We start from the raw sequence: 114986 nt of genomic DNA on the forward strand, positions 1-114986 counted from the left end.
TGCTGCTTGGTCATGTCAGATAAATAGGTTGGGACAGTGCAGGCAAGCAAAGAGGTCTTTGTGCAGAAATTGGCATAAAAGCAACAAAGCAAGATTCTTGCTACGAGTATCAAGGTATCAGCAGGTCCTTTGAATAAGCTTTCCATTAGGCCTCCAGTAACAGATGTTCTGCAAGCCATGTAGTGCTTTGTGAGAGAATGAGGACAAAGTCAAAGTTTTCTGTATTGCAGAAACACTAACCCAGATCCATAATGCAGAGTCAATTTTGCAATTCACATGGAGGCTTCATTTCTTCGTTGTGTACCAAAACAGAGCGTGTCTTCCAAAAAGCTGTAATTTTTACATTCCAGCTACCAAATTAATTATGTCAGATTTAAGTAGACCAAATAATTAGAACTAAAATTAATCTGTGTATTTAACTTTAACATTGTCTAAAATTTCAAAAGATGCTTATCGTGGTTTAATTTTTTAGTAGAACAATTACAAAGTTTCTTTAGCTAAAAATTATTTAATACTTGTGTTTTGGCTACACTAGAGAAGATAAGAAAATATGGTTTGGATATCTCAGGCTGCTGTTATTCTCCCTTTTCATGGCATAGTAGAAAAAGAAGAAACAATTTTTAATGTATGTACAGTGTTAATCTAATTCAGAGCTTCTAAAATCCATGAATTATTTAGCTGTAGTGTTACTGCAAAGTCAAGTTTGCATTACTTGAATGCTCTAAATGTGATTGTTTCTCTCCCATCACAACTGTGCATAAGAGTTTAGTGTTAAGTGACTGAAAACTATAAAGTGTCTGTTACCTTGCTGAGCTTAGCTAGCACATCTCTACTTCAGATTTCGATACAAATGAGGAATTTCAGCATTTATCATGTTCATTGTGAGTGTTCTTTAATTCAGGTGCCAGGTACACCACCTTTCTAATACAGCTTTTGTGTCAGTATGGAGAACTATCTCAGCTGATAGGACAGAAAGTACTGTAAGAACAGTGGTGTAGTGATGCAGTCTCTGGCTTCTTTTTTTCCCCAGCACTTCTCTGTGAGCAGAAGAAACAGGTGAATGTAGTCAGTACTGCAAGCATAATACATTTTCACAGCCAAACCAGCAGTGGCTTCAGTCAGGATGAATGAATGAAATGCTCTGTGTGCCTGGATATTGCAAGACATGGTGAACTTTACACTTGCAGACTTCATGAGCCCTCTTCCATGAGCATTAAATACATAAGCTGTAAGCAAGCTAGTGTATTCCTCCTGGAAATTCGTCCTTGTAGATGTTCAGTCTTTCAGTCCCTGCTTCTTCTGATTATTAGAGAGCCCATGTTTTTTTAGAAGTAGGCAAACTAGACCTAATGTTTGAGGCAAAATTTGTCTTTAGCTGCTATGTTTCTGCCCCCATACGCAATGTGATCTGTCATTTTCTCCTATGCCCCTCTGACTCTCTGTATATTCCTCCCTTTATCTCTTCCTCCTACTCTCAGCTTTGCATTTTGTTGTGTGCTGCCTCCTATTCCTGGAACAGTCTCCCAGCTCTGCTGCCAAATCCTCCCTCTCTCTCTCTGCTCTTGCAAACCTATTTCTTCCAGTAATAATTTTTAAGCTGTCTACCTGACTAATTGTCTCTCTGTGCTTTCTTTCCTATATTTGTTGTTCTGGATCATGTTTCTTATTGTGAGATAAGACATACTGCAGGATAAGGAGTATATTTGCCACTATTTTTGGTGCCTTGTTTACATTAGGTCATTATTCAATAATTACTAATAAATTCTCCGTACTATTTGAGTGCAGAATCTTTCACTAATTTATAGTTCAGTTTTCCATATGCTATGAAAGAGCAGCTGTGCTTTATCTTAAGGTAATTGCTAGACTGTGAAAATTAGTGTCTGTATTACAGCATGTAGCATCAGCTAGCCTCTTTGTAGAGTTCAGCTGTGTTTGCCCACTTTCATGAAATGGTGGTAGAAAATACAGGGCTACCAGCAAATCTGGTGTTCAGTAATAGGATGGTCACAGCATGGCTTCACTGTTGGTGGTCATTTTGGAGCGATGACTGTTCCTTTCCCAGCATGGACAAGCTCTTGTAGGCATGCAAGGAGATGTATCTTCTGTTTATAAAGCCCTAGCAAGTCATTGTTTGTATGTAACAAATTTTACCACAAAAACTTTTGCAGAAAAGGAGCCACTGTATTGGTATAACTGTATGTTGATAAGTTATGTTGGTGTATGCAATGGCAATAGGTCACTGGATTTTTTGCGGTGCATTTTCTGGACTGAATGCCTTCTATCAGGCTAGACTAAGAGAACTGGGTTCTCTTTTCTACTGAGCACCTCACCATACAGCATGCAAAGGATACTGATCTTTCTACTGCAAGTAATTTCATTTTTCTGGCAATTCTGTTCTTTTCTGTAGAGCTGAGTGCAAGGCAGTCTGAGCAATTTAAACAAAAAATTGTTGGCATTTCATGTTTTCAATTCAGTTTTTTGAATCAAGATTTATTGAAGGGAAAAATAAAAAAGCACAAGACCTGAAAATATTACTGTTACTTTACACTAGATTTCATGATTAACAGTGTTCTGAGTGCTTTTATTTTCTTAAGTCCCGTTTCTGTTAATATCTGACCTCGTGACTTACTGTTACATGTGAAATGCTAATATTTCCTATATTTAAGCTTATCCTATAGGTACTTACATAAGCTTGCAAAGTGGCATACAAGAATGACTCAGTTAGGTTAGTTATCATGTTAGTTAGCCTGACCCAAAAAGTTAAGCATAAGTTTTTGTATAATCCAAATAAAAAATTGAACTTGGAATCTAAATTTCTTAATGGAAAAAATAATTTATTCGAAACAAAAATAGTCTCCTTTTTAACAGTGAAAAATCAGCCAAGTTTTTACTAGCTTAGTGAATTTTTTGGAAATTTTAATATCTATACATTTTGGGGAAAAGGCTCCAAAGCAGCTATATATATGTATTTACATATATAAAGGATCTGAAACCTATATTTGGGCATCTAATAGTTTTCTGTACCCGGATTCTTTTGTCTTCAGCAGCACTTTATAACTGAGATGTACATTTTACTCAAATTTCTTCAGCTTTCTTGACAAAACTTCAGCTTTATCAAAGGGTTCATTTGATTGCAAACATGGCAGGTTTTGTTCCTGAATTTGTCAGTACAGTTAATTAGGATGTTAATGAGGCCCTGGACTTATTCTGCATGAAGGAATATTCTAAAGATGCAGCTTCAAAGCAGAAAGAAATTCTACTCGTAATCAGTTGACTAATTAAAAATGTAAGAATGCAGCACTTTCTTTAGCAATTAAGTCTATAAAATGGGAGGAAGGTAAAGAACTAGTGACATGTAATTATGTAACAGTAGTTTTAAATGAATTAATACATTTGAGGCGTATGTATTTTGAAATCATGAGTTTTATTTGTCCATAGTGATTGTCTAAAAAGCAAGATTTCTACAAGGAGGAACTGAAAGTATACTGGAGTATTTAAATTCTTGTTTAAAAGTGATAGCAAACGTGGAAATAAGTGCATTGCCTGTGTTTCTGTGATTGTGTAACAATTACAAACACAGATAGCATGAGAGAAAATTAAATAATTCCACCCACATTAGAACAGGGAAGTCTAACAGTAGCCACAACTCCTTATCACCCTGTTTCTCTAGGAAAACTCCCTCCTGCTGTCACTTGCAAACTAAGTGTACGAAGCTCCTGCGGAGTCGTAAGGTCATAAGGACTCCAGTAGTTGCACTGACCCACCTGATCTGGGGTCTCCATCTATCTTCCTCCTCTTGCTTTCCTGCTTTTGGGTGAGGACAGGGAGATTCTATCCCCCTCAGCCCTTGCCATGGGATGGCTGTAGGGAGGTGCAGAACGTGGAGGACCTCCTTAGATTTTAAGGCCCCACTTCCAACCTGTTATCAGGTTCTTCTCCAGGGTGGCATCTGCCTCAGGGCCTTGGATAGATGAACTCGTCTTTGTGGGCATCTGTTAGCCATGACTGATAATGGATCACATATCTTCTTCTCCCTCCTCGTCAAGCTCCATGACTGGATTTACGAGTTAGAGGACGTATTTAATGACTGCCTGGCTTCAGCTAAAGCTCCAGCGACGTTGTCTCAGCAACGCTTGCCAACCCCCAAAGAGTTGGTTCAGAGCAGTGACAGAGATAGTTGCATTCTTAAGCGTGGTTCTTAAGCATGGTGCTCTGTGTAGGAGTCACCTAAAGTCATCTCTGAGAGCCAGGAGCCTGGTACTCCTGAGCAACTAATTTGTGTCAGGTAGTCCCACAGGCAGGTAGCAAAGCTTAGCTACATCTAACAGGGTATTTATGCCCTGTACAGTCACAAATTTCCATTGAAAGGTTTGGGAATCAGGGCTGTGACCTGACTTGTAGACTGGCTGCATTCTTCTACAGAATTTGGAGATTGACCTAAGGCCATGGGTGACAGGAGGAAAGCTTGTGCACAGCCAAATGGACCAGGCCATGTGATGCTGGTGTAAGGCTGGAAATGGCCAGAGCTGACTGCTGGGGAGCAACAAGTGCTGACTGCTGCACCAGGGAATAGGAGATGGGAGCCAAAAAGGATAAGAAGCTGATGTGGGTAGCATCCTCAGCAACAAGGTGCAATCCTGAAGTATGCACACATGACAGCAAGAGGTGATTGTTGACATCAGATTCAACATTGTGTCCAGTGGTCACTGAGTGAGTCTGTAAGGCACCAGGTAGGCCCAAACCCAAGTGAACAAAGCAGAGCACATACAATATAGTTCAGGTCAGGGTCTAAATTTGAGTACAGCTCGCAGGCAGGGAGGGAGGGAGCTGCTGTACAGAGTCAGGGAATATGCCCTCCTTATAAATCTGACAGATTCTGCCCATGTGAATCTTGGCGCAAATACACAAGAACAGGTAAGTACAAGAGCCTTTCCTAATGCTTTATCTTTGGTAAAGCTTACTTACAACATTCTGGAGTTAATTTGGACAAGCTTTCAGCATGAAGGTATTAAAACAGTTGTAGTTGTTCCCTACTGTCATACTTTACTAGATAAAATAGGCTGGAAAGGATTAGCTCCTATGTGTTAACTGACAGGAGGAAGCAATTGAATGTAGATCAGCGTCTTGCTAATTGAGGTGAATTTTTTCAAGTATTAGGAAGTTGAAAGGGAGAATGGCTAGGCTACTTCGTATTGCAAATGAATTTTCATAATATACATTTCTATATTAAGACATTTCAAATCTGAGTTGTCATGTTCTAGCTGCACTTTGACTATATTTCTTCACTGGATTAAGTTACTGATGAGAAGGCAGCAGGGAAGACATTTTGCTTTCAGTAGCAGGGTCCTTTATCTGAATTGCAATAAGCAGGGCACATGAGGGAGTGGAAGTTAGATCCATATCCATATCTCTTGTGGAAGGAACTGCATTTGTTTCCTGTTCTCACAGTTGCACCGAAAATGTTCTGCCATGATAGAGCAAAGTCGTTGATCACTGAGTTGAGAGAAGACTGAAGATGGTGCATTCCCACCATTTGGAGTGACTGACATCTTCATTTCTCCTCTAGGTGGGATTGGAGTGCTCCTAGTGAAGCTGCACTTATTGTAGCTCTCTATTCCCCAGCAATCAAAGGCTGGCATCTCGTATCATTGCCTCTTCTGGAAAAAGCGTTAAGGGCAGAGAGTGTGCAGATGCAGATTGTCAGAAGAGGCACAAAACAGACAGAAAGCAAAGCACCCATTAAAATGGTGTCATTTTTGTGGTAGGCTGATAGCTGGGTCTTAGAACTTGAGTGGAGTATGAAATAAAGAATTAGGGTTGCCCCTTTGGATATCTCTGAGGAAAGTACCTTCTCTGTGAGCAGGTGCATTGCAGGAGCAGAGCAGTTACATCCCCTCAGCTGGTGGAAAGCACAGCCTTCTGTGAGCTCTTGCAGTGCCAGTCTTTCCTTTCAGTTCCAGCGAATGTGTGCTGCTGGCAAGCTGCGTACTGTTTGCGTTAAGTAGGTAATAACTGTTGAAGGCTGAAGTTTTTTGTGGTTTTTTTTTTTTTTTTTTTTAATTTATTCAGATCTGCATTTTGTTGCTCTTGCAGGAGGTGTGAAGTTGCACACCTGTCTGGGGATAATTAAAAGAAAAAAGTAATTACTGCTTCATTGCACAGGTCTTCTATCAGTCTGACAGCTGGCCAGCTGGCAGCTTTCCTCCTTACCACAGGTCTGTACCAGAATAGGCCTGTCCCTGCATGGGGACTCATCTAAGCAGAGCACAGCATTGCCTGGAGGCTCTGAGTGTGTCTGCAGGAGCAGAGTAGGCACCATTGGTGTTTCTTGCCTCTTTGATCTCAGTTTGGAATTCTGTGGGCAGTGTCTCACTGCAGGATTTGACTGGCAGTGGGTGCTAGCTGATACACATGTCCAGAGCCCAGACATGAGCTTGATTGGCAATTACATTACAATGTGGCTGTAACTTCCAAAGTATTTTTTTAATCCAGTATGTGGAATACAGCCACCCCCATTTTTCTGAAGGCTCACCATTTTCTGCTGACATTATTGGATTCTTCATATTCACAAGAGAGCTGAGCAGTGCCTGCAGGCCTGACATATGGGTAATCACTACAGCCAAGGGAGAGGTTGCGGTGTCCCAGGAGGAGCCAGGCAAGGGAGGAATTCTGTGTCATGATGACAACATTAAAATGGAATGGGTTGGAAAATGGATCAAATTCTGTCTCTGATTCCTTTGTAACTCAGTTACTGCAATCCCTCTCGTGCCCAAAGCACCTTCCTGTCTTTCATCTTCCTTGTGCCTTGGCATGAGTGTGTTAGCAGCTCCCAGAAAATATATGGATATTCTTGTCTCTGGTTTTGGATGAGTACTGGGTTTTTGTACCCATCTCCACAATAATTCAGAGTGCTGGAAATATCTGGAGATCAGATATTGAAACCACACAATTCTGATTATTATCTTGCTTTCACATCACATCAGTTGCCATGTGGTTTAGCAGCTGATAATTCTTTAAATGGTTTGTGTTTCACATTAGCACTGTATATCAGTAGGAAACAGAGCTTCTAAGTTTTATAAAGGGTTTGTCTTAATGCTGGTGATTTGCGAGGTAGCTGATGATGGACCTGATACTCTCTGATGTAGCAATGCTTTCCTGGTAGGACGGGAGCTCACTGAGCCTGTGTCAGTGCACCAGAAAATAGTACATCCTTCCTGTGCTTTCAGACTGCCTCCTCCTGCAGTTTGCGCTCAGGCAGTGCTGGTAAGCTGGCAGTAAGAGAGTTTGGAGCAAACCTTAACTTACCTCTAAACTTGAAGTTTTTATGGTGATGAATTCCAAGGAGTTCGATCTCAAAAGAGGAGCCAGGTATTTTCTTTTCTTTCGAGAGGGATTAATTTTCAGTGTGGTGAGTGGTGTTTTGTTTGTTTACTTTGGTGTAGATTTTTCAGAGCTTTGTATTTTGAGTTGTGAGTGGTTTCTGACATCTCTCTTACCTTTCAATATAAATTTTGCTGGGTATTTTTGTTGTTTTTTTTTTTTAACTTTTTTTTTTCTTTGAACCTTAACTAGCTAATGTGGTCCCCAAAGAGCTTAACGCATGCTGTGCCAGCTGGCATGCCCTCTGGCTGTGAAGCCTTGTTAAAGAGATCAGAGCTGACAGATTCTTGAGCAGCAATCTGATACAGGCCTTTTTAAAATTTTTTTTTATTTTTTTGATTTTTTGAGCTCACCCATGTAACAAATGGGGGCTTGTTTTGTAGCTTCGCTAGAGGCTTGAATGGAGTCATTGTTATCAAAACACTGCTGTGATTCACAAGTGCCCAGAAAGGGGCTTCCTCTCCCTCTTGCCCCTCAGTTGGGCACTGCAGGTGTGGTAGCCCAGCTTAAAACTCCAGTTTTGTCCTTATTCTACAGAATAATCCAGCTGCCTTGTGATTTTCATATTTAAACTGATACCCAGGAAATTTGAAGCTACAGCTCTTTGCAAAACACTAAAAACGAATTGGGAGAGGTGAGTGAGAGAACCAGAGAAGGTGCTCTTGACGTTGACACTTTGGGGCTAGAATCATAAAAGTAATGTATTACATTGCCAGGCTTTGGCACAGATCAGTACACTCCGTGTTCTTACTGTTACACTGGTGCTTAGATTATGAGTTCCACCAGAAGGCACTTGCTTGGAAGTTTCTGCAGGTGATACACAGACTATTGAGTTTTTAAGTCCCTCTTCAGATTATTTTTGCCTGTAAAAACGCCATTTTGTTTAACGCATGAAGATCGTGGACATATCAGGGAATCCCAGATAGTCTAATTATTCTATTTCATCTAAAGGGATCAAAAACCGAAAGGATGTGAGCTGTTTGGGAAGACACTGACTTGCAATTCTCAGTCTTCTCAGTTAAAATTGAGAATGTAGGACCCAGAGTGGAGTGTTTTGTACGGATTTATGGTGCAGGATTGGAATGAAGGCTGCTTTACTTCACAACTGATGTGCCTGGAGCTGTTTATTTGGCGTGTCTTGTATGGAATTCACCTCATAAAAAGATGCGGTATTTATTATGTGGTTCTCTCTAACCTGTGTCTGCTTTGCTGAATTCTGCCTCTCTCTGCCACTGCCTCTGCAGTGAAAACATGTCCCAGGAGCTCTAGTGCCAGGTAAGGATAGTAACATCAGTGCCTTGTATGCAGAGGCAGTGGGGTGGGCAGGGCTTGATGTGGTGGTCCAAAGGCTGTTCCCCCATTTGCTTCTGACAGGTGGCATGTGTTTTTGATACTGAGTTGCCACACTGGCACTCCTTATTGACTCAAACTGGAATTACGAGCTATATTTATATTCTGCAATTCTATGCAGAGGATCATGTGTTTTCATTTCAGTAACATACACCAAAAAAAAAGAAGAAAAAAAAAGAAAAAAAAAGAAAAAAAAATCCATTTGAATTCCATTTGTGTATTTTTTGTTATTCCTTCCTTGGTAATTTCTCCTCCTCTTGTCCTTTTTCCAGTAAGAATTTAACAGTATATAGAGGCAGAACAGAAAGATGATCGATTGTCTGCCTTGAAGCAAGTGCAGCTTATTGTCAGTAGCTGAGCTGGGCTTCCAAAGCCAGCTCTGTCATGAGAGAGGGCCATTTGGGCATGCAGGCTCCATCCAGTTGGAGTCTGGAAAAAAAAAGAGTGTGTTGTTTTTTTTTAATCTTGATTCATCTGCTGCCTTGCAGTGTGACCTTGAACAAGATTTGCTGTATCAGGTTCTCCAACAGAATGTGGAGTGCAATATACTTTATATTTACAGACTGGTTCACAAGGGCTGGGCTTTGTTGTGCACTGAACAAGCCAAACTACTCTCCTGAGCTTACAGCATAGAAGTTGTTTTGGATGATAGTTAATGATCATTATAAGGCTTTTATGAAGAGCACTCTATTTTCCATTCACTGTTACAAAATTATCAACATTATATCTTTTTGTATAAAATCTGCTTTTTTAAAAAAAATCTCTACTTCAAACAACACCAGCAGTGTGGAAAAGAAGCCTGGTGGGAATCTTTGAAGTGGACTTCTGGCCTCATCTATGTGCTGATCTTTTCCCTGACTCAGAAGGATTTTTTTTGTTCAGTAATACACATTACAAAATAAGCATCTGTCTCACAAGTGGTTTCTTTTCTGGTGGAGATGGTTGTTAAAACCCTCACTTATGATATAAAAACCCTTATGTCTGTCTTAAGCTCATGCAAAATCTTCTAATGTTATTTATCAGATGATAACAACAGGCTTAAGAATGGGAGGAATGTAGGGATGATGAACTGTTTTGTTAGTACTTTTGTTGTTGTTGCTCTTGTGCCTCCTGGTGTTAGTGCTGTGCCAGCCACGTAGGTGGTTAGAAGGGGCTGAATGTGGTGGAGCGCGCCTACAGGAGTGTGGGTGCACAAGTAAGAAAGATTTTGAGAGAAGTTTTTAACTGCTGTGGAAGACTCATTGCGAGCATGACTGGGTGAGCAGCATGTGGTTTTCAGGGTGTTCCTGCTGTGCTCAGATGGGCAGCAGATGCTCCCCAAAAATATGCCGGTATCCACACTCGTGTTGTTGCTGTAGGCGGTCCCATTTCTGGTAAGGGAGAGAAACCTACACAGTGGTTTAATATAATTTTTAAACCAAGAGACTGTGTAGTTACTTTCCCTGGTGTTTGTGTTCTAAATGGGTTGGTGTGGTTGGCTTTGCTGAGCATTTTATCCTGGAAAAATAACAACATACGGTGAAATAGTCTGTTGTCATAAACAGAACACAGGAGGTGAGGGAGCTTCACAACATGAAGCCTTCACATGAGTGGCATGTGAGAGAAGGTGTGGAAGGTTTCAAGAGGTGTTTCTTCTCCAACTGTGTATGAACCAGTTGGCAGCGATGAGCCACACAGCGCAGGGGTAGCTCTTGCCCCCTGGCTCCAGTGATACTCAAGGCATGCTGCCTTCACAGAGCAGTGTTTCAGGAGCCTTGGAAGAACATGAGTTCCCAGAAGTGAGACTGCCTTGTAGACAGGGCTGAGAACCAAGGAAAGCTGCAGAACAGGAGAGGTGGCAGGAATTTGAAACAGCGTGCTGAGTTCTGGACATCCATATCCCAAGGTCCCAGGAAGTCACTGGCAAGGAGTCAACATATTGTTGGTAGTATAGAACAGGACAGGAAAGGCACTGTGAGGCTCTGTCCTTCTCCTGTCTATATAGAAACCAACACTAGAATAAAAGCATTTTTATATCATGTTCAGTGGCATAAAGAGGAGTGAGGGAAGGCTAGATTCCCCAGCTCTGTTTGCTGTGAGGTGTGAGAACCTCCCCCAGGGTGTTGCATCCTTGCATACTGCCAGGATCTCTTTTCCAAAGGATGCGATGGTGGTTCTGCAGCTCTGCCAAGCTGCTGTACAAAGCATGTATGTCATTTCACAGGGAGCAGGTCTGCCTGGTAACAGGCTAGTGATATTGCCCACCTAGCACCTGCTGGTCCTGCCATTTCATTTCAAAGCCATTAAATACCATGAATTCATACTAAGAATTGACTTTTTCTTTTAAATTGCAGGATGCAAAGAGACGGTGCCATCATGTGAATGCAAAATTGCTAAATGAGAAACAGGACACCTGGGAAGGCTGAGCTGAAAGTGCTTGTGCACAGGATGACAGACTGATTTGCTGTTGAAGACAACACTCAGGAAACCCCCCTCCTCCAAAAGACTTTCTGAGTGAGAGAAGAGGAACAGGAGGAAGCACACAAAAGAGCAATGGGAATTGAGGGCCATGGTTACTTGAGATAAATGGCACATCCCTGGGAGTCTAGCCTGGTAGCTGTTTGCTTTTGCTTTGTCTCTCTCTGCAGCTGCTGTTACTTTTTTGAAAGCTGCTGCTGGGTACTGCCGTGGTGGCACTGGAGATTTGAGGAGCGACGTGGCTGCAGGGCGTGAGGAGGGTGGGCAGCCCGCCTCACCATGATTCAGTTGTGGAAAGTAGTGCGGCATGTGCGACAGCTGGAGCTCCACAGGTTGATCCTGCTGCTCATTGCCTTCAGCCTGATCTCCATGTGCATCCTGGCTTACTACGTCACGAACAGTCCCAAAATCAAGGAGCCACCACCCCTGCCCTTCAGTGACTGCAGCAACCAGCACCGCATCTCAATCCCACCGCAAGCCAGCTGGAGGCTTACAAAATCTGTGGACACCTCGCGCACGGATCCTGTGGTGCTAGTCTTTGTAGAAAGCATCTACTCCCAGCTGGGGCAGGAAATAGTGGCTATCCTGGAATCTAGCCGGTTTAAATACAGGACAGAGATCGCCCCTGGTAAAGGGGATATGCCAACATTGACAGACAAAGATAGGGGACGCTATGCTCTTATTATCTATGAGAATATCCTCAAATATGTGAATCTAGACGCTTGGAACCGAGAGCTGCTGGACAAATACTGTGTAGAGTACGGAGTGGGGATTATAGGCTTTTTCAAAGCCAACGAGAACAGCCTACTCAGTGCACAGCTCAAGGGTTTCCCCCTTTTCCTACATTCCAACCTGGGGCTGCGGGACTATCACATCAACCCCAGTGCTCCTCTGCTCTATGTTACACGGGCTAATGAGGTGGAGCAGGGTCCCCTGCCTGGTGATGACTGGACTGTATTCCAGTCAAACCACAGCACCTACGAACCTGTGCTGTTGGCCAGCACGAAGTCCTCAGAGTCCATTCCTCACCTGGCCACCCACAAAGCATTGCATGCCACGGTGGTGCAGGATCTGGGTCTGCATGACGGGATCCAGCGGGTTCTCTTTGGCAATAACCTCAACTTCTGGCTGCACAAACTGATTTTCGTGGATGCCATTGCCTACCTGACTGGCAAGCGCCTGTGTCTCACGCTTGATCGCTATATCCTGGTCGACATAGATGATATATTTGTGGGAAAAGAGGGCACTCGCATGAAAGTGTCTGATGTAGAGGTAAAATCCCCAGAAAATCATAGGCCCCAGATGAAATTCCTTTGTGCGCGGTAGGCCAGGAATGTCAAGATTGCATTTAATTTGAGTGAAGGAGTTGATTGCTACAATTTTTCTCATCTTAAACACAGAGAAATAACCTGCAGAGATGCTGAGGCACAGTATGCAGTACTCACAACAAGTTTTTTTCAGGTTTAAATCGAGCATGTGCTTTGTAGGATCTGGCATCTCTGAATCTAAAAGGAGGATGTCTGTGATGGTCTGTCCTATCTCCTTTCTTACAAGGGAATAAGCCTATGTTGAAACCTCTAAAAAAGCTGTAAGGGAAAGGCTGAATACCAGCTATGATGGCAGTAAGCCTATGACAGCAGCTGCCTCAAAGTTGTTTTGGAAACATGCTGAGAAGAAGGGCAATATGTTCTTTCAACCAAAGTTAGAGAATATCTGGGGCATAGATATAAAACAAAGTAATTTTCCGCGTGTGCATCCCCTCACGTGAACTAAACCTAATTCTTAACACGTTTCCAGGAGCATCCTCCCCCCTCACTGGGAGTCTTAGCACTTCTTAGGTTTTGTGTGCATCCATGCAGGGTGCATCTTTCATCTCGTCTCAGTTTTTTCAGGTGTTAGATTTTAAATCGTGGTTCTGATGCCAAGTTTAGGTTGGGATCTGTTTAGATCTTGCTGTTTTTAGAGCTCGTTTTATCTTTTTAATTCATTCAAAGCTGTATACTTGAAGCAGCTCTAATTGCAAACCGTTGTTTATTTTACTTGCTCAATTCCTTAATAATCCTTTACAGCCACCCTTGATCATGACTAACTGGGACTTATAAAAAAAAAAAATGGAACAATTGTATGTAACTTTACTTGAAAGAAAATGCTAACATTTTTTTCATTTCACTGCAGTATCCCTTTGTTTTGAGATACTGAAATGCTCTGAAAGTGTATTTTCTGAGTGATCATAGTCTTCTCTTGCACCTTCTAGTTCTAACGCATGGAGATTCCCAGTTCTGTGTTGTCTGAGCAGGTTACAGACCAGTGTGAGAAAACAGAGGATAGTTGACCAAAGCTTTTGGAGGCGAAGGCTGTTCCAGTGATGATAAAAACAAACCCAGACAAGATAATTCCAAAAGATGCTTTGTTTGGGTTTTAACGGTGAAATGGAGGAATAATCTGCGATCAGTAAGCAGAGAATCTCAGGCAAAGCAGATAAAGCCCAGATTTATCTATTTAAAAGAAGTTCTCTGATTGCAGAGCCATGAGAGGTTAATGAATTTTTATTTTTTAAAAGCGAGAAATAACAACATGGATTTGTTGATAGCCTCTAGCTGTGGGGAGAGGGGAATATAATAGTGATGGAACAGCTGGCATTTTCTTTGGCCTTTTATATAAAAGCTGTGTTTCAAGGCTGCTATCTCAACACACAGTTCCTTATCTTGAAGCTCAGATTACAGTGGTCGGGGGAGTGGTTTGAAGATTGGATGTTGTGTGAAGGTATAAAATTGACTCTGCTATCCCAGTGTGCTTGTTTGCCATATACAGATCCATGTTCAAACAGCTTCCCAGACAAAATGATTATTGAAAGGAAATGCTGGACATAACTTGATTGAATGCATGGATGTCTATGTTAGATGTCTATGAGAGATGTTTTTATTTGTGATGTTTAGAGGAGGACTGGTTAGCTTTTTATCTTTAAAAAGAAAAAGAAAAAAAAAGCAATCTTGTTTGTTTTTACTTTAAAGATGCTCACCCCTTGAGTTCCTGTTTCTGCTAAAGGGCTGGAGCAAGAACTTGCAGTCCTCTACTGAAGTGAAACACTTGGGAGCTGCTCAAGGAAAATGTTTTTCCCTTGTAAAGTTCACCAGGGATTGAACTGCACATAATTAACAAAACAAAATCTCAGAGAATCCTTTCTCTTATCAACAAGTCCACATTCAGTCTGTTGTAAAATCATAATCCTCTGAATTTACCAAACCTCCATGGAACTGGCCAACAAAGACTAATGCAGGAAGGATCTGGCTTTTGTGATCCTTCCTGGTCTGCTTTAGGTATGAGGAAAGAAGATTAAGCAGATGAATTTTTGCCTGTCTGGTGGTAATCTCTACAAGGGCATAAATAGCAAGCAGTCGTTGCTCCTGATTCTGATAGCAAGTTAAGTGAAAACTGAGGACTTTGGGTTATTGAATGGTGAGGGTGGAAGAGAGTCTAGTATGGACAGCTATCAATCAGCTCTCACCTTTCTAAATTGCACATGATAATCTTAGCTGAAATCAAAATACCCAGCAATTCTAACTGCCTGATTCTGGCATTGCTGGGAGCTGGGAACACAAGCACTGAGGGCTTTCTCTTTTGACTGCACTTTTCTGAGCTATGCCAGTGCTACCACCAGGCAATGAGGAGACTGCAGAAGACCTTTTGAGAACGTGCTGCTCTGTGATGGGCAGTCCCACTGAAGGAGCTGTTTCTGCAGCAGTGCTTTGGATGCCTTGGATGTTCCCACTATATTTTGCAAAAGTATTTATTATGTTCTTTATCATTTGTCCAAGGTTTTCCAAACTCTATGGTATCTTCTCATCCTAGCATCCACCTTTCAACCTTGTTTCCCACACTTCCTTTGTTGCTTTTTTAGAGATACCTCAGATAGAAGAGATAATATTCAGGGTTTGTGTGAAGCACTGCAAAAGCTTTTAGAAGATTAAAAAATATGTATATTCATAGCTAAAAAAGCAGAGTGATGTGAAAGTTGAATTCTGTATTAATGTGATGCCTAGATGATAGACTCTTGATGGACTGTGACAAGCATGAAGTCATTCTGAGCTCTCACGGGGTTCTGTTGGACACCCCATCTTTTCCTTCTGGGATGAGCCTTGCTGAGCTTCTAGTAGAAAGCAGAGATAGGGAAGGGGCCTTTTGGGCTGGCTCGTAGACAGGTATACATCTTGGAAGGATTTTTGGAAAGGAAGACAAAATAGAAATTTGTGAAGAGTGATTTTCTAAGGTAAGAAACTTTCCTTTATAGAGATGGGGAACAGCTGAAATACAAGCTCTGCATCTAGTGCAATTCCTTAAATATGGACTTGAGGATGTGCTTGTATCTGGCTTGTTAAGTAAAAGAGAAACAGAGTGCAGGGGTATCAAGTGAGAAACGCCATCTTCCCAGCCCATTCCCACAGCTGTATTGTTTTGCCTTGGATTGGAACCCATATGCTAGGGAACAGTGGATGGTAGGTGGTTTGTTTTTGGTGGGTTTGTTTGTTTGTTTGTTTTTTAATGAATTTCCAAATACTTTGCTTGGCACCTTACTCTCTTCGATCCTGTGCAATGAAAGGCATTTATTCAGACGTACACTGTGCCATGCAGCTGTGAGAGAGACCGAGCATCAGTGCAGGGATGGCATGTGATGAGCAATAAACCCTCCAGGAAGGCAGGGCTCTGCTAGGCTCCACGGGGCTCCACAGTCTCAGAATTGCTGGGGCCCCCATGGACTCTCCCTGGGTCCCTCCCCAGCCACAAAGGATTGCTGCCTGCCAGAGCACAGCTTTTGGGGATTTATCATCAGACAGATGTGTCGTCATGGTAACCCCAGCCAGGCTTTAAATCTCCCTCAGCGCAGAGAAATGTTAAGCCTCTTAGCTGCTGTCTTTCCTCCCTCTACCTTCCCACTCAATCTTGAGGAAGTGGATGTGCCTTTCAGGGCACCAGAGAGAAGTGGAAAGGCGTGGGACAGCTCCAGGGGCAATATGAGGAAGTGGTACTTTCCTGCCTAAGTGTTCCAAGTGCTGATTCTGTGCTGGGAGTAGTGGTGTCACTACTAAGTAGGTGGGCAAACAGGCTCTTCTCTGGAGAGAAAAGCACAGCTCTTAGTCAGCGCTCCCTGTGCCTTGCGTGAAGGGAACTTGATTTCCCACTGCCTATTCAGGAACATGCACAGCAAAAAAGGTTTCAGCCGTCAGTGCTGCTGGCATGTCACCTTGTTAAGCCCTATTTGCATGTGTAGTGAGTTCTGGAGATGTCATATGCCATACATCTCTCAAAATACCACCCTTGAGTGGGAACTGGGATAAAGGTGTGGTAGTCATGTGGTCACGGAGGAGCTGGGATCTCTGTAGAAATTTCTTCTTGCTGTTGTATGTGTGTGTGGAGATGGGGAACGAGCACTTAAGTGTTTCTCTAGGGAAAAGTCTGAAAGCTTTGTTATTTGGGGCCATTGGAAAGCATGGGGTGTGTATTCAGCACTGTAGAAATAAACTGTCTGGTCTTTCCACCTTGCCATGTGTGAGATGGATGGGTCGTGGGCTGCTTGTCTTGGGTAAAAAAGTCTCAGTTTAGTCCACTAATCACCTCTCTCCAAGATGCATATGAAAGAAATGGGTGGTTGTGTTACTTAAGTTGTTGTGTTTAAGTTAATGTGATGGTCAGCTTTTGGGTCAACACTATTTTGAAATATTAGTAACAGCAGTGGCTCATTCAGGATACCTTCAGTGGTATATGACAAAAGTAGCTCCTCAGCAGAGTTGGCATTTGTCAAAGCACTTTCCAGTACCTGAGGGGCAGTTGCCTAAACAGTGCCTATGGATCAGGAGGCACGTGAAGGCAACGTTGTTGTGCTCATTTGTGCCCCTTGAAGCAAGAGAAAGGCAGCTGATGAAGGAAGATCTGCCCATCTCCTCAGTTCCAAGCAGTCTGTGTGCTTTCTCCTGTGTTATGTGCACGAACATCTGCATTTATCCCAAGGCTGGTGTTAAAGGTCATCACTTTGGTGCATCCACTGCTGAACTGCTTTCTTAGAAAAGCTGTTATAATATAAATAACTGTGGGAACAGGACCATCTCTGTAACCTGCCAACCACCCTCCTGTCAAGTCCCTCTTTGATCAGGAACTGCTCCCACAGGGGGCTCCGTCAGTGACACTGTTCCCAACATAGTGGTAATAGCAGAGGATGCATTTCAGGGCTTTGATTTTCACTGTTTTCTACCAGAAGAAATTTGACTAGAATTAGTGTACATCTTGCTCATGGCATACTGAGCAGTTTTTTTTCTGTCAAGTCTGTCTGCTGTCTGCTGCTGGACCTTGGAGTTGTGGCACAAGGCTCCTTCCCTTTGGCTATAGCAATTATTTTGGACATTCAAAGCTGAAGGCAAGGAAGAGAGAACCTGTAGGGGAAATCATGACTGTGAATGTCAGCTCACCCAGGATTTTTTTTTCCAGAATCCAGGAAAATTTCAAGCCAGAGGTACCTCCCTGTCATTGCAGGACTCCTTATGTGGGTATTCACATGTGAATCCACCTTTCATCTTTGAATCCTCGCCTTGGAACGCTTAGTTACTCTTTGTGATACAGTTGAGTTATTTTCCTCAGTGCCCCAGGTCCAGTTCTATCTTGCTTTTCTTTAATCCACAGACTTGGAGAAAGGTAAAAGGTCCCCAGCTGACAGGGAGGGGAAGGGAGTGTTGAGGTTGATCCTGGGAAGACTGAGGGAGCTGTTACTTGGAGGTGAGATTTGTTCCTTTGCCTCAGCACAGGTGCTTTGGGTACTTTACAGTGAGGTGAAGAGGATGTATGAGAGATGGATGTGACTGTTTTTAAAGCAACATCGTTCAGTAAGGCAAGATGGTACTTCACATAAAGGCTCTATGTGGGAACCCTTGGCTTTGTCACTCCACAGGTAACAGTGCCTTAGCTCCATCTCCTGTGACACCTCTTCAGACTGAGCTGGCACCAGCAGAGCAGAGGAATCTTACAGAACAATTGAGTGTGAACATTTCTTTTTCCTTTTGTTCAAACAGGCTTTACTGAGCACCCAGAATAAGCTGAGAACTTTAGTCCCAAATTTCACCTTCAACCTGGGCTTCTCAGGGAAATTCTACCACACAGGTAAGCCTCCAGCACCCCTTTGTCCCAGCACCTGCATATGGCCCACGTGTTTGCGGGAGCTTCATGGTACAGGGCACATTCTCATGTAGCTCTGTTGTGGTTCTTGGCAGAAGTGATGCATCTCTTTTACCACTTGCAACTTTTGTCAGCTCCCTACCTTACTCTTTGTGCATGTGCATATCCGTGTAACACACTACTCAGAGCTTGATCCTCTATTGGAACAACTGCTTAGAAACATTGAGCCCTTCTTCTGCTTTGTGTTTTTGCATCTCCTTGTCTGCTCTCTGTAGGTACAGATGAGGAAGATGAAGGTGACGACATGCTACTCAAGCATAGGAAGGAGTTCTGGTGGTTCCCTCATATGTGGAGTCACATGCAGCCTCATCTTTTCCACAATGTCACTGTGCTGGCTGAGCAGATGAAGCTCAACAAACAGTTTGCTGTGGTAAGGGGCATCACATTCCGTTACAGTACTAATCCTAAAGTATTCTTCCCCTGGAATAGCTGTTCAGACCCTGCTGAAGACAAATGTTAGCCAAGTAACACAGCGGCATTTAAAAAAGCCAGCCCTAAAAGTTTAAATTGGTGCATGCCTCCTGCTGTCTTCAGGCAAGAAACAGAATTCTCATGCCTGTCTGTTCAGTGTTTCCTGGCACCTGCATGGCCCCAGGCAGCTCCGCCACATTCCAGGGTGCAAATCCCAGGGCTGTAGTTTGCTGAGGTGTGAACTAGTTGTAGCATTACCTTCCAAATCCAATTATTGTATAAACTGGCAGTGAGAAGGCATTTCCTTTCAATCCTTATTCAGACTGGTTTTGTAGGAAGTTATCTACTCTGTAGTATAAAATGCTCTGTGTCCTGGCTCTGGCCTCCTCAGATAATGCTGGAGGGAGTCTTTTATCTAGGAAGTCCAGGGGAAAATCCCTGGTTTTGGCAGAAGAGGAGGGAAACCTTGAACGTCTTACATTATAGACAATGTCTGCTTCATGCTTACAGCAGAGTTGAATATAGCATGTGTTTGAAAAGATGTGTCCTTTTCAACCCCAGTTTGGTTCTGTTGATGGTAATCTCCTTGGGAATAGCAAGCTGCTGTCTCATGTTTCCATGACACATGCAGAGTTGGAATGATCCCAAATTCAGAGTACAGTTGCAGCATTATAGAAACAATTTCATTTCCTTCTTTTCATGCTTAAGTAACATTGAGGTCTCTTGCTAAGAGAGAAAAGGCACAGAACACAGTTATACATATTTAACATAAAACAAGCTAGCAGTGGGAAGGGAAGGCTGTTGCTTCATTTAGGGACTCTGGTTTTATTGTGTACCACCAGGGCAGAATTGTCATCATTCATATTATTACCAGAACCACATAGTGAAATTAAGAACCATGAAATTCAGTTATCTCTTGTAATTTTAGTATAGCTCTGGGCTCCATATCTTCGGCCTCAACAGCCACTAGTTTCATGCCTGCTTTTCTTTGAATTGCCATCTTCAAGGCAGGCCCCAGCTGTTGTCTTCTTGCCTTCTATGTCAGTTAAAGATACTTTGTTTTCCTGCTCCAGTGGCTCAGACCTAGGCATAGTGTGTGTGAGATTCGTGACTTAACAGCACTGATTAGTTCATTGGTAGTAACCAAGGAGCCTGACCTGAGGCTTTGAATTAATCTGAAGTGTTACACCTGCAAGCTACAAGACTGTTCTTGCAGCAGCTGTTCCAAGTGCTGAACATTCTTGTTGGTCCAGAATTGCCCTTCCTATTTCTACAGATACATAATGCAAGAAGTATCTCAAGTTCCCAGTCAAGAGAGATTTCTTTTTACTCTGTCCTCTTGGCTCCAGCTTGGAAACTGTTGCTTAATGATCCTTAGTAAGAATAATAATTAAGTATTGGATGATCAAGATGTGTATTCTGCTTCCAGGAGCATGGGATCCCCACAGACTTAGGCTATGCTGTAGCCCCCCATCATTCTGGGGTTTATCCTGTCCACACACAACTCTATGAGGCATGGAAATCTGTTTGGAGCATCCAAGTAACAAGCACAGAGGAATACCCACATCTGCGACCTGCCCGGTACCGACGTGGATTCATCCATAATGGAATCATGGTGAGCACAGCTGGGTGAGCAGAGCCCACAGGCTCCTGAGCAGTGCACATTTTCTTCCCAGGGGATGCTCTCCTAATGACCTGCAGCAAAAACATAAATCTCAGTATCATCCATATTTCCAAAATTATTAAGTGAAGTAAAGAAATGGAACTTGGCTACAGTTTTTTTTTATTTCTTAGTAGAATTCAGAGGTCAGTTCTGAACAGAGAGCAAAATTAAGCATGACAAGATTAAATTTATGTCCCGCTCACTTACTTGTTTGCTAAGTGCTGTGCTAAGTAAATGTCTGGGAGGACTATCAAAGAGTCCTCTGAAACTATGTTGCTTATATCCCTTACTCTTCATATTGATCTGTATAGTACTGCTTAGACACATCCATGTATAGATTTCTGTTGCATCTGCCTCTTACCTAACTTTTCTTCTATATTGTCAGGTTCTGCCTCGACAGACCTGTGGCCTTTTTACTCACACTATCTTCTATAATGAATATCCTGGTGGCTCAAAGGAATTGGACAAGAGCATTCGTGGTGGTGAACTCTTCCTGACAGTGCTCCTGAACCCAGTAAGCTCATCTTCAAGGGGGATCAATGTCTGAGTGTCTCAGCTTATTCACATGATGTGGAAAAGGATTAGATCTTGAGGCTGATTCAGTGCAATAATAAAAATAATAATTGCTGTGTGGATATCTTCAGTGTGAGGCTAAAGAGATGTGAAAGAGAAGGCCAAGGAAGCTGTAGCTATTTAAAGTTTCTTTGCCTTACTCACTGCTAAGGAAGAAGTATTGAGTGTTGGCAAGTGCAATAGTCCTCATCTAGAAATGAGCCAGGGTGATGTGCTGACTGTGGCCCAGAATGAAGTGTGTTACCTACACTGCTGCACCTTCTTGAATTATTAGTGAGATGTGCCTTGGTGCCTTCTGTCCCACACACATCTGAATCTTGTTGGCTCATCCTCAGGCTCACTGGTGAATTTTTATTGTAAGTGCTTTCTCTGGGCTTTTCTTAAGTAATATACTTCCCATCCTTTCAGAATGCATATACTGAAAGCAATTACTATGTATGACAATGTATGCTGTTTTTTGTGATGTAGCTGTCACCCTAAGGCATTTTTGGGATATCTGTGTCTGACACAGCTGTTTCTCATTTAATGCTTATCAGTTCCATCAAGACACCAAGCTACTGTAGTACCTTGAACACTATGTAGCCCCTTCTCAATTTTTAGCAATGGAAGGCAAATGACATATTTCTCACTTCTCATTGAAGCTGGGACGATGTGCTGGGTGTCAAAAGACAAGAAAAAAAAAACAACAACCAAAAAAACCCCCCAAAAGCAGTCATTAAAGAAAAGTCCTAAATGGGTAGGAGATTAAGCTTTGTAGTCCTCTCCAAGTGTAGATCACACTCCTTCACTTTCATGCTCATTGGCTGCTGTCCTTTTTGTCTGATCCTATGTATGATAGCTTTCTCAATTCTGCTCCTGAATTTGTTTCTTTCTACAGCTGATTTGGCACCTATTGTCATCCATTTATCTGAATGAACATTTTCCTGCCATGTTTAGATAGTGATTTTTGAAAAATCTACTTCCATAGCCATTGCTTGATCTTGTCTTTTCTTAGAATTTCCAAGTTTCTGCCTTCTTACTTCTCCTTTATCTATCTTTTCCATCAGTGCCCAAGTTTGGGTAAGAACGTGTGCAAGCCAGTCCAGGAGAGAGCAGCTTGTTTCTGACTAGGTGTGAGCCATGGAGTGCTGGTCGCAGTCACTGAGTACTTGTTGTGTCAGATTTGTCATGCAACATCAGTGACTGTGCTCGCCATGATATTTTTTTTCATTCCTTGCTTCCTTTGGATATTGATTGTAGGTCTGAATACAGAGCTTTTAGCCACCTCTGGCTCGAGCTGCAGAGGCTCAGTGAATCAGAAAATCAAACTTCTTCTCTCAGTGAGTTTAATTTTTTTTGTTTTCTCTTTTTTCCTAGAGCTTTGTGCTTCTCCAATCCTAGAACCATGGTACTGAAAAAAATCCTTGCCATGTGTGTGATGCACCCAAAATACAGGTTGTAGTTTACAAATAAGTCCTGGATTTCTGAGCATTAGCCTGTGACCAATTCTGGACTGGTGTATGATCTGTAGAAGTTAGGAGTCTACAGTAGCCCTAGCTAAAAAGCTGTAGAGGTTTATACTTCCAGTTCTGGAAGCCAACCTTCAGTCCTCCCCACCACAAATAGAATTATTAATTTTATGCACAACCAGCAAATTCACCTTAATAAGAGTCTTTCATAAGGAGAAAGCTATTCTTGGCTTTAAATATGGAGTGATCTTTGCCATCATTGGTCAGACTGAAAGTGAAGCTTTTCTGGATCTCTCTTCCCATATGTAGAGTTCATTTCACCTCGTCCTACTTTGTAATAGCTAGACTTTAAAGAAACAAATAATCACTGCGAAACTTACGAGCTCTAGATCTCTCTTGGAAAACCAGTTGCCAGACTAATTAAGAGGACATTGCTGGTCTAGAAGGCTGTGTCAAGAAATTTTTTAAAACTTAGTTTGTAGATCCACCCGTTAAAATTTACTGATAAGCATGTGAGTATTGAGGCAGCTGAGGGTGATTTATGATCCAAAAAAGCTTGGGAAGATTGTGCTGTGGTACAGGATTGCCTTACTTGCCAGTTACTCTGTTTGCTCTTTGACTTTCAAAACTTAGATGCCTTCAGACATTTCGTATGTTTACACTTTCCCTTCCTTTTGGCAGTGCAGCATTCCTCTCTCTGTCAGCAGTGGAGGACTGTGCTTTAAGCTCCTTTTCATTCATTGTGCAGCGATTCAGACTCTTGTATTCCTCCCACTCTGATAGAGCCATCTCAGAGAGTTGATAGAAAGCTGGCCAGCCCTGCAGTCCCAGCAGTGATCCGCAGCAGACTTGGACCAGTGTCTCTCAATCCTTTCTGGTGCTTCCAGCTCTCATTGAGTGGGTATACATATGCAGGAGTCTCCAAGCCTGTGTGCATGTGATTAACTCCACAGTGCAAACAGATGATGTTTGATCTTCTGACTAGTGAACAAGGTCTGATGTCAGTGAAGAGAATAGTTGTTGATGTTTAATGGACAGGCTGCCTTGTGCCCAGTCTGTTTCCCAGAAGCAAAGGACATCTTTCTGATCGTTTCCATGCCGTTGTTGATTGTGGAAGAGAGTGAGAGAGGAGGGCTGTGTGACCATTGAACTAGTCCTGTGTGTTACCGATTGTGGATGGGAGAGAGAAAGAAACAGAAATTGAACGTAGGTTATGTCAGAAGTCGTACTTGGAGCTGTTTTGCTAACAGTAGCTGTGGCAATGCACTGCAAGCTTTCAAGCCTTGTTTACCAGTGCATATGTTACAGGGTATGACTGCACACTCAGAAACACGAGGAAATGGTTGGGCTTGTCTTACCTTCTTGTAAGCCATGTTGCTGGAGATTCTGCAAATGACAGCGTTGCTTGTGTGAGCATGGCTGGCATAAATATTTTACTGAATACAGTTAGTCTTGAGACATGGTTGCTAGCCTTGGTCACATGCAAACCATTTTTTTATTCTGGAAACCCTGCAAGTGTCCTAGGTAGTAACCTGCGTCCTCCCTGCTTGGATTATGTCAGTGAGAAAGCCACTTTTTGCAACAAACTTTTTCTCCAACTGTTCTACCAGAAAATCAAAGGGATGAGCCACCTTTGCTGTCACGCCATCTTCCTGGTGTTTGTCAGAATTGGGCAAAAGACAACACGGCGTACATCCTTTTGCCTTCTGATTTTCTCCACGATGTGGCCCAGATTTTTCTGTGTTTTGCTGTGTTTGAAGAATAATAGAATCCTTAGAGTTGGAAGGGACCTTTAAAGGTCATCTAGTCCCAACTCCTCTGCAATGAACAGGGCGTGCACAGCTCGATCAGGTTGCCCAGGGCTTGATCCGGCCTCACTTTGACAGTCTCCAGAAATGGGGCATCAACTGCACCTCTGGGCAACCTGTGTTCCAGTGCTTCACCACTCCCACAGTAAAAGACTTTTTCCTTATATCCAACCTAAATCTACCCTCTTTAAGCTTGAAGCCATTTCCCCTTGTTCTATCAGCACAGACCCTGCTGAAGAGCCTGTTCCTTTCTTTGCTGTAGCTTCCTTTTAAATACTAAAAGGCTGCTATCAGGTCACATCACAACCTTCTCTTCTCCAGCTGAACAGCCCCAGCTCTCTCAGCCTGTCCTTAAAGGAGAGGTGTTCCATCCCTTTGATCATTTTTGTGGCCCTCCTCTGGATGCGCTCCAACAGATTCATGTCTCTCCTGTGCTGAGGACTCCACATCTGGACACAGTACTCCAGGCGAGGCCTCACCAGTGCAGAGCAGAGGGGCAGGATCACTTCCCTCTCCCTGCTGGCCACACTTCTTTTGATGCAGCCCAGGATATGGTTGGCTTTCTGGGCTGTGAGGGGGCATTGCTGGCTCATGTCCAGTTTACTATCTGCCAGTATTCCCAGGTCCTTTTTAGTAGGGCTGTGCTCCATCCCTTCGTCCCTCAGCTTGTATTGATAATGAGGGTTGCCTTGACCCAGGTGCAAGATCTTGCACTTGGATTTGTTGAACCTCCTGAGGTTCTCCTGGGTCCACTCCTCAAGTCTGCCCAGTGCCTCTTGATGGCATCCCGTCCCTCTGCACCCCACAGCTTGGTCTCATCAACAATCTTGCTGAGGGTGCACTTTAACCCACTGTCAATGTCATTGATGATGATATTAAAGAGTATCGGTCCCAGCACTGACCTGTGAGGGACACCACTCATCACTGATCTCCATCCAGACATTGAGCCACTGACCACCACTCTGTGGACTCGATCCTGCAGCACATCGTTTTTACACAGCAGCACCAAGTGCAAACACTTGAAGTGTAGGTGCCAGAACCTGCCTGGCAGGGCTGCTCCATCAGTTCAGCGGGAAATAAGAAGTGAAAGATTCACAGGCAGGCAAATGTGATAAATCCTTAACTCTGCTCAGTTTCTTTGTGTGGTAATGCTACCACTGTTTGCTGCTGCCTATTCAAAGGTAGGGTAGGATTACATTAATTTTCAGTGCCTTGGGGAAGGTTTGGCACAAAGTACCAGAAGTACCTCTAGTTGCACTAAGATCATTCCATGGTGCCACTGTGCAGAAGACTGAATTCAAGCATCTGTACTGCCACAAGTGTATTCATCCAGTGCCATCCATATCCTCCTTCCTTCTTTTCCCTACTGTGAGAGGGAAGGCTACTCCTGCTCACTGCCAGAGCGGTGTTTGGTTGCCTGCTGACATCGCCTGGCACCATCAGAGTTCAGCAGTGGGTGCTTGGAGAGAGGCAGGGAAGCTCCCATTCTTCCAGGTGACCCTGCAAATAGCAGGAGGGTTGAAACTAGATGATCATTATGGTCCTTTTCAACCCACGCCATTCTATGATACAATTCTATGATAAAGCAGGCTTTGGAAGTTTTAGACTAGGAGAGGGTGGCTGATTAACCTTTGTTTCCCCTCATTGTCCCAGAGCCACTAGAGTGGGATTTTGAGCTTATTCTGGACTCACAGGCAGGGCTAAGACTCTACAACCATTTCCAGAGGTTGCTGAGAAATGCCTGTCCCTCCTCTTCTTAGTTTCTGCTACTCTGCAAGCACTAAATTTCTTTTGTTTTTCATCAGCACAGTGCTTGCTGTACACTGGCAGATGCATGTTTGTCATCCAAGACCGCCAGGGCAGTTTGAGGTGTGAACAGCCTCTTCCTTGCCAGTACAGTCAAGTCAGGAGGAAACAATACTGTTATCTGATTCAGCAGTTTCCCATGTCCTTATTTTCAGATCAGCATCTTCATGACCCACCTGTCTAACTATGGGAATGACCGCCTGGGACTGTACACTTTTGAGAGCCTGGTCAAGTTTGTGCAGTGCTGGACCAACCTTCGCCTGCAGACACTGCCCCCAGTCCAGCTTGCAAAGAAGTACTTTGAAATCTTTCCTCAGGAGAAGAATCCCTTGTGGCAGGTGAGAAAACTGTTCTAATCACTCCTCCTGGTTTTCCTAGAGCAATGTTCCGTATTTAAAGCAGAGAAACTGGTGATCAGAGCACAGAGTGGTAATGCATGAAGGTTTTAGGTTTAACCTTTGTGGCTTCAGGCTGGAAGTGGAAGGGAAGGGGGTAATGGTGTGAGCTTAGGAACAGGAATGGCTGGTGAAAATGACTGGAAGGAGGGCTGTAGACATTTGGGTCATTAAAAAGCTTCAATAGAGCAAAGTGCTGTGAAATGCTAAGTGTATGAGGAATAACCCTGTTTGTTGCTCGAAGAGCATGTTAACGTGATTAATCTTAAAGTAATTTCACACCACAGAATTCATGTTCATTAAATAAAAACATGTTTATTCCATTTTATCCCAGAGCAGCAGCTCTGCCTGATAATGAGCAGATGAAATTAACTGAAGGTGATAGAGTTGTCTGCCAGCCAGCAGTTCACAGATGCTTAGCTGTACTATCGTGGTGGCCCAGCCCAGTGTGGCTACACAGGGCAAGTCCTGTGGTTTACACTCTCGGAGGGACTTTGGCTTCTGGGTTGCATTTGGCTTTCGAAAAATGTTCCCTCCTGCTTTTATCTAACTCGCTGCTTGGCAGAGCAGCAGTGTGGCTGTGAAGTGTTCCTCATATGCTAATAGCATCTTCCCTAGAGGACTGCCTTCCAGCTTCTCCTCCCCTTTTCATTAGCTCCTGTGCTAATGCTTAATCCCATCACTTATGCTGCAGAATCCCTGTGATGATAAGAGGCACAAGGATATCTGGTCCAAAGAGAAAACATGTGATCGACTCCCCAAGTTCCTCATTGTGGGACCTCAGAAAACTGGTAATGTGAAAACTTTCTCTAAAAATAGATTGCATCTTTCATCTCATTCCTCCAGAGAGGAGAACTGGAAAGGTCTGTGTTGTAGATCTGTATTGCTGCTCTTCATACAGTCTGCCAAATGTCCACAGAGGACATTTCAGAGAATCTCAAATTTGTTCTTAACAAAATCTGGCAAGTCTGTTGCTTCGAGCCTTGACACTTTCTTAGCACCAGTCCTTGTTTGCAGGGAAAAACCCTACCTGCAGAGTTGTGTTCTGGCTTTTCCACCCAAGCTCAGAGAAGCTGTGACCTTTCTTAGTTTGTCCCAAGACATAAGCTGTCAGCGGGACTAAACACACGCTTAGCGAAGGTTACAGTGAACGTCCCTTGGTGCCTTTATTGTGACAGATCTGTGTACCCGCTGCATACTCATGTCACTGTCAGTAGGAGGCTGAGATCCTCTTTTGTTTGACCTCTGTCACCACCTCTTAACTGCTGCGGCATTGTGGTTGGCAGTGACATGACTATGTGTGTGTACTGTCCTGAGAAGTCCCTTCTAGCCTGAAGAGAGCAAAATCTCTTCAGCCAAAGCCAGATCTTCGGACCTCGGCTTTCTTTGTAGTGCAGTGAAACAGCAGGCACCAGCCCAGCCCAGCAAATGGTGATCCTTGCCTAGAGCAAGAGGCTTGCCCAGGTAAACTTTTGTCTCTGGCTTGTGTCACTGTGAAGCTCTGTTGGCGTGTGTGCAGCGTAGGTCCTCTGGATCATGGTCCAGGCTGCTTGCAACTGCACAGTAAGAAAACCTTGTCCTGGCATCTGATTTATTGACCCATGAAAGCCCTACAGTTGGGGGCAGAGTAGGATTATCAGGCTTGGCTGGGTAAGGGGAAAACATTCACAGCAGATTCAGGCCATGCTATCTCTAGCTGAATTCCCATGTGAGGAAATTAATGTCCCCAGTGCATCTCCTCCCTGAATGTGTGATATTGTCCTGCAGTGCCCGTGTCACCTTTTGGTTGACAGGTATGAGTTCTGCCACATAGGAGTGTGGCTGCACTGCTGAGACAGGTGGGAACAGCCCAACTGCCTCAGTGCAGCTGACATGGATGACAGTTGTGCTACCGAAGTGTCTTAAATCAGCTGCATGAGTTGAAGTCTGGGACTGAACTATTGAGCCATGCTCAGTTTCAAAGTGTTTGGTGTCTCTGCTCTTGAAGCCTGCATGAGGAGTGGGTTAGCCATGTACGGCCAGAGTGTGTCCACTGGGGGTCTGTGCTTTGCAGCGAAGATAGAGCTTTTGATTCAGCCAAACATTATGTGCGAGTAGTTCCTGCTATCTTGTTCCTGTTGCAGGCACAACAGCTGTGCATTTCTTCTTGACCATGCATCCAGCTGTCACCAGTAACTTCCCAAGTCCATCCACTTTTGAGGAGATCCAGTTTTTTAATGGACCCAACTATCATAAAGGAATTGATTGGTAAGAATCCTGATGTGTGTTCTTCTGTCATAAGTTGCACCTGTATTGTCTTATCCTGAATGTTCTTGTATGTCCATCTCAGCCCTCTTAGTAGCTTCTCCATTTCTGTTTGTTTGTTTTCATTGCTACTGCTCAGCACATGTTTGCCTCCTAACCCAACTGCTTGCTTGCAGGAATAGGACACATAGTTTTGATCTTAATATCTGCTCACCAGCAGATACCTAGGGGTGTTATGGAGCTTTACAAATTAGAGAGTCTGTTGAATCCACTATTATCGTGAGATTTCTTCTCCTTTGACAAGCAAAACAGGCAACAATGTGCTTGTTTAAAAGTTCTTTGTGGTTTCTGAGTTGAGACATACAGGACAGAAGGGAGGACCTCTATACTGTTGTTCTGAGCCCATTAGATTTACAAAAATATCACTACATGCTGCACATTGACTACAGTTTCTCTTTGGCCACATGCACACCCTCACCTTTACCTGTACAAGTATGCAATTACGATGAAGTGTTTCCACCTGTCAGGGAATACAAGCCACTATGGCACTATTATGCTGCTTCTCCTCTGTTGAGGAGAAGCAAAGACATCATTTTGCTGTGTGCCATTTCTTTGCTGTGCCACTCTGCTCACCAGTGTCCTTGTCCATTTGGCAGGTACATGGAATTCTTTCCAATCCCCTCCAATGCCAGCACAGACTTCATGTTTGAGAAGAGTGCCAATTATTTTGACACAGAGGTAGTACCAAAACGTGGTGCAGCCCTGCTTCCTCGAGCCAAAATCATTAGTGTTCTGATCAACCCTGCAGACCGAGCCTACTCATGGTATCAGGTAACTTTTCCATACTGTTTTGTGGATGAGCACATGAGAAATATTCCAGTAGGGTGAGGCAGAAAGCCACAGATCCATTTCCGTAGGGAAGCCAGGAAAGATGATACAGACTGGAGAGCGTGGACAAAGTTATGTACAAAGGCAGTGGTGGCTGTTTGTATTGAGTCAGTGGGGTCTGCAGAGATGGCATGGGGAGGGAGGAATTTTGTCTTCCTGCTCCTTAATTCAGCTTATGTTTTTCAGCACCAGCGAGCTCACAATGACCCCGTGGCACTCAATTACACCTTTTACCAAGTGATCTCTGCAAAATCCCAGGCCCCTCAGGAGCTGCGCAACCTGCAAAGCCGATGCCTGCTCCCTGGCTGGTATTCCACTCACCTAGAGCGCTGGCTAACGTACTTCCCTTCTGGGCAGGTAGGAGGTGTAGCTGCAGAGTGAAATAGATTAATAATGCTTTGGCAGTGCTGACTTTGAAAGAGATCATGCAAAATTTCTGGGTGTAGGAGACGAACACTGCTGTCTGGCCTGAAACTAAGATGACAAAGCAGGAACTGGTCTCAAGGAGTCCCTTGAGTTTAGTGTAGAGGAGCAGAGAACAAATCTCTGTTCCTTCCTCCCCTGCTCCTTCTCTTTTCCCAGATCCCTTCCCCTCAGTCCATTTATATTGTTTTCATTTCACCCCTTCTCTTATCTTTTGAAACAGGAACCACCATTTACTTTTCCTACTGCAAGCCAATAAGAAATCGGGCTTAAATACTTCAATTTTGCACTTTACTGTATTTGTAAATGTAAATGACTACAAGATGATAATGTGATCTCTCAGACAGCTCCACAGGCTTGAGATGTTCAGGAAGAACAGCAGTATCAGCGCTCCCTTCCTTTCATCTAGGCAGCCTGCAGCCCTGGGATCCCCTACAGGCCCAGCTGGTGTTCGTCCGCTTGCTGTGGTTTCATAGCTTTAAAGAGAAGCTCTTAGACTCCGCCACTTGTTAGCTTCCAGGTTGTGAAGTCTTTAACTGTCTGCAGAGGTTTAACTTTGCAAAAGGTCAGTTAATATACACTGCAGACCATTTCTGTCTCAAAATTCCCAAGACATTTATAAACTAAGACGTTATGAGTCAGAAAATATTTTTTCAATTTCTTTCTGATACTGCAGTTATCCTCAGTCTATATTCCAGCAGTCTTACAATGCCCATTAGTCTCTTGAGATTGCTGCTTTGGCAGTCAGTAACAGTACATGATAGATCTGCCAAGACTAAAATTAGAGAGAAGGGAAAATAAATCAGAGACCTATATCTCTGTTACTGTCAGAGTAAGACTACTGCAATTCAGCTATTTGTCATGGAATAATTAGCAGAAAGAGTAACTGATTGGTGCCACATTGCAAGGAGAAGTTGTAGTGAGTAGATCCTTCAAGACAGCATGATGTGTAGCCAGAAGTTATTGTATTAATCCTGCAACCTGTGTCTTCTTTGCATGAGAATTAAGAATTAAATCAATAGCTCAGCCTGCCTCTTTCATAAAACTAATGCAGGGGCTGGTTACTGTGTTCTTCCATGTCTGTGGAGCTGGAGTAGGCAAACAAACATTGCTGTTCCTACATAAAATATACCATCACTTTCTTGGGCTTCAATCTTACTATTCCTGGAGATGTGAGTAATAGAGCCAGGGACACCAACTGGGAGATAAAAAGGGAAAGAAAATTGTATTGCATGGCCACTCTTTGTGGTGTTAGCTTTGTGTTGGCACACCATTCCTATACTTGCTAAGGGTCAGGGTCTCCTACATTCCCCAGACTTCAGTGCATGACTATTTTTCTTTTGAATAGTTGATATATCAGCAAAGTGCTGTTCTTTATTGTCTGTTATATGTATGTGCAACAGGAGAATAATCTTAAGTTATGGCAGAATACTTAATGATTGACATCTGAAAAAAGGATACACAAGACAATCTATAAATAATGCTATTGCTGGACCTGAAAACTGGCCAAAGACAAGTTATCAGACAAACTCTGTTGGAATCTACTGTCCTGTAATATTTGTGGCCCTTATTGTACTTCTCTGTCTGCCACATCCTCCTCTGTTGTGTGGTTCCAGAATAAGCAGATACCAGTAAGCTATACTCACATGAAGGAAGGCAGTGGAGTTTTGAGAGCTGGAAAGCTCAGCACAAGCTGTCGGAGGCTAAGGTGGCTGGTGTTATTTCATTTCAGATTCTCATTGTGGATGGTCAGGAGCTGAGACACAACCCTGCCTCCGTAATGGACAACATCCAGAAGTTCTTGGGAGTTACACCACTCTTCAACTACACTCAGGCTCTGAGGTAGGGAAGTAATTTTTGGACAAGCTACTTTTTTAGCCAAGTGTAATACAATAAAGCATTTGATTGGAACAATATATCTTATCTCTGACCACAAGGTCTGCAAAGGTTTCAGAGGTATGTCTAAATGTTAAAATTAATTTCAGGTGGCTGTGTCTGGATGGCATGAGACACTAGATTGGACTTGTAACTTAGTCCAACGAAATGAAGGGGGAAGGGCTGTTTTTTGGCACTGTCGTGGAGAGGCGTGAAGTTGCTCACAGCAGAAATTACAGTGTTTTTCATTTGGTCTTCGTGGTTTCAGAAAAGGTGCTGAAGCTATTAGAGCTCATTATGCTTTGTGTTTCTTACACCTTGAATCTGGCAGAAAGCAAAGAATTTGGGATAAAAATGAATGACAGGCTGCTATTCAGCTTGATGGAGATTAGGGACACAGCAGAGAGTTTTGAGATGATAGAGTCTGTTATTACAGAAGATGTGGACTTGACAGCCGAGTCCTAAGGAACTGTTAGCAGAGGCAGTACCTCATTGCTACCAAGTTGAAGAACATTAGTCAGCCATGACTACGATGTTCTCCACAGTGCAGTGTGAATAGGTTAAGTAAGTGCTAGCTGAAGGTGAAGAGAGTTGGTATCAGTCTTCAGTGGCAAGCCACTGGAAATCTCGAATGTTGTTCTTTGCTGCTGAAACCTGGCTTTTCACACCTTCTCTGCCATCTCAGCCTATGCTAGGTGAGGGTAATAGGTGTGTCTGTGTATGTGTGTAGGCACTCTGCAATTGCTCTTCAGTCTTCTTCTTCTAACAGTAAGGATAGGAGTACCAATTTAGGCCTCTTCCTCCAGGCGTTTCCCAAAGGAGTGGCACACCCCAGGGTGTGCGGATCTAAAGAAATGTAAGATTACTTGGAAGCCTTACTTGCAGAAGGCCGTCACAATCAAATTCTAAAAACAACAAAAACAAAAAAGCAACCTGAATTGCTCAGGTAAAAAAAAAAAATCATGACAATAAATTAAGGATTGAACTGGGAAATGCCTATGAAGCTATTAAGATTCTGCAGCTACTAATTGGGTATGTGGCCATATCTTCTAAATATCAGCGTCCTTTTCAGATTTGATGAAGCAAAAGGATTTTGGTGCCAGCTGTTAGATGGAGGAAAGACAAAATGCCTGGGAAAGAGTAAAGGAAGAAAATACCCTGACATGGATTCCTCGGTGAGTAACTTTCTCAAATTAGTTAGCAGCAGCAGATGAGCTGTATACACATGGAATGCAATGAGCATACCCACCTGGATTTTTCTACTGCCAGTGATAGGAAATGACCTGAAGACCACTGCCAGAAACATGGTAAGGGTGACATTTTCTTTCACGCTAATGTAGTCTGTCTTTTCCATGCAGTCACGGCTGTTCCTAAGAGACTTCTACCGGGAGCACAACATTGAATTATCCAAGCTGATGAACAGACTTGGACAGCCCCTTCCAACCTGGCTCCGAGAGGAACTGCAGAACTCCAGCTGGAGTTGAGAGGGACTTCCCTGTTCCCAGTGCCACTGGGATGTGTGGTGCTCCAACATGTGCTATGATGCCATCTCTCGTCAAGCCAAAACAAGTGGACAAATGAGCAGTAGCAGAGAATGTGCATGTGGAGCCTTTCCCCACCACTGGGAAGGGCTGCTGCTTCTGACACTGTCCTAGGGCATGGAGTGCAAATCTCATTCTGGAGTATTAATGGTGTGTCACACTTTGAATCTTACTTGCAGGAAGGATTTGTAATGCCTGTCCTAGTTTGAGCAGGAGCAAGAGCACGGTTAACACTTTATGTTTAAATTACTCTTCTCAGTATATGAAACAGGCACTAGTTGGAGGGTTAATGTCTTTCACCTCTGAGTCCAGAGAAAAAGATGTGAGAGGTAAGATACAGAGCCCGCTGATCAGAAAAGGGGAATCTGCTCCAGTGAACCTCAGCTTTGATCCAGTAATCTATTATTTGGCAACAGCAAGGCACAAGAACACCTGTTTCCTCCCCCTGTAGAATACAGTGGCCATGACCATTACTTATAGTGCCACAGTGTGTGTGCTGGGTACTGCACCATCTTGGAGACACAGGCCATCTTATGCCTGTTAACATGTCCTTATCTGCAGCCTTGCCGGTGCAATATGGTGTCCAACAGCTCTGGTCCATGGGCAGTGGGAGATAAGGCAAAGCTGCAGACACTGACACCAAATTAATTTCCTATCTTAGGGAAAAGGTTGCCATACATGACAGCATGGCAAGTATTTCTCTCAATGTCTTCAGCCATTTCAGAAGATACCCAAGGAATGATAAGTCAGTCCCCTTGAGCACTTTGGAGGCCTGTGTTAGCAGAGCACAGTAGCTGGGGGAGGCAAAGCTCAGGCAGTGTTGAATAAGGCTGAAAGTAGACAGTTCAGTTTCCCCTGTCTGATTAACTTAAAAATGTTGCTTTTTTTTCAGTCTATCCAGCAGCTGCAGGGCCTCTACCATGTATGCTAATACTTGTTTAATCCCCCTGCAGTCCAGCATCCTCCTGCCAGGAGAAATAAAAAACCCAACCCACAGTAAGTACCACTAAGATATACAGGGAGGGCTTAGCATTTTTAAGCAAGAATGTGGTTTCCTGTATCCAAAAGGGGCTGTTTGTTTAGATTACTATTTCTGCACACAGTCAATACTTTAAGTACACTACGGTGCTGTGCCTCCTCTTGCAGTTGCTGGATAATTTTTCTCAGAGGAAATCCTCCATCATGGTTGTACATTTTCTGTTGCTGAGCCATGGGCTTCTGAAGTTGTGTGGGCTGTTGTCCCTCCCTCCTGGGCACAGATGGACCTGTCTTGCTGCAGTTCCAGAGAGGGATAGGATCCATGTGAACACAGGTTATGGAAATTTCTACAACTGTCACAAGCTCCTTTTCACCTACCAGTGGAGAAAAGTTGCTTCAACCAAGCTTTTCCATTGAGCCTTAGGTATTGTGTATTTCCAATTGAATGGTGCATTTACCGTTGTATGTAAATGTATATAGTATGCAATATAGTATTTTATTTCATGTGCCCTTGGAAAGGGTTATTTTGTGCAGCCAAAAAAAAAAGGACAAAGACTAGAAACCCCTCTCTCAGTCCTGTTAGAGAGAAGAGCCCAACTTCCTGCACTGGATCATGTATAGCATCATTCACATTGAATGATAATGAAGAAATTCCTGGCTCTCAAAACTGAGCACAAGTGTCTGAATAAAGGCTAGAAGTAGTAGTAAGTGGATTCAATAAATGTACTACTTATTTTTCTTCCTTGTGATGATTTGGAGTGATGTCGTGGATCGTAAGCTGGTAGAAAGATAAAGAAAAACCCTGGAAAACATATTCCGGTTCTTACAGCTGATATTTGAGAGGGCAACAAAAGTGTTTGCTTTAATTATAATGGAAATGTCCTTTTGCAGCTGTAACAGTGTAGTAAAAATGTCTTTCTTGGTATGTGCAACTGGAGGCTCACAGAAGCCAGTACAGCACAGAGAACCTGTGGTCGGATACTCACCCTTATTGGGTTGCACCTAGTGATGAATTTTGAGCTATTTCCAGCTACTGCAGTAACTCCCAGCTGCTGTGCTGCAGCAATAGAGCTTTGCTCTGTCCTTGCTGTCCAGATGTGCAGCCATTGCATGGCCTTGGCCAGCAGCCCACGAGTAATCTGTGATAACACAGAACCTTACATTCAAGACAGAGCAAAACATGATTTAAATAGTCACAGTTGTGGCAGAATTATAAAATAGCCTTTCACCTCTCACTTTACCAAGCACTTCAGAAACAAACATAGCATCAGCGAAACAGGTATTTTTTACATACTGCCATACTGGGAAGAGCCCAGGACCAATGGTACTGCTGCCCTATTACACACAGATCTTCCTTCCTTCTCTTAATTCATTACAGGTTCTCTCTTACACATTTACCTCAGAGCTGTGATAAATATTCAAGTAGATGGATTCAAACACTGGAAAAAAAAAAAGTCAAGATACTAGGAACAAAGTTAGAAGGGACTTACTAAACGTCAGGGCTGTCAACTGACAATAGTCCTTCAATCAAGGCAGCAAAGAGCAGCTCCGTGTTCTCATTATTTGTCCTTCCATCCCCACTGATTTCTTTGTTGCTGTGCTGGCTTTTTACTGCTTACAGCAATGGAGAAACAAATCACCTGCTATGTCTAGACCATGTCAAATGTATGATGTCCTTACCTGATGTAGCCAGATACACTGATTACTTGGTCCTGACACAGTCACTTACTTGCTACTGACCCTTACAGCTCATTTTGACAGTGGAACTGAGTTGCAAATAAACCTCATCTTCTTGCCTCACTATTTAGTAAGGAAGAACTTGACAGCAAGTAGTTAGTTTTCAAGACAAGGAAAATGTTAAGCATAAGACATTATCTGAAAATTATTTTGTAATGTATTAACATTTTCTTTTTTTGGCATAGGAAACTGAGTCATCAGAAAGGTATCAGAAGGGCCCGTGACTTTAATAGAAGCCAGATCAGGTCACTTCAGAAATGGAAGTGTGTATAGCAGGTGAGAACTGTGAAAACAAATGTTAAGAAACAAATAAAAAAATAAATATAAGTAAAAAGCAAGCCAGCAGAGTATACATGCCAATCTAAACAAAGAAAGGTCAGCAACATGAAGCCAAAACTTTTACTCACTCACAACCTCAGAAATTCAATCAATTAGAAAGATGCTTACTACTTGGCTTTCTAATTTGTACAGGGAGTACAGGGAACTGGTAAGAACATGTGTAGAAGGATAGAAGACTTTTAAAGGCTCTGGGAGAATTTCTCTGTAAGTAGCATCATAGCTCAAGTCTACATAAAATCTGATCCCTCTGATGACAGTACTGCAAAAGCATGGTCTTGGCAGAAGTGTACAGACAGTGGAAGTCAGAAAGAAACACAAGAGTGTGTTAAGAGTGTATTAATGTAATGAGCACCTTGATCAAATATACCACTACTACTGTTTTTCAGCAGTTTTACATATGCAGTTGAGAAGAGACTCCTTTCATTCCTTGCTGATAATTTTGCTGTAGCAATAATAATATGGCAAGAAAAGTAATGACAAACCAACCTGAACGGGACTGTGGTCGCTCATCCCTTTGCTGACTCCTGACTTCCACTGCCCATCAGGGAGTAAGCCACCGCGTGAGCGTGATCTAACAAGCACAAGCTAAGAAGAAAAGCTCCATTCACTGGATATGGAGTTGTTGCTGTACCCCCCTCCAGTTATTAGGACTTCAGCTATTGTTTATTTCTGTCCCCTTCTTTCTTACTGCCTTCTGGAATTTAAAAAAAAAAGAAAAAAGAAAAAAAAAGAAAAAAAAAAGAAAAAACCCTCCACCCATAAACATTAAGAATTGTTAATTTTACTCTCATCTTTGAAAAAGACCTTACAATTTTGTGGCAAAACCAACAATGTATCCCTGACACTTTAATCTCCAGTGCTCTAGTGGAATACATAGAAATAATTTATTGATCTATTCAATCTGTTTTTAGCTTTGAAGAGCATTTTCCTTCCAAGATTCAAATCCTCCTCATTGCCATCCATATCACTTTATTGACATCTCTAGTCTCTCCAAAATGCTTGCAAACCACATGTCTGTAATTCTGACACTGCATTAGCAGGCTGAAATCCAGCTCGAGTTTACTTTGCAGCAACAACAAAGGATCATAAATCAGACTGTTCTCAGAACCCTGCCAAGCCAAGTATTGGAAAAGGTGCACATCAGGATTTATAGCAATGTGTTGACAGTAAGGTTTGCACAACTGCTGCCCATACAGCCCCAGCATTCCTAACAATTATGTACTCCCAGTTGACTTAAACAAGACAAACTGAAGTATGAAATAAGAGAAAGTTATGGAAGACCAATCCAACTCTGCAAATTACTATATATAATAGATTTTAATGCATTGCTAGCATTTCTCCCCCCAATTCCTTAATAGTTCATCATGTCCTTAGTGGCAACAGAGTAATTGTGCAGTGCAGACTGTACAGCATTAAGTAATTACTCTATAACTGCAAACAGGCAACATCAACAAGAAAACAATTGCTTACAAGCACAGACACTGTTGTTATACCAACAATTAACAATATACAGCAGTGGAGTTACCTTGTGACAGCTCACAAAGCTTGTATTTGGCAGTTAGCCCTGAGAAAAAGCTTTAACTCATGGTAGGCTCAAACTGAAACCCTAGCACAGAATATCCCCAGACTGCACTCGCAGTTCTCACAGAGTAATGATGCTCTTTGACAGGAGCTATTGACCACCCTGCCCCCAAGCAAAATGTGAGCAGGAAGTAGAATGAAGATCAAAATCCACTTTTAAATTGTGCTGAGGAGTGAGAGGAGAGGTAGTAAACAAAAATGGTAATATTAAGAAAGACTCCCTGTTGTTATTTTACCATAATCACATCATATGAAGCTCTAATTAGGGCACAGATAAAAACCAAAAAATTCTAAATAAACTGTTAATTAAGAGCAGTTCATTCTATCACTAGGGATGGATTAAAAGCAAAGTCATACAGCAGCTGTAGTCATAAAAAATATGTATATATTTTAATAGTTAAGTTCTGCTACCCTAACTTGCATTTTTAATTTTTCAGTTCAGATTTATAAAAAAAAAAAAAAGTCATCAATACTGTTGTAGTCATCGACACCTTTTTGTGATATATCTCCCAAGTGCACCCTGGAAACATCATTTTAACACTGTGCCATTTTTTGGATTCCTGGACAAGTAAAACAAAACCAAGAAACAACCAAAGTCTTATAGAAAACTACTTCTCTACTACTTAGAAAAACATTTATGTCACATTTCAGCTAACTTATTTATACGAGGATGTATTAAATTTCACAGACACAGACCTTGCTTACTCCATTTCTGCTCACGCTGCTCTTGCAAAACTCTTCAATGCCCTCTAGCACTATGTAGCAGTGGCCAAGCCAGTTCTAAATGCGCTAAGCTTGATTAAAAACCAAACTCCCACCACCAAAAAAATGCAAACAGTTCAGGTTCAGTGTGCCCCTACAAGGGTGTTTCTCTCAGGGTTTTCTCAGAGAAGGAAAATATATATCCCAAATAAATACTAATGAGGGTAAACAAACATTAGAAAGAAACACACTTTTCAGCTAACTCTAGCCCTAGCTGTTAGGCTCGTTATTCATCAGATGACAATTCTCATGGTTCTCTGGCTGGAAAGATGCTGAAGTCCAAAGGCAGATAATGTCCTTCTGTCTCATAGTCCTGGAAAGGACTTCCAAAAGGAAAACCTTCACAGGCAAGAAAGATGGTTGTAGGTGAATATGTCCTACATATTTCCCTATGGAGGGGAGAAGCAAAGCAGGCCCTCACAGAGGCTGATGTGCCCGATTTTTACAGAAAAAGGCTGCATCTGTATCAAGAGATGCGTTCCAAGCAGTGACTAAAGCTTTTATTTTATCCACTGCATAAGAGCTAAATCAAACCATTCCTCCTGATGACCCAAATAGCCAAGAATCCAGATGTTATTTTGGCACATTTATCAACTTCACTAAAGATATGACCACCTCTACAGACTGAGAAACTATGCAGGAATCAAAAGATTAAGTTTAAATACACTGCTGTCCTAGAAACAGCTTTATTTATAAGACCACATATATACAAGTGGAAAAGATACTAAATGGCCATTAACTTCTTCAGGGAAGAAACATATTTCCTGTGGTCACATGAGGAAATAAATGTAGCAAGTCAGAGAAAATCACTGTGAATACAGAACACATGAAGAAGTACAATCTATAGATCTGAGTACTTTCCCCATGTCTGGAACAGTGACAAAACTGAGACAGCTGCACAGGATTTTAATTTTTCTAACTTATGGTAAACTAATGCTTCTTTGATCACCATCATCTCTTATAAAAGAAAGATTACCTCAAGCACCTTCCAGGCACATAGCAGGAAAAAACATACCCTTTCTCACTCTTTCTGTCCTTGTTCAGATATATTTCCATGGCTCAGGAACAACAAGAGATTAATGGATCCAGAGATCCCAGATATAGAAACGTTCTGATCGGTCTGAATAAACTATAAGGCAGCCCCTCCACACAGCTCCCTGAGTGCTCTAGTTTTCAGAGGTAAGACTGGAAACTTGCAAAACTACTGACCTGTGCCTCAGACCACTGAGCTGCTTGTTCAGTTGACATCAGTCTGAGGTGAGATTCCTTGGTTCTTCCTCTGATTGGGCCCCACAGCTGCTAAAGACAACTCATACAGGGTCTGTTCTGGTATTGAAAACATTCAGCTTTCTCGCCCATTTCCCTCTGCTTCTTTCCTTCTAGAAGACGCTCTCTCCTCTACCCTTAATTGTTCTCCATAAACAACGGAAAGGAAAAGATTAAACTTCATTAGAAAACACTCATTTTTTCCTACAAACTCCTTTCCCAGCCCTGAACATATGAGCACTAAAGGGCACAAAGTGCTCTAGGAAGGCCAGAGGTGAGGCCTGGACTTCTCAATAACAGGCAGCTCACAACCAATCCAGAGTTAACTTAAAATCACATAACTTCACACATTCTTACGCACTGGCATTTATAATTAGCACGTAACCAGAGAGCAGAACACGTGGTGGAGGTATACAAAGGGCTGCAAGGAGAACTTTAAATAGTTCCTGTTGCACAGTCAGAACTAAGAGAAACTTAGTGATGCTCCTTGGCCTGTGCAGCACACAGAAGTCAGACCGAAGGAGTATGCTCATCTACTTTGTCCTATGCTTTTGAGTTAATTTATTTCTTATGAACGTCACTGAAAATATTAAACAAACATACACTTTTAGCTTGCAAAAACTGAAACCTCCCTATTGTCATTGGCTAAACCCAAGTAAGTAACAAAATATATTACTATTGAGACATTAAGATTCTTAACATACATCAAACCTCTAATTATGGCATTAAAAAAAAAAAGAAGAAAATTTTGTGCTTGTATGCTTCCAGATGGCATTAGCCTTGTAAATTTCCTTGGTATAAAAATAAAAGCTTCCTAAAATTAATTTTCTGCAACATAAAAATCGGGTAGTCCAAACACCTCTCACAACTCACAGGACCAGACTGCACATCCTTTAGTAATTACATCAAGTGTGAGCAGCTCTGGTTTTGCACAAAGCTCTGGAAATCCAAAGAAATACATTATCACATGGTATCCCTTGTGCTTTCCAAAGCACAAGAGGAACCCGGTGGCCAGCATAAGCGTAAAAACTGCACTGGGATGCCCCAGGCTTTCCACCAGCTCTGCTCACACCCATCAGCCATCCAGTCAGTGCAGTCCTCAGCCCCTGTAGAGGTATGACATCCACAGAGCACAACCAGACAAGAAACTTCTGGATCACTGCTTGTACAAAAGCTCTGGCCCCCTACCTCGTGCTAGCTGCTATTTCCCAGTGAGCCTTAGACTATCTACAGCACTCACAGGAGCTCCCACTGACACACGGCTGGCCAGTTCCATCAGAATGTCAACATCATAGCAGAGAGAAGAGAGAGGCAGTCTAAGAAAACGAGTGTTTAATCAGGAAACGAGAAGAGACAAGGGATAAGAAACTGATTACAGGAGAGTAATACCCCAGCCAAAAGAAACATGATTGTACAACTCCGAACGACCAGGATCAAAACGTCCTAAGAGCCAGCAGTGTCCAACGAGGGACACTTGAGAAAGAGCCCAAGCACTTCTGGCAGTCACCAGGCAGCTCCAGGCAGTCTTGGACCTTGCCCAAGCTCCAGCCTCTGCCCTCAGCAGCTGCTGCAGAAATCTGCAGAGGTGGCCCTGGCCCTGCTACTCCAGTCTCAGCTTCTCTCAGCAGGAAGATGCTGAAAGGAATGAAGGGAGCACTGACTGTGCACAGCAGTCCCAGCTTCTCCCGACAGGAGATGGTATGTGGAGTAAGAGAAGCCCATACATTAAAAAAAAGTTTACATATTTATAAATGCCAAAATAAATATTTAAGACAGACTCCCCCACCCCTCAAACACATGCGCAATCACCCTGCAACTGCTCGCAGGACAGTCTCCAGGGGCTCAGGGAAAAAAGCAGTGACTACACCACAGGGCAGCCAGCTCGACTTCCTTCTCATTTCCTGATGCTTCTGAAGCCCACAGCTCACTGGGAAGGTGAAGGAAGAGCGAGCGAAGCAGGGCACCAACACGCAATAGTGCTGGAGAGGAATGTCATGGTATAAATACATCAGATCAGTGGTTTCCAGCAAGTTAAAACTAAAATAAAAAAAAGACACCAGAAGGAAGGATGGTGTAAATGGAACTACAACTACGCAGAGCAAAGGGTTGTGTGGAGCTCCACCTGCTGTCACGGTGAGAAGGTGGTCATTTCCAGAGAGACCCTTTGCCACAGATCCTTTGTCTGCTTGCCGCGCTTCAGGTTCTGGAGAATATCATTAAACTGCATCATGCCCACAGGAGTCAGGCAGAAGGCGCTTCTGGCGCTGCGAATGGCATTCACAAAATCATCGTAGTCAGCTGGAGCGAGGTGGATCAGCCGGTAATGGATGTACTGGATGGAAACAGGAAAAAAGCCTTCAGGTATTTTGCTCACCATCTTCATGCTGGTGAGAAACCCTTCTGGCAGGACTCGAGCTTCAGTAGTGATACATCACGTGATTCTGCTGCCCCAGGAGAGGTCCCAGGATTCAGAGGCACGGACAGAGGACAGCTCAAAAAGCAGGCCCAGGCAACTGCCAGTATCTGCAGGTGTTCTCTCCATTGTGAACACCAGACAGCAGCATAGCACAGAGCAAAAGGGTCACCAGAGCCCTTCTCTATCAAGCACCAGCATCAAACCCTCGCACTGTTCATTCTGCAGGTTGTACACAGGGACCCAGCATGTTCATGGACATCATCTTCACTAAGGGGTATGGTGGGAGTAAGACCTGCACTGAGTTGCTACAACATATCTCTAGGGCTGGCACACTTCTCTTCCCATCAGTACTTCCCTCAACTAAGGCCCCAAACCTAAAAGTCCAGACTTCAAGAAATCTGTTTCTCTCGTGGAGCTCCAAAAAACAGCTCAAATAAAGAAGCTGTCATTTCCCAGAATCATACAAGTGATGGGACAGTTAACCCAACCTGGACAGTATGTTTACAGAATCACCCTTTTGGTCACTTATTCAAGAGCAGCACTCAAGGGGTATCCTGCTTATACTGTTCTAAGAAACAGGCAGTTGGCTCACAGAAACACACCTGTCCTGTTTTCAATAAATCCTGAGACATCTCATCTGTATTGGGTGACCAAGCCACTCCCACTATAAATGCCAGCACTGACACATTAACCAGTCGTGTAAAGACTTTGTTACGAGGCAGAGAGGGACTACAAATAAGAAGAAAATAAAAAGGCCAGAAAGACAGGTGGACAAATGGCTTGAAAACATAGCAAAGAAACAGTACAGAAGTTAAAAGCATGGGTTAACATTTAGAGTGAGGAAGAAAGAGGATAGGGACCACAAAACATTTCCATCCTGTATAGTGAGCACCAGAGGCAAGAGGTCTTAGAAGAATGAGCACAATGCAGTCTTTTGTATGCAGCCTTCACGCAGGCAGGCAACGCCTATCCCACATCCCTTGTGCATCAGGCAATGGACCAGTTCAGTTTGTGATATTAAAGGCTCTTCCCCTCTCTACACATGCACATACAGGCAATACCTACAGGGCAGGCAATGGCAGGCAGGAAGACACACCACGTGTTACCTGCAAGTAGACCTGCTGGCACCTCTGCACCAGCTGGTGGAAGGCTGGGGTGCGCAGATGGTTGTGCACATGTGCAGGGTTGAGCCTCTGTAGAGCTTCCATGATGATATCCTGAAGCACAAAAGGGTTCAGCACTCCCTTGGCTGCACCGACACAAAACTGATGCACATAGTTTACACCTGCACAGGAGGAAGTCAGAACAACAGCATTAAGGTGAAAGACATTCAAGAAATTAGGTGTCTTCCAGGAAGAACTTGGACTTACAGCATCTTTCTCTCAGTGTTACATATCCTCCAGCTTTGGGAAGAGTCCAGCAAACTTACAAGGACAAGCAGTTATTCTGACAAATTCATCAAGTCTGAGGAGAGACTAGGTACTACCTCAGTCAGTGATATTTCCTGTTCACCTGTCTTTAAAAGGGATATGAAAGAAAACTGATGGGACAGGGAAACTACAGAGATGAGAATACACCACACCTCCTCCCACTGCTTCCTGCCTGCTCATCTAGGAAGCAGCTGCAGCCCCAGCACCTATGTCTTCTGGATACTGGAAGGAAATTAAGGCTTCCCCGCCACGGTGGAGCTCTGCTAGCAGTAGCAGAAGTCATGCCACCAGGTAGGCTGTTTGCAGAGTTGTTTTTAAGCTCTTGCCACTGGTGAAAGAACTGAAAAATGAGATGACAAAAAAGACTCAAGATCAAAGTGTAACTAAAAGAAAACAGAACAAAAAAACCCAAACACTTGGTGGTCTGAGCACCTATTCCTATAAAAGGTCTTTGTAGAAAGAATAAACACACACAAAGAAGAAAGAAATATTTACAAACTAGTGGAAAGGAAAAAAGTTACTATTACAGAATGGAAGGTCTGAGCTCTGTCCAATCCCATGCACTTTAAGTGCCTTAAAATTCAACAGCTTAGAGAGCCCAGAAACGGAACAACTGCCTGGATGAAAGAGCAGCAGGGATCTTTCGAAAAACTCTCAGAAATGAGATCAGGAACCAGACCCACCCAGGCTTTGAAGTTTCACTCTTTGAAGAGCTTTCCCCCCACCCTCCATATTCCAAATCCCAGAAAGTGGATTTCTGCTGCAGCACTGCTCTGAGCCTTACCTAGCTTTGCAGCCAATCCAAGGAGCCATTTTACATCCTCTGTATAGGGTGGACTGCGGGAGAAGTTGTTGGGATGATCGCTCTGAGTTCTTCGGCCAAGCATCTCCAGAGCCAGCATCCCTGTAAGAGAGGGGCAGCCAGAGTCAAGCAGCACTTCTGCCCTGTAGTATTTCATTCACCTCAACACTACCTCATTGGCCCACCTTTCAACGGCAGAAAATTGCCTAACTGCAAACTCCACAGAGAAACAAAAGGCCCATGTCGGAGGCTGTCACCAAAGGAAGCAGCTGGATCTGCTCCAGACTGGGAAATCTGTACAGCCATCACATGCCACTAGAGCTGCATAGAGACACTGCTAGATCTACAGCAGGATCAAATCCCAAAGATAAAAAATGTCCTGAAAAAAAAAACAGCTTCAAATTTTGCAAGCGAGGCTACCTAAATCAAACTACTTAGCTGCAAAGACAACAGGCCAACAGCAAGCAGCAGTAGCATCAATTTGCAGACTTTTCCCTAATTTCACTAGCAGCTCTTCAAACAAATTCTCCAATTTAAACAGTTTTAAAATACTAACTGGAGCTATGTAATGTAAAAAGTCTCTTTTGATCTTCCTGACCCTCTTCCTTCATCTTCCTGTCTGTTTTTCAAGCTATCAAAATGCCTTCCATGGCTTACTACTTACCCCTGTGATGCTTCCTATGAACATCTGCACCCCTTCCTGACTGGACAAGTTACTTTCTTCTCTAGCTTTAACAAAAAAACTCAGGCAATCTCCATGCAGTCTTCAGTTTCTTGCCGTTTCTCTTCCTTTGTTGCCCTGCAATGGCTCCTCTGATTTTAGCAGGGCCCCTCCTCCCTCTCCAAGTACCTGCTTTGTTGGGCTCTCACTATATACAAATAGCTTACTGCAGCATGTGCTCAAGCACAGACACCAGGACTGACATTCTTACACAATGGTAATTTCAGGCACAGACTCTCCTCTTAACTAGTGTAACTGAAAAAGGAATACTAATTACACACACACACTTCTTGTCAGTCTTCAACAGCCTGGTGGAAGAGGCACAGGGAACATGCCTCTGTGCATGTGAAGACTTAACTGGTATTGTTAAAAGAGATGTGCCTGCGCCACCCACGAGCAGCAGGAACTAAACTTCTTCTCAAAGACACCTCCACAGAGTTCTATCCAGACTCCTCCAAAAAACATTAGTCAAAGGGCAAGCCTCTTTCCAATAGTAACCCACTTAACTTTACCTTTTAGTCCCATAGCTCTCAACATTTCAACCACTATTTAAGACCATGAATTGGCTTTGCCCATGTAGCTAGGATACCATCCTCCTCAACAAGTGCAGCAGCAAGTTGCCTAACAGTAAAAACCTGTAGCCCTGCCCTGAATCCTTCTCCAGGGGGCTGCAGAAACCCACTTGGCCATCCTTACCAACTTGGTATGCGGAGTGGAGGTAGTGCAAACCCTGGGGGCTCACAGGCTGACTGTGCTGCTCATCCTCAGCGGGAAACCCCCCTGTAACAAGGGAGTTGGGCTGTGAGGACAGAGATGTCAAGGAAGCCCCTTGAATCGCTGGGAACGTTGATCCTGCATGGACACTTCCTACTGAAAAGAAAGCAAAACAGCAGCATTAGGACTCACCAACCAAAGCCTAAGAGAAGTTTTCTTTGGGCTCGCATATTGTTCTCTTACCCTAAGTAAAACAATACAAAAACCAAAAAACACAGACTTGCAAGTAAAATACAATGAGCTAAAAATGTCTCAAAAAATTGTTTTGTTTGCAAGCAGGACCTAAGCAAGTTGATTAGATGCTTGCCCATCTCTTCTGCTGTATACCATGGATATGCACATGACATGTGTTTCACACGTTAAATACATGTATTGACTCAGAAGTCTTTGCAGTTACTAAATGATGTCTGGTTCTGATTTCTTATTCATGTATGTGAATGTGCCCATCAACATCTGGTGAGAAACTGCTGAGAAAACAAATCACCCAACAGGAACAATATTTTCTCACAGGAAGTCCAACGTTGCAAGGTTCCTCCAGCTCTAAGTTATGACACCATCAAGATACTATGTGGGAAGAGAGTTACTAGAGGCTAGCTGCCAGTTGACCCTCATGAAGAACTTCTCTCTTGGCAGCAGGTATCTACAGTAAAAACTGCAAGGAAACTTCAGAAGATTCTCTCCCCTTCAGACACTGAACAATACAGACAAATTTAAGGAAAATTACAGAAAAATCCATTACATTATGTCACATAAGCTTGTAAATTTTGACAGCAGTTAAAATTAAGTCACTAAGCTGTATTCTGACAAGGGACTCAAGTTAATCTTTGCTTCTCAAGAAATGCATGGAGAGGATTTTTTTTTTTTATTATTATTTTTAAATGTTTCCTAGTGAATAGTTGTATATCTGAGAACAATACGCCTCCCAGGACAGATCTGTCTAACCTCCTCAGCCAAGGAGACACAAAGTGCCAAACGACCCACAAAGTGGGGAAAATCCATGCTACATTTGACATTTGGCCAAGGAGAACAACCCACAAGAATGAACTGAATTGTTGCCAAAGCTCAGTTGTCACCATGTGGCTATGTTCTTCAGGAACAGCAAGACACTATTTTAAGAACTGAAAGTAGAAGTTTCTGAAAGCCTTAAACAATGGCAACTGGAAAGGGTGGGGTTGTTTTTTCCTTTTGTTATTTTAAATGCTCTAGCATGAATTAACAGTTTAGTTAAGAACTCAGTCAGCATCAGCAATTCCAATGCTGCATGCTGCTTGAAGGGTCTTCACCACCGTTCTAGCCCCAGCACAACATGTAAGCACTCATTCAGACCACCATTGACGCGATTCCGCCACAGCATCCGCCCTCCCTACAGAAGTTCTACATTTCAGGTACTGGATGCCTCCAGCTTCTTAGGGTGGGAAAAATATCCATCAGTGCTACTGTCTTCTCCTTGCACGCTCTCCCAAAAGAATCACAAGTCTGCTCAAGATCGTTTGTGCTCATCTTGTCCTAAGGAATGGACACTGACGACTAAAACTTCAAGTAAGTTAGAGGTCAGAAGACCAGGAGGTCCATGGAATTGAAGTCTGAGAGTTGAAAATAATCTCAATGCTGTACATTTATCCAGACATCAATTAAAGCTCCACTAGGTAAATAAGGCCTCGTTACAAATCTCAGTACCACTGAGCAGGCACATCTTTAGGCAGTGGTGGATTTGGTCAGAGTTCAGGGCAAGAACCCTTGTCCCAAGTGATGTAGGTAAGGAGCAGGGCTTGTAGGAGTACAGCTAGGAGACACAGTAGCAAACGTACGCTACGCACAATGCAGGGCTGTAACACTTACTCGCTACATTGGAAGACAGTGACAGTCCAGTTTCACTGTGGTAGGGATGCACTGCTATCTGTGTCATGGATGGGACTGGCACACCAGGGAACGACACTGCAGTAGCTGCCAACGATGGTGTTGTTACCGAATAGGGGTACTGCGCTCCTATGAATGCTGGATGGACACTCTAAAATAGACAACAAATAACGGTCATGCCTACCGTATCTCACCATTTCCAAATCCGAAATATGATGCCCCCACACTAGGCTCAAAAGCAGCGGAAGTCCAATTACAAAGAGGAAGCATAGCAAGAAGCAGCGCAGTAACTATTTTGCACCACATGACTACTACAACTGCTTGTTCCTCCTCCATTTAAATCTGATTACTTTGCACTAAAACATTCCAAGAACTTTCACAAATAGAGGCTAAAATAACATTTAATTTTCCCTTTGTACTTTCTATTTAGTTTCAAGATAACAAAGCTTCTGTCAGAGCGTGTGTTCTGAAAAACTACAGTGTAATAAAAATTAAAACCTACTAATATCTTTCATATTCTTTCAAGACTTTACATGCACCTACAGAAGGCTCTTCATCAGACGAGAAGCTGAGCTGGAGAGCCAAAGCAGGCATCGCAAACCAGTAAGTGAATACATACGCCAATCTCAAAACACAGCCAAACAGCTAGGGAGAGCCCCACGCCCCCCCCAGCTAGACATACTCCCTCTGGAAGCAGTTAAACAAAATTTCTGTAAATGAGTGAGCTGCAGGCAAGACTCACCTGTGGGTACGCTGAGCCAGGCACTGGGAAGACAGCTGGACGTGGCATGTGCTGGATAGTGTGTCCAATATACTGGGGATTACAGGGAATGTGAGTCTGAAGGGTGGTGTAAGGGTGGAGGCCCTGCGTGTGTGTATGCGCCATTGCCGGTCCTGCCATCGTATGCTGCTGGTACATGGTTGACCCCATAGAGATTACTGGCATGACCGTTGCTGCTGCGGTTACTGCAGCTGCCACTGTTACGGTGGTTGGCTCAGTGGTCACCCGGTTGTCTGTCAACCCACGTGCTGCTTCTGACGCAGCCCGTGCACCACCGGCACTGCAGCCAGTGGCACCTTCTCTCTGGGCTGGAGTCCCACCAACGATCTGTTCATAAAGCCAGTACCACTGGTGAGCTACTTCAAAGAGAACTTCTGGGTAAACGCCACCTCCCTTGGCTGCCTCTTCTACTGCCATACAGGCCTTTTCCAGCATCAGATTGTCCTGAAGGCAGAGGAGAAAAAAACAAACAAACAAGTGACTAATGAAGAAACAGGAACACAAGAACACAAATTACAACAGGAGAAAAGTTATAAGGCACTCTAAAATGAACGAAGCTATTTGGGAGCAGCTAGATCACAACTGTGCAGCAGAATAGCCAGAGCTATTCACAAAAGACAAACCTACAGAACTGAGACTAAGGGCTGTTCTGTAGCAGACAGGTGCCAATCCCATAAGTAACAGTATGTCCCTGATGCTGGAAACCAGCCTGTTAGCCCCCATTCAACACTCACCTGTTCCTTGCACTGCACCAGAGCCCTCTGGATCTCATTTGGATTCAGGGCATGGGCGTGGGGCAGGCAGCTGAGTGCCAGTTCAGCAGCTGCCCGCACCATGTTGGAGTCTCTGGCCCGCGAGGCTCTGTCTGCCAATGATGCCACCTCTGGGGGGGTCAGATGTCCATCCCAACACTCCACTAAGATGTTCAGGGCTGCGCTACCAATCTCCATGGCCTGCCCTAAGAGTAAAAGAGAAGACTCTCACACTACTGACCATGCCCACAGAAGTTCCTGCCAGCTTTCCCTCAACAGGGGGTGCACTCATCACTTTCTTCAGTTATGCAACAGAGTACTGTTGCTCACCTTAGGCTGCAAATCAAACAAAATGCTCTTCTTCCCAAAACACAGAACAGGGAAGAGCCCTTGATAAGGAAGCAGTGAGTGAAGGTATCAGTATTAAAATGAAGCTAAAGATGTATGCGAGGCAGTGAGATGAACTTGAAAGAGTCTAAGGCTCTTCAGAACTGAAACAAAACTGCACAAGTCACTAGTGCTTAGCCTGTGCTGCTGCTATCTGTGCTTTACATGGCTGCCACAGCATCATCAGCTTTGGGAATTAGCTCACCCCCTGCCCTTTTCTGCCCCAAAGCCAGCCTCCCAATTACGTTCTGCTGTAACCTGTGATCCAGGAGACATGGGAGGAGTAAGTTCGAGAGAGCCAGTTGGGAGACACAAAATTGTGCAGCCCTAGTGCATACAGCCCAATCTCAAAGGCGCAGAGGTGAAGGTTGCGGTGTGGTCCCTGGTGTCCACCACTGGAGGAAGGGTGGGTGAAGATGGAGGTACTGCTGTTTCCACCTGCTTTGATAAGGACTGTCTTGGCCAATTCAAAGTAGAAGTGGGCAGCTGCCTCTGAAGGCTGGTTCGGGACATGAGGAGCATGGCTTTCCAGCCGCCTCCCTTTATACCTAAAGAAAACAAGAGAAAATTTTCAGAGAGCAATGGTACTCCAAGTTCTCTAACTCAGGTGCAAAGTTCTTATCTTTAGGGTCCACAGAAAACAAAGAAACTCTCTCAGGAAAGTATTTCCTAATGCACACATGCTAGTTTTCCGACATCAGGGAAGGCTGCCTCTCCGCATCATGTACTATTCATTACCTGCCAACTTCCACAGTTTTTGCACGGGCTCCCCCACTGGCTCTCCTACTGCCACTGGAAGAGGAAGATCCCAGTGAATCACTTGAAGAACTACTGATGCTGTCGCTGTCTTGTCCTCGGCCCCAAGATGTTGCTGCCCATCCCCCACGTAGGGGACGCCGACTGAGTGTTGGAGAACTGTCAGAGGTAGTTTCAGGAGCACTGCTGTCAATACTAGCCATGCCTACAACACCAGAGCACATACAGTAATGTCAACAGGTGCACCTCACGCATCACTGACAGTTATGTCAGTGAGAGTTTAACACTGCAAACTGGATGAGAAGAAATCAGTTTGGCCACAGATATCACTTTGAAGTTCTTGGATTAAAATGCAGAAAAGTCTGAGAACAGTGTTTCTTCATTTTCCCCTTAACACCGTATCTCAGCCACTCTCTCCACCTGCTAAGCTTTACGGCAGAATATAACAACAAGATGCAAATATACAAACAAACTTAAGATCTATAGATGCCCTCCTGGTGCAGGCTGCACAGTTTATACAAAGGTTTTCCATAACCTGAAGAGAAGTGCGTCAGGCAGCAGCTCCCCTAAATTTGTTTCTAGACCCAGGAGCACAGTGCTCTGCTCCCTGAAAACAACAAATATTCTATTCCAGATATCTAGTCCATTACCCAGAATATAGCTGCTGTGAGAAATGCATGCACATGGTAAACTGCAATTCATTAGAGGCTGGGGAGGAAATCTGTGGATCAAAACCTTTTTTTCCATGCCAAACAACTCAAAGATAATCAACTGCTCCTGTAGTATAGGAAAGGCTGACAAGCAGAATGAAAGAGCAAGGGAACAATTGAAATCTCAGCACGGTACCCAGCACAGCACTAGGTGTTAGTTACTACCTGTGTGTTTCTTCTTCTGCCTGACAGGTGAACCCCAACATCTTCCGTTGTATCCACCTCGGTTTCCAAGGGCCAGACGACTGGGGACCTTTCCTTCCTGTTTCAAGACAGTGGATTCCCCAGCTGGCTCACAGGGGGACCTCTGAGAGCTCTCTGCATAAACAGGACAGTGACAAGCTAATTATTACAATTTCTTTCTGCATCTTTAAAATTATTAAAAGATGCAAGATTTTTAGAAATTTGGGTGTATTTATGAGCAGGATTATCTCAATTTTTTCTGCATTAAGCATTTCATCAGATAGTAGGCTAAAAACACTGAAACTTAACACAAAATTTGTAAAATTTGCTGCAACTGTGCAAATTTACAGTAAAAATGCTCCAGCAACCCTAACTTTATTGTATTTATCCTCAGCTACAACTCATCTCTATGGGAAGGATTAAGTGAGCATCCACTCTCCTGCACGTAATGCTTGTAACCGAAGTGCAAGCACAGTGTATGGGAACTGCTGAGTCACGGCCTGAACCTCTGATTGATCACCTGAGGCGAGCCATGAGTCAGCCAGAGGAGCACAGGTGAAGGCAATTCAGCTGTGCTGCTGGAAGGAGTGGAGCCAGGCTCCACCCCTCCTAGACCTATTTAAGAGCTGGCTACCAGTGGGGAAGGGTCTTGTCTGGAGATCTGCTCTGCTGGAGTTTTCTAAATGAGCCCAGGATATGGGTAAGCTTTATATCTATTCTCTTTGTTATCATAATCTGCTTTGCCAAACTATCTTGTTTATTTTGTAATTATAACATCTTAATATTCATTGATTATACACACAGCTAGAAGAAAATCATACCATTCATCTCTAATGATCTTCAGCAATTTTATTTATCTTGCATGAATGCATCTGACTCAGTTTGTAACTTTTTGAACACTGCACCTCTGATATAAGCCTAAAAGATGGAATCATAGTGATTTTACAGTAACTGGCTAACAGAGCTGGCTCAAGACAGGGAAGCCTGAAAATTAGCTTGAATTTCTAAGCAACAACAACGTGTACAGAAATGGATTCAAGCAAACAACGGAGGAAATAACATTCCAGTAACCACCAAGAAACCAGGTGGTGATATAAATCATTCTGACTACTATTCAACACAGATGTGAATTTATGGTTTAGGTTTTATGTGGATGACCAAAGGGTTTCAGGCATAACCTTTATAAATCATCTCTTACCTTGTGAACTCTTCTCCACAAAAGTCTCAGGACTGCTCTGAACTGCTGGGCTTACACCAGCTTGCTGAGCAACTGAAGTCCCTGGAAGCTGCTGGATGGCTGCAGTGGACTGGGCAGCATGTTTGGAAGGAGACTTTTGGTTTGCTACTGTAGGCTTGCTGGAAGAGTAGAAGGAGCTCAGAGTCTGTGGCTTATGAGTCTGACTCTCTCTGTCCAGAAGTTTGTCTAAAATCTTTAACAGAAAGAAAAAAATTATATAAAAAAGCTTTTCAGATGGATAAGAGAACAGGCATTATACTAATAAATAGTGGGAAAGTACCACATCATTTCTTGGAAGACTATAAACTCCACTCAACTGGAGAAAAAAAGAGAATGCTTTTCCAGTAAAAGGAGCAGCACTTCCTCACACAGAAGATCAGCTAGGCACAGTTGAGAGCCATATGGCCTGCACTGCAACAGTTCATTTGTACTCAGTAATATCCCCATTTTCACTTCAAAAAAGCCACTGCCTGCACTTGAAAAACACCTAAACTGACATTACAGAAGCAGTTCTGCCACATCAAGGACAGAACAGAGGATTCTACATTTAGTGTCTGTCATTATATGTTCTTAAGTTGAAGTCATTAAATTTCCATGCTCAACATCCAAAACACCTGTCACACAATTACTAAGAAACTGGCAAAGCCACTTCAAACTTTCAGACATTAGAGAAAGTGCCTCCCACCAACGCACAATAACAACACCTTCTTCACTTTATTTATTACAGAACTGGGGAACAAAGCTTGACCACATTATTTTTTTGTGTTTGTCCAATTCTACTCTTTGTTCTATACATGGAATGAACATCACACGTCTGATAGAGCACTTATTTTTAGACGACTGATATCATAACCTCCCTGTTCACCCTCGTTGCTGAGAAGAGTATAACAAAAAAGCTTCAGCTTTAGGTGAGAGAAATACATTAACAGTATTCTTAATGGGAGAAGTGCTTCTGAATAAGAACGATAAATAAAAACTTTCTTGAAGCTTCAATGATTTTTGATAAGTTTTTTCCTCTAAGTCATGAAGGGGGAGCAGAGTTGTACCCTCTTTTGCATGGGCCAGTAAGGCACAGTGGATTGAACTTGTGTATAGAATGAGAGATTAAAAAGAAAACAAAATGCTGCAGCAAAACAGAACTAATCCCCATATAACAGATACAGAGCATACTGGAAACCCCTGGGACAGAAACCTTGTTTTAGCAGCCAAGTGAAAGTCTAAGCTACAGTCAGAAAGCATCTCTCAACTAGAGCTTAAGAAACCTTTGGTAGGAGCGCCTCTTCCAGGACAACGCATACTGTGCAGTCAGATTTTGCCTCAGTAAGAGAATATAAAAACTAACCATGTGCTTGCAAATCATCAGTGCACAACACAGTGACTTATGCTCACTGGGAAAACTCTGCAATCCATCAAAACACAGTCACACAGTCACGGTTTACTCTGCATCTCTATGTCCCCTTTTAAAGGGGAGGCTCACCTTCTTCAGCTTCGATTGATCATCCTTGTAGGTAATCATCAGAGCTAGTGCCAGATCTCCTTTCTCCCTTCGAGTGCCTTCACACAGCAGAGGATGTTCTGCTTCACTGACAGTTGTCTTCATGCCTACAGGCCAGAAAAGAGAGGGATGAAAAGGCAAGTGAGCCCATGGGACTACACTGCATCCTTAGCAACATACATATGAAGAACAACTTTTCCCATTTTTCTGTTAACTTCAGAAATAGGTCATGAATAAACAGGAGTGACCGTATGCCCCCAGAATACCAAGCACAGTACAACTGTCAGAGCAATATGATCAGAACATGCCATAGAGAAGAGGCCAGACACGTCCACAACTTCATCTTGAAATAAATTTTTCCAGTTCCTGCAGATGCTACAGAGCCAGCATTTCTGCTCCATACAGAACTCATCTTTGTCCTTTCAGAGATAAGGCAACAGAGGACCAGTCTTGTTTAACCCATTCTATTCCTAATTTTGCATGCAGCTTTATAACAGGCATACATTACTACCAACAGAATAAGCGTAACTACTGCTTTGTCACTGAAGCTGTTATAAATGAGAGGTAGGAATCCAATATTCTAAGATCTTGAATTACATGATACTGCTTAAGAATAATTCTGCTAGTCTTTCACCATCATTGTCTAATCTCTTCTGAATGATTGCCTCTTTTTTTTCCTCTGAAACTGCTCATCTTCATTAAAGCAATACATCTTCCATCACAAGAGATCAAAAAGAAAACTAAGATACCATTACTACTTTAATGGTACATCCAGTTCCTGCCCCATATTACCCTTCCTTTTTCTTTTTTTTTTTTTTTTTTTTTTTTTTACAGCTTTCCCAAGGCACCTCAACCTGGCATGCAGAATCTTTCTGCATCTAGTTCTGACAAACCATGCAAACACTTTCATTTTTGTACCAAATTGGAACAAGCTATTTTTTACCTTTTACCACCCAAAATAAGGGAGAAGATGCAGAACACAGATAAGAAAAGCTTTTTCTTGTAAAAAAAAAAAAAAAAAATTCTTACCAAGAGCAGCAACAGCTGCTTCAAAACCAAGCTCTTCATCTCCAGGCATTTCATTATTCCAATTGCGACTTGGAGGTCTACAGCCTGTAGGAGAAACCACTGAAAGAAGACAAGAGAATTAGTGCTCAGCTTTCAGAACTAGGATCTCAGGGTAGCAGCTGTTTCTGAGAGCTTTCTAAATTTGCAGAGCTTCCCATGCTCCTATTCCTAATCTTTGTATCAGTTTCAAGACAATACCTTGTTTTTCTTCTCTTTTTCTCCCTCTAAACTCAGAAGGCTCCTTAACCAGGCAGGAACATCACCAAGTCATCTAATCTCAGAATGTTGGTTTCTTTTTTTAAATCCTGCACTTATATTATCTTCCACTGAATATAGCCATCATAATAGCAGAAAAGTCAATCATTTTAACCATTTTAAAAAAGCAGCAAGCACTGCTGGAATATGGTAAGTTTTCAGTTGCTTCTGAATGTAAAAAGAAAAAGAGAGAATTTATATCTCTGGAGCAACATGGAAGCAAGAGCAAGAAACAGTGTGGGAAGAATCAAGATTAAGTTATTATATATCCAGTAGACATTTTCTGTTTGAAAACCCCTCAAGACCTGGAATCTCAAAAGATTCCCTTTGCACATTCAAGCCAATGTAGACAGTACCTGGAGTGCACAGGACATCAAATATAAAGCTAGCCAACATGAGAGGCAGGACAGGACGATAATCACACAATGTTCCTTCTCGCAGTTCTTCAGCTCTTCCTCGAATAGTATTCATCTCATTAGTGACCAAGGGAATCTTCTTCAAGAGGGCTGCAATCTCAGACTCCTGATATGCCAGCTTCACCTGGCAGTAACCACAAGGGAACAGAACTGTCATCAGCACCATTTTTCCCTGTACATACGTTGAAAGTATGGCAATAGTTTTTATTGGTCCATCACGTTACAGCAGTTTTTAGCACCCAATTCTTTCCACAGTGAACACACATCACAGAATTATCATGGAATGGCTTAGGTTGTACGGAACCTTAAATCTTCAAACCTAGTTCCAACCCCTCCACCCTGGGGAGGCTTGCCAACCACCAGATCAGATTTTCAAGTTTAATATACATCTTGACCCACATTTATACACAGCCTCCTTTTTCACTCAAATTATCACTCTTGAGCTATCAAAGGAACAGCAGGAGAAGCGTTTGACTAGATAAGCCACTATAGAAGTGATGACACGTACAAAAAAAAGGATGCTAAGCTAAGAAGTACACTCATTAGACACAAGAGGGATTGAGTAGAGAATAACAGCACAGGGTGGCAGCAAGTACAGCATACCAGGGTGAAGACCTACGTTTTAATACTCTATGCAATTTCTGCATTCGTTCTATTTTGAAAATTTGAAAGTGATTGTTTTCTCTGAAACAGCATAGGTAGCTTGTGACTGCCAATCTCACACTTAATCTTGTAATCAGACTGTAAGAAGTACAGATAATTAGTGTAACAAGTGTACTTGGTGAATTACTAGCAATAATAGACATCTCCAGGGAATGCTCAACACTGCATTCAAAGCAATGCGGCTGTAAATCAAAGACAAGGTCTTAACTGAGTACTTCTCTTTTCTAAACAGGAAGCCTAGTAGTAATTAGGCAGTGTCCAAAACTATGTATCTGCAGTGTGCACAGGAGCATATGCCAACAAATGCAATGTCACAAAGAGCAACAATTTTCAATCATGAAAGAACTGTAGCAGTACACCCTAAGAAATATATTTCAAACTATTTCATCAATGCAAGTATAGACAATTCAGTTTACAAATGGTTGTTTTTTTCCTCCTAAATTGTCCAAGCAAACTGGAAACATACTTAAGATAACAAGAAGTAAACTGCTGCATTTAAAATAAAATACTCATAAAATATGCCGTTCTCATTTAAACACTTTCAAGACTCTACCTTCACACGAACTCATAGGCCTTTTGGCAAGGATGTCTGGTCGTCATTTCAGTGAAGGACAACCCCAAATGAAATGGTATTTCTAATCAAATTTCTGGTAAATCAACACATGCTTGGGATTTGTGGACAGCCCATTTTGTCTCAGTATAAACAATTTTTAGAGAACATATTAAAAAATGACCTAGCTTCAAGAATTTAAATGGGAACCATAAGCATCACAACTTCCTGAAAGGAGGTTGTGATGAGGAGGGCTCTGGCCTTTCTCCCAGGCAACCAAAAGATTAGACATAAGGAAAAACTTTTTCTCTCAGAGTGGTCAGGCACTGGAATGCCCTGCCCAGGGAGTCACCATCCTCAGCAGCGTTCAAGAGGCATCTGGATGAGGAGCTACAAGATATGGTTTAGTAGCTTGAGGTAGCAATGGTAATGAGAGGACAGTTGGACTAGATGATCTTGTAGGTCCTTTCCAACCTTGTAATTCTATGATAAGCATTCAAGCAGCACAATGTTTATCATGGATACTGCCTTTAAAATGTTCTTTACCTCTAGTGCTTTCGTAGAGGCAGGCGGTCTCTGCAGCTCCAGAGCAAACATTCCTATTCGGAAGGCCAGGTTGTGGTACTCCAGCCGCTCACTCAGTACAGTCAGCAGGAAAGCAGCTTTGGACAAGGTGTTGGTTGCCATCCATGTTTGCTTGCTGGTTGATACCTTGTTCTTTTTGCCCTGTTTGACAAAGAGTTTGTAACAGGATGCTTTCTTAAACATCCTAAATGATGCTATGCCCGCCCTCCTATTCTTTGCAATAACAAGAGACAGAAGAAAAAAAACACATTTAGAAGTGATTTCCTTTGCTGAAGAATAACAAATCCCAGTGGTTATTAACCACCATCACTCCTCCCCCTATCTCATCTCAGCACAACATGATAAAGAGTTGGCCTTTGATGACGTGCATGTCCGGTATTGGACCGATGCTGTGCAGGCAGATGCTGCATGCCTGGTTTGTTCCAGGGGAGCTTTTCTTTAAACTGCTTAGTGCCACTACAACTAATTTTCCAGAAATTTATGCTTTTTTCTTTCCTATCCAATCTTGCATTCTAAAACAGCAAAGCTCCTAACATTTCCAGTGCACATTATGAAATAGCACTGTAAGAAAAAGACTAAGAAAGAAACATATGAAACAGGCAGGTCACCTGCACAAATCTACAAGAAAATCAAGACTTTATTGCTGTATAATCTCATAGCACATAGTAGCAGGTATCTCTTAAACAAAACATTCTTTGATGTTAAACAGGATGCTTTATCCCGTTTAACAGATGCTCAACCAGATTCAAAACAGGTTCCTAAAAAAACTGCAGCTCTTAACAAACCAGGCTGAGGAACTTGTAACAAAACCAGAGTTTCTTAAAAATTCAAACTCAAGCTGAATGGCCTCTTACACTTTTTTCTCCTTTATATTCCTTCACAAGTGCACAGTGATCAGGTATGTCAATGACACATCAACACATCAGGTATGTTAATGACAACATCAATGAAGGGACCTGAATCACAGTACACAAGAAACGCCTAGGAATGCTGATGTACCCATCTCCCACATCTTTATTCTGTTTTACCCTCCATCCCCAAAACTAGGTAAGTATTCTCTACCTTAGTTGGTGGCTGCTCCACTTTGAGATCTGGAGGGTTGGCTAATAGGTCCCTGGCAAGTTCTACAGTTAAGCGACATGCTTCATTGCTGTATCCATGTGCATACAGGGCTTCTGCACAGGCAAACAGGATCTGTAAGAAAGAGCAGGTAATCATATTCAAATCACACACCTTCAGGCTAGAGATAGCCTGCTCAAACCAATCCTCTCAAAGTCTCAGTAGAACACAATTCCAAATTAATCTCAGCAGCAGGCACGCTCAGTGAACTCCTTGCCTCAGCCTTCACCACCATTCCTCTAAGCACACCCCTAAAATGCTTATCATGTACAAATAGTTCCTCCCTTCAAGTGCTATAAGAGATCAGAGAATAACTCAAAGGAAACTGACTGACTATAACTGTTTCCATGTACCTCCTTTTTCACTGCTTGTCTATTTAGGTGTAAGCCCTGAATGTATATTGAGGTAATTACAGAAATGTGACAGTGTCTATTTAGATTGTCTCTGGTCTTCCAAAGAACTTCCGCTTATGTAGTTTGATAGATTTTTCCTCCTGGTGGGCAATCCTTGACCTTACTTATTTTGAATTTCAGCTCAATTTTTACAGAATCACATAATGATTGTAAAGGACCACTGTAGGTCATCTGGTCCAAGAGCTCTGCTCAAGCAGAGACATCCAGAGCAGGCTATTCAAGTCCACGTCTGGACAATTTTTGATGAGACTCCACACCCCCTCTGGGCAGCCTCTGCTAGTGCACTGGACACCAAAGAAGTGCTTCTTAGTGTTCACGTGGAACCTCTTGTGTGCCCATTGCTTTTATCCTGGCACTGGTACCACTGAAAAGAGCCTGGCTCTGTCTTCTTCACACCCTCCCTTCAGGTGTATCAGGACACTGATAACATCCCAAGCCTCCTCTATTCCAGGCTGAACAGTCCCCTCTCTCTCAGCCTCTTATCACACGAATGATGATGCAGTCCCTTAATCATTTTGGTAGCCATCCATTGAACTCTCTCCAGCACGTCCAAGTCTCTCTTGTACAGGGGGATCCAGCAGAGGGGAAGGATTACCTCTCTTAACCTGTTGACAATACTTTACATAATGAAATCAAGAATACTTTTGGTTTTCTTAGCAACAAGGGCACACTGCTGACACATGTTCAACTTGATATCCACTAGGACACTTAAATCATTTTCTGCAAAGCTGCTTTCTAGCTAGGTAGCACCCCCAACACATACTGGTGGCCTGGAGTTATTCCTTTCCAGGTGCAGGACTTTGCACTTCTTATGCAAAGAGGTTCTTGTCAGCCCACATCTCCAGCCTGACAAAGTCTCTCTGGATGGAAGCACAACACTCTTGTGTATCCATCACTCCCCCCACTTCTGTGTTATCTATGAATTTGCACTCTATCACATCATCTAGAACATTAAGATGTTAAACAGGACAGGACCTGGTACTGACCCTCTGCAGTACTCTGCTCATTATTTTGCCTTGTCTGAACAGCTAGAGAAAAGAAAACAGTTTTGCACACATTTGCAATATAGGACCAGCTAAAATTAGGACACAATTGCACAGTAGAAGGGAATTAAGCTTGTAGGAAAGCAAGTGTGGTACTTCCACATTAAGACTGTAGATATCTCATGATATAATGGATTATGATATAATTAAGCCATATAATGATGGCTTAATAATCACCTTATATAACAACATACTAGGTTAACTGCGATACTTGGAAGAGTGGAGAGAACATGAGGTTTGTAATACATGAAGAAAACTGAAAAACAATGTTGTGAACTAGATTCTGCTCACCTCCATCCGGTTCTCCTGCTCCAGAGGCTTTATACCAGCAAACATATCCTGTTCCTCTTCATTTCCCCCTTCAGCTTTGTCATCATCTTCCTTGGCTACCTCTTGTGGATTCAGATAGTATACCTGGTAATCATCTTCCTCTTCTCCATCATCCCCTCCACCTGCCGCACCATTCTCTCCTACTTCTTCTGGCTTCAGGCTCACACCACCACTGTTCTCATCTGCAGAAGTCAGGTCATCATCACCACTACCTGTCTCTCCCACAGGATCCTTGGTTGATTTCTTGCCTGTGGAACTGCTCCTGACACTGGGCTCAGGTCCCTCAGAGAAGTACACCCCACCATCCTCCTCAAAGGCATCCCTGTAGCTCCTGCTCAGTGGGCTTTCTGTAAAACTAAACGTATTGCTGGCTTCTGCACCCAGAGCCAAGCTGCTGTCGTCCAGGCTCATCTCTGCTAAGTCCGGCTCCAGGGAGCTGTCTTCACTGCTCATGCGGCGTTTCCCACTATGCTTGCTGGTCAAACCTTTGCTCACTGGCAACTTAGCTTTGCCCACTGCAGTCTTATACACAGCTTTATCACCTTCTGCTGAAAGTCGTCGCAGAACTCTCTGCGGTGTTTCAGAGACGACTTTTCGCTTTCCAGTAAGTTCCTTTGGACGAACCGCTGGCTCCTGGGGTGAGGGACGCAGCCTGTCCCCAGGTTGCAGACATGGTCCCCCAGGCTCCTGTCCATGGGCTCTACCAGCCTCACAAGCAGCTTCTGCACACTGCAACCGGCAGCTCCTCTGTTGGATGGCTTTTACCCAACAGAATGAGTTTTTCTTGTCAGTGCTGCTATAGGTGATCCCAGGGATAGGATAAGCTTCCTCCCAGTTGAAGTAACAGGCTTCCACTGCTGGCTTAAAACCCTGGAATAGCTTCTCCAGTGATTTCTTGTGCTGACCTCTCTTAACATTATCTATGACTTTTAGCTGCCACTGCCTGAGCTGGGAGCAAAGGTCCCTGCGCCTAAGAGAAGAAGAAAAAGAATAGGTTAGAGAGCAGACATAAAATGCACCAGCAACAAACTTCCTCTTAAACCACTCCTTTGTTCAGAAAGCTCTTTTTTTGAATTAAGTATAGACAAGATCAGTAAGACGGCAGACTAGAAAAAGGAAACGGGTCTAAAAATAACCAATCCTAGACAGGCCCACAACATAGAACAAGATGTGAGCAGTACCATCAAGAAAGCACGATACAAACTGGGAGGTTTAAATTGAAACACTGCTTTCTTTTGTTACCTGCTTCAAATAAGGAATTGGCAACATGAGCCCCAGCAATCTGACCACCAAGTGCCATGGCAAAGAGCTCTTGAAAGTGCGTAAAACTGCACTGTGTGGCCTCACCTCCAGCACTTGAGTGCAGCTCTGGGTGCCACAACACAGGGACAGAAAGCTAACAGAGAGTGTCCAAAGGATGGCTAAGATGGTGACGGGTCTTGAGGGCAACGTGTGTGAGGAGCAGCTGAGGCCCCTGGATTTGCTCAGCAGAGGAGCTGAGGGGATCCCTCATGGTGGCTGCAGCTCCTCACAGGGAGCAGAGGGCAGCACTGAGCTCTGCTGTGTGACAGCAACAGGGCGACAGGGCCGAGGGAACGGCATGGAGCTGCGTCAGGAGGGCAGCTTCAGGTGAGGGAAAGGGTCTGCACCAGAGGGTGGTGGGCATGGAACAGGCTGCACAGGGCAGCAAGCACAACCCGAGTGCTGGAGTTCAAGTGATGTTCAGACACCACTCTAAGACACTGGATTTGGATTTTGGGTGATGCTGTCTGATGACAAGATCTGGACTTGATTCTCATAGGTCACTTCTAACTTCTAGGATAAAACTATTTGTAGGAGATGTGAAACAGCACCGCTAACAACTCCTGTCAAGTACAACTGATACAGCCTGCCCAGAGAAGCTCTAAGCCACACAGGACCTCCCAGTCTCCCTCTCAGGCACGAATCTTTCTACCCTGATATGCCTATCTAAAATTTAATTTAGGCTGTAGCAGGCTATCCTCAGAAGACATAACTTTGCAAATCCTGTGTTTGCTTGCAGAACAAGCAAGACAAAAACGTAATTGAAACAAGCCGGTAGGCTTAAATTCACCTCAATTGCACAGCAGTGTACGGGAACTGACAGGTCAAAGCATGAAGCAGTGATTGAGCACCTGGTCATGGGGTGTATCCAGCCCTGGGAGCACAGGTGCAAGCAATTCACCTGTGCAACTGGAAGAGGTAGACCCTAGTCCACCCCTCTCTAACCTCATTTAAGGGCTGGCCACCAAAATGGAAGCATCTCTACTTGAAAACAGCCTGCTTTGAGAGTTTTCCAGTGAGCTGTTATCCTCAGAAAGGGGTACCTGAAGGGGATTTACAGGAAAGCTAGGGAAGGACTTTTTAGAAAGGCACATAGAAAGGACAAAGGGAAATGGTTATAAACTGGAAGAGGGTAGATTTAGACCAGATATTAGGAAGAAATTCTTTACTGTGGGAGTGGTGAGGCACTGGAACAGGTAGCCCAATGAGATTGTAAATGCCCTCTCCCTGAAAGCATTCAAGGCCAGGCTGAATGGGGCTTCGAGCAACATGGTCTAGAGGGAGGTGTCCCTTCCTATAGCAGGGAGTTGGAACTAAGTAATCTTAAAGGTCCCTTCCAACGCAAACCATTCTATAATGATTCTTTTTACCAAACTGTGCCCAATACCTTTCTCGGGTGACCTGAAAACCAGTCAGTGGCAGCTCTACCCTCTGCCTTATACCACACAAGCAGGTAGTCCCATGCCTCATGTTACCACAGGAAGGACAAAACATTTTTGCATTTTGCAGCTCCAAATCTCAGGTATGGCCTAAATAGGCAAACAAGTTAGTCTGAATGGGTAACAATGTTTAAGTGATCTAATTCAATACGTTTCTAGAAAAGTCTTCATGCCAAGTGTCTCAATAAACTGCTGTCCTGTTCCTGCCACAGATCTTAGAGATCTGAGGTACAAGCCCAACACTTAAACCCTCTTACCTATTGAAAGCAACAGAAAACAATGTCATCAAACAGCACAGAATGCTTCCATTTGTCTGAAGAAATTAATTACGAGGGAGCAGGCCATTAGAGCTTGAGGAAAGGATTTTCAGAAGTAAGAAAGAGGAGAGGGAATTACTTAGGAAAGGTAACATAAGGATGAGCACCTGCAATGAATTAAAAATGCAGTAGCAATTCTCCTTACAATTCACTGGAAAGGATATCAACGATGGATAAAAGAGGGATCTTCTTGGTGACTATTCAAATGCCAAGAGAACAGGAAATTAAGCAGAAGTATTTCAATTATGCATGAATTCAAGTAGATCTGAGCAATTTTGAACTGCACCAGATAGCTTGAACATGAATACATGTAGCGCTTTTATATACTTTATTAAAGGCTAAAACCGTATCTGTTTATTTTTTTTCCAACACAAGTCAATTGATGGTTTTGTTTATTTTAAACTTCATTCCCAGTTTTCTATAGTTTTTTACTTGTCTTCATCTCCTGTATTTAGATACTTCATATTGCAGACTGTACAAGACAGAAACTGCACCCATTTTAGCATCCCTGGTGTACCTTCTAAAGATAAAGCATTTTACTCATGTCACACAACAATTCACAAAAACCAAATGCTGTTCATGTGTAACTATTTTCATTCACCCTGAAAAACATTTTCTGACCACATATATCACATTAGACTTACTCAGTATATTTTGCACTTCACACTTTATAGACTGCATATACTAAAAAAAATTTACCAGTGTTGACCACAGTACTCAACTTGAGCAATCAATAACTCAACTGCTAATCAAGTTGTACCACATAAAGATGGCAGTGATTTACCGAGGCATGACGTGATTCAGAAAACTGTCTAAGCTTCACAATTTTTCCTCGGGCTATCAAAAACACTGGCAAAAAAAATGATACCAGTGACACTGTTTGCCAACACACTCCAGAGAATAAGCTCCCTAAGAGCACAAAAAGCAAATAAGCAGTTTCTCTTGATACAGAAAATCATTAATTACTGGGCTAAACATAAATACATTAAAGTGTTGAATTGTTAAAATTAAAAAGCATTAAAATGTATTGGTAGCCTGTATTACCAAAGACACATTCTCCACTGAGACACTGAAATGCAGACATACACTTCTGTGTAAAGCAAAATGCCCAGAAAACAACATATTATTCACATTATGTGGAGTTGCTAGAAGTGAGCAGCAACAGTAGTTAAAAGCGATTTGCTCTTAAACTGTAAACTGTAGTACACAGTGCAGAAGGACTGCGTAACGGTTCAACACTTTAACGAGGTAATGATACAAACACAACACATCTACAGGAAAAAACTCTGTGCACACATATCACAAAACTGAATGAGAGATTGCAGTCCACTGCTTAAGCAGTCCTAGTTCCCATACAATAGCTGATTCTGTTGCTCACCTCTGTGGACTTATAGTTGGGTCAAGGACAGCCAGCCGCCAAAGAACCACCATCTCATCACACATACTTGCACAGGCATGAGCAGCTACTTCTGACTGCCCATTGCTGCGTCCCGTGTGCCCGCTAGCACTGCTGTGTGACGCAGACGTCCGCACGCTGTACCACCAGCCAGTTATCTGCAGAAGAAAATGTTCAGTGGAGCATTGTTGTGCCTAACATCCCCGCTCTCATCTAACTTCATATCCACAGCAAAAAAGAAGCTTAGTTAGTACCATGTTTTCATGACTCCAAAATAACTACGAGATTAAAGCAGTATTACTTTATAAGAACCTCTCAATTTGTATTTACTTTTGTTTACAAGGCACATATCTGCAGAACAAAGCATTCACAAGGTGCTCTCTTGCTAAAGACCTTCACATCTGGAGGATGCATAATAAGGAAACCCGCGCTGTATTTTATGTTACAAAGTATCACAAACTGTAAATAGACACCTTTTTCCTTATATTAATAAAATATATATCAAAAAATTCACGACTCAAACACATCAAAACCAAAGAATATGAGATTTTACTGCCCAACACATTTCTGTACGTTTTGTCAAAATGACAGTACGTATGTGAAGTACTTTGTTTAGAAAAAAATCATTACAATAATTAATCTTGACTAGCCAAAATCAAATCAAACTTAAATAAAATAGTGCAGACTTCATATATTCCTGCTTGAAAAGTTGAGGTATTTGGGGGATATAACATTGCTGAGAGAACACTGAATCATCACAGGAGCAAAGGATAACAAATTTAGAGCGGAGAAGCAAAAGTTACTCAGAGATAAATTCTACAGATACATGGGGATCAGCCATTGACTCAGCTTCGTTCTCTGGAATTTCTCCCTCCAAGGCAAGGGTGCTCAGGTACCTGCTCATAGTTCAGACACTGGTCAGTCAGAATCTCCAGCAAAGGAGCAGCGTTGCTGTCCCGTCTCTTAAACATCTCCCGCACAATAGAAAGTAGGTTCCAGATTCCCTCAGGCTCTCTCCCTCGCAGGGGACGCAGAAGGCAGGCCCACTCAGCAGCAGCCGGAGGCTCCGTGGAAGAGAGATACATGGAATTCACATCACTGTAGATAAAACAGAAGCAAGGGGTTTAAAATAAAAAAATAAAAATAAAAAAAAATAAAAAAAAAAAAGGCAAGCACAGCCACACAAAATCCTGAGTATATTCAACATCCAGAAGTGTGTTTGCATCCTAGATGGGACAGCCACGCTTAACTTAGAAGAGGAAACATATGATGAGACTGGGACCACCACACAAGTAAGGTATTGTGCAAATACAGTGTGCTCCACCATAGCAACACTGGACAAGCTACACAAAAATACTATTTCCTCAAAACTAGGCATCCTTTATACCATAGCATCATGAAAGAGTATACACCAAATAGTGAATAAATTTACAGATTACAGCAACATTTCTTTTTCTCTTCAGGAAAAGATCATTTACCTGAAAACAACAGGAGAGGGCCCACAGAATTTATGAAGGGTTTTCTTTATGTTGTCACTCAGGGTAGATTCATCTAGGTACCAGGTGCTTTGATCTGATGCAGAGGGTCCAGCAGTGGGATCTTGACACAAGAACACATACACAGGTTTTGAAGAGATTTTTCTCGTTGTGCCCAACCACAGGGATTATAGAGAGCACAAAGCAGTGTTACTCAGTTTATTTCACCCACTGGACAACTATCTCAAAATATTATACTTACCTGAATAACTTATTGGCAATGCTTAATTGGGAGACACGACTGGCATGCTGAAACAGCAGCAGTAAAGCCAGGTGGACTGGGAGAAACTTACAGATTATACCAACAGAAACCAATTAACTTCTTTGAGAAAGTATATGGACTTCTGCACTTGGGATAGGAAACCCCATGCACCAATACAGACTGAAAGTCAAGTTGCTGACTAGTTGAAATAGTTTAGTGATTACAGTAGGCACCAAGCTGAACACAAATCAGATAGGATTATAACAGAGGGATACATAGGCACAGAACACTGACCTACGAGGAGAGACTGAGGAAGCTGGGCTTGTTCTGACAAAGAAGAAGAGGGTGAGGGGTGATCATTAAGAGCCTACAGATACTTGGAGTCACAGATAAACACCTACTGGTAGTGCAAGATAACAGAAATAATTAAAAATGGAGTATTCATATTGGATATTAAGAAAACTCTGGACCAGAAGGGTAATGTAGCATTAAAATAGGAATACACTATAACTTCTCTGATAACTGAGACATGGCTAAGCTAGCCCAAGCCACAGCTAACTCATTAGAGTGTTACCAATAACCAACCTTCTACTTGAAAGGAGAGATTCATTCCAACCAACACTTCCTGGAACTAAAGTAGTTAAATAGAAAAATCTTCTGTTAGAAAAGTGCATTGTCTGATGCTGCCTTTCTTTGAATTTACTCCAAGGAGTCCATTACAGCAACAATTTCCTACAGCTGCCCTACGTGCTTGCTTGTACTTAACCTTTTTCCTTGACCTTCACTTCCAATCCCAGACACTCAGTAACCTACCAGTTCAGAAACTCAAGGCAATAAGAAATGTATCTGTTTTCTGTCTTTAACACAGATTACTGAAATAACATATTACCCCAGGTTACCTGGGGCTCCACACACTGTGTTGATTGCAGTTGACTGAGAAGATAACAGTTCATCCAGCAAACGCTGAGCAGTTGGAAGAATCTGCAAACACAAAGGAAACTTTCAGTATAAACAGTGTTTCTTACCCTAATATAAACAGCTGACAATCTGCCTGGATTTTCCTAACTAAAGGACTCACAGTATTTGTATCAAAGTCATCTTTTCAGAAAGAACGGTAGAGGGTGCTAAAGGTTCTACAAAGTAGTTGTTACACTTCCTTCTCCTCTCTCGGAGCAAATACAACGTTCAAAGCTGACCTCCTACGTTCACACTCTAAATAGTACAGGAAAGAACCATAGGTTATCAGCTGCTTTCTCATTTCTTGAGGAGACAGAGCAATACTACAGCAATACTACAGCTAATGTTGTGAGGTATGGAAGCGAGCACAGTCAATGTCACCATTTTCTTGCACTTGTAAATGTTCTATATTTCTTGTTCCTACATCATTTCTCTTAAAATCAAGCTGAAGGGAACAGAGGCGCAAACGGAACATCTACACATAACTTTTCAGGAGGACCTAGCTCATTTACCATGCTTTTCACAGAGAGACCATATATATTTTAACTTAGTCAGCAGTAAACTAATGCAATGTCAGCACAAAATGAATGCAGCCGTAGACTCCAGTCAGTTCAGCGTGTAAGCAGAGAAGGCTCACAACTGACTGTGCAGTCTTGAGTAGACATACCCTTAAGGTGGCCTTTCTGAAAGTAAAGAAATGCATAGCAGGAAACTGTTCTTCCCTTATTTCAATCTAAGCCTGGGCTCGGAACTTAGATCCACTTAGTCCTCGACATACATACTTTAGTTTAGGAACAGTTTAGGAAGTTAGGATTTAAATGAATTGCAGCAGAAAGTCTGATATTTCCTCACCTCTCTCCATACAACAGCTGTGGACATTTCATATTTCTACAAAATAAAATCATGTGAATGGCCTACACTAATCTTATAACATACAGTCAAGATTCAGGCCCAGTACATCAAAGTTCAGAAATATCAGACACCAGCAATGAGACCGCTAGAACAGTTTGGGCCATGCCTTTCCTTTTTCAAGGGAATTACATAACAAAGATTAAGATGCATCTGCCAAGAAAACCTAAGCTTTTCTGTTGGGCAGCACTGTTTCAGACTATCTGGCAAGAGAGTAATAATTAAACTGTCCAGATGTATTGATTCACAGCTGGTACACATGAAAGGAAAAATATACCCTCCAAAAAGAAGCAGACAGAATACATGAAAGCATTATATCAAACAGCTCACATGCTACCCAGGAAACTAGGAGCACCACTATCAACTTTTTAGTGCTCTTCTTTATTTAACATCAGACTAGTCACATAAAGCTTTGAGACCCCAAGCAGGGAAGAGAAACTGTCTTTCATTTAACACAGCAAGAATCATACAGTATTGATGTTCAGCATCAAAAAAAGTGGTTTAGTTTAGTTGTTGAGGTTTTTTTTTAAATCACCATTTTCATTTTATATTATTTCTTTGTTTCCTAAGAAGATTAGTATTTCTGATGGAAATTTAGAGGGTGTTGTACCAATAGAATATCTTAGTGTCCCAAGCATACTATCATAATACATCAGCACATGCTGACAGTAACGTAAGTCTTAGACATAATGCACACAATATTGAAATGAGACAAACTCATGCAGGGCAGCGTCTCTCAACCTCCTTCAGTTGAATAAGCATTAAATGTTGCCAAGCCCTTATATTTTTAATTTTCATGCAAACATTTCACAGTCACTTAGGTACATTGGCGCAATAAGTGTAAGCATTTTAGACAGATTACAGAAATGACCTGATCTTGCACTACTCTATTATTTAAAGAATAAAGGAGCAGATTTTGCCTTTAACTAACAATACGTAACGTCTGTTACTTTCCACAACCCAAATGATTCTTGCAAGATCAGCAAGAGGCTGCACTGGGGGAAGTTAAAAGGTCACCACTTGGGTGCATTAGAAAGTAGCTACCTGGAGCATATAAAACACATCCCCCCTAAGTAGTCTTATCCATTTAATCAACAACAACAAAAAAAAACACCAAAAAAAGAAATAACTTGACTTATTCTCACCAAACTTTTTCACCACCCTGTAGTTATTTTACTGTGTTTGAACTTTACTTCCTCCTCAAGCTAATACACTTCTCTTTCTTCTTTTAAAGACACTTCTAATCTTTCACTCAGCAGTAGACGATTGTTGAATAATAGAATAACAAGCTTGAAAAGAGCAAGAACTAAAAGCCTTCCCAGCAACTTACAATCACATAGAAAAACCAGTCATCTTGTAACAAAAGACATCACATAAATTCATCCAAAACATCAGCAAGTGAATTTAACAAGAAGTCAGTCCTATTGATTGTCCCCATTTACCTGTTGTGGAAGTTCACTGATTAGGTACTGAGCAAATTTTTGCAATTGGTCTCTTTGTAGCCGAGACAAGGACTCAGAAACAGGTGCTCGTAAGCATACCGCAGATGCCTGGATAAAGAAGAGGATATATAAATTGCCATCTACAGATCAGGCATAATGAAGTGCCCACTAAGTGGGCAAAGTGTCATGAACAGTGGCTATGCTGATGCATATCATGCTTGGTCTCTTCACGTCATTAAGCAGAGCACTGCTGATAAGATGCAAATAAGCTGTCTACGTTTTAGCAAAACTGTTTTTAAGAGTTTCTCGTCAAAGAAACTGCCTTAGCAGCTGTGCGTAAAATCTGTTGTTTCTAGCAATTGCACAAATACTGGCAGGGATTTTGCAAACAGTCCTCTAAAATGGGACACAATTCTTCAAGCCTCTGGCAAAGCAACCAACAAAGCGCTGTGGGGGGCCATTTCACAGACTCACAACTGCCTCATTTATCTCACTACAGATTTTTTTTTTCCCTTAAAACCAGCCTCTTCCCATATCTTCAAACAACAAATTATACAATAAATATCAGTTTCTTAACTTTGTTCACTACATGGAATAAGAAGTACCAAATGGAACACAACCAAAATTTAACCTAGAAGCAGGAAAATGCACTTTGATAATAAGGATGCTTCTGATATCAATTTATCAGCAACAATATCCCTTGGCTTGTAATTTGCTACAAAGCAGCTAATATACACAAATATGAAAATGCTTTCGCTGTTACCTTTCAGGTACAAGAAAGGACTAGGCAGAAAGTGGTCATTTTTATCTTACAGAGTTGAAATTTTGAGAGTAAATGCTGTTACTGAAAATTTTGAGTTTCAATATCCACTTTTAAAAATGAAGCTATTTTGAAACAGAATTCTTTTTTTTTTTTTTTCTCTTTTTTTTGACAACTTTCCTGCCTTAAGTACAGAAAGTGAATTGATATTCCAATGATTACACCTAAGGATGAATTTAAGCCTATTGCAATTGCTCATTGTGAAATGTTATTAAGCTTCATCAGGTTATGAGCACTCATTTAAAGAAATTGGAGTTGATCATAACCACGTTAGCTATAAAATATTCTGAAACAGTAGAAAACCTTCAGTTTATTTCAATCATCCACACTTCATCCTCCCTTAAAATAAAGTTCTCATTGCTTCATAAAGACTGAAAAAATAAACAGCTATATAAGTCTGAACCCCCAGCTTGTATATTGCGTGTTGATTGTACCTGTTTTCACCTGAAATCTTTGGAACAGGAAATACCTACTTTCTCCTTTATACAAGGCCATGCAGAATGCTAGCAGTCAAGTAAAATTATAAAGATACTGAACGTTTGAAATCTACAGATCAAAAATGACACTTGTCTGTCTCAGTATGAGTTAAAACGAATGGACGTACATAAAGGCCAGTAGAGATCAAAATTACTTTCCTTCTGCACCCTCAGTGATCCTACAATCAGGTCTTTTAATAAAAGACTAACTATTGATGATCTTGCACTCCTTGCAGAACTGAGAAAGAATGAATAACTTTAGCATTTAAGTGAGAAACAGGAAGGGCCCAAAAAACAGCTGTATCTACTCTGAACAATTTGCACATTATCAAAGGACATTCTGCAGCTTAGAGTTTCAGTCAATTCACACTGCAGACTGCAACTATGAGTGCACATTTGCACAATCTGTAACCAAAAGGAGTGCCAAGAACAATTTCCCTAAAGAGTGCTCATGTTGCATAAAATTGTAATGACAAGAGACTCAGAGAAGTGGATGCTGGGGGAGAGCAGAAGTGTACTTAAAGGCCTACATTGTGTATCCGGAAGAGACAGAGCGCCACGACGTGAGCGCACCACTTGGCCCCAGCACCACAGGTACAGCTGCATGATGTGATCCTGCATCGGTCAAACATCACTGCCACATTGTATGCACCTTTGGGTGACATCATCTGCGGGGGTACCACAGTGGCACTCAGATGGAAACCTGTTAAAATTCAAAAGTCCAAAGTTACTACTGTGATGCCTGGGAGACAGATTCAGATAGCATGAAAATTAAACTGCGCCATTTAAACAGCAAAATATGTCTAGCAACAACACCTATACTGGGATGGGCATCAGTTTAGAGTCTCTAGCACTTCTTTCTTCCCAATCAATTATGGTAGAGTATTAGCAGAGAGACATAAGACACTGTAAAAGGTTAAAAGAAACCAAACAGATTTTAATATATTAATTCACATTTTACAAAGAAAAGCAGGACTGCTGAAAAGCATGACTTTTTGATCACAGGATCAAAGTTAGGCTATACCTACTTCAAGCATGACCTCAATTAAGCCCCGCAACAGTGCAGAACAGGTTAGGTGACTTCCTGAGAATTACTTCCAACTCTGTCAATTTTCACAATTTTGTAGGGCACTAAAGAAGGCAGCACTTGTGCCTCAATACTTACTATTAACTTGTGTCTTCAAAAGCTACCAATTTCTCTTAAATCGCATACCTACTTACACTGTTGCAAAAATCCTATTTTTGTAAACCATGTACTGAGAAAACAACAACAAAAAAAAATCCTACTTGATTAAACTAGAATAGACAAAAAAAAAAAAAAAGAAAAAATTCAAAAACAACGCTTAAAAGAATCCAGCCCCGCTATTCAGTGAACGAATACATGGATTATAAATCTAATTTCAGGCAAAATAACAAAACATTTCAACAAGTCTTGGCTTTATGTAATCTCATATGCTATGCATCCCAGTTGTACATGCAATGAGTCTTCCTCTACAGCCAAGGGTTGTCCAATGGCACACACATTACAAGCAGGAAAAGGCCATCAGGAACATGAATCTTCTGTTTGTCTTTAAGGTTCCTATCACCAGTAAATCAGCTTCTACAGCAACGAGTATCGGCCTCAGACCCTTTTTGCCAGTCTCAAATTCAGTCTTAAAGCAGCAAAAAAAGTATCAACATCATAACCAAAACTCAGTCCAACAATCTACCTTAAGTGAAAAAATATGGCTTGTAATAGACGACTAAAAATTTCCCCCTCATCAGCACAGGCAAACACATTACAAATTCACACTATTGAACTTTCATTATGATCTTGTGAGGTTATTATAAAGATGGTGTTTGGAGTGCACATGACCTACTACATTCCATCTAAAACAATGCGCAGTATTTCTTCCTCAAACTACAATCCCACACCAGTGCAAACTTACCTTACTTAACCTTTCTATTTTTCCTCTTCACCAGAATTCAAATCCTCTTCCTGATGCGGGTGATTATTTTGATTAGTACACATAATGCCCCCCAAGTTCTTTGGCCATTTTAGCAATTGGAACAGAATCAAAACAAAAGAAGGCATTCACCACAAAATTGCTGTGCAGCTTATTACTACCTACAGTTCTAATTTATATTCCACACTTGGCTAACACAACCAAAACAGTTCAGCTAGTCCTTCTATTACACTGGAAGCACCTCGGACTAATGCCAAAATGCCCCAATTTTCACAAAAATAAATTCAGCACTTCACAAACTGCAAGTGTGGCAATTTTACAGCAATGAGAAAAACAAGTATTCTAAAGGTGCTAGAGAAGAACAGGTCACAGCCATGCACTGTTTTCAAGCTCCTACCATGAACATTTTATTTGTATATGAAGACAGCTAACTGATCAAATGCAAAGGGAAGAACTGCTACAAAGAGAGAAAAAAAAAAAATCTTAAGGGCTTCAGCATGACATCACAGCTTCAGTATAATTTGTAGCTGGATGAATGTCTGCCCCTGAAACTGCTAGTTCAAGCAGACCTGCCTTGATTCTTTTGCCCTGCCAACCTTGCTGTGCTGAACAACCACATGTAGAATGGCGCAGGAAACCACACGAGGGAAAATACATGGGATCTATTAATGACTACCACAAATACCAGGCCAAATACCACAATTCAGTTCTCACTGCACAGCTAATCAAAGTCTGAACCTGCAGAGACAGTGAGGGGGACCATTCTGGACTTCCTATCCCTATGCTACAGATAAATGAAATGATCAAAGAGCACTTGTTTACAGCCTGGCTGCAACTATTTTTTCAATGGCTGACCACAGCCCTAACCTACTAGCTTGAACATGAGGACAAGAGCCGTGCCTACTGCACATCTAAGTGATTCAGTTACTTCACGGGGATCACCAGGAGCATTCTTCCCTTACATCCCCCCCCTGCTTCCACTACCTGATAACAGCCTATCTACTCCTCAGAAAGCAGTACATTACAAAAACCCCACTTACATGCACCAGCAGTATTAATTTTGCCACTGTATGCAGCCTAACAAAAAAAACTAAGATGTATTCTATTCTTGGCAAGCTCGACTCCCACGAGGCCTCAAGAATGGGCTGCAGGCCAGAAGAATTGCTCTGTCAGGAGCATCACTCCACATGCCACCATTTTTCTTAAATGCTCTGTGCAGATTAAGTTTAGTGCTTCTGTGAAAATATTCAGGCTTTCTACAGAGTGAGTGATCTTCTCACAAGCACCAGATTTACTTCTTACACACAGAACAAATTTGTCAAGCAGCCAGTAACAATGCTTCAGAGGATGTTTGGTGCACTAACACTAACAGGAGCAACCTACATCATGCAGTGGTAGCACTACGTTGTCCAGTGTGATACTCAATTAATACATGTGGTTTTATCAAACAGAAAATCAGGGAGTAATCAACTGCTGCATGGATTGGATCCCGAAAAACAGAGATGCTTTGTTTTTTGGTCCACAACCCATCATTCTCACTACTCTACCCCTAAGCCTTAATCTTTCAGGAAAAACATCCAAAATAAATGTGTGCTTCCCACTGGATATAACCCAGTTTTCAGAATTTTAGGATAGCTACGATGGCTATGTCAATGTCTCTTGCACTTATATTTATTTTAAAAATGAAAATCTTTTATTGAGAAATTTAAAGTTGTTTTTCTGGGTTCTATTAGTCCTCATGATTTCAGGTGGAAACACACAAATTTGAAACACCCCAAGCCAATCAGTAAGCAATTGGAATTAAACAGTTTAAGCCATCTATGAATTAACACCACCCTCTTAAGAATACTGCTTGTATTACGGTTTCCAGGATTTCTTTGCTGATATTTGACAGTTCTGATGCCTCTATAGCAATGGTAGCAAACAAGCTCTATTATTCTGCATGGAATTTAAGAACCTTTCCTCCAGGTTTCTTAGGACTAACAGAAACTGAAAAACAATACCTGAACAAAGACCTTTAGATAGAAACTAATGCAAGGCAATTATGGATATATTTTTTTTCTTTTTAAACCAAGTTAGAGGAAACACTAAAAAGCACAGACTTGATGACTCTGCTTGAGATGTAAAAATCAAGATTGAATCTGCTGCTGTATTCCTCATTAACAAGAATGAAATATAAAGTAAATCCCTGAAGTTATCTAAAACACACCTATTTGTGAACATCAATAACTTCTTCAGTGTAAGGAGGCAGGTAGATGACTGCTACAAAAAGAATGTGTGAGGGAAGACCTACAAAAGCCCATTATTTGTGTATATACAGTACAACACTCTAAAGAAGCAAGTTTGTGGAATGTAATGAAGAAGTGCTATTGTTCAGAAATTATGGCTATGGATTTGCATGTGGACAAGATGACCACGATTACTCATTTACGTTGGAAAAGGAAAAATATAAGCCTTATAACAGACAGCCCCTGCAAAGGAAATGGGACAGAAGAGCACAAAAGCACTGTTCAACCTTAGTCCTGTCACAATATCACACTACACTGCTTACTCTTCCTCAAAATTAAACACGCTCTCAAAAAGTTGCTTCATTTCTTATTTATTTTCACGTTAGTCAGTACATGAAACTTGAAACTGCAGCCACACACTTTAAAATTATTAACAGCAATGAACTGAACATCCACCCACTGTCCTTCTTCTGGGCTTCTATTCATGGGAAAAAAAAAATCCTTCCACTAGATAATGTTTCTCTGCTAAGGAGGAAACAACATTACTGTTTAAACAAAAGTTCCTTCCTTCCCTTCCAAACACAAAATCCTTTGTCAAGAAGCCCAGTTGCTGTACATGTACTGGAGAAGTTTCTCCCTGGTGCTGTTGTACACCACCTCCTCTTCCTTTCCTCCCCCCTCTAAGCATAGGTTTTGAACTAACACCCGCAGACTTTGTTAATTTACATTCTTCCACACCTCCTTGTCTTTTTAATTTATTACTGAGACATGTTTTGACAACAGTGCAACCACAGAGTATTACATTTTTATGTTCTTTTCCACTGTTAAAGTTGCAGGAACTACTGAATTTCAGCAAGTTTCATTTTAACTCATTTTTTTCTCTCTCAAATGCTTCCCTGCCTGAATTTCAACCTTAGAGGTCTTTTACAGCATCACAATCCTGACATTAGCAGATTACGTATGCACTCAAAATTCAGTTCTAACTTGATTTTGTTCATGATCCTAAATTATTGTCTGGTCTCACTAACAACTCAATATACCTTATCTATGAGGAAGCACTTCTTTTTCCAATAATTCCTATTGGAATAATTCCAATAATAACTATCATTACTACAGTAGATAACAGTCTAGATAAAACCATTCTGCACCTTTTACCTCATATTCAGAAAATAGGTTATAAATGTCTTGCAATTTGCATGACTGTCTCCTTCTCCCTCAACATTCACAGCATGAGTTCCTTTTCTATTCTTTACTAAATGTATTCATTCAGTTGATCACCAACACTTAGGCATTGCCAGTATCAGAGACTGAACAGGCTCATAGAACTCCCCATCCCTCATCTCACAGAAACAGAGACTTCCTTCCTTAATGTTATACATCCATTTATACCATCATAGTTCCCACGTGCTGAACAATAAACTAATTCTGAAGTTTATACTTTCAGAAAAAAATAATGTCTGCATTGAATTGATGTGATCCATCTTGACACACACCAGTGTCTTTATTTCACATAATTCCCTCCTATCTAACAGCTGTCACTGGAAAAGATAACTCAATATTTTTCCTCACTTAAAACAATTTCATGAAGAATCCAGAGTCCAGTTTTTTGTTTATGATTAGTTTTCACAACCATAAAATGTTAAAATAGCAAGGTAAGCGAGAAGAAGTGAGGATAAAACTCACTGTCTAGCAACAGGAATTCCCTTCTGCCTTAATACTACCAAAGTACCTGTATTATGAATACAACTATTTTGCTGTGAGAATAACATTTAAGCCTGTAAACTTCATCTCTGCCACAGAAACACTTCAGGCAAGGTATTAATTGGACCAGACTGATAGAAAGCCAATTTCTTTTTATTAATGAGGAGTTTAAGCATTATGGAGAAAAGGCATTCTATAAAGTTTTCCCCAAAATGTTGAAACTGAGTAAGGGTCCAATTTGCAGAACTAATCTGGCTTTTCACTCAATTTCACAGCTGAGTTGACAAAGGCTGAAATAAACACAACAGTCAGCTTAAGACATTACACAAAACACGCATAGCATGGAGTTTAGTCTAAGATACAGAAAAACTAGTTTTGAGACATACTTTTGGGAAGCTAAATGAAATCTAGAGACATGGAGCTGCAGAGTTCTTACCTATCTGGAGAGGGTCTTTGACTGCCCTCACTCGGAACAGCTGCTCCCCTCTCTGGAACTCGTCTGCACTGCCATTAGCCAAACATGAGTACAGTCTGGAAGTGAAAAACATAACAAAGCAAGATTAGTAGTTTCTGAGAAACTTCACATTATTATCTGAAATACAAAATCATTTACAACCTAACATCACTTACATTCCAAAGTCAGCATGTCACAGTAAGACCTCCTTGTACTTCTGGACGAGTTGCCCACATGGTCATGTGAGATTTTTTACATCTGTGCTCATCAGACTAACGAGCATGTACGACCAACAGCTGAAGTGCTCTGTTCTATCACAGGTGATCTTTATAACTGTATCAGTACTTCTGGCACTAACTCCCCAACCCGAAACTAAAATGTTAGATGAAAGCATTTAAGAATTGTCAGGATGATTCTTTCTAAAATACCTCTAAAATACAAATACGTCTGCTATCCTACAAAATTCCAGATGCATGGTTGCATTGGTAGGCAACCTACAGAAAAAAAAGCTTCAGACAAAACACATTTGTAAAAGATTTAACAGCACTGAGTTTCTGATTATGCACTCAATCAATTTCCCCATTGGGAAACATAAGAAATACAGTTATTTCCCTGGCTGTATCTACTCTGATTACTGATGTACTCAGCAAATTCTGATTCTCCTACTTACACCAATTAAAAACTTACAAAGTACTCTGAGAGAGCCCTCCCCAGTAATTTCTGAGCTCAGCTAAGTTCTGATTGAAGCAACAGATTCAAACTGGACAGAATACCACATAAGATTTATGTAAAGATAAAAGTCCACAAATAGGTTGCATAGTCAAGCAAACTAAGGCAAGCATTTATCCTGTTTCAGTTACGCACAGAACCTACACATCTATATGTTCTTCCTGGGATGCAAGCAGGGCAGCTGAACCCACAATAAGAATCCATAACGTTGCACATCTCCTACAGTAACCCACTTGTATATTACAAAGTCCACATACCAACAGCAGGAGCAGCCAATATACAGGACATTATATGGACAGTGACTGTTCTCTAGCGAACAGAGCTTTCCCTTAAGCATCAGTGAGCAGAAATAGTAAGCATTACCTAATATCTTCCTCATTTTCAGGGAAACTCCAGAAGGCAATCCGAAGCTGTAGTTGCTCAGGAACTGGAGGATAAACTTTTTCCACAACCTCAAATGGAATGTGAAATGCAACCTGTTTTGCAGACAGTTCCACCAATGGGATCACCAGCCCATCTGGCAAGACAAGAAACAAAATGCAATTAGCCACTGAGGGAACTAAACAGAGGAGAGGCAAAAGGCACTAGAGCAGAGAGCACTTCCCCGCCTAACTCACCGAATTCAAAGACATATTTTGATAGTACAGTGAAAGGCAGCACAGAAATTTTCTAAAAAACTGACTACTTGCCAACCTTACGTTTGTTTTCAGCCCCTGATTCATTAGGCAGCATCCCCTTCTCACAGATTAGCAGTCTTTTATTATCACAGGATTATTTCTCCATCACCAGTGATTTTTATTCTACATTATAGATGGAGCCTATCTTTTACTGTGCTATATTCCCATACACAAATGTGAGAGCACAGATTGTAAAATATACAGTGATGGTTAAGTGAGTTATCCCTTTCTTTACTGCCAGCAGATACGCAAGATTTTAGGGGAAAGTCATCTTATTTCCCCTTCTGACAGCCAGTACAGCTAACTAAAGAAAATCACTATTGTTAATTAGTGCAGCAGTCATCTTAAATGTCACTGCTGTTACTACAGTAGTAGATACCATAGAAAGTGCAAACCGAGGTACACCAGTACTCAAAATTGCTCTGAGAAATGAAAGAAGTATTTCTTGGAGTTTTTTACTGCAGTTTTTGCAGAGGCACTTTATCCAAATCTTTCACTACAAAACATTAAATAAAAAAAGAAAGAGAGAGATAATACCTAAGCAATCTCTACCCTTAAAGGTACAATATCTGAAAAAGACTTTAGTATGAGTTTTAGTATGAAACACCTGTGCATCTTTCGAAGAGACTGCAAGTGGATGGTATTTCTTTTCACAACTATGTGGTGTGGGGTATGAAGGTCAGACAGAAATAGCAAAGCCACACTGGGTTGACAGAAAAGCAGCAAATGCAAAAGCAATCCGTTATTCCATTAGTATGTCTTATTATTACATATATTTTTCTTTACAGTTAAAGAGTTACAGTTACAGTTATGGACTAGGACTCCTACAGTCAGTTACCAGGACTCAACAGTACTAACAGAGCAGATCACTGCAATTACCCTCCACCTACTTCATTACACAGCACAGCTGTTCTCCTTCATGCCTAAGCAAACTAGCTCAAGAAAAACCCTATGACAAGCATTGCTGAAATTACCTGTCCTGAAAATAAAAAATCCATCTTCCAAGTGGGAAGGAGTCAGTACTACTAAACATAAGAAACATACATGCTTTCTGATGAATCAAACAACTGTAAAGCACTGATCTGACAATTTTCAGGATGATCTGACTTCTGCCAGTAATAGGGCAGTAGTACTCAATGAGAACCCCAGGGAGCTTTTCAGACCCCAGCCAGGAGCAAGTTGGGAAAACAGCCCTACATGACACGAGCAGGACCCTACTGCTGGCCACCACTTCTCCCCACAGACCCCTGCCCAACTCCTATGATTACACAACATATTAGCGTGGATCCTTTGAAGGAAATAAGTTCCCAGGAGCCCCTTGACGAAAGGGACCCTTGGATTAACTCTTCCACATAATCTACCAAGACTTCATACAATGAGAAGAAACTGCGGTTTTATTAGAAAACGAGTCACGCGAGCACTGTCGTGTCAGCTCAGCCACATGGCCATGACATGGCTGCAAAAACCACTGTGGGATGACAGTGAGCCTGGGACAAACAAATCCACCAGAAGTATATCAAAGTCAGTCCTACTTGAGAAGCCTTTTGGATTCGTTCTGTTAGGAAGGCTCCAGTGTAAAATCTCATTCTGAGATTTTACCAGATTTGCAGTGAACTAAGGTAACTGACTGACTTCGTATTGAACTCAGTTTCATCAGCTGTACTGCGTTAATAGTAGCCTGCAGGAGCCAGCAGCCAATTAACTGGAACAGCTGTCTTCAGCACGCACTCAGCACATAGTTTTGATATTCTCAGAATAAAGTGAAAGCAATAGCATCTGAAGTGGAAAAAATAATCTAAAAAGCAATAATCTTATCTATAAAACGACGGATTTCTCTAAAATGTTTAATTTTCTAGATGGAAAAAGAGCCGTGGAAAAGAAATGGTAGAAGATAACTGAGAAGTAGAATTATTTGGATGATACTTAAAGGACAAGTGAATTTGCAGTAGCCAAGCTGCTACGTAATGTAAGCACTAAAATTAAGAAGTTAAACTGCCTTAAGTTTCAAGGGTGGTGTGCCATGTACAGCCACAGTGATAGAGACACTTAACCTGCATGGGATTCAGAACACAGGGACTTCCCCATTAGGTCTTCTGTACATTCAGTTGGACACCCTGAGATAAGTGCTTAAATTAGACAATATTTTTCTTTGAATACTAAACAAAGAGATCCTCTCCAAAAGTTTATCTCTAAATACACAAATCCACTACTGGGGGATTTATACCTGCTTACATCAAAAGGTATTATCAGTGAAACACACGAAAGGTACCCCTAAATACTACAAAACACACTTTGAGAAGAAAACAAAAAGGAAAAGTGCTAATAAAGAAAAGGAAAAGGCATTGTATATCCCACTCAATGCAAAGATAAAGACAGCAAGGAAGACTGCAAAAAAAAATTAAAAAAAAAAATATAGCAATAAAATCAGAGATGTAATAGAATATCAATGAATCTGCAAGATACATTTATCTGAGGGAGAAAAATTTAAACTGTGCTTCCTCTTGAGCAGCAGACAAGATGATCCAAAGAGAGCAAAGGAAACTCCTCATGTCTTCCAAGAATAAAATTACAGGCAAAGCATAAGCAACCTCAACATTTCTGACCTACATGAAACCCAAATCCCAGGTCTAGAAGGGAATCTCAGAGATAATTTGATCTGTACACCCTACTAGCAGGCAGGACCAAGAACTTCTCAACCATTTGGAATAAATTGTGTCCCATCTATCTACTGCTATGTGGAACACACTTTTACATGAGGACCATCCTACCCTTTTTGTTACTGTTTCATGTGAATTGATTTTATTGTAGTTTTACAATAGCTATAACTTTAGCACAGACACAACAGAAACAACAGCAACAACAAAAAACCCAATCCAGCTCCAAATAGCTAAGGCAAGTTATGCACACAGAAACATGCCTTCACCAATGGAAGCAAATTCCATGCCATCAGGGCTTATTGATATGGGTGTGCTACATTTCTTAATCTTTCCTAGCACAGGGTAGGCTGTAGCAAGTTGCAGCTAACAATTGTTCATAAAAACAGATGATGTTCCAATAAATTCTTCAGTGCAATAACAGAGTTTTCATGATAGACAAAAAGAGAGAGAAGACTCTACTTGAATAAACAGCAAAATAGGGGCCAGGAGTTATTAAATGGAACTGAAACAAATCCAGCTGGACCAAACACTGAATAAATTTGTTATCTAATGACATTATTCCTATTGGGTTAGTTTCAGTTGACACATGTCCCTAAGAATAAACTATATGTTCAATAGATATGAACAAATACAAATTGAAGGGAACAAATCTCACAGTATGAGATAAGACAGTGCAAAGATAAGACTCACTGTGTTTCATACATACCCGTATATCTTAAGGAAAATAGGGTGATGCTTTTCAGCAGAACAAATAAACCATACAGTAAGACATCTTAGACTGCACTATCTTCTGAGAGATGTGTCTCCAGCTTTGATTTTATAGTTATCTCTAGTCCACATCTCACATTTCCCCTCACCTCTACCGCTGGCCTCAGTCCAAAATGCATCAGGGTGGAACAAAAGTAATACAGCAGATAGACCAAGGAGATGGGGAAAATGAAGCGAAACACTTCCGCTATTAGAAGAGAAAATGAGATCAGTAAAACTAACAAGAAATACGTAGCATGTCATCTTGATCAGTGAAGATGTATGCAGGGGCGTTATAAAACCCGTTTTACAAATCTCATTTAAAAAATGGTATATACTACATTTCTTTTGGCAGGGTTTCCCATGTAGAAAGATAAATCTGTCAGTGTGGAATGTCATTTTAGCATTTAACTAAAATAAATCAAACAGAAATATATCAGTAAGGGCCCCAAACTTAAGGCAGTGACATATTTTCTCCCTAGTGCCCCTTGAAACCAAAAAGCACTGTGAGTTCTCAAATATGGGAGAGCCATGCAGTGAGCTATAACATACTTAAATCAAACCTCTTAAAAATGGTGATCTTCTTGTTGTCTTCTGCACATTTCTGCTGTTGGTTCTGTTTTAATCTCCCTTTATTTAACTTTCCAAAAATTTAATCTCAATGTTGATGCCTTGAAGAAGTATGTGTCAGTGCAATGTGTTCCTTTCAGTCTCCAACTATGCAACAAACATCAGAAAACTTTACCTTTGTCTTGAATTCTGTTATACTTAAGGAGAGAATTTTGACTGCACAGTCACCCAAGGTGAATATTGCAAAATCAATCATGACATTTTTAATTAAAAATTTAGTCTCCATTTTGAATATAAATTATAACTCCAAGATGTTTAGGCCATTACTTACATCTCTTTCCCTATTCTTCTTCCATTTTGTTGCATAATCAATGTGATGTTAAAAGCAGGATACATGTTTTTAAAAATAAAAGAAATTCACTTTTGAGGACAATACACACTGCAAATGTCTGAAAAAAGGATATTTTCACTTCCTTCAAAAGCATTTCTCACACAAACCTCTTTCCACAAGGCCCATAAGAAGAGGCATTCAGGAAGGAGCAGAGCCAATTCAGTGGTCACCAACACACCACCACCTGCTTTTCAGTCACACTAACATTTGACACAGGCAGATCACAATTCTGTCACAGAATCATAGAATTGCTTACGTTGGAAGGGACTTTAAAGATCATCTACACCAACCTCCTGCCACGGGCAAGTTTGCCACCTACCAGATCAGGCTGCCTAGGGCCCCATCTAACCTGCACTTTAGGAGTGCCTCCAGAGATGGGGCATCTGATTAATGTTTATAAATATGTAAAGGGAGGTGGGAGGCAAATGGATGAGGCCAGATTCTTCTCAGTGGCATGCAGCAATAGAACAAGGAGTAATGGCCTAAAACTTGAACAAAGAAAGTTCTATATTAACACGTGGGAGAACTTCTTTATGGTATGGGTAACAGAGTACTGGAACAGGTTGACCAGAGAGGCTGTAGAGCCTCCTTCTACGGAGATATTCAAGACCCATCTGGATACTTAAATGTGTGACCTATTGCAGTGTATCTGCTTTAGCAGGAGGGTTGGACTCAATGATCTCTTGAGGTCCCTTTCATCCCCTATGATTCCGTGATCCACAGCTTCTCTGGACAGCCTGTTGTTGTGCCAAAGTTGAAGGAAAGAGGATTCAGGATAAAAGAGTTTAAATAGAACAGCTTGAAAAATTTCCATCATACAGACTCACAGGCAATCCGAAGGAGTAGCTAGAAAGCTGTATGACATAGTAGAAAAAGGATCAGCTAGACCTGTGCCTGGACTAATGAATCTAAGAATCTAATAAAGAACACTGGATTAAAACCGAAACAAAACACCCACCACCACCACCAACAAAATAACTAACTCACTCGATGCACTCTTCCAGGCTTGCATGGTAAGTCTTACAACTAGAAACTCCTTTATTTCCTAAAAAATCACCACACACCGAACTGTAGATGACCTTCTGCCATCACACAGTTGGTCTCTACACAGTTGGTGTAGTTTGTAGTGGACACACACACGTGTGTATCACATTGCTCTGGCACAACTGGAGCAAACTGGTGCTCTCTGGGCAGCTCAGTAGACATACCAAAGACTGAACAGGCACAAAGAACAAACTCTTGCCCCAACAACAATCAGCACAAGAGAAGAAAATCAAACTGGAAGGCTGAGGAGCAAAGAAGTTGTGCTAGTCATCCCATGGCCTAGTCAGACCTCCAGGACTGAACCAAGGTACATCAATGTCAGACCCTGACAGGTGAATGGACACAAGCAATGCCTCCCAACTCTAGTCCAACTTGACTACCTACAGAATGATGCAATCTGAAAGGCTGAAGATTCAGTGTAATACTCAAATAGTGATTCCCAGCTGCCTTGAATTAGTATTCTCCTGTTTTAGATTAATAATTCCGTGTTTCACGTTTTTATTTGTGCCAAGGGGGGGAAAAAAAAGGCAATTTTTCTTATTTTTCTTGTCAAAAACAAGCAAACCACAGTATCTCTAAAAATAGGAGGTTCTTTCATTTTACAGATTAAGGAAAAAAATGAAAATGCATGTTCTGGCTCCTAAGATACTTGAGCAGTGTCAGCCTTCAGAAAATAAGCAGCTCCTTTACTCTGGAACAGCTTCTCTCCCAAGTTAAAACAAAGTTTCAGCAATTTCTTTCTTAGATACCACTCCAAATCAATTCTGTGCAAAACTCCCCAGCATTAACAAAGCAGCTGCAATAACAAATGGATAACAGCAGATTCTGGAAGAAATTCTTTAGTGGAATTCATCTATGTGAGTTATTCACATGCTGGAACCGAACAAGAAGGCTGGATAAGAAAATAATACATAGTAAGTGGTAGAGAAAGGATACTACAAATGCTGCTGCTGATTGTTAATCAAGCTTGCTCAGAAATGATGACAAAAGGGAATGTTCTGATTTGATGTCTCCTTTCATAAACATTTTTGTATTTTTAAGATGTCCACATGTTCAGACCAGACTACCAAGTGCAGCCAAAATTTTAAAAACATAATGGAATCGGAATTCACAAGACTTTCATTTACCTCTTATTTTCTTCACCAAGGGTTATACAACTCTCTCTGCTTTTCACCACCATTTTTCAGCAGTGAAATTACATTGAGAGTAAATGTGGTAAGGTAGCAAGTACAGAGATATATAAAACCAAGCTGAAAGCAAGAAGAACTTGGGTAAGCCTACATCAGATCTAACCCAGAGAATGACATTTTTATGTTCAAAACAGTTGAGAAGTGGAATAAGCAACAGAATGTTTTCATTCATGTGTACTGGACAAGACTCATGAGATTCATAGCTAAAAGCTTTAAAAATACAAATCCCAGATGGGGAGATTATGGTCCATAATTAGAAACCTCCCACTTAAGAGAAAATCTGATGCAACTATTACCACACAAATTCCATTGCTACCACCACAATAACATTTTAAGAATGGCTGTTTATTACTTTATCCAATGCAAAAAAAGCTAATTTTATTACAAAAAGGTGTCCAATTCATCCTCAAAGTCTCAGCTATATAAAGCAAAAGCCATAGCACGGAGTCAAATGTAAGCTCCACCTGGCTTCTGAAAATTGCCCAGTGCTGCAATACAGTTGATGTATGTAGCAAAAGTATTTGCTTGCTCAAACTACCTGTTTGCTCCTGTAATTACACTTCATTTCAAAACCAAATACATACATCTTTTGGCTAAATCTATCTTGACACCACGTCTTCTGTCTCCATAATTAGGAAGCAGGAAAGAGGTTTGCTTTTGTTTTTAAACTCAAACCTTAAAACACACCTACACACCAAAAGCCAATACTTTCGTTTGTTTGATTTGTACACAAGTCTTAGTAGATTTGAAAAATGCAACACTAAATTACATTGTGGATTTGTGGTGCATAAGTACTTTGGGGTTTTTCTCAAGTGTCAGTGAATTCAAACATGTTGAGTCTTGCAGTTCCTCTTCTGGTCATCAGAAAAAAAAAAAAGAAAAAAAAAAAAAAAAGAGGTCTACTGCCCAGTTGGTTTTTACACTCCCTTTCTACACGCATACCAAACTAAGAAAACCAGCTGACTTAATTTTGCAGATCATCACAGAAATAACATTGCCGTCATCCTAAGATCAAGCACAGAGTACAACCCAAACCAATTTTTCACCTATCACAAGAGGGACCCTACATACCCAACAGAACACATATTCAACTCCTCCTGGCAGCTGTTTCAACATCTGAGTGAGCTAAAAAGTACTTTATCCTGATTGTTTTTCAGGTTACATCTTCCCTGTCACAAAGCCAACTTCTCATTACGCTACCACAGGATTTCAGGAAGCATACAAAAGCCCTCCAACAAGAAAACTGGTGAGGCTTCATAATCCTATCTAATACCTCACAAGAGAACTAGAACTTAGAAGATGCATGAGTGTGTGGGCTCCAACAGTACAAACCTACCAGGAGTTTAAATGAGCAGGAGTATGCAGAAACTCCCATACTCATGTCCCAGCTTCCCCTACAGAATTCTTCATTTCTTCCCATTCTATGTTACCAACAGCAAAACCATCTGCTGCTTATAAAGTGGTCGTGACCTGCCCTTGGAAGAACTTTCTTCTGAGATGCTCTAGTTACCTGTGCCTCTCCTTTAGAAGTTAAAGCAACACTGAAAAGAACAAGCAATCATGCATCAAGCTGCACCAGGGGAGATTTAGGCCGAACATTAGGAAATACTACTTTTCTGAAAGAGTGGTCATGCACTGGAATGGGCTGCACAGGGAGGTGTTGGAGTCACTGACTCTGGAGGTGTTCAAGGAATGTTTGGATTTTGTGTTGAGGGATATGGTTTAGTGAGTACTACTGGTGATAGGTGGATGATCCTGTAGGTCCTTTCCAACCTTGCTGATCCTTTGATTCTGTGATTCTATGGATAAATGAACATAGCATCTTAGAACAGAGCTGTGCAGAACACAACAGAAGAGTAGGAAAGTATCTACAAAGATCACTGAATCCAACTTCCTGATCACTTCAGGGCTCACCAAAAACTAAAGCACATTATTGAGGACATTGCCCATTAGTTAATCATCTTAATGATTAAGCCACATTTTAATCATTAAGAAATTACAATGTACCTAAGTAATGTAGCACCAGCATTAGCAGGGGCACTTAGCACTACTGAACAGACCTAAACCAGAAGCCTGACGCTTTCTGCTACAGGACTTCTTAGAAAATGATAAAAGGAACAGCCCTTCACATCAAAAGGCTACAATGAACATTCTAAGGGACTTCAGTCTCAACACACATTTTAGGAGCAGTTGTTTGCTTCTACACCTCCCAACTTTATCTGTAGTTTCTGTGCCAGCAAGAATACTTTCAGAGGTACAACAGGGCAGTATGACATTAATAAGAAAAATAACCAACCCTGTTGTGTTATTCTCTTTTCACCTCCGGTGAACATGACTGAGGACTTCATTACATCCAAGTAACCTCTAACTGACAAGCAGATAGCCCAGTACTTGACCATCCCTGAGGCCTCTTGCACTTACCAGGCTGAAGAAAAGCTGCTTGTATGAAAACAACCTTTGCTCTCCGAAGGTCAGTTGGCTGAAGAACAGATTAACCTTCTTTCCATCCCAGTTTGTGCTCCTTATGCCCTCACAACATCCTAGCTGCAACATTCTTTATGTACTGGAAACAAGATCTCTAGAAAGAACACTTGATTTCAGTCTTCAGAACCTCAGGACAAGGCAAAGGTGGAAAGCTACAGGTAGAATTTAATAACCAAAAAGATCTTTGACGGAGAAGGGAAAGGAAATTCAGGTGAAACCAAATTTCATGATTTCTGAACTCCAGGACAGAAACATTTGCACTTTCCCACACCACTGAACTCACAGTCCTAAGATCTCACCAGAAGATCCCAATCACTTAAGTTCTGCCTTGCAGTTCACATAAGATTTTGTTGCAAACATACACAAAGTATCTACAGAAAATATCTGCTTTGAACGTATCTCAGAACCTCTCTAAACACAAGTCCATCTCAGAATGGAAAGCTGTTTTTTATACTCAATTCTATTGCTTCACTCTCATGCAGCAACTGTGAACACCTGCACAGAGCTGTGCTGATGCAACCAGAACATTTGATATTCTGCTGATGCCTTATGCGAGATGAGATTTATCAGTCTCTTCAGAAGCTCTGAATCTTGAGAGCAAAATGTCAGTAGGCTTTTTTCTCAGCTCTCCCTCACTGTAACACGACTGAGATCCAAAAAACTCTAGCACCGGCATTAGGCAGGCAATGCAGTGTCCACGACTTGACAACCTCCTCTGGAAATGCAGACAAGAAATTCTTTATCCAATCACCCTTCAATTTCCCTCCCTAAAAAAGGAATTCATTTCAAAAAAAGAGCAGCCTGGGCAAGCAACCGACAGCTGTTAGAAAACCTAAAATGAGCAGCAGATTTTTGTAAAGAAAGACAGACAGTGCTACAAAACACTGTATTCATGCCAGGGCTGGCCAAGGTTTCACAACAAAATGGGCAGCTTGCATTCAGAGTAACTCTACAGCTGACGAAGCAGATCAGCTGCAGGCTCGGCGTTTTCCTGGCACCGCTGCTCCGCGCTCCTGCAGACGGCATTCCGTGTAACCCACACCGTGCGCGCAGAGCACAGAGATCAAACAGCTCCTGCTTCCTGCAGGGAAGGCTCCGTGCTACCGCTCATCTCCACTCGTGCCCCATGCAAAGTATACTAACATCTCAGACTTCACAATTATCCGCAGCAGTCAAGGACAAGCAAACAAGTGACAAAGATCAACATGGATCAGATACTATTCAAAATGCAGATAATGGAAGATAAACACAAATCAAAAACCCAGACTGCATCGCAGCTGAGAACCTATTTCTACCAAGTATATTGCCATGCTTTCAAATGCTGAAAGAATGTCACACAAAACACCGTGCAATCTACACTATTTAAAGTGCTATTCTCAACCATTATTATCCACCCTGAAGTTGTGCATGCCCAATTAATCCCTAACCAGCTTTATCCTATGCCCACATCCCAGGGCTGCATCACTCGGCCTCCAAACAAACACACAGCAAACACTGAGGTGCTGCATTGCAGAGCATTATCAGAATGAGATCTCAGCCCATTTTAGTGAATCTTATAGTAAATTTATTGTCTGAAAAGAATAGATCAAGGATGAGGCCTTCTCACCCCTAGGGTGAAAAAAAAAAAAATTTAAACATCTGTCAGCAACTCGAAGAAGACACTGCCTTTTGGTATCACCAATTGAAAACCACTAGAGGTTTAAAAATCCATTACCTGAGACGGGAGTCAAAGTTGCACACCTAAGAGCTTCTAAGAAAATTCCCACCTGTCCCCTATTTTCACCTTCTTGGGCTTTGTAAAAACCTCCCACAACGTAAGCTCAGGTGTGTGTCTCTACAGGAGGCTACCATCCCACCCACTGGCACTCCCCAGTGCAGCTCAGGGATGCCAGCACAGCCCCAGCTGCCACTGTGGGGGCCCAAAGGCAGCCGTCCCCAGCCTTCCTCCAGCTCTCCTTCCCTCTCACTGGAAATAAGGCATCTGCCCAATTACTGTTTGGTTCACCATACAGCAAATAAAAGGGAGGAGAGGCCACCTCACTGACAACTGAGCATCAAGGATACATGGAACAAGCCAGCAGCTGCAGAACGTTTACACAGGAGGAACCCATTACAAGTACATCTATCACTAACACTGCGCAAAAACAGTAACAGAAGGAACACCAGAAAACTGTGAGGCATCGATCGTGTAAATTTGCTTAGTCAGATGGATACTATCTCCCAAGATATTTCCAATTTTACAATACTGAAGCAAAGTCAGTCATCTTCCGAGAACATCCCTGAAGTTTTGAAGCATTTCCTGCTCTTAACCAGCAAGGGAAAAGTAACTCCCGTCCTTGAGAAGCATAAGCAGCTTAGCTGAGCCTGCACACTGCTGCTTTAAATGCAGTCCATTAGGCAATGAAAACTACCAAAGGCATTCAGGGTCAAACAATTAACTTATATACAACAGATCACCTTCTCTCCAGGCCATGCATGGAAGTTATATGGAAGTGTAAGTTGCAAATATTTTCACACCTGGCCCATCCAGCTAGCTCTGGTAAACAAATTTACAGCTGCAGCTCCCTTTTTGTCCCACCTCAGCATTTAGTGACCTAAACATGACGTAGCAAAAGTAATTACATGTAACATGCAGCAGAAACCATGAACAGCTCAAGAATTAAGCGATATCCTATAGACTATACAAAGGCATTAGATTCATGTAAATAGTAGTAATTTCATTTTTAAAGCTATTAATTACAAAGTAACTCACTGGCAAGACTATAATGAAGTTTACGTGTGAAATACCTAACAGTATTTTTTACATCAGCAATTGGTGCTTCTTAGACACACGGAACTTAAGCATTCAAGCCACCAACAAGCTATGCAATCAGCCTCCAACATGGATTAACAGGGCTTCATGTTTGCACACTTTCCAAAAGACAAGACAGATGCAAATTTACCAAGCAAGAATTCCAGCAAAGGAATATTGGGGGGGGAGATGAAAATGTAAGTCTCAAGAATAACAATGTGTCAAATACACAAAGCCAGGCAAACCTGAACACATATTGGGATCTGTGAAAATTGAAGTCCTACCAATACAAGAAATAAGGCATGGATAGATTCCAGAAGGTCATACAATACTCAATATTCACAGCTTTAGCAAATTTTGCTGTGTTCCAAGGAAGAATCTGTCACATACATTGACAAGACGCCAGTAATAATGGATTGACTACAAGTAGGCATTGTTTCAGTGAACAGATCTAAAAAGAGTCCAGGTGGCAACTTGGCTAACTTTGCTTCAAGGCTACATCACTTCTTCCATTCTTTAACTCTGGCTAGGGACACATGCTCAAAGCAGCATCTTTACTAATCTTTAGCCTAACAAAAAAAATGTAATAAATAAAAAAAAAAAAAAGTAAAATAAAGAATATAAAATGAGATTTTAAATGTTTTCAGACCTCCACTAATGCATTAATCCTGTTTACCACTACTTCAAGATGGCAAATAAAGGCCATCACCTACTTGTTTTTTCACCTCTCCAAACAAAAGAGGAAGTCAGAGTTGGCCCAAGCACTCACCAGCCCCACTGGTTCAACAAGTCACCTCTGAGTGTCTGAACTTGTGAGGAAGAAGTGCGACTGGATGCCTTCCTGTAAAGTTTCCCACTGCTTGCAGAAAACCACAGGGCAATAATTCTTTTATCATGGTTTGCATCTACATTTTTGTAAAAAAATATGGACTTGTTTTTTGTCTCTGACCTTCCTCTTTCACCTTCTCTAAGGCTGTTCTCTCCTGTACTGTAGCACCCAGCTTTATTCCCAAGAGCAGATGTGGTTTCTCCTGCAGACAGACTTTTTTCATCTTCCCCCTTTCTTATCCATTTATCCTTTCCCTTTCTTCTACATGCCAATCCTCATCTCATATGAAAAAGGAGCTCAAAAGCTACACTATTTGTCCCACAGCCGCAAACTAAACCTAATGGTCAAAAGGAAGACAAAAAAGCCAATGAAGCATCAAAAAATATCACTCATGTTCCCTACCTGCAGCAGCCATCTGAGGATGTTAAGAATTTGTTTAAATACACTACTCCTGCAGCCCTTCTAGGTCTCCTTCTGAGAAAAGGGAACCTCTTAATTTCCCCATTTTTTTCAGTACTGCCCATTTATCAACAGATTCTTATTTAAATACAGAAAAATCAGCACATATATTTGCCAATTGAATACACATCTTAACAGAATAAACAAGGTCAAATGTAGTTAAGTACCAACATTTTCTCCTTTCTTTTGTTTTTGTTGGAGTAAACTAGAAACACTAATAATGACTCATAATAGTAATGTTTGATTAAAACCAGACAGTTTTCACAGAGCCATTTATCTCAAAATACGTAGCTCCACAAAACTGTAACGGGTATATCACAGCCTGACAAAGTTCCTTTGTTTCATTCTTTTAAGAAGATATTATGTTTCCAGCTGTATGGAAACAAATACATATGAATGAAATGTATTCAAAATAGCACTCTCTCTATAAGCCACATCTTCAGCTGCTAAAGCACCAATAAAAGCATGGTCAAAGAAATCAGTTTCAATGTTTTCTGATGCTGAACAAGCAGGAGGTGGCACAAGCCTTGCCAGAATGTTACTGTCTTTCCATAGATGAAGAAACAGGGAAAAAAGGATGCATCAAAAAAACCACACAGATTCTAAGCAACATGAGAATCTACTTGTTGGTAAAACTGTGTATACTCATGGCCCACGAGTACACAGCATCAGAGGAGGAAACTTAGAAAGGCTTGGACAGGTACACTCTTTGCTGTGTAAAAAGCCAGCTGGAGGGCTGGGCCACTGAGTGGTGGTGAATGGAGTAACATCCGGCTGGCAACCCGTCACAAGTGTTGTTCCCCAGGGGTTGGTATTGGGGCCTGATCTGTTCACTATCTTTATATAAAGGGATTGAGCATACCCTCAGTAAGGGAGGAAGTGTTAAACTGCTTAAGGATAGGAAGGTCCGACAGAGGAATCTGGACAGGCTGGATTGCTGGGCTGAGGCCAATGGGATGAAATTCATCAAGACCACGTGCTGGGTCCTGCACTTTGGCCACAACAACCCCAGGCAATGCTACAGGCTAGGGGCAGAGTGGCTGGAAGACTGCATGGAAGAAACAGACCTGAACATGTTGGTCAACACTTGGCTAAATATGAGCCAGCAGTATGCACAAATGGCTACAAAGGCCAACAGCATCCTAACTCATATCACAAATAGTGTTGGCAGCAGGAGCAAGGAAGTGATCATCCCTCTGAACTCAGCTCTGGCGAGGCTGCACCTCGAGTACTGTGTTCAGTTTTGGGCCTCTCACAAGAAAAACATTGAGGCCATGGAACGTGTTCAGAGAAGGGCAACGAAGTTGTGAAGGTTTTGGAGCACAAGCCTTATGGGGAGCAGCTGAGGGAGCTGGGATTGTTCAGTTTGCACAAGAGAAGGCTCAGAGCAGACCTTATCATTCTCTGCAACTCCTTGAAGGAGGGTTATGGGAAGGTGGGGGTCAGCCTCTTCCCCCGCATCGCTAATGATAGGACTAGAAGGAATGGCTTTAAGTTGTGCCAGAGAAGATTCAGGTTGGACACTGGGAAAAATGTCTTCTCTGAAAGAGTGTTCAGGCACTGGAATGAGTTGCCCAGGGAGGTGGTTGAGTTACTGTCCCTGAAGGTGTTCAAGAAATGTTTAGAAGTTGTGCTGAGGGACATGGTTTAGTGAGGAAATATTGGTGGTAGGTGGATGGTTGGACTGGATGATCTTGGAGGTCTTTTCTGACCTTAGTGATCCTACGAATAACATGTGTGGCATTTCAAAATTAGAACCAGCATCTTAAATATCTTGTACATTATGCGTGGTTGCTCTATAATCTTTAAAAATTTCTAACCTCTCTATATTATTGAGTTTAACATATCAATTTTACTTCTGCAGAGTTTGGAAAGGGGTCAAAAATGAGAAAGAGGGAGGAAAGAGCTTATGACAGATAATATGTATAAGAACAAAGTTGAAAAATCAACATCTAGCCATTATTCTATTTAAAAGTACTCTTACAACTGCTTTTCAGACTTACAATTTGGATGGGGCCCTGGGCAACCTGATCTAGTGCCTGATTTAGTGGTTGGCAATCCTGCCCACAGCAGGGGGGTTGGAACTACGTGATCTTTGGGGTCCCTTTCAACCCAAGACAACCTATGATTTTAGGTGACAGAAAAAAAGCTGTTCTCTATGAAATCACAATGAAATCTTAAAAGAGATGTTTGCACTTTAAAGAGCTAAATAATGCACTGGTTTTGACTCTTCCACTATTTACTTAGAGATATAAAGCTCCAAACAGTATCAAAATTAATTACAGATATTTTAAACAGACAAATATTTACTCCGGAAGTTCATTAAAGTACATAAAACATCTTTTGAAGCTGTGCATTCCTTTCTTCCCCTGGAACAAAGTACTGTATAATAACTAGGACAGCAGACAATTAAGAGGAGATGGTTTCTGCTCCCAGTTTTGTAACTGGCATACCAGACATTGATCAAATCACTGATGCCCATTTCTGTTCCTTCAAAGCTATACTGCAGGGGGCAGGGAGGCTGTTTGCTCAGAAGACTGTCCGTGGTCCTTGATCTTTACTTTTTTATTGACTTCTTTATTATTTCTGGTTTGATATTTCTTGACATTTAACTCACTGTATTATCTTTTTCTCAACATACTAACATGAATTGTATCACTCTGTTATCATGGACTATCAAGAACTTGATACAGACAAGCAAAACACTCTCTTGTTCACTAAACTGAGATGCACACACCTTTCCCTTCAATTGTGCACTAGTTTAAAAACATGTAGGGTCAGCTTTGTCATACTCAGTAGCCAGGAAGCTCACTTCACCACTTAATAATCCTGGGCATCAAGACCAAGCAAAGATTCATAACCTACACTATGCAAGCAGCAGCCTTCTCAGTTGCTCAAAACCAACATCCACTTGAGTACTTAAAACACTTACAGTCCCCCACCAACTTTTGTAAATAGATATAATTACTGAATTTACATTTGCTTAAAAATGAACTTTTCCACAGTTATTACACAAACACTGCAAGAAAGACATTGATTTGAGAATGTCCAGAGAGGGAACAAAAGGGCTGTTCACAAGATGCATCTGAAGTTATTTACACAACTTGTATGCAGAAGAACTTTTACTCAAGATATATTATATTAGGAAACAGACTTTCATAGATCTGAACAGTTTGAACAGTTCAGTTCTCACTTCTTTTCTCATTGAAGCTGTGAGAAATAGAAAGTGTTAAAAGGCTTAACTTCTTCTTTATATAGGTTATTATATGGCTTTATTGCTGTTCCTCAAAATGAACCAGAATTCCAAACTTGTAAACTTGCATATTAAATCACATTTAACTGACAGCTCTTCAAACAGATCATGCTGCCGTACAGTAGAAGCAATACCACTACAGAGCACGAAGCTGACAATACCCCAGTGCAATATGCAAAGCTCCTGGACCACCTTTGCACACTGAACCCGTCTGCCTTCTGCAAACTTCCATCTTGGCAACTGTCAAAGAATCACTAAAGATCAAATGAAGAGTCACAGAGATTCACCCACATTCAGGATGTTAATGTTCAAAAGGAGACCCAGAACAAAACAGATTCTGAAACTGAATAATCTGCCTGGAGATGAGAATAGATTTAAGCTCTAACTTACATTTTTTCCCCTATTTTTTACTTTTACTTATTTCTATCATAAATAAATAAACACGTGTTCTCTTTTGCAGCAATGGGTTTCACCCCCCAATGCCCCCCTCTAGTGACCCCAGGCATACAGTGGGGGCACAGCTCCAGGCACAGCACTCTGCACTGCCTGTACATGTGTATCCTGCTCACTCTTCCCGCTTACAATAACAAACCACATAGAGATTAAAATACCCGCTTTAAGTACTCAAAGAAGAAAACCATTTTTACAGTAAGCATTCAGAGAAGTGACACATGCAACACACTTACATGTGCTAAAACAAAGGACTGTTTTAGCACGTGTTATCCTGGGTAAAATACTCAATAAAAAGACATTTGCATTTAATTGTTAAGTTACACTTCTCTAGATAACTATAAACTTCAAACATGAAGTGCAGCTCGAGGTGCTTTGTCTTCACTCTGTTTTCACCTCAGGAAAGAGCTACTTATCTACAGGTAAAATATATATAGATGGGTTTTATTTTTATCCTTTAGCAATGAAGAACAGGCCAAAGAAAAATAAGGGAAGAGGTTATAAAGAAATGGATGGGAAACAAAGGGAGAGCACAGTCCAGCAGCCAGGCTTAAACCTGCCTCCCTCCCATTGCTTCACCAGAGGCAAGCATGCCGCAGAGAACAGCCCCACTGGCTTCAGTCCACCCAAAACACACACAGTGATCGCAGGTCATTCATAAACACAGGGATCTCTCAAGGGGGAAGGAAGGAGAAAAACACAAAGAAAAAGCCACAGGAGCTAGGAAGGCCTCCCAGTACAAAGAGGAGACACTACAACATGGAAAGAACATGCAAGACTTCTTCAGAGGGGAAGAGAAGCCTATTTAAAGGAAGAGGTTAGATGACAGCAGCAGAGTCAAAAATGGAGCGGCCATTTCCAATCATGGCAGTAAAAACGCATTTTTCCAGACAGCTTCCTGAAGGGGTTTCTCCAGTGCCACTCCTGAAGAGAGGAACTTCACACATTCAGTTACCTCAAAAAGGCTCAGGAGCGCACAAAAGAAATGAGAAACATGTGAGAAGCATTCAACCCAAAAGGCAGAAGTATCACTGCATCGTGACACAACCTTCGGGTTTGGCAGAAACTTCCGGACAGCTTCTGAAATGTGCACCACAGCTCTGGAGCCCTGCATTTAATGATGCCCATCAGTCCTGCTCTGACTTCTCTGCAGTGCCTTCAGCTCTACTGAATTGACTTTGCCACTGCAGCTGGCAGAACCTCTGCACAACACTCAGCTTGTGGTTCAGCTGCTGCTGTGCAGTGAGACAACACTGCCAATCACTATGGATAATGGGATGCCGTACAAAAATAGGGGAAATCCACTTACTAGGGTGAGAAAATACAGAGAAACCTTTTTCCTACCAGCAGCTAAGCCTCCACTGTCACGTTATCTTTCCTCAGTGGACAGCTGAGCTCTGCTCATTTCATAAAGTATTTGCAATATCCTGTCACTAACATTCAGATTTTTAATTCCTATGAAGAACTCAATAGGCAGCTGGTACAATACTTCAGTACAATAGTTATTGTTTGGGGCTTTTTAACATTATCAGTGGACTTGTATATACTGTAAGGAGGTATTTAGGCTGAAAGAGATTACACTGTATCACACTAAGAAAAACCAAACAAGATGCATTACATCTGTATCTCCCAGAAATACAGACATAACCTCCCCCTTTCCATACCAGAGGCACAAAAGCAGCAGAAAAAAAAAAAAAATAATAAATCAACTGCAGCTGTCCAATACACAGTAACAGCAAGAAAAGAGCAAACCGCAGCGTTCATTTCCAGCTTCCTCAGGCTTTGAGTGGGCACTCCGTATGACACCAACACTCTCCTCCAAGAGCAGTCTAAAGAGCACACCATATAAATTCGAAAGAGATTACCTGTTTCTCCTCATGTCTGCTACTGCAATAACTCTGTGAGAAAGGGTTTAACTTTAATTTATTGATTTCTAACTGGCAATCTCGAGGAAGAAGTGTTGCTCTCTAAGCCATTTATTGTTTGTCCTTATAAATTAATGAAAATCAGCCACCGTCATTTTACCTCAAAGACACAATTCAGACTTCTACCAGACTGCCTCCCTAAACCGATCACATCTCCACCTCAGGCTCTGTCTGCCCTCTGCCAATCATTCCCTCGCTACAGCTTGTACTTTTGAGGCACTGTGCCCATTACTTAACATGGTGGGCACTCCTAACAGTTTGGAAGTATACATAGGTTGTATAATGAGAATATTTTCAGGAGATGACTGCCTGAATCATTCTTACTTTAGCCCAAGGCTTTTTTTGGACTACAGTACATAATGCTTGAAGGAAGGAAACAAAAGATCAGGTTTACCACCAGGTGCCTATTGAGTGTAATTTCAATGCAACTCACCATCACACTTTCTGTAGAAGTGAATGAATAAATACAAGCCAAACAGAAAATATTGTGAACACACTATTTACCAACCCTACAGTATTTGCAGCAATTTTTTAAGTGTTTGGTAAACACCGATTCTTCAGAAGCTGTAAAAGACTAAGGGTGGGAAAACACTTAGAGGCTCTGAGGAAGAAACAAAGCCACAGTAGTGAGTTTGGAGATCTAAAGATAATTGATAACAAAACCCTTGGAGGTACACAATAATAGAATGGCTTAGATTGGAAGGGACCTTAAAGATCACCCAGTTCCAACCTCTGGCCATAGGCAGGGCTGCCCCCCACTAGAACAGCTGCCCAGGGTCCCATGCAGCCTGGCCTGGAGCACCTCCAGTGATGGGACATCACAGCTCACTGGGCACCTGTGCCAGTGCCTCAGTCTGAGTAAAGAACTTCCTCCTAACATCTAACCTAAATCTCCCCTCTGTTAGTTTAAAGCCATTCCCCCCTGTCCCATCGCTATCGGACCGTGGAAAAAGTTCATCTCCCCTCCCATTTATAACCTCCGTTCAAGTACAGGAAGGCCACAGAGAGGTCTCCCCAGAGCCTTCTCTTCTCCAAGCTAAACAAGTCCAGCTCCCCTAGCCACCAGGCTTACACCAATTGCCAGTGAAAAATGCAAGTACTCTAAAAAGTGAGAAGGAAAATCAGAACCGTACTGGCTCTCATAATGGATTCCAGGAAGCAAATGTCTATCTAGAAAATTGGAGAGAACATAAAGAGGGTGCCTTGCATTGGTAGAAATGCAATACATTGGTGGAATGTAACTTGACTAGAAGAAAGTGAGTTGGAGCCATAAAACAACTTGAGGAAGCAGATGGTTCTGAAAACACCGCAAAGACATTGTTCTTCAAAACATCTACTCACAATGACCTGAGCAATGTCTGCCCATTACTTACTTCAGCAAGTACAACTGCATGTCTCATCAATGATGTATACAGGCAAATATCAGTTACAAGCATTATCTCATTCAAAAAGAAAAAAAGATAGGTAAAAGCAAGTAATGAAGGCAGTCCATTATCCAAACAAGGCATTTCTAAAATAAAAGTTCAAAACGATTTGCTAAGTTCAAAAGGACTCTTGGTTTCCCCAGAATAGACATGCTTTGCTGAAACTTCCTCTGGGATTTCAGCACAGGTGAATCAGTGGAAACCGAGAAGAGCCAAAATCCAAGGGCATCTATAAAGGAGACGCAATGGGCTTCTCCTTCACACTATCAGTTCTACATTTGAAGAGAATACTCTTGTATAGAAAGTAACATAAGAAGACTTGACCAAAAATTCAGTGAAAATTAAAAGAAAAAGAACCATATTAATGGTAATATTAAAAACACTTGAGCACAAAGCAAAAGCTGCAAAATTTAAAAAGCCTGCAAGTGGTGGGGATGGTGGTTTGTTAGTTTGTTTAAGAATAGGAATCCCCAGCCAGCAGCACTTCCCTCAGTCTCAAGAGGATTCTCTTTCAATTAATTAATGACGAATTGGACTCTCACAGGGACAAACTCAAGAAGTTAGAAATCCTCTGTGTTACATAACCCATCTGACTGATCCCAAATCAAAACACAGCCTGAGCTGCCTGACTGGAGGAAAAGGCTCACAGAATGTAGTTCCTCTTGGCTTCCCTTCGCATTTTAAATCAAAGCACTCTGCATCTAACCTCATTTTTTGCTCATGTAGGAAGCTATATCACAGGCTACTACACAATGGTAAACCGTGTCAATAAAAAAATACACAGGCTGAATTGAGAACTACCACACTTTAGAAGACTCAGTATGACTAACATGCCCAGGATTTGGCAAGTTCTCAATGTTGCTTTTTCTGACTACAAAAACAATGTCACAAAGAGGTGTTAAAAATAGTTAGATCTGCACAAGTTTCCTGAAATCCAAGCAGGTTCCAGACAATGAAAGGTTCCAAGTCAGCCCAGGCTCACTGGCAACACACTGCATACAAGAAAGTACCTGCAAGAGCTCTGTGTCAACGGTATTATGCATGAATCTGTAGAGTGGATAAGTAATTATTTAGGCAACAAATCCATGCTCATGCACTTCTCAAAATATCCCCACATTACAGCAAAACCTTTGTACAAAGGAATTAGATTTCTCTGCAGATAAAATCTAAAAATATGAATTAAGTACAAACAATGCCACCCTTGCCTACACAGGCTGAGAGGTCTGCAGAACCTCGAACAGCAACATCACCATAGGTGTAAATTATTACAATTATCACAACAATCATGTCAGCTGTTCTGTTTCCCGTGACAAGTGAGACACCAAAGATTTCAAAAATGCACAATCTACTGAATCAATTTTTCATTTTAATACGCAACAAGTGGATGCCAATAGAGGAGCGATTGCTGTTTGCTTTCCAATTTGGTCAAGAGAGCCAAAGGTACTGGGCTGGGCCCAGGAAGACACAAAATCACATACCAAAACCCTGGAGATCACGCAACTAAAAACCAATCACCTGTTCAAGTACCAGTCTGACCGGCAGATCTCACACAAACCAGTTTTATACACCTCTGCTGAACTAGAGTCTTTCCACAGCAGCATGTTTTCAAAACCTCAGTTCCTTGCAAGCACATTACTAAACACAAGACTTAAAGCAAAACATGAAGTTTACCGTGCCCAACCCTTAGTTCTGCATCTCCAGATTCGCAGCTTCAGAAAGCTAATTCCAACACTATCCATCCTCTTTGCACAAATAGGATGTTTCATAGGAAAGCCACACATCCTGCCAGTATGACCAGGATACCAAAAGCCATCCAAGTTGGATGTGCATTCAGCATTTTTCTATCTACTTCTTTTAATTAATTTCTTTTAAATGCCCATGCAATCCTTAGCTCTACACCTAATCAGTCAAGAGACGCAGACAGTTCCATATCTGGGACAAGGGACAGTTCACATACACTAAAAGTTTAAAAATTAAGCTGCTCTGAAAAGCCTGTGGTTAATGCAAAGTGTACTTTCTAGTCCCAACCTAGTGATAAGTGAATGTTTGTTCATAGCATAACACTGCCAGATTTTAGCACAACTCATTATTAATTGAACTCTCAGCCTAAGGCCATCACTCAGAAGAGAACGAAACTTTACAGCTCAGTCAGGGAGGCAGTAACAAGGCAGCTATGGTTGCAAAGGGCAGTAGTAACAGGGAAAGCACTGACACCAGACTGAAAGAAACAAAAGGAGATGAAAGGAAAAGTAGGAAACACTCGTGCAACTTCTTAGCACTAACTTAGCAGCTATACAGTGGTTTTAAAGATTTCTTTTTTTTCTTTAATTCCTAATGCCTTTTTCCTGTCTACTATTAAAAAGAACCAACTGTCAGAAGAAAGGAAATAAAGCAACTCTTCTGAAGCAGACACATGGCGGTTTGCTTGCCCCTCTGTCACAGTCACAAGGCCTTCTCGCTCTACTACTACAAAAGAATGTTTTCATTTTAATAGAAATAAGAGAAAATTACAGAGACAGGTAAGAGAAATAGATTGTTCTATACAAACATGTGAAGCTGTATAGCAGTTGTAAGAACCTTTATGATACCTTAGTCTAATTTAATCAATGTAACTAGGACCCAATGTGAGTATAACTATTCCCGAACAAGTTTGTTCTTTGGTTACCAAAGGCTACTTTCAGATTTCCAACAGCAAGTTCAGAAAACGTACTCAGAAAAGCAGCACTACGGTATGACTGAGATCACACAGGTGAGAACTCATCCAAAACTCTGCTTTGTGTTAACATCCCACATAAACTCTCGTCTCAGCCTGCAGTCAGAGCTGCCCTCACAGCCATCCCACACCGCCTTCTCCTCACACCTTCAGCACCCTGTGGCTCTCCTCACCCCCAGCGCCTCATACCTCTGCCACCACGTGTCCTCAGCACACCCGAGGATGCCAGGCGATCTCACCTTTCATTTTGACAGTGGGAGAATTGGGTCCGGCCGATTGCTTCCGCCATCCTCTCCAGTTCTGGCAAAGGCTCTCTGCCTCTGAGATGAAGGAACAAAGGGAGTCCTCCTCAAAGTGATCGGAGTCCTCGAAGGAGAACCTCTCCCCGTCCTCCCACTCCGCAAACATGAGTTCCATCACATCCAACAGGCGACACGGGGAAAAAAGAAGAAAGAAGGAAGCACAACTGCTCGCTTTAACAGGTGGATGGACCGGAGGGTTCCTGGAGTACTTAAAATGTCAGTTCCGTTCAGGTCCCCGTGTTACGGTACCAGGAAGAACAGAGCAAACGCTACCTTGAAGCGGGAGAAGCAGGAAACCAACGCAAACTACAGGGTGGCTTATAAAAATCCCAGAAAACGAGTTCTTAAAAAAAGTTTAAAAAATGTTTATGTCCACAAAGTGTGTCCGACCCCGAGGGGCGGCCGCTACGCGGACAGGCGCTTCCAGCCCGGGCAGGTGCGCGTCTGTCACAGCCCGGCGCTCCCGACGCCAGCAGCCCCACGTTCGGACCCGCAGCGGCCGCGCACCGGCCGGGGCTCCCTGCGCTGGTGCTTGTCTCACTCACAGGGAAAAGCCCCGCCGGGACCGGGCCTCCCCCCGCCCGCGGCACCGCAGGAACGCCCCCGGGGGGCGGTGAGCCCGAGCGCCGACGGAAGGAGGGGGCTCGGCGGAGCCGGGGCGTCCGCGGCGGGGGCAGCGCGACCTCCCGGCGGCTCGTCACCGGCGCGGGCGGGCGGCGGGCGGCGGCTCCGGCCTCATGGGGGCGCGGGCGGGGAGAGCCCGGCGCCGGGGGCCGGCGGCGAGCGGACGGACGGGCTGGCAGGCAGGGGCGGCGCGGCGCCGCTCCCGTCACGGCCAGAGCCCGCGGCTCTCGGGGCCCGCGGCCGGCAGCGCCCCGCGCGCGGACGCCCCCCCGTGCCCGGCCCGGCGGCGGTTCGCTGTCCTGGCGCGGCGACGGCGGCGAGTCCCTGCCCGGCGCGGGCACCAAGATGGCTCCGCGCTTCCCAGCTTCACCTGCGACACCCCCCCGCCAGCTGAGCCCCGCTTCCGCCACCGCGCTTCCGGCTTCCGCCGCCGGGTGGGCGCGTGGGGCATGCCGGGCCGGAGCGGTGGGGAGCGGTGCCGGGAGCGATTCCGCGTCCCGTCACCGATCACCGTGGCCGTGCGGGCAGTCTGGAGCGGAATGGGGGAAAGCCGTGCGGCGCCTGAACTGGGCGGCGGTATCACGCAGCAGCCGTGCCTCTGTGAGAGCGGAGCGCTTCAGTCTTTCTTATTTTCTTTCAGAATACTCTCGCGGAGCGGACGGGGTCACGAGGAAACGGCGCGGGGCCTCGCCCTCCCTGCACGGCGGCTCTGGGGAAGTGCGGCTCGTGCTGAAGTGCGGCGCTGGGCCCTGGAACGGACAGCACGCAGATTGTGCGAGGAGGAAATATCGGCTGCGTGCATCTGGCGTAGATCAGAGAGCAGGAAGTTGCTCGGTGCCCTTTCCGATTATTATTTTTGTAAGATGTTTTAGGAAGGGAGACAGAGTAGAGAGAAGGCGCCGTTCTCCACCTGTTTTATTTCCTCATACAACAATAAATTGGAGGAGCAGCTTTCAGAAATAGCAGCCGCAGTGTGCTGCCCTCGGGGGTCAGGCCAAAAAGCCCCTTTTCTTCATGCCAGAGCCGGGAGGAAACAAGGCAGGTGTTGGGAGCCAGGGGAGCATGACCAACTCTGAAGTTAATAATGAGAAAGTACTCCACATCCTGTTACATAAGGAGTTACATAAGGTTTTCCCATGCCTAGGTTGAAAGCTTCTGTTTCAGCTTCTTCTAAAATTCTGTTTTATTTTAGAGATCTGTTCTGCTGTGAGAGTAGAGTAAAAAAATGAAGGCTGAGTTCTCTCTGTAAAGTGATGCTGAGAAAGCATCAGCTGAGAAACTATAGGCTGCACCTGTGTCTTCCTGTTTGTGCAGAGGGAAACATGTGAATGATAGGGAAAACAGAATGAAGTGCTGAGAAACAGGCATCCGAGAGCTGAGAGAAACTGAAGCATCTCAGATCAATCAGCACGTCCCTCAGTGTGATTCACCTCAAACAGAGGAACAAAAAACCCCCCGTGTTTAGTGATGGATCCTCATAGTGAGCCTTAGAAGATAACCTTGTCGTAAGGGAAACGTTTACATGGTGTGTTCCTACATATGTAATGCTTGCCAGTTTAGTATTTAAGATCTCAAAAACAAATACATTTCACTAAAATGTGCATCAGTTGTATTTTTTTACCTGTATGAATGTGGGATCCCTCTGTTCTTCCTACCAGTAGGAAAAATGGAGCAGTCCACAGTTTGTTAATTCTCAGATCTTCCTCTAAGACTTCATCTAATTTAGTATGCTGTTGTCTAAAGCTGCTGGACTTAAAATACTTGCACAATTCCTTTAAGGGATGTTCCCGAGGAGATATCTGAGGTAATAGATGGATGAGAAATGTGTTCACTGTATTCCTATTAGCTAAATAAACTCTCACATTAGTAGCTTTCTGTGCTTTTTTTTTTCCCCAGATTTTCTTTTCTTTTTTTTTGTTTTTTTGCCAGCAGGCTGTCTGTATACATTTTCACTTCATAGGAAGAGCTAATTTACGCTCATGCATACGTAGCTATGGCATCTGAAGGGTCATATAGTCAGTTACACAAGCATATTTGTATTAAAACCTATGAAATCAATTCAGGAGCACTGAAATCTAAACTTTTTTGGGGGGGGGAGTTGGGAGGGGGAAGCCCACAAACTTACACAACCTGTTTTTCAGCTAGTGAAAATACTATTAATTAACAATAGATGTTGTAACAACCCTGTTAGCTAATGACACACGCAGTCAGGCAATTAGGCAATTAACATGCTCAGTCCCTTTTATAGTGTGCAGGGGCAGGCAGAAAACAATACTAGGTATAACATGGAGATTTAGAGCTTCAAACAGACTGCTTTGCCCCTAGTTCTGTGAAATCAAAATATCTAGACCTTGGTTCCACAAAGATGGAAATGGTTGGATAGTTAACATCCTCAAAAACATCACAGCAGGGCATCAAATGCTGACCTTACTGATAAAAAGTTCCCCAGAGGTGTCAGCGGTAGTACCTTTATCACTATGACCCCAGCTGGTACCCCAACATTCTCTACACTTGGTATTTCAGTCTCATCCACGGTTTATTGTCTTTTTCCCCTCATCAGTAAGCTGTGGCTTAGGAACCTGAATATCACTTCTCTTTTTTTTTAAGGAGATTCGGAGCTGGTACCTTCTCAATTAAGAATTTACCAGACTTGGGGTTTTGTTAACTTCCTACCAAATGACTTCAATTGAAACTACCTCAAAATGCAATGTGATAGCCATCATTACAGACAAAAGCACTGACCTGCTGATCAGTTCAAATCTGACCCAAAGCTATAGCTGGGGTTGATACAGCAGTAGATCATGGTGAAGAATGCAAATCTGATGATTTTCTTCATCCTTCTGATAAAAGATAATTTTCCTCAGACACAGTCCACCACCATCTTATGAGACAGAGTACGAGAGCTGTTTGATTTTGGGAGGACGGAATTCCCGTGCTTGGGACAGTAAGGAAATTGGAGGAAAGATGCAGTTTGCCACAAAATTTGACAGAGACCTTAGGGACTTAAACCAACACAGTGCACAGGTTCTAAGCTAGGCTCACAGGAGGACTGTCAATAATGGATTATTCTGTTTCATGCCATGAGGAAGGTTAGCACTTCTTAAAATAAGATGCATAAATAATTCTTAAATTCAGGAAGCAGGGATCCTCCAGGGCAGCATTTGGAACTCCCAAAGTTGAAGGACGATCTGAATCTTCCTGTGGAAAGAAAGAAGACGAATACCATGACAGAAGTGACTGTGAGGAAGCAGGATGATGCTCCCCATACTTCTCGACTATCCAAGTCAGTAGCCATAAGAAGATGCCCCTATAAAGTATGCATGCCACTACTCCAGGTATAAAAGCTTTGCTCAGTGGTCCTTCATTGATTTGGGGATTTGGCATGGTTCTATTTTGTCTTGCATTGTTTCTGGGTGTTCTGCCAAGTGCCAGGTGCTGTGCCAAGCAGAGTCTCTCAGGCTCTCCACTCCCATCACTTCTGTCCTTGTACTTCTGTTCCCAGACTGCCACAGCCACAGCTCCCCTGCCTGGCCACCTTGGCAAGGAGTGCTCACCATGCTCACTCCCCAGCCTTAGTGTGCCAGAGAGCACTATCCTGTCCCAGGTACTTCATATACCTTCCGCTGGACTTCCTCTGGCTGATGCAGCTGGAACAAGCCTGAAACAGATTAGCAGATACATGTACAGAAAGGACAAGCTGAAATTCTGCAGTGGGAACAAAATTTGTGTAAGCCTACACAAAACCTTGTGTAAGCCAAAGTGAAGCCTTTTTACCACTGGTTGCTGCTTGTTCCTCCAGGCTGATCACGGGCAGAAAACAAGGAGATAAAAATGGTTTTTCCTGTTTTTTGCCTTTTTAGTGGCTGGTCAGTGGGAGTATGCAAATGACATACTGACACTGGGTTTGATGCTTCTCCCAAGTTTCCCAGGTAGTGGCTAAAACTTCCTTCCAAGGGATCTACCACACACATTCTTGCAATGCTACAAAGCCGACATCGTGTAAAGCTAATGGGTGGGTGCATGATACCAAACAAGCCAGGTACCAGGCAATATGATGTAGCCCAATGTGCTAAATTCTGTCTCATATACTTTGGCTAATATGGCAGAAAATTTGTCCTGCATTGCTGTCCAATTGGATTCCTTCCAAGGGATTTACTGCACACAAACACATTTGTACTGCCAGATGACCTGTTAGTGTACAGCACCAGCAATGGAGAGAGAGGCACACATCTTACAGATTATGGGAGTTCTGACAGTTTACACCAACAGGACTCTAGGTCACGAGCTATAAGAAAGCTGGAACACCTGAAGATTTCACAATGCCTTATGGAATGCTGCATGAAAGAAGGCTTTCACCTGCAGGAACAGTGCTCTCCTGGTGAGGAAATATGGTTTACAAGACTGTGGGGGTCTAAAAAGAATCTAAAAATACAGCTGGAGTTTTGAAGTGTGTTTTGATAGGAAAAAGGAGATGAAAGAAGTGCACACTAAGAAACTAAACAGATTTTGTCAAGGGATGAAGAAATAACTATGGGTAAGATTCTTCATCTTGACATGACCTGTTGTAGGACTGGAATGGTGTAAATAGGCAGGTAGATGCGGTGCCTGGTACTGCTCACTGATATCTTTTGTCAACATCACATGCAACACAGCAGTTAGCTTTTACAAGAAACAGTAGAAAATACAAGTTGCTTCAGGAAAAGACAGAGGACAGAAGGAGAGCTTTGCTAATATGACATTTTTCAAATTACAAATGGGCTCATTATGTTTATGCTATTCAACTGGAACAGTCCTTGCTCATGTTCCTTCCCCTTCCAGCTCTGGGAAAACACACGTTGAAGAAATTTCCAAAGAAATCTTGCTTTCACTTTTTAAAACATCACAGGCTGAAAGCATGGAAGAGGTGAGGAAAGTAGTGAGGCAAACAAAGCAAGGTGAAAATTTGCACTTCTGTCTTAAAATGCATTTCAGAAGACTGAAAAAATGTGTCTTCTGGCTCATGCAGACCAGACCTGGGTGTGTTCTTTCTCTGGCTGACATGAGGGAGTGCAGGTGTGATTGTAAGTTTCTCTTTGTCCTTGGGGCCATGGCTTGGAAAGGCACAGCTCATAAACACCCATCCATCTTTTTCCAGCCAACTTACTGCATGATTCAGGCATGTATGTTCCCTTGTGGATCTCCCAACAGACAGAAACTATAGGCACTGATGAAGAGGCCATGAAAAATAGTATCTGACAATCTCAACAGTGCTCTGCTGGGAAGAAAGAAGTCCAGTAAGGAATCCTGCAGAGATGACAAGGCTGCCAGTAGGATGGTTTCTCCCATACAGCGATATATTTTTTTCATTCCTCTTTTCTTTTAGAAGAGTGAAATTACTGTTCAGAATTCCTTTGCCTGCATTACACACAATTTTCAGAAAGCAGCACTTCTCATATTAGAGAGACAAGCACTCACAAATACCCTGAAGCAGAATTGCAACATTTACATTTGTTTCCAGTTTCAAGCTCTCACTGGGGACCAGAAATGAAAGAGTCTGTGCTGCACCCCAGAAGTGTCTGCTTTTCACTGGTGAGTCATGTGGTACTGTACAAGTCAGATCCAGTGTGTTTTCATTTCTAATCGCATGGAAAGTAAAACACATCCTTGCTATGGCTGGAATCTAACACAGACTCAATAACAACATAAAGCACTCTTGAGATTTTATCACTGCTAATGCAATGGGGCCCAGCTGTTCAGCAACATTCTGACTCTGCAAGATTTCATTGCCTTTTTGCATGTAGTAATGCAGTCAGAAATAACAAGCAAATGCACATTTTAAAAGCACATGTATGGCTTTGTTTCTAAGTAAAATACAGAATGTGCAGAAGAATAGCTTCTTGTGCTCAGCACTATGACGCTATGGAAAACGGCAGATACATTTTTGTATCTTAAATTCTTGTTCCTTGGAAAGTGATGGTCTGCGTTGCAAAATCACTTCTAGAAAATTACTGTTTCATGATATAGCAATGCTATTAAGAATAAATATCTCCAGATGAATCACAACCAGCTTCCATTGATATTTATTTCACAGCACTGGAATTGGAGAAGAGATGGAGCAAATAGTGTTTTAGCACATTAGAAGGGAGAGCATGCAGCTTGTTTCCATTGCCATTGCTCTGCATCTAATGCACAAGTGCCTGTGCAAAATGTACATAGATTCCCCAGACACAGAATACCATGAAGCTGAAACAAAGCTACCCTGAGGAACCACAAGCTCTGGGAAAAAAAGCTTTGTCTATTTGGATTGAGCAGTTTCCAGTTTTGGGCTAATGCTCATCACAGAATTTGAACTGATAGCATCACTGGTTCTCTCTTTGGAATCTTATATAACTAGAACATATGTCTGATATTAAAGCTTTCTTAAATAATGAATTTACTATTTGTGAGATGAGTCACTGGTCCATACATGGAAAATGAGGTCATTAAAGGAACACTTTGGAACAGCTGTTAAAATTATTGTTATAATGCAAGAGACTAGAATTACAGCTAAGACCTCATGTACGAACATAACAATTATGCCTCAGAAAGCATAAGATGCAGCTTACAGATAACAATGCCTGTAAGGATTACTGAGCATATTTAGTCTGCCCTCCTGCACTTTGCAGATTGCAATTATAGATTTTTCTTCCCTTTGCAATAATCTACAGGAGCATAAGTTTTCTTTCTCACGCTTTGCTCATTCTGCCATTACCAAGCTGTCTGGTGATATCTTGTATGCAATATAAATTCACAGATAAATGAAAGGAGAAGAATCAACTCAAAAGGAACTGAAAAGGGATGTTCTTCATTTCTCAGAGAAAGCAACTGTTACACTGCTGGCTCTTTTTTTGAAGTTGAGACCACATTTGGACATCACCACAGTTACAGTGGAAAAAAAAAATGAAAGCAATAGTCTGTCTTTTGTGGGTACTGTGTTTGATTCAGCATTTACAAAAACTTAGCAATTGTTAAGTCAGTTTGTTTAGAGAGAGTATTACCCTAACTAGCAATGTTACAGACTTGAAAGCTTCCTAAAAATTCTGAAAAGGAGAGATTAATTCCCTAGCTTTTGTTTCAGTCTGCCAAGAAATACATAAGCAAAGTTTTAAATATAGTATTCCTCCTCTATCAATCTGCAGTTTTAGCAATCAAAAATGGTAATCAAAGGAAAAAAAAAAAAAGAGGTGCTACTGTAGCTGACTCTCAACATGCCTTTGCTGTAGAAGCCAGTTTCTGTATGTGTTGTTGAGAGTGCAATCAGCTGACTGGTATGTAGAAGATCATCACTGTTGGGGAAAAAAAGGATGGTGTACTTTTTCACATAAAGACCAATAGATGCTATTTTGCGGAGCATGTAAGCAGATCTTGGCTAGATGAAATAATCCAGTCACTTTCAGTAACCTTGCTGTGTAGTGTTTACAAGCTTTGTGCATCTTCACATCTTTGTGCAACTTTCTACATGCCATGAAAGCCACTACTTCAGATATAACTGGCCATAGCAACATTTGCACTGTAGGTGTCTCTCAGCACTACAGTCTTTCAAAATATAAAGATGAGTTACTTCAACACTTAAATATAGGAATAACAGATGAATCTGAGGTGCAATTACTACACTATACAACATTTAATAGACAATTAAATAGTCTGCCCATTTCTTCACAGATATTCCTCAGAAAAATAATCCAACCTCAGAGATAGAGACATGAGAATTTTTATTTAGAAATGTAATTAATGTTAGGTCCCATCAGAAGTTTAAGAAGCCAATACGAAATCTGTACGATGCACGATTTTCTCTTAAAAAGCGTTGTCACCATGACCACACACCAGCACTCCATTTAAGAAAAAATAATTTGAGTTTTGTACTCAAAAGTGCAGGTGAGGGTCAGTACATTTTACACTATGTGAAGTTTAACTAGGCTCTTTTGTGCATTTGGAGGAGACACTAAAATACCATGCAAGATGCAATGACTGAAAATTACCTGGGCTGCTGTACCTGACTCTCCCTTTTTTGTTTCAGTAGGGAGTAATGGAGAAAGTATTTTGTCTTAGACCTAACTGACAAAGTAAGATCTACTGCAGAGTGCTCTGTAAAGCAAACCAGTTGACTGTTAATGTGGACCCTCATAGAGTGCTTTTCTTATCTTTTTTTTTTTAACCTGCAGATGTCCTAGACCATAGCCATCCAGGAAGCAAGCTCTCTGAATTGGATTCCTCCTCCCTTAGGGGATTTAGGGATCCTAAACTACATCACCTGCTCCTATCTTCAGATTTCTTCTCTATATATAGAGAACTGTGGCAGGTACTGGCAGTTGTTTGTTCTATGATCTGACTCAGAGGCTACTATGTTTTTTAGGCAGGTGTCCATTTTCAGCCATGTACTTGCAAAATGTTGTGACAAATTCCTATAAATTTGCTGTTCAAAGCTTTAATGCAGTTCCCTAAGTAACCTAACATCTTCTCTGGGTAAGAAAAATAGATTTGTGTCATTCTATCACCATCATCGTTCTCACAATTGATGTTGAATCTAGCAATTTATATTTATCGAGAATAAATAGCATGAATTTAATGAATAAAAGCATGCACTGCATTTCATCAGGCATCTTGTACACAAGGACTCTCCTGCTTCAACTGAGCAGACCCACGCAATGCAAACAGTGCATCCCCTCTGCCTACCTACACCACATTGAAAAAAAGCTTCATCAGCCCAAATAGATGTGCTAAGCCCCTGTAATTGCAAAGACAAGGCATGTTATGACAATAAAGATTTCTCAAGTCTTTATCAACCTAGCGTTGGTTTAAATATTTGGAGAGTTTCACAGAATCACAGAATCACAGAATCACAGAACTGTAGGGGTTGGAAGGGACCTCCTGAGATCATCGAGTCCAACCCCCCTGCCAAAGCAGGTTCCCTACACCAGGTAGCACAGGTAGGCATCCAGGCAGGTCTTGAACATCTCCAGAGAAGGAGACTCCACCACCTCCCTGGGCAGCCTGTTCCAGTGCTCCGTCACCCTCACTGTAAAGAAGTTCTTGCGCATGTTTGTGCGGAACTTCCTATGCTCCAGTTTCTGGCCATTTCCCCTTGTCCTGTCTCCACTCACCACTGAAAAGAGTCCGGCCTCGCCATTCTGCCCCCCACACCTTAGATATTTATAGACCTGGATCAGGTCCCCTCTCAGTCTCCTTTTCTCAAGGCTGAACAGACCCAGTTCACTCAGCCTTTCCTCATAGGGGAGATGCTCCAGGCCCTTCACCATCTCTGTGGCCCTCCGCTGGACTCTTTCCAAGAGATCCCTGTCTTTTTTGTACTGGGGAGCCCAGAACTGGACGCAGTACTCCAGATGAGGTCTTACCAGGGCAGAGTAGAGGGGGAGGATCACCTCCTTCGACCTGCTGGACACGCTCTTTTTAATGCACCCCAGTAAGCCATTGGCCTTTTTGGCCACAAGGGCACACTGCTGGCTCATGGCCAACCTGTCGTCCACCAGGACACCCAGGTCCCTTTCCGCAGAGCTCCCCTCCAGCAGCTCATCCCCCAACCTGTACTGGTGCATGGAATTATTCCTCCCCAGATGCAAGACTCTACACTTGCTGTTGTTAAACCTCATCTGGTTTTTTTCTGCCCAGCTCTCCAGCCTATCCAGGTCTTGCTGAATGGCAACACAGCCTTCAGGCGTGTCAGCCAATCCTCCCAACTTCGTATCATCAGCAAACTTGCTGAGGGTGGCCATTATCCCCTCATCAAGGTCATTGATGAAGATGTTGAACAAGACCGGACCCAGCACAGACCCCTGTGGAACACCGCTGGTTACAGGCCTCCAACCGGACTCTGCACCACCAACAACGACCCTCTGTGCTCTGCCAGTCAGCCAGTTCTCAACCCACCTCACTGTCCACTCATCTATCCCACACTTCCTCAGCTTTGTTATAAGGACGTCATGGGGGACAGTATCAAATGCCTTGCTGAAATGAAGGTAGACTACATCCACTGCTCTCCCCCTATCCACCCAGCCAGAGACAACATCATAGAAGGCTACCAGGTTGGTCAAGCACGACCTCCCCCTTGTGAACCTGTGCTGCCTACTCCTGATAACCTCCTCTTCTTCCAGTTGTCTGGAGATGACATCCAGTACAAGCTGTTCCATCACCTTTCCAGGGACAGAGGTGAGGCTGACTGGCCTATAATTGCCTGGGTCTTCCTTCTTGCTTATTTAAAGTTTAAAGTTTAAACCCTAGTTTAAAGGGTTTCTGTTGAGATCTCAAAAGTTGTGCTGAATCACAAAAGCTCCCTATCTTTAGTCTTACTAGAGATAGTGAAATAATCAACCTAAAGTAAAAGCTTTTCTCTGGTGTGCTTGGTTCCACAAACACAAAGCGTGCAGTCATCTGAATAGTTCACTTGTCCTTTCTTAAACAGGTCTCCATCCCACAGTCAGTGGTTATAATCCTTCTTTCTTTCTAGCAAGTCTGTACATGCAGAAGGGGAGTGGGAAAAGAGTGAAAAAATAGCCAGTAGAAGCACATTTACTTCTTTGCATACAGCTCAGTTTTAAACAAAGCGGATTAATTAAAGTGCAAAGAAGCAGCTTGGTGCTTTGGTTTTTTTTTTGTTGTTGTTTGATTTTTCTAGTTTGTTTTTTGTTGTTGTTCCGAAGGGATTTTGTTCTACTTTTGAGAAGGAAATAAAGAAATGTAAACTTTTTAATGGGTTTCAGCCAAATTCTCCAGCTACATTTCCACCACCAATCTCTCCCACAGTCTTTACCTTCACAGTGAGGAGGGTCCACTGCCCAGGCTAGCATGTCACAGAAGTGGCACAGCAACTCTCTGCATGATCTCTTCTAATGGAAATACCTGACAGCTACCTGCTGCTGGATCCTGAGCCACGAGCTGATGTGGCCATGGGATGTTGGCGTGTTAACAAACACCTCACAGCAGGATTCACTGAATGCATATTGAATTCCTGCTGGTTTGTCTCTCCTGTTGGTCAACAAGTCAACATGAACACAGCACTGAGTTACAGCTCTTTCCTGCTTGGCCCTTTGTGCTAAAGCTGGCCTGACATCCATGTGAAGGCCTGCAAAGATACAAACGGGAGAAACAAGGCCATTTGTTTGGCTGGTGTCAGAGTAGCACAGCATTTCTTTTGGTAAGGCTGATCCAATGCAGCTCCCTCTCCTCATTTTGAAAATCTGTGAGGAGAAAGGTGCCATTCATTTCTGGCAGAAGTTGAGGGATTTGAAAAGCAGGGAGGGGAAGATCAGGTGGTGCAATGGGGTTTCACTCATTTCTTGGAATTGGCCAGTTCTACTCCTGTCCCATTCACATCTGTTAAATCCATATTTTTTCTAAATATAAACGGCTGTAGATGGATCATCCACTTACTCAGGGATCTATTTTGCTAGTTCTGCTTTTTCTCTTCACTTTCACACATAAACACAATCCTACAGCAAATCTCTAACCAACCCTTGGTATCCCCCCTGTGGACAAGCCAATTTTGTTAAGAGTGGCACAGCATCCAGCCCAGCAATCCAAGACTGCCTATGCAGCATACTGTCTTCCCTCTAGTAGAAAGAGGAACTTGAACCCAAGTAAGATACTTTTTTTTAATGTCAGTGACACCTGAATGTTTCTCTTCCTCTCTTAAGGAGTATGGTAGCTATCCTAGTTAGAATATTGCATGGAATAAAAACCTATTT

General features: G+C 42.2%; 2 protein-coding genes across 2 annotated transcripts; one reads left to right on the top strand and one right to left on the bottom strand.

Annotated features, from left to right (window-relative positions):
* Positions 1-11466: 11466 nt before the first annotated feature.
* On the top strand, positions 11467-33423 carry NDST2 (N-deacetylase and N-sulfotransferase 2; the record flags this gene model as incomplete). The annotated part of the gene is made up of 13 exons (XM_079536176.1): positions 11467-12459; positions 18243-18330; positions 18621-18775; positions 20246-20431; positions 20865-20993; positions 26270-26452; positions 27204-27300; positions 28633-28756; positions 29410-29584; positions 29828-29998; positions 31797-31906; positions 33012-33114; positions 33298-33423. 13 exons carry the CDS (start codon positions 11467-11469, stop codon positions 33421-33423), a joined length of 2640 nt encoding a protein of 879 aa, XP_079392302.1.
* An 8848-nt stretch (positions 33424-42271) lies between these two features.
* Positions 42272-102760, bottom strand: ZSWIM8 (zinc finger SWIM-type containing 8; the record flags this gene model as incomplete). Its single annotated transcript, XM_079535290.1, has 26 exons — positions 42272-42475; positions 43666-43844; positions 44774-44893; positions 46209-46382; positions 48126-48294; positions 48886-49368; positions 49659-49882; positions 50322-50611; positions 50802-51024; positions 51695-51847; positions 52911-53142; positions 54427-54551; positions 55474-55572; positions 56124-56307; positions 57943-58122; positions 59044-59175; positions 60848-61856; positions 65323-65498; positions 66237-66438; positions 66819-66939; positions 67977-68058; positions 70386-70493; positions 72212-72384; positions 77993-78087; positions 79103-79256; positions 102583-102760. 26 exons carry the CDS (start codon positions 102758-102760, stop codon positions 42272-42274), a joined length of 5469 nt encoding a protein of 1822 aa, XP_079391416.1.
* Between the last annotated feature and the right edge of the window lie 12226 nt (positions 102761-114986).

Source organism: Tetrao urogallus (assembly GCF_951394365.1).
Source record: "Tetrao urogallus genome assembly, chromosome: 5".
Lineage (NCBI taxonomy): Eukaryota > Metazoa > Chordata > Aves > Galliformes > Phasianidae > Tetrao > Tetrao urogallus.